Source organism: Pimephales promelas, chromosome 9 (assembly GCF_988280905.1).
Source record: "Pimephales promelas chromosome 9, fPimPro1.hap1.1, whole genome shotgun sequence".
Lineage (NCBI taxonomy): Eukaryota > Metazoa > Chordata > Actinopteri > Cypriniformes > Leuciscidae > Pimephales > Pimephales promelas.
In genome coordinates, this window is record NC_142777.1 from 27,314,886 (window position 1) to 27,459,064 (window position 144,179).

The window sequence follows — 144,179 nt, forward strand, 5'->3', positions numbered from 1 at the left end:
CAAGGTCTGTTCATCTGAATATGAAAACATTGTCAATTTCACTCAAATTTAGAGGACATCAAAGCTACTGTAGGAGTGCTAACATGCTTTTGCCTGTGACCTTCACAGTTTGTGTGTATCATCTCCAAGCCTCCAGCTCATCCAATTTACTCTGACTGTCAAGAACATGATTAAAATGGCTCTTGGAGGACTGCAGACTAGGACGAGTTCAGTCTATATTTCACATTATTTTTCATGCCAAAGATGCGAAACTCAAGAAGAATAAAAAAAAAAATCTATTCGAAATTAATCATAAAAAGATGACTGTGAATGTATATGATTTTGCCTCAGCAGAAATCCTTGAAAATGAATGTCGTCAGGCTAATCCTGCTGAATGAATTACACAGGATCATAATAAGGGTACTAGAATTGAGAATACTGCAAGGCAATTTCCATTTGTCTTTTGTACCGCTCACAGATGGAATATTGTGTGACGTTCACATTCACCCATTCTGGTTTGTGGGGATCCAAATCAATAGGAAGAGCTAGACAGCAGACAGGGACTACAATATTTCCACCGACTTCATTATCATTTCTCTGATTGCTACTTTAGCGGTTGAGCTGAACATTTGCCCAGTGAGCGTATTGATTTATTTTTAATACTAGAGAAGGGCTGTGTGAATGGAGTTGATGAACTTCAGATAATGGTCTTTAGATCCTTGAGTTGAATGAAATAAGTTTACGATGTGATCTCTTTTTTTATTTTCTGGGATTATATGCAATAATATTTAATTTTTAGGCATAACCGATGTACAAGCTCAGTCACAGCAATAGGGGCATTTAAATATTGCCAAGTATAAGTACCTCAGCATATATTTGAAGTAATAATATTTCCGTTTCCTATAATAAAATGCATTTATATCAATATTTAACCTCTGTTTGGAATCATAAGCTTTTTATTAGCCTTTAGTCGTACTGATTTGAAACACGGAAATAGTTATGAGTTGGTGTGTAATGGATGTCCTTCTATACTTTATTACGATTAATGAAGAAAATGTGAAGATGAAAATGAGAGCACAGGATGTGGTATTCAGCCTCGCCCTGAAGTGATTATAATTTGATGAGTCTCAATGAGTAATAGAACTGCCGATCAGCTCTCCAGAATGCTGTAGAAGAGTTTGTGGAGAATTTATTTGATGTCGGTCTACTATTTACCTGAGGTAATGGTAAAATCAGCCAATCTCATGTTTACTTGTATTCAGAAATTGTAAGCATAATGCATATTTTGTACATCATGACTCTCCCAGTTACTATAAAGACATTTTTGTTAACAAAAACAAGATATTCCTTTCTCTGCATTATTTTCAGCCAGAGTCAAAGATGTTATTCTAAAGAGAGGGTGAACAACACAGAAGCAATTTTCACACACCTGCTGGAGAAAGTGATCCGTTTCCAAGAAAAAAAACCCAAAATGATTCTGTGAACAGAGGACGAGCAACCCAGCAGAGTCTTTCAACTCAAAACCTTGCATTATTTGAACTGTTGGTGTTTCTTTCACTTTATAAATCATTTGCCTTGGACAATTGCCTTTGTGAAATTAATCAGTGACAGCAGTCCAAACTAACTCAGGTCATTATGGTTCGGTTGATATAGTACACCTTCAAGTGGTACTTTTACTTATAGTCCACAAATAAAACACTTTTCTGCCAAACTATTTATAGCATTTGTGGCCTAGCAACCATCTCATTATTAACTCTCCTTTGTTGCATGTTGACTCTGTACAATCTCTTAAACTCTAAACTCTAGTTTAGCCATGTAGTGGTGAGAAATACTTTGACAAGAAATTATATAATTCTGTGCTGTTGCAAAACAGAGTTTTACCATGACATTAATTAATCGAGTTTTACATTTAGAACACAGTCACTTTGTTGTATGTAACCCTCCCCAGCCGGGTACACTCGTATAATATTATCAAAGGAGCCCTGATATCCCAGCAGTAGTAAAGTGTAATGTCTGGTCCTTCCCCTGAAGAGTGAATAGATAGCTACAAGAATACTACAAGAATAATTTTGCAAGGCCTCCAATTAATAAACATATTCTGATGTGTTTGAGAATAGAAAAAATAGGTACATTATAATAAACCCTGAAGTTTATGGAATAATCCCCAAACAAACAAAACAAAACAATGTTGTTGTTTTTTTGTTTTTTTTTATGAAACAAATGGTAAGACTATGAAACTACAGAATAATTCACTTACACAGTGATGGAATCTTGAATGATTCAGGGAAACCCACCATGCAATACAAACTTCACATTTTTAAATACTGCCACGGTGCCACCCTTTAAGTAACCCGAAACTCATTCAGTGACTTGAAATTGGCAGAATAGGTTTCCTCAAATACAAGCGAATTACTCTTATAAATATCAATTTATACTTATTTGAACATATATGACTCTTAAATGTACTCTTTCGAAACAAAATAACTAAAATTTCCTTAAATATAATCAAATGACTCAGACAATTAAATGGATTCAGCTGAAATCAAATGACACTTAAATTGACTAATAAGTCATGATCAAATTACTCTTAAATTGACTCAGTTGTGATCAAATGACTCTTAACTTATTTGTTTCCCTAACCCAAGTCTTTGATAATATAATCAGTTCCCTTATTACAAATCTTGTTCACATGCATCAAAAACAGAAATAAAACACTCAATACCTCATTAATAAAAGTGAGAACCCACAAACTTATTCTCAAAACCAGTGCAAATTTGCCATGAACTGTTGGTGCACTTTTTAACAGATCTCAGTCCAACTGTACTCACTCATCTGCAGTAGGGGTAAAATCTGCATGGCATGGGGAGCTGCCACTCGGCCAGTCACCGTTATGTGCGCCTGCCACTCGACCAGTTACATGCCTGCCTCTGGACCAGTCACTGTTATATCCGCCTGCCACTCGACCCGTCACGGATGTGGGCTTGCCTCGCGACCTTACACAATATAAAAGATGTTTTTTTTAAACCAAAATGCAGTTTTAAGACAAATGTCCCATTTAGCCAGCAAGAGACAGATTGGTGCATATACAATAAGTCAATATTCAACATTAACCAAACGCTTTTCACCTGCCTTACAGCTACTAGCTGACCCTCCGGACTCCGGCTGATGCATATGATCAAATAGACAGTTATGCCTATGGGCAAAGGCCTATTTGCCCTCCAATATGGGCAAAAAGAGCGAATAAAATATAAGATAATATGACAAAAAGGTAAATAAGAGATGTATTGCACTATATGTGCTCTCATCAGAGTGTCTGGTTCATGTAAACAGTGACAGATCTTGCAGCAGGCTAGGTTGTGGCTGGCGCGACGCTAATACTATAATACCGCACTCTATTATGAACAAAAAAGCGAATGAAATATAAGTTAAGATGACAAATAGATACATAAGAGCAGGATTGCACTGTCTGTTTGCACATGTGCATCAATCAGAGTGTCTGGTAGATAAAATCAGTGAGATCGAAATTTCCTATCAAGTCCTCCACCGCTCGAAATTTACAGAATGACGTTTGTGATGATACCAGTTACGTTTAACAGTCACATAAGGATAATAAGCTATTCATCGTGGAGTGCGCAGGGTGAAGTGAAAGTTTTATCTTAGAAAAAAAAAAAACTTGCCGATATCTTCGGATCGGAGATGTGTCCATTCTTCAAATTTCCCATGATCAAAGAGGACACTAATATGCACGTGCACAGCTTGATTCACGTGCAAGTTATTTAATATGTCTCAACTGTACTCAGTCTACCCTATATGAGACGGGTTTTTATACTAGATAGTCTTTTATTCATTTGTAATATTCATTTGTATTTGTGTGTATAAAGCAGCAACACATAAGGGTCATTCATGGATTTCAACTAGATGGAGGAATGATAAAACAGTAATGAGTTAATTTGATTAAAGATTACGAGATCAGACAAACTGAAAAAAAAATGCAAATGGATAAATAATTTATAATAAAAATCTGCAATGTTCTATAAAAAGTTTGCAATGTTCTATAAAAAAAGAAGAAGAATACCATATGGATTTCACAGTGACTTTAAAGATTTGCAAGTGTCTGGTGAGCAGTTTAAAGTCAGCCTTATTTATTGGTCTTTATGCAATATAGATTGTTTCAAATGAGCTTCACACTAGGAAAGTAACAGAATCAATGATGCGAACTTTAAAACAACACCAATGAACTTTTTTTCCTCTGCGGGCACCCTCATTAGAACTACAGAAACGCGACCCGGTCTGGCATACATCAGGTAAAGGACCGCAAAGCGATGGCATAAGTGCATTTCACCATGTCACGACTTGATGAACCACTGAAACGATTTTGAAAACATTATTTTAAGGTAAAAATTATTTCTTAGTGTAGCTTTAAATTAGACTAATTCAATTTCTACTGTAAAGCAGCTCTGCTGCTCATGTCAGTTCAATGGTGATTCAATTCAGTTCAATAACAGTGTCGATTGCAAAATTCATCAACCATGAAACAAATTTGATAGCTATAAAGCAGATTATGAAGACAATGTCATCATTCAGCTCAATTGAGTTCAAGTTTTGTTCTCCTCCAATAAACATCCATTGTTTTGTATGCATCAACAATGTTTGTTGTGACTGCTTTTGCGACATCCATCCTGAGTAGGCCAGAACAAATGGCTTTGCATAAGCTTTTCCACTCAAGATGGGTTCAGACAACCCAAGCACCACATGGTGGCACCACAGCAGCCCTCCTTCTCCTCTGCTCTGTCATTCATGCACATAACTATACCATCATCTCAAGGTCCTTTCATCAGGGCAAAGTGTTACATCAGTGTTGAGACACCCAAATCTACAGGATTTAAAAGATAAGTAGGAATGCATCTGCTGACACTAAGTGCAATGATTAAAGATTTACCTCTTGTCATCTGTGAGATGTGGCCTCTAAAAAAGCCTTGCTTAACATTTTAGTCCAAATAAATAGATTTAGTGTGGTGGAGCTTAGAGGTTCAACATATTATTGAAAACCAGTTTTCTGGATCACAGGGTAAATGGGGGAACATACTTCATATCAGAGATTCATGGGTGTCAAATAGGCTATCTATAGGATTAACACTTGCTTGAGCAGATGTTCATTTCCAAAACATATGTCAGTGCTTAAGCCTGATGTAAACAGAAGCTGTGGACTGGCTTTATCAGTTTTGGAACAGACTTCATATTTACAATGCCTTAAGCAGTTCAGTTGCACACACTGGCCACAGCCAGTTGAAACATTGCCATCACCTGGACATAATAGAGAATTCAAACAATCATAAACAAAGCCTAGAACAAAAACGCTGCATAACTTTAGACAAGACAAAATAATGGTGGAAATGGAAACTGGGGGAATGAACTCAAGGAGAAAGTGCTCGAATGAGGCATTTAGCTCAGCGCCACAGGTAGCAAAATAGCATCTGCAGCTTAGAGGTGATTTAATGTGTTCAGTCCGGGGAGAGTCTAGGAGTCTTCCATCTGTTTCTACTCCAGTTTAAGGCCAGAGAGGGTAAATCTTCTTCTCCACAGACTATTATCATCTGCTGCTAAAATTCACTGTTGGATAGGTGTTTATCCTCAAACAGAGCAGTTTCATCTTTTATCTTGTAAATAAATGTACTTATTACTCTATTCATTTATGAACATTGCAGTTGTCCAAAAATCGTAATAATTAAAAAAATATATATAATAATATATCAGTTACATCACATTGCATTTTATGAACCCCTTTGACCTAAAATACTTACTTTAAACACCATTTGAGACTTTAATTTAATATTTGAATAATTTAACAACACAATATCATGTTCACAGTTCTGGTTAATGAAATGAATAAATTAAATATTTTTAATTATTTTATTTTATTATAATATACAATTGATTTTAAATATTTTAAACAAATGTATACATTTTTTTCAATCATTAAATTATTTTTAATGTGTTTTGTTATTGTAAATTTATTTGATTTTGACAATTTATGATTAAATTAATTACAAGCTTTTCATCAATGCACGAACCTCAGGCATGATCATTAACGTTCATTAATATACAGTATGCTATTATATTAATAAGTATTAATCTTTTTTTATTCATAAAACTTTAACTAATATTGAAGAATTGTACCTTATGTTACTGAAATATTTTTGATAATTTCAAAAGGAAAATAATAATATAGGACAAATTTACAGGAGAGAAAAGTGGAAAAATGGCTTATATTTGCCATTTTGTGTATCTTTCTAATTATATTGTAAATATAGAGTACTGTAGTTCCAGTACGCTGAATGAAAAGTGTTTATCAGCATTAAGTGTTCGTAGCAGTCATTTTTCCATACTTTTCAGATATCTTGTTCTCAAATCAAGAGCAACCGCCATGGTGGTCTATTACAGCATGAAAATGTTATGGTTCTCCCTTTGTCATGAAACCTAGAAAATCTTTAATAAAATACTGAGAGTGATTAGCTGAAATGGAACTCAGAATGGACTGATACAAGGCTAATTATGCTCATACTCAGGCTGCCTGTGTCCAAGACTAATGTACTGTATTTGAATTAGGTAAGGAAGTTACATAAGGGCAATCAAATAGCAAAGCCATCAAATAAATGAGTTCTCAAGGACTTGGCAGCACCTTAGCCCAGCATTGTCTACTCTACCTCACTTGATGAATTGGAATAAAATACGATAAATCATAATTTTGAACTGTGTGAAACAGCACAGTCTATCCATTTGCAAGGCTATTTAATGAATTGAGCTGTTTTAGTCCAAATTTTCTGATGAATCTTTATACGTGAATAAAAGCCTAAATTAAATCTGTTCGTCGACTCACACATCAGTTGTGGTAAACAGAACCTCAAGTATGTTCGTTTGATGTGCGAGAACTAATGAGATTCATTCTTGTGTGTTACGCAGCACGTTTGAGCTTCTTTAAGAGGTTTGTTCTTGTGCGTTAAAACATGCATGTTTGAGCTTATGTTAATGTTTGCTGATTAATGTTTATATGTGAATAAAAGCCTACATTCAATCTGTTAAAATCTTATAAAGCAACCGTGTCTCTTCAGAAGATTTGGACTAAACTGCTCAATTCATTTGGTATTCATATTAATTTTATGATTAACTTTTTGAAGCGTAAAAATTGTAGTTGCATAGCAGTCAATGGAGGGAAGGAAAGCTCTCATTGTTACGATCTCAAAGTCATAACATGAAGAGGATAATTCACAAAATGGGTTTTTTAATATATAAAAACATATATTATATTATTTTATTTAAAGTTAAACAAATAATGTCTAGGGTCAAAACATACAGTGATAGTATGTATCAACACAACATAAAACCAATCAAAAGTTGGAAATGAGGTTTGTGGAGTTGTGGAAATCATATGGGAACACAAACTCAAGAACCCACTCTTCAAACAAAGTCACGCCGGTGTATTTAGAGAAATGAATATTTCCCCCTCTCCGTTTTCAATAATAACATCGTGCACACACCCGCATAAATACGCCGTCGAGCACCATCATATCTATGACAAACCTATGGGCGGCAGTGTAGGGAGAAGGATAAAGCCATGCAAGCCAATCTGAATCCTCAGAATTGACAAGAGAGAACCTAAAATGCTGTTTCTCCCAGTTCACATGACAACACATAACCGGCGTTTCAGAAATCTCCACTTTGGCTGGAATTTTTAGAAATAGTTTTCTGTAATAAAGTGGGGTTTTCGTGTAAATGAGAGGCCAAACCGCAGGGAAATATCTGCGTTTTCCCTTCGCGTAAATGGGGCCTTAGTCCTACAGTATTCTCACCCCCCAAAAACTAAGAAAAACAGGGAAGAAATAAGAAAGAAAAAAATAAGAAAAACATCTTCATTTGTGCTCTGAAGATGAACTAAAGCCTTACAGGTTTGGAACGACATGAGGGTGAGTAATTTTCATTTTTTTGGGGGGTAAACTATCCCTTTAACCTGAGTTTCTGTTTTGAAGAGGCACTCACACTGACATGTAGACATGTAGTCATTCATTTTCAATGGAGGTTGACATGAAGAACAGAAATTCATAATATCTTGAATTTTAACTTTATGCAATGCAGTGACTACAAATGAAAGTGATATACAATGGAGCTCACATGACATGATGCATCTTCTGCAAGATGTTGCATTTGAATACAAGACAGAGGAGAAGTTCACGTCACTGTTCTGTATGATCCCTCTCTCTGTCTCTATCTTGTAGAATGTTCATTTTGGCAGTATGGAATTTGATTCCTTTTCTAAATAGAATGGCATTTAATTCCTATCAACAATACATCTGATTTGTGATTTTCAAAAGCTATGGCCAGTGGTGCAGCCTAACGGTACTGCGACCTGGTTTGCATTTCTTTAAGGTAGCCAGTAAGAAACCTTTTTGGTCTAAAATTGCTGCTCCACATAACTGTACACTATACATTGAATATCTTCTGATTGCCTGTGATTGCATCAGTTGCACGTTCAGCTTGGACAGACAAATCGCTTGTGCTGTACCTGGCATCCTATCAAATAAGAAATCATAAGAGAACGTTTTAAATTATAAGCATACACAAACTCTTGATTCACAAAGTCAATGACTGTCATGAGGAATGATCCATACCTCAGTATGTTTTAAATGAGTATACTTTGCCATTTAAACTTCACTATTCTTAAAAAAAAATCTATTTTGTGTCCTTGCAAGCTATTCTGGTGGCATTAATTGATTTTCATTCTGGCAAACTGACATCCACTCTTCACTTACTTCCCTTGGACTGACGTCCACATAGTAAATGTAAATAAGTCAGTTCTATAAACATGACCATCATGTATTATGTAGAATGATGATATAACAATGCACTCAAATCAGGAGCCAAAACTATTAGACTTTTCTGTAATTTCTACAGTTATTTACTTTTAAATCACCCATATTATACTGCAATTCCTCTTGAGCATCAAAGGGACTTCTTTCAAAAACACTAGGACACTTAAATACTTTTTTTGGCCAGCAATGTACATGAATCCAATATTTTTGGAAATAATTATTTTGAAGGTGGGGTTATGTGTAATGTATTGTGAAAATAATTGTGTTTTTTGCCCTGTGTTGGAGCACATTATATGTTAATTTAACATGTTCACACATCTGTGTGCTAACCTTTACACAAAACCCTAAACTCACCCACCCAATTTTTACACATGTGTAAACAATTAACACATTATTTCCAGCATTAGCTGACAGCTTATTTTGTGATGTAAATGAAATGTTTTAAATTAATTAATTAATAAACTAATTGATTTGAATATCATTGGTACTTATGTAGGATAAAAAAAAAATAAAAATAAATAATTCTATATCAAAATTATGAAATCTAATATATATTTCGTACAAATAAAATAATTAGTGTACTGATTAGCTTGATTTTTACAGTAACGCTCTATTACACAGTACCATTTAGTTACTGTAAAACTGAAATAAGTTTTGGTACTGTAAATCTCAATTAAAGTAACTAAATCTTGAAAAGAATAACAATGAAGGCAGAGAAGAATTATTAGGCTTGCTATAATACAAAACAAATACAGATGGGTGGATAGTGCAGGTGAATATATTATATCACTTTTTGAAGAGTATTCACACAGTGCAATGCAAATTATGTTTGTTATACAAGATTGTTTTCAAGTCTATTGCTGTCTTTTCATTTCAACTGTCTGCACAGGTACAAAGTTGATTACTGCATCTTTTCATTGAATGGTAAGGAAATCCATTTTGTTTGTGACAAAAAACATATCAGCATTTGATGTAATTACGAACAGTTTGTGGTTTCTGCATGCACAGAAATCACTGAGAAAAATACGAATATTTCATTTAAGCAATAGTCCTGTCATGAGTGTCTCAAACTTCAAAGTACAGGCCCAATTTGCCTTTGGATAACTCAGTTCAAAAACTCAATTACTAAACCTACTGCAGTCAGCAAAATGAAAATGAAGATCTTAACATTGCAATCTCACCTAAGGCCATTTATAACAAAAGTCTAGGTAAAATTTGCAGAATAGTTTAGACATAACTAAATAATAATAATAATAATGTTTTTTTTTTTTTTAGTTTAGTAGTTCACTAAGTCTACAATGTCTCTTAGAAAGTTTGTGCATTGTGTATTGTGTATTTGATCTGAGTGTAGTTTAATGGCCCAAGTTTGAGTACGTAACACAGGTTTAAAACAATGCATGGACTGTTTGATCTTATTTCATAAAATATGTACTTGATGAATATGGACTTTATACTCAAGTGCTTTCAACGCATCTGTTCAAATATATTTATGTCCAATTTCTCATATACTTAATGGCCTTTAATCTTACCATTCCATCTCACAGCTTCAGATTTCAATAGCTTCATACTGTAAACAGCGGCCTTCATTGATGTTGAGGTCGTGATTGCTTTTGGAATGATGGAGATGATGACTTGAGATCAAGGGCAGGGACTTCAGCTATCTTTTGTGTATAGATGTGATTGAATTATTTCAAGTATTTATTCACTGAAGCACAGGTTAAAATTCAGGGTAATGCATTTTAAAGTGGGTCGCTCTTGGGCAAAGTCAAAAGTAAAAATATTGGAATTTGAAAAATTATTTTTGCAAGTCCTTGTTGCATTTAGAGATGATGATGTGTCCAAGAGTGCATCACAAGTTGTATTTACCAATCATGTTAGTCTGGATAGGCCAGTGACTGCCAGGAACAGGCTGGTTGATGACCACAAACAGAGTGGCCACACCTGGAGAGACAGCGGAGAGCATGGAGAGACGGCAACCAGGGCAGGAAGGGCCACCAAACACAGCTATGAAGAGTCCCAGAGAAAAAATACCCCCATGGGAGCCTGAGAAGGGGGGGAATAAGCACCCCGAATGGACGGTCAACCAGGTGACAAACCACGCAAATGGACAATCGAAGACAAACACCATCCGTGAATGTGGAAAGAGCTGCAAAAACCCACGAGGTCTGTTTGAATGGGATGCTTGGTGAAAGTGCAGCCAGAGCAGTGCTCAAGGAATTACCTTGCTGTGAGGCCGGAGGAACTATGCAGGGAGACATCCCAAAGTGCCCACCCAGAACCTCCACACTCCAAGGGTTCAAAATCCAAAAGGCAATCCGAGACAGAAACAAAACAAAGAGCAGGCAAAGAACCATGCAAAACTCACAAAGTGGTGTGACATAAAACAAGGACTCCATAACAAACCCTAAAGCCGGGTATTTATACACACAGAACTTGACAATTATGATGAGGAACAGCTGAGTGCGATGAACAGTGATGAGCGCACACAAGGATTGTGGGGAATGTAGTTTCAAAGGGGAATAACACAGTGGGGAAATAGGACATCTAGTGGACACCAGGGAACATACACACGACACTGTGACAATATTAGACTTTTGTCTCAAGAAACTCCTAATTACTGCTTATTAATCGTTAGTAAGGTCGTTGTTTAGTTTAGGGATTGGGTAGGATTAAGGGATGCAGAATATGGTCGTGCAGAATAAGGCATTAGTAGGCCCTACGAAGAGCCAAAATCTTGGAATTATGCATGCTAATAAGCAACTCGTTAATAGTGAGGATAGGACCCTAAACTAAAGTGTTTCTTCTGTCCCCTTTAAAATTGAACATTTAAACGATGATCATTTTTGAGAATACATTAGAAGCTGTTTTAAAGAGATGTGCTAATATTTAGAAATTACTGTGAGAAATATTAACAGCTTTTTTTTGCGTCAAAAGTGATGTGGTATTTTAACTGCACATGTATGTTCGTTATAGAGACATTATTAATAACATTTCTCAACAGTTAAGATACATTTGCATGGGAAATTGCCTTTTTATATGAGTCTTTACTAGAGGAGTAATTATGCAAATTACAGTAATTAGGAGGATATTTTATATATTTTAACTTTGTATTAGACATTCATCTATAGAAGCCCAATGGGAATTTCTACCATGTGAAGCAGAATAAAATCTGCATGTATAACTGACATCCACACCACCCAAGGATATGGCAACCTTGGCAAAGAGTCCATTCGCCAGGATGGAGAGAGACTCGTGAAAGTCAAACACCTACTTATGAGACGAAGGTGTGTGCCAGCTGACATGAAAAATCTGGTGCCTGGCCTAAGGGCAGGGTGGGGTGTTGATAGTGAAGGCAGTGAGAGTTTGGATTTCTTCCTGGATCCCGCAGTGCTCGGCATGAGGAGCCATAACTACAAGGGCTTGGACATTTGCTGTGACCTCTGGACACTGGTCATGTAGAAAAGACGTATTTAATATTTAGACTCTCATCAGTGTGGTACAGCATGCGGAATGTGATTGCTAACTTCATAAGTCTTTTTTACTTACTATAAAATTAATGCAATGGCTGGGAGTTATGAAAACAAATCCTTGTTTTATCCCCGGAAAAAAAAAAAAAGTAAAAATATATAACATTTTGAATTTCAACTGAAAACATTTTCCAGAATTTGGGTAAATGGGAAAAATAACTGGACAATTAAAATATATTTAGACTGAAAATATCAAATAAATATGCCATTGCCTATTTTAGCAAATATTTTGAAAAATATTTAAAGCTGCAGTCTGGCATTTTTCCTCTTTCTCGCCATCTCTGTTCGAAATCTACAGTTGCAGTCATTTACAGAATTATCAACTTTACGCAAGTTTACTTCAACACCCTCGACAAGGCACAGCGTGGATGAACACAATGTTTGAGGAGAGTGTGCGGCTGTCAGTCACCGCGCCGATGTGGATAATGGAATTTAGAATCACAGATCATTCTTTTTGTATGACCAACATAATAATTTTTACCAGAAAATGTCATCTGAACTAGTAAGAAACATCCACCTTTGTTCTGGTTCTGACATTGCAGTAAATCCCATTGATTAAATCTAATAATTATCATATCACGCAAAACTGTGCAAATGTAGGGAATCTCGGGATTAGCTCTATTACAAGGAATATAATTTTAATAATTAATCTTGAAACATGATCAGGAATCAACTACAAATTATAAAATTACACGTAAGGGAATAAGATGCCAGTGTTCTTTCTGTACTTTCAATAATCAATGTAACGGCAGAGCCATCGTCGACGACTGATGACGCATCGGGTTCATGAATGGTTGTTCCATTTCGTAGGGGAATATTTCAACCCCTTGGCCCTTGTAACTTTGTTTTAAGGGCCAAGGGGTACAATCGAAAACAAGGGGTAGGGCCAAGGAGTGAATTGGGATTGAGCCTAAGACTAAGAGGAAAAGACAAACTGGAGACGTTCAACACAGGAAGAAGGAGAAGAAGAGAAGTCGAAACTGCACCTTTGGAGGGAGTTTTTACAATTGTCTCTTCGCAGGGCATTTGAATGTATGCATTTCATTGGGTGTTTACAAAAAGAATCAACAAGATTCTTATAGCTAATACTAATGCATCATATAGTTGGCAAAATGTAATGTAAATGAATTAATGGGGGAAAAAGATAGGAGTTTATAGATACTAAACATACTATGCATATGATTTTTGGGTTAACCATAGTATGCAAGTCATGTATCAAACCCAAACTAGTTCAGAGGGGATATTAAGGTTTTTGATGAAAACATACCAGATCGCATTTTTAAACTATTAACTTAACATTATTAACTTAACTAAAAACATTATTACAAGATTACCGTTTTGATAGAAGGCAAGCAGATCGTTTTGAACACTGGCTGGTTATGTATTATTTTCCCAAATATGCATTTTGGCTTATTTTTAACCCAAAAAAAGCTATAAACTGCAGCTTTAAAATATATATTTTTTTTCATATGGGTTTCATATATTCCCACATTTGTCTAATTGTCTTATATTGACTATAGAACGGTTTAAAATAAATCATGTTTAATTCCTTAATGTAATTCAAACCAGTTTATTGATGTTAAAATAAAGATGTACTCTTCTGCGCCGGAGCTGAGAACATGCTGTCCAAACAGTTGAGCAGTGTGAACTTCTCAGGATATAAAATAGTAAGTCTAAAGGCAGGTGAGATAAAACTCATTATTCTATTATGAACTACATAAAACGACCAAATTACCATCCAATCATTTTTAAGTGACATTAAATTATGGGTGTATTGCAGTAAAAGTTAACACTCCTCAAATAAAAAAAATAAAAAAATGTAATGAATAATTCAGTTTCTGGCCTAATCCAGCAATGAGAACACTTTAAAATTAACACATAGCCTCTATACTGTATTTTGTGTTTGTACAAGTACAATTAGAACTCCTATTGATTTGTGATGACATCTTTATTATAAGGCACGTTTGGGAAAAACGTCAATTGGATTTAGGGAAACATTTATAGTAGTTTGTGATTGCACTCTGAGGGTCCTTGAGGATCAAAATGTCAAGGCTATTACTTTCTTTCCATTTTATGTGATATACCACCTTTGCAAACCTACATGATAGACAGACAAAAATTGCTGCTATATCTAGTTTGCTGGAAAGCACTTTCAAATCATAAAGAATACTTGCAAAGACTTGGGAGGAAAAGATTTTGCATTATTGCTGCCTAGATAATTTCTGAGATCTGCTTTTTCTGGTGCTCTGAATGGCATTAATATTTAATCACATTATGAATTGGGAAAAGGAATACAATTACCAAAGTAAATACACCTGTCCCACCATGCAAGAAATTGCAAAAATCCCACAGCGCACAGCTTTCTTCCCTGAAGGTAAGGAGCGGGAGACGATTGCACTAACTTTGAGATTTGCAACACTGTAATCCTTGACTCTATTTATTTGCTTTCCAGCATGTCAGTTCAAAGGGTATCCATTTGTTATCCCTCAAATATGTTTTGACTCACTTTGCTTGCTCTAAGAACTCTAATACAATTAGCAGACCTCGGGGACAGCCTGCACCTGTATTAATCTCTCAGGTCTATGTTTCGTCTTGAGCATTGATAAAGCATACACTCTTAGAAAAAGGATTCATGAACCACAGGGTTCTTTACTCAACTCCAAATAACCTTTTATGCTAAAATAGGTTCTATAATGACAAGAAAGAGCCCTTTTGGCACAACTGTTCTTTATGGGCTATTGTTCATTCATATGTTACATTATTCTGCAACATTTTGAAGTTAGATTATTGTTTATTAAACTGTTGTAGTAACTTAATATCACATTTTAATCATGCTGATTTTTGGAGGAGAATGAGTGAAATGGCACTCTTCGTGTGATATTAATTAACTACATAAAATGATACAAATATATACATTTTCTAACCCCTTTTGGATCGTTCACATGCATTCATAAATACATTTTAGGGTCTTGATGTTTGTCAATAATATGAAATATTTGATCCGGAAAGGACAAAACAAATGATAATGAATGAACCCAAAAGGTTCCATATCAAACTTTTTCCTGGTTACAAAGAACCCTAAAGGGTTGTTATTATTGAACCCTCATAAAGTGTTCTGTATAGAACCTTTTAGGGGTTCCAAATACATACGCACTGATAGAACCTGATAGAGTGTATAATGGAGAAATATAAATTATTGAGCTCCATTAAAATATCAGTGTGCTTTAAAGGCAAATAATTCTATTTAAAATAATTTTTAAAATACTGCCTCAATCTGAATGCCTGTATTGATTGGGTAATGGTTAATCTAGCTTGGTTAATTCTTTCATCTCAAATACAATGATAATATTCAGGCTTGTGTGCTAAAATGGACAAAATAAAACACATTTTATCATTTGCTAACCCTGCTCGTTAGATTCATGGTCACTTAGACGATTTAAATATGTTTCTTTTCCTCTCCTTCATACAGAAGAGAAACACAGCTAAATGTAATCTGTAGTTAATAGGTTCACTTTTGTTGGCCAGGGATGAGCTCTTCATCTTTCTTTCCTTACCCTTCAACTCACGACCAGGTGACAGCAGCCAAGTCCCATCGAAACAGTAGGCTCTCGTAGTCTCTGTTGGCAGTGTGTGTGGGTGTCTTTTGTGAATCTTTGACAGAGGCAGCCTTGGCAATAGAAAAGAGAAGAGGAGGCTTTGTGTTACATGGAGTAGGAGAGCAAAGCTTCATCATAAGCAACTGAAACTCCATTTACAGTACAATCAGACATGGACGTGTTTGTGATTCAAGTTTAAGTAAACAATTATTATTAGTTAGCATAGAAGGATAATAATGTCTGGCATCGACAAGCATATGTTTGCAGATGGCAGTAGCTGATGGATTTCTCCGAAAAAGCATGGATGTGTCTGTGATCCTATTAATCTCAAGATTGCGGTTCAAGAAAGTGCATGAAACAACCGTTTATATAGTGATAACTTGATAATAGCATTAATGTGCATCAAGGTGAAAACCTTGGTGAAAGGAAAGTGTTAGGTTTGCAGTGATGCCTTATTTGTTTGATTGGACATGAGAAATGCAAAGTTAATTACCCTTTTTCTTATTAATCAGTCTGTATATACTGGCTGGTTTCATCTTCTGTACTGGCTGAATTTTTCATTGTTTTCTTTGGCCTTCCAATGTCATTCAGTGCTCTGAAGTGTTGTTTATGTTTTATTTTTATGGCTCAGAAAGCCTCCCTCTGCTGTCCCGAGTGCTGCTGGGTTGGAATGGCTGTCGATGGGAGCTCCACTTTTCTGTTGAAACAGATTTACAGATTAATTATGCAAAATGAAAATGCCAGTGCAATTTTAAAGATTTAGTCAAGCTGGTTGCAGAGAACCTGGATGACAAACTGTACCAATTTGTACAAATATTAACCTAAAACTTTAGTGTTTGCAAGCACCTCAAATCTCTGCTAACATTTTGAGGTCGACTGCGATTTCTGTATGAGAAGGCCTTGCTGTGCAACTTCAAAATGATTTAGGTTGCCTTTGCTGTTGAGAAGCTATAGGTTATAAATATCATCTTTTATCCATTATCCACAGGCCTCAGTGATACAGATCAATAAATGAATCGCTCTCTTACAGGGATATTGCGTAAACTAAGTCTGTTAGTCAACATTCTGATCATGAGAAAAACGTAATGTTTTTGATACTTGTGCTTACATTAAATAAGTATACTGGTTTAGAATTAATTATTAAATATGATTTCATGTGGGCTTGGAAAGTCCGTTAAAATCAAGGAAAGCAGAGTGCAATCTTTTGCTGAGCTTAACTCTGTTTTTCTCCTCTATGTAAACTTGAAACCCTCTTAGACATTTCCAAATTTGATTGTGTTGGCTACTAAATGATGGCCAAGTCCTATAGCTAAATAACAGGAACTATATAGACTGTAAAATGTGTCGCCTTACTAAATGGGACTAAAGAAGAAAAGTTGAAAAATCCTGACGGCTCACGGCAGCTCACAAGATGAATTTAAGGACATCTGCTTTGACTAACCACAGTAGTTAAATTTGTTCCATCCCATCTGAAAGAGGAACCCTCCCTCTTGAACAGGCTCCCAAATTACCAATGGAATGAAAATTTTGGCTCTTTGGATTTCAGTGAGAGGGACTTCTGGGTGAAAAAAAGGTTTACGGAGAAGATAATCTTTACTCCAGCTACAGTTATGGAGAATAACCCTTACTTCAGCAGTCAACAAGTCCTTTGCAAAGATGTGAGTATTTCATGTGCATTTATATGCTATGATTATTATTATTATTATTATTATTATTATTATTAGGAAATCTCAAAGAAAATAAAGTCCCAAAATCAAACATAATGTTCTATAGGAAAACGTTATTCAGACTGAATTGACTCTTTAATGTATACATATGAACTAAACTAAATTATTCATACTATATAATTTTTTTTTAAACACTTAAAAGGTTTAGTAAAGATAATGTGTGAGATCTCAAATTATTTTTTTTATTTGAGTTAAATTGCTCTTTTTAAAGGTTGTGATATGTGAATGTCGAGTTTGGATGAAATGTTAATTTCTGACTGCAAGGCTTTTTGAGTGTTTCATTTTTTTATTTGTTTTCTTCCTTTTCTCCAGCTGAGTAGCACGCTGTATGGCTAGACATATACTACTGTGCAAATTATTCCACATGACTAATAATTAAGCAATCAAGATAATTTTCTCAACATTGTATATGCAATCATATGTCTGCTTTGCTGAAAATCAAGTGGGTGGAAAAAAAATGTAACCACAAAATTATTAATATACCCTTTCGGACTAGCATAGAGTCCGTGATGATAAATATAGATTTGGGCAATAATTGTACAACAGTGTGCAATTTCTTTTAAGAAGAAAGATCTCCATCGCCATCAATGATGTGAAATAACAGGCAGATTAAAGGGTGATTCTGCTCGGTTTATCCTTTCAGATGAAAATTGTTTTAGTGCAACCATGTCTGTTTTCCTTCTCTTGTCCTCTCTCATCTCTCGGCCTCTTTTCTCGATCCCTCCCTCCCGCTCTGCCTCTCTCTTTCTCCTCTTCGCCCTTCCTCACTCTCTCTCTCTCTCATCAGCAGGGGGCCCTCAGCTCCCTTCTTCAATGTAGACTCACACTCAATCCCGCTACTGCAGAATTGCCTCGCTGATTCTTAACCTTAAACCGGTTTAATACTGTTTTGCTGGCAGCCTTCTGTATATTTTCAGAGCCATTTATATTCCAAGCAGATGGAACGTTGTCCTCCAGTCAAGTTTCCACTGCTTATGCAACCTCTGGATTTCAGCACTATCTCTGAAGAAGAATTTTCCCTTGCATGAAGCAAAAATATGAATAGAGGAATTTTAGGCTTCTCTAATTATTTGTCCTCATGTTTCCTGTCCTGTGTAGTGAGATGGCTTAAGCCTTGATTTTTTTAACAGGGTTCTCATGACAAATTCGATGTGAAACTATCTTATTCAGTCAATTTGTGCACACTTTTCAAGAAAATCTGTTTTTGAAAGCCAGTGAAGGTATGTACTGTATGTATATATATATATAATTAGAGTCTTAAAGACATGGTCTGATTCCTATGTCTCAAACTGTGAGATAAAGTACAATCATAGTAGTCACCACCAAAGGCAGGCTTCTGAGACCCGAATGATTTTTATGATCTTGTCACAATTTTTGTCACAAATAAAATTATTCAGAGCTGCAGGCTGCTCTATAAATCAAATGTGGTCTTGCGAGCCACATTTTGACTGTTTTGCATAAAGTCTGCCACATTTTGTTATTTATTCTGTCACAAAGCGAAAGAAATGATGACGCCGCTTTCCATTCTACATACAAGAAGTAATCAGAGAAAACTGCGTTGACTTTGGTCCAGCCAGATAACTTGGCAAAGTAGAGAATATTTTAGAGACATAACTCTGAAAACAAAGCAGAACATACATTGATAATAAAGCAACTATATTTTTATATCACAATTTGTAAACAACATATGCCGACTCAACACAAAAATGCTAATGAAGTGATCGGGTAACACTTTACTTTGATGATCCCTTTTGAAAGTAACTTTGCAACTACATGTCAACTAAATCTCATTATTAGTAGACTGTCTGCTTAATATTTGCTGACTCTTTAATATGATGCTCCGCCAGCATTCTGCCTATAAGTAACTTTGTAACTACGTCAACTTGTTCAAAATAAAGGGAAAAAAGATTGTGAAAACTATTGCATATTAAAGTTATTAATAATAATAAAAGTGCATTATTCAATAAAACATACAAAATTGAAACCATGCACATTGATAGAGGTCTGGCCTAGTCTATGCTCTGAATATCCACTAAACCTAGAACAGCACATGGTCACCACTGCTATTTCTGTTCTTTAAGCTTCTGTTTCGGCTAGAGACATTTGCTAATTGAAGCTTGTTCCTCCATATTTCATAATTCTGATTGGCCATGTCCTGAGAGATAGTGGAGCACACCACTGTGAATAGTAAGCTTTTAGACTCTCCCTCTTGGAACTCAGCCGGAACAAAAGCCTTTCTTTATTAATTTGCGGCCATAAGCTCCGGGAATTTAATCGAACTGACGAACTTTTAATTTGGGACAATTTTAATAAATGTGACCTTTTGAACATCCTGAAAGAATTCAAATTGCCTATGTGATTATTTCTTTCTCAGCTGAGCACTGTGGTGCAATACATCGAACGTGTGCAACCTTTAAATGGAATGAATAACATCATGTAAATATACAAATGTACAATAATGTGAATGTTTTTATAGGTTGAGCTTGGGAAAGAGAAGGAAAGAAAGGCCAGGTATCACGCTTACCAGTGTGTCGCCATCATTCTGAGTGTTGTATTCCTGATACTGGCCCTCTGTATCTTCAGTCTGAGATATATATGGAGCCCAAACCCTGGGAAGGTAAGAAAAATCCAAATCTATTGTGCAGACCAAGTGATATTACTGAGAATGGTGCATGCACTGTGGATTAATTAGGAAATGATTAGAATAACAATCAAGCAATGGAAATGAAAGACACAGAAACATCTGCACAAGCTGTTTAGTATTCTTGGAACTGACTGAATCCAATCTTGATTTCCTTGGCATAAACAATAGCATCACAGAGTTGGAGAAAATGCTAGAATGATTAGATAAATACATATTAAGTTTTACAGAATAAGACTGCGACAATAATCTGAACTGCAAAACATAGATATTAAATAGTATAATTCCCCAATTCTTGTTGATGCTCAGAAACGGTCAGCATGTAAGTAATTGGCAATACCGAGTGTCAACAGACATGCAAACCGTATGCTTCTCCCAGAGGACGTTACTCGTAGAACAGCCAATTCTTTTAGCGCATTTGCTAAAGCTCCAGTCTAATTTCTGCATCAGATATTTCACGCTTCTGCTTGAGGAGTCATCATTTTGAGCAGCAGAACCAGTGAAGATTCTCACAGGGCATGTAATGGGCTTAATGACACTGGAAGTCTGGGCTGTAGAGCTCAAGAGCGAGTGCTCACACTCTCAAACTGCTGCTGTCGGCTAACTAAAGGCCCGTGTAGTCGCTGATATCCAGCAACGAGCAATATAAAGGTGCTTTAAAACACAATGATAGGCCTAACTGTAAGGGAGTCTCCTCTCAACAGCAGTCAGGGTGAAATATTAGGCAAGTGGTGTGTGTGCGTGTGTGTATGCGTGTACACAGTATGCCTCAGGTGCTGACATCAACAATGAAACCTGAATGCGCAACTATTGCAGCTCCGGGCATCACAATTCTGCAGTTTCGATATGAATATTTCAAACCAACACTGCATATTTCATAAGCCACACCTCCCCTTGTTTAGACTTGATGAAATATAATGTCTCTCGCTTCCCTTATTTTGCTACAGTAGGTAAGACATCATCAATTATTCCCATGCTCTTAAAAGGAACAGCTCCTGACAAACTAATTAGAAGTCAATACATCAATAGAGCAGGAGATTGTCTTTGCCAATCCCACCATGTGGCATCAGGGAGAGGCAAAGCAGTCTCCTGTGTCTAGCTCTGCATAAACTGTCGTAGAAAGGTAATTTGCTCTCCTTATTGTATTTCAATATGACATGGTAAGCACTTGGGAACTTCTTTTAATTACTTACAAACATATGTTGTTACAGAAGCCCAGGGAAGATAAAGAGTTAGCCATCATACTATGTGTTTAAGAGGGGCGTGTGCGACTGCGTGTTGTCCAACTGCGCCATTATGTTTTTCATCTCCTAATTATTGTTCGCTTGGTTCCTGTGGGATTAAATGCCTGTCATATCACCTAATAGAACTGAATTTAAAGCAATTGCCTTTTAAATGACACACATAGTAGCAGTGCTGCACTTTTTTAAAAACATCTGCTGCAGTAAACTGATGTCATCAATTTTTCTGACCTTTCTGAATGCCTGTTGTCTCTTAAGGAACCGTAGTTGACAGGTGCAGCAGCCAAGCTGAATACTTGCAGGCTCCCTTATCAGGCCCGAACCACAGGCGTCTGTCATATTGACCACGGTGTCTGAGAACACCTCGTATAGATCACACGAACAGCGGCGGAGAGGGGCTGTGAAATTGCTTTCGCCGCACACGTCTGTCATGTTCACGAGACGCCCCCCATTATTCAAGCTGAAATTACTTTGCTCACCTTGTTGCTATGTTGTGTTTGCAAGCCAGCCTCGCAAAATGTGCCCCCAACCGCCTCTTAAGGACTTCTGTGTCCTGATGTGTATCTTAATGAACACAGTTGCACCTGCTCTCCAGTAATAGTGGCAGGTGCCGGGCAAAGAACGCTCCCCCCTTTGTTTACTAGCCACGTCCAGCAGCTTTTTTTGGACTGTTGTTGGTTGCAGAACCTGATTTCACCAGGTGTGACATTTTCCTGGATGAACTGTTGATCCTGAAACAACAGGGAACATTCCATTAAACCAATCAGATTTGAGAGACAAGTTTAAGTCAAATGTAGCCTTACAACCTGGGTTAGGTGCTTCTATATTACCTAAATCTGTTATTCACCTATCATTTCCCTCTGATTTTAGGGATAACATATGTAAGGTTATGTTTAGGGGTAGGAAAAAGGGTTAGGACAAAATTTTCACCAGTAATGTTGTTCAAGGATCAACAAAATAGGTTGACCCAGGAACACGTCTAATTTGGCAAAATCAGGATGTGCGTGTTGGTCCACTCACAAGAAAAGACGGATAGACTCCAGGAAGGCATGATGGTGGCACTGTCGGCTTTCTCAAAGCGGCCCTAAAATAGCCCAGATCTTTGTGTGCCCCTTCTCTCTCTACGGAAGATCCCCAGGTCTTCGGATCTTGGGGGAGAATAATTTCAGTAATGAAGCTGACTGGCCAATCCGTGCAGCTGCCTTTGGAAGCACCTCCATATGGGTGGTGCTTTCGGGTATGCAATTTACTTTTATTTTACTCATCAGACTCATTTGTTCATTTATGAGCTTGTATTTTTACTGGGCTCACGCAATATTCTCCGACCTCCACCTGGCTGAAGCAAACTGTTCCCTTGTAAAGGAGATGCAGGAGAACATGACACGTCCACTCGACCCAGTCAGGGACTCTCGGGTGGACTGTGAATGCTTGTAGAAGTGTTTTATATGTTTTCAGGTGCTCCCCAGAATTCCTGTTAATTATTATGAACAGAAAAGTGGGAGCCTGCATAATAAGTCTATTGCTATTTTTTGATATTAAGTTTTTTAAGATATTAAGTCAGGAACAATGACCTCATAGACAAAGACAAGCAAGAATAGACAAAATTCTAATTTATAGACAATAGGATGAATTTGAATTTGAATGTTAGTATTGAAATTCAAAGAAACTGCCATATTAACTAAAATAGCAATGTTTGTAAAAACAAACTTTGAATGTTGGCTTGACAACGAGAGAGAGAGAGAGAGAGAGAGAGAGAGAGAGAGAGAGAGAGAGAGAGAGAGAGAGAGAGAGAGAGATTTTATTTCCCAGAATGCATTTCCTTGACTTTCTCTATAATACAATTCAGTAAATTACTCTTCCTGTTATTTAATTCAAATTCAGCTTTAACTTTCAAGTGGACTAACAATTTAAAGTTGCAGTCCGCAGTTTTTTCCTCTTTGTCGACATCTCTGTTCGAAATCTGTAATTGCAGTCATTCACGGAATTATCAACAATCGACACAGCGCGGATAAACACAATGTTTGAGGAGAGTGTGAGTCACCGTGACGGTGTGGACACTGGTATTCAGAATCACAGATTATTCTTTTTGGAAGTATGACCAGCATAAGAAGTTTCACCGGAAAATTTAATTTGAACTAGTAAGAAACATCCACTTTTGTTTTGGTTCTGACATTGCAGTAAATCACGCTGGTTAAATCTAACAATCACAAAAGTTATCATATCACGCAAAATAGTGCAAATTATACTTTGTTCTCAAATTGTTAATGTTAACAAGGTCAGCATTGCGTGACGATATGTCTCATTGTTTTATTACAACAAGCTTACCACTTTGAATCAGGCTAAGGCAAGCCAGGTTTTGAACACTGGCTGGTTATGTATTTTCTCAAATATGTATTTTGGATAATTTTTAACCCAAAAAAAGCTATGGACTGCAGCTTTAAGTAATTCAACGGTTTTATATTAATTTTACGAAATGTTATCACATGCATTATACAGTACATTTTCTTGTTGTTTTTATTTTATTTTATTATGATTCACATACTCCAAACTGAGAATAAGAATAAGAGAGGGGGGCAGCTCCACAGCAAAGTCATATTAACATCACTAAAATTTAAGAAATATCAAATAGTACTTTAGATAGACAAATAGAGATTCTGGATGTACACATTTACAATGATGTTATTGGTCTTTGCAAACAACACATAAAATATTCTCCTCTTCATTATGTACGTGTGCTACCCATTTCCCTTACCCTCCATTGCCTTTTCCTCTTTCCCATCAAGACCCCGTTCCCCTGAAAATCAGAGAACAGAACAGAGATCAGTTCTCTTTCTCTTCCACAATTTAGTTTCTGATTGAGCTTTCACATCCTGTTTCGATTCTACACAGGGTGCCAAGAACTAGTCCTGCCACACAGCTCTCTAACAAGAGAAAGAAATTTCATCAGATTAACTGAAACCACTCTTAACACCACCCAGATCCAGGGAATGTGCCACATTAATTCAAATGGATTAAGGGTTAAATCTGTCCGCCAGATATGGAGTTAAGTATCACAGTCATTGAGATGTGGCCAACAGTTAAAGTGAATTACCCTTTTTGATATTAGATCGGTTTCTGAATGATTTCAATATAACCAGCTTACAATGGAGTCACTAATCAATGTGATGCCATTGTTTTGTTTTGTAGCTGAAACGTGGCAGTTACCAAAGGCAGTTTCCCAGAATACCTCAGCAGATATGGGGGGTGATCCTGCTTGATTCAGTGATAAATATTGAACACAAAGATGATTGACATCTCCTAGTGGGAGCTAAATGATTTCCAATGAGAGGGGCAATGCTTGCAAAGGATTGGCCTTCATACTGGTTGGGGACCAGAGTGCTGTTTGTCATGTCTTTCAAATCGTCAACATCGAAATTATAGTATAAGAAAATTTGTTAACATGAGATTTTTTCATGACCTGTTGAAAGCATGAAGCATTTACATGACACCCAGAAAAACAAAACTCACATTAATCAAAGGGCATCAAATGGACGTGTGTAAATAAAACATCACATTGCAAGCTTTTCATTTGACATAGCAACAATCTCACCAACAGACACCTTGAAATTGATCAGTGCATAATTTATCTCCTCAACATGTTGTACATGAGGCAATCTGCCACAGTTTTTAAATGAAACAGAAAACAATAAGCGACTGTCTATCACATAACAATGAATTACTTTCATTTTAGGTTAATGTTTAAAGAAATGTGAATATGTTCAGCTTATTTCGAAGAAACAACCACACCAGCGATGTTGACCCATCGGCATAATTTGCAGGTGGGACACCACTTTTTGCCAGGGACGATATTGCCCCTACCACTTTTTAAAATATCTCGCTGCACGAGATATACCTACAACATCTCCATTTGACTAGCAGAGCATTCATTTAGTTCATTTGTTTAATAAGAGTCGATCTGGTGCTGAAATGTGTGCAGCTGTTATCAGTGGCGGGAGACAACAGTGTTCTCTTGTCACTCGTACACTTCACACAGACAAGCGCTTCAATCTATCGCTCAACTCCATTGCAAAGCCTCCATTCGTTCAGATGAAATCACAAAACAAAATAAGAACAAATGTGTCCATGCTTTTGACACAATCACTGATGAACATCTTTGGTCTTAATGGGAAAAAAAAAACTGCTGTATAGTTGCCTTATTGTTATATAATTCAGATAGTAATTTGTGACACTGGATTTGTGTGTAAAATTCACAGTAGATTTTTCGATTTTTTTAAAATACAAAACAGAGATAAATCATTCTACAAAACACAAATAATAACTCATACTGTTGCATGCATGCATGTTTCCATCATAAGCTACATCAAGAAATCTAAATGCACAAAAATCTTGATTAGCACATTACTGGTTCAATTAACAAGTCAATATTTTATCTCACTCCTCACCACTGAGCTTCCGGTGAAGGGAAAATTAGATTTACAGAACAGCAAAGATGAGGTGCATTGAATAGCACCAATGACCTTGCAGATATGTTCCACAAGCTTTTGGATTGTGAAATGATTTTCATCAGCAACATCAAGCTCATTCATCTACTAATGACGCAGCCAACGTTTGTAAGAAGAGTAAAGAGTAAACATGGGGTGTTCATAGTGCATTCGCTCATGCACTACCTAGGTCTATAATTTTGCTCTCTTCTTATAGAGGCATTGGTGGTAGACAGCGAAATCAAGTCAATTTAGCTCCTTAAAGAAAGTAATTAAAAACAAAACAAAAAAACAGTGTTGCTATTTGCTGTAAACACAGATGTATTTCGCAAGTCAAGGTTAATTCTGAATACATCTCTCCAGAAAGCCTGGCTGAGAGTATTAGCTTATTTTCAATAAGCTTTGAACTTGCTTCTTCAATTTGAACAAACTCCTCATCATTTCATAACTGGGCTTGTCTTTTACAGATTTAAATGAGGCAAAATAATGAAACATTAAAAGCATCTGATTGCATTGGGAATCTGAAAAATAGCTGCATGCATGTACATTAGCTACATGTGCTATATGTGATAAAGTGAAATTCTGAGAGCTTCCTTATCCACTTGAAATCCTCAGTAATTGGAAGACTTTGTGAGCCTACTTGCTCTGTATTATACCCCAAAAAAAGCTGCTAAACTGAGGTGTGAGCCAATAGCGAGAAAAAAAGGCAAGAAACACTTAATTATCAAGATCGGGGAGATGTGTTCTTAGTACTCATTTGTGATATATATATAGGGGGTATATGGGGGGGGGGGGGTGCATCCAGTCTGCAGTTACCTCCATTCATTTTTAAGACAGCAGTTCGATGAAACCAGTTCAAAGTTAGTGAAAGTGTTAGACCTCTCTATTTACGATGTGTGGGCTCTGAAACATCGACAGAGCTTTTTAAAGCAAAACACACATTGGAATGAAACCCAAGTCTCTGATATAATCAACCTGATTTTCTTTACATTATCGCTGTTTGAATGAATTCGCTTACCCTGTATTCATTGGACTGAACACTTTCCCGGAGTGTAGTAGCTCAAAATGATCTGATCGCAAACAAAGAGGTGAAATTGGGTTAAAGGGTTTAACGTTTTAGAATAGAAATTTTAGCCTACCAGCTACAGGTGATTGTGCCATTGTAGATGCTATCCACTTCTACAATCATTTATTCAAACTTTATTTAAATCAATTGATCACAACCAATATAGTTTCTAAACCACATGTGTTTCACTAATCTTAGTACAAATAGGCTACAGTTAAACTATAGTTACTATGCAAGAAATAAGGAAAACCATTAAAGTTCCAATTGGCTATTTACATTAGGAGCTTAATAACTTTTATCAATAACTTGACATTCTATCGCAAATTTTAGATTTTTATCCTGTCCACTACTGAACTGATCCTTCACATCACTTTTGGTGAATTTACATTTGCAGCTTTAGTGGGAAATCTGGGCAAGCATTCGTTTCCATCCTTTTTATGTATATCTATGTCTTGAGCTAAACTTAAGAGACCAAAATAAACTGCCGCCCCTCCGCTCACCCAAGGCAAAAGCACAGAGACCAGAATGTTGTTACTATGCAAGAGATACATGATGACTCCCTATCACTGGGGCTTTGCAGCAGCAGTAATGCCTAAAAAACACTTTGAGAGCAGAGTGATTCTAAAGCTCTCTGGTCTCAACACTTGCCTCAGGTCTCTCTGCTTGCCGCATTGCAAGATGGAGTATCAGATAAGAAAAATTCTGTCTTAAAAACAGACAAGAGCTCCTATGAGATCTGCTTTGAATTAAGCGTGGCTTACAAAATAAATGCTTTTAGGAAGGAAATGATGTTGTCCAAACACCATTTTCTACCTCTAAAAATTCCAGATTCTTCAGTTAGATTTTCAGTCAAGCTGTTGCAGAGTTATTTTGCTCTCACTATCTACCTATCTACCTATTAGTGAATGAAAATGTTTATACTCTTAAAAACAACAACAACAAAACTCTAGTTTCTGGACCATAGTCAATGGTTTTAAATGAAAACAGCTCCTTTATAGTTATCCTCCAATGAAAGCAAATGGGTAGCAATTTGAAAATTTGATATGCAAAATGGCAAGGCAATATGTAAAATGGCAGTATATTTCTGTGTTTAAGTGTACTTTTTTCATAACAAATGTGCAATGTTTGAAGCAAAATGCTAATTAAAATTCAATAATATAATTTACATTTGCTATTTCCTAAACTTGTTTTAAAATATGCTTTAAACATATTTAACATAGCAAAATTTGTATTAAAATTTATTACAGAAAGGATTAGATATGTTTAAGCAAAAAAATAACAAAATCTTCATTTAAGTTGTATTTTTCTTAATTGCATTTACATTCACATTTTCACATACATTTTCATGTCCCCCAAAATTCATTGTGAAATTGAAAATGCAATCTGAGCCAATCATGTCCCTGCCCCACTCAATCATTACATTAAGGCAGGACCAGGTCTTGGAAACATAAATGGGTTTAAACAGAGTTATATTTTCTATTAATAATAATAGACATTATTATTATTTATTAGGTCTATTATTAGTTTTTGGCAATTAACAACAATATACATTTACAGGCAAATGAAGTGAAGCAAGAACAGTTCCTGAAGATTATTCACGTCCATGATAGAACCATGTATTATTCGAAACTGGTGCTCGTACATCTTATAATTTTTGTTTTTGCTTCAACATGTTAAACATATCCAATCATTTCTGTATATATTTTAATTTTGCAACTTGTAAAACATTCAAATATGTGTTTAAATTTTATGTTAAAGCTTTTGCAGAAAAAAAAAAGAAAATGTAAAATATATTATTGAATTTGAATTAGCATTTTGCTCTTTGCACATCTGGTATGGAAAATGTCAATTTAAATACGGAAATGCATTGCCATTTTGCATATAACATTTTAAATGGTAAATTGCTACTCTTAAGCTTCCATACTCCTCAGCCAAGCTACATTTCTTTTCTCATTAGCGGCTAATGATGTTAATAAAATTATCCCGTGCATCTGAAAGCTTGAAAACACTCTCACTGCTCTCACACGCAGTCTGAATGCCACTTAGCCACAGGAGTATTGAATGTCTTCAGTCAATTTAGTCATTTTTAGTGAGTCTGAGAAACAATCAGGGTCATCATGTCCTCTCCCACTGTAAGAGAGGTTACTTCCTTCGCAGCTACATGGCTCTGGACCCAGTGCTTGTTGAATGGGCATTTAGCTCCATATTTGCCTCGCGAAATCTGATATATATTCACAACGATGTACCAGACTGTGCCAGCATTTTGAGCAGTGTTTGATGAATATTTCATGCGGTACCCTGTACCCTATTATGACGGAAGATTGGCCTGCATTCTAATTCTGCATTCTAACACTGCGAGGCCATTCAGAGGAACAATCAATTACAGGAATCATCCTCAAACCTCGCAAGAAAAGAGAGAAAGAGGAGGAGGGAAAAAAAATTGAGACTTCCCTGTATTCTAGGCATAGGTCTTTTGTAACCTCTTGGAGGTTTTATTTATAAATTCGACATCAGTTGTTTCCACCCTTCAGCACAGAGATATCAATCATGGTTGTGAGCAGAAGCTTGGGAGTGTTGCATCACCCAATGTCCTGACAATGTTCTTTTGTCCTGTTGAAAGGGCTTTAGTTTATTTCCTAGGGGACAAATGTTGGATGCTTCATAGCAACAAATCAAAAATCCAAAGTATAACAATGTACCAAAACACATAAAATATGCCTGTTGATCTTTTTTAGTCTAAATATAACAAAAAAATTAAAGTTCCATGACTCTGACATCACTTTTTAAGTCAGAGTTAACCCAACCAGAAGGGTGTTAAACAGCAATTGCTTAATTTGATTTTTAACGGATCATAAAAGCAAACAATGATTCAAAGTGCAACGTCCCTGCCTTACAATTGTGTGCTGACTAGGGAGAAAACGCAATTGCTCCCAATGCTCCACAGCCTCCCTCCCTCCTGAATATAGCTCTATTACCCGCACAGTAGCTCAGATCAAAGTGATTTATCGCTAGTGAGAGCTCAAGTTGTTTAAAATGGCTAGTGCGATTAGTCATGTATGTGCTGGCTCTGAAGAAAGGGATCGGGGTGCCCCAGCAAATTAAAAGCAGCTGCAGATACGAGTCAACCACGGCAAGGTGGTCATACGTGGCAAACGATAGTGACTCCAAGGGGATCCGAGTGGAGAAAATGGGTCATTGCACTCCCTTCGTGGTGAGGCCCTTGCCTGTGAAGGAATTCTCAGTGAACCTCTGGAGTAAAAGTATAGAGGAATGAGCTTGCAGCTCTCAAACAATTGAGCTGCTGAAATTCCTTCTCTATAATTGCTTGCAATTATGCATTTAAAATTCCACTGAGAGTTCAGTTCTAGCTATAAAGAGGCATTTTAAGTCAATTGAGCAATTTACAGTGTCTAAGATGTGATGTATACCGTGTGAGTTATTACATTTGTATTGTCTGCATCAGAGTGTACACAGCGTTAAGAAATATGTTCTGCATTATTGCATCACTCGCGTCCACTAATGTGATTTGTACTGCGATGAGTGCCAGCCCACTCTCTATTGTTTATTATTTGTGGTGTACAATAAACGTAGCTAGTTATAGACAAGCAGTGATTCATTTCCCTTCTGTTCTGCATCCAAAATGTCCGTAAGGGAGCTCACTTCTATTTTTAATAGTTCGCCGTGGCTTCGGGTGAATCAAAAGTTGATTTTAACTCTACTGTTGACCGAGTTATAATAAGAACTGAACGAGGAACAAAAACAAGATGCTCTTGGCCTCCGTTTCTTATGTAAATGGCTGTAATTAAACATACCATAATAACAACCCTGTGTATTTTTACGGCATGTTTTTTAAAGTCTGAGGTTGCCATTATTTTTAGATGTGCTTTTGATGCTTGGCCTTTCATTTGAACAAACAAGACCTTTGTGGGTTAGCAGTGCTGCTAGGAAACAAAGATATTGAGACCAATTTAGCCAGATGTAGACCGACCTATGGAGGTATTTCTTAAGATGATAAACTATAACCTGACAAAAAAAAAAAAAAAGTGAAAGGTGCTCCTTGAGGAATAAATGTCACCTATTTGCTAGTGACCATCATTTTATTCCATTTTCAAAATAGGCGGCTGTCGAGAAAGCAACTGCTTGTCTTCATCGGACATCTCCAGATGCTATGCTAAATGCATCTGGCAGCCCTGAAAGCATTGCCTTCGCATTTATCTTAACTGTACACTCTAAAAAACGATTCGTTGGCTGAACAACCATTACTTATAAAAGTAATTGGATCAAACATAAAAAATTAAGTATTCATAACTTTTCAACGTTTACTTAAAATATATAGTGTGTGTAACACAAAAATATAAGTTACTAGGTGCACTTAAATGTATGTATAAATAAAATGAAAAATACATAAGGCATGTCAACTTGCGTCAAAATTAAGTAAATCTAGCATATCATTTTAAGTAACTATATTAGCCACGTGATATGCAATTTCCCGTGATGCCTATCCAGACAAAAATTTTAAGCCATTTTATTTCACAGCACATGTGAAGACGTTGAGAAGAGGTAAGCTTATTTTTTGTACTTAGGCCTACACATGATCATTTATTGCATTTTTGGTCAAGAAATTTACTTTTAACTGAATTTCAGAATTGCTACAAATTGTGCATCAACAATTAGAAACGTGTTACTTACGAATGTAAACGTTTGTAGTCTACATGTTAATGGATGAAATAAGTGTTTTGCACGCGAGTATTTGAAGAGTATATTGTGTTTTTTCAAAATATATGACCATGATGTTGGCTTATGCATTAATGGTGTGTTCACACAGAACGTGAATTTAATTACTTGCGATAGCAGATTGCATTCATAGTCAATGCAAAGACGCGAAGACGCATCATTCGCGCCGGGCGTCGCGAATTGGGTGACTCGTTTGCCGCGAAAGTCTCCTCGGTAGAAAAATTTGAACTTGAGCGGGCTGCGGAAGATTCAAGCATCTAACTAGACGCGACGTGTTTGACGCATTCGGTTACCAATTCGGACGGCTCTTTCTCCCCCACGGATAGCCTAGATTATAGGCCTACTTTATTAGCGAGTTGTTTTTGGATAAAACAAATGTACCTTGCATATTTACAAATTCCCATATTCTCTATCTATACATGGATTGTGGGGAAGGGGGCTTTGGGCGCGGGTTAACGTTAACATAAATATTACATTCAAAAACACATTGCCTACAGCTCCGTGTGCACAATTTATCATTAAATAATGGCAATCTTGATTCTAGCACAATATTATTCCTAAATGACAGCACCATTCAGTAAATTAAACCTTCAAAATTATTATCAAAATAAGTAAATACCCTTTAAACAAAAGTTTAGCTTCAAATAAAGATTGTAGAACTTTACTGTTTTGCAGTAGTTACTGAAGAGATTCGTTCAAAACCTCTGGACAAAAGTCATTAATTAACTTCTGTTTTGTTTAAATTAATAGATATTAATAGACAAATTTTTATATTTATAGGCATTTAATAATGGACTAATTTGTTACATTTAATTGTTTTTTATTGATTTTTGAAAAAAATAAATATATAGGCCTATATATCTTCTGCCCACCAAGCCTTCATTTCTTTGATCCAAGAAAAAACTGTAATATTGTGACTATTATTATTATTATTTTAACAACTATTTTCTATTTTAATATATTTTAAGATGCAATTTAAAAGTTTTGGGTAAAAAATAAATAATAAAGTGAAATGCTTTATTGTGTGTGATTTGCATGTTTAATTTATTTTAAGACATGTAAGCTGAAGATCTAAAATAAGTTAAAATGGTTGGTTTAACTGATTAAATTGTCTTATTTTTTATATATAAATGAGCTTAAATGTTAAGTAAACAGAACTAAGATTTGTTTTGATCTCACATGGCCTGCACTGTGTTGGATTTACTTAAAAGATATATGCACCATTTTTGCGTCATACTTTTTAAGTAATCCGTAATCATTTAATTAAGAAAATTTTTAACTTGGTATAATTTTACATAAAATAAACTTAAATATTTGAGTTCACGTGACATTCTTTACTTAAAAATATATGTAACGTGATGCATACATTTTTAAGTAAAGAATGTTGCGTGAACTCAAATAATTAAGTACATATAACAAAGATTTTCTTGTTAATTTTAAGTAAAATTATTCCAAGTTGGGATTACTTAAAAAGTATGATGCAAAAATGGTGCATATATATTTTAAGTAAATCCAACACATCATTTTTTAGAGTGTATTAGTCATACAGCCTGACAAGCCTTGTCATCAGTGTCGGCATTTATAATTCCTTTGTCTCTGAACAGCAAAAAATAAATAAATCGTATTTGCCTTTGTCCCCAAACCGAACACAAACATAGTGAGAGGTCTGCGGCTAATACCTGATCTGAGGCTTTTGATGGGAGAAATAAATGGAACAGGAAAGCCATTTGCATTTCATTGAGATGAACCTGTGATGGAAATGAACCTGCTGTTATCTGCACCATTCAGGGCAGATAAAATGGAGTCAGACCAGATCAGGGCGGTAATGAAGAGCCCATCAATGGACGAATTGTTATCTTTAGCGCACGTTGAAATGAGAATATCATTTAATTCCTAGAATAATAACTGCACAGTAGCTCACACAGTGGCTTTTGACATGCATTGAGCACATGTGAATGCCATCTGCACCGCTGTCTCCAACTGATCTGAAGGATTTATTTCCTGAGGGGATCTTTATTTTACAGCAATATACCCTGGAGTTTCTTTATTCTTTCTTTCTTTCTTTGGGGTGTCTCATTTTTTAGAGAATCAAGCTTTCATTATAGCTCATACACTAGTGTCTCTTCATCTTTTCTATGAGATGAAATCCAAGCTGTCGATCGAATGAAGGGTGTCTTTAATTTTCCTCAAGGCAAAAGAAACCGAAGGAAATAGGGGAAGTTGTAAAAGCGCCAGTGTTGCTGTGGGGGCTGTTGTGACAGTTGCAGCTGTGTTCGTTTTGAATATGTAAGAAAAATGTACTTCTTTTTCTCCCCCCACCGAAAAAAAAAAAGTGAAAAAAGATAGGGGGGGGGGGGGGACTCCTCTTACGGGAGCTCAACCCTATAGGGAGGAATTTGCTCTGCTCATGTGACTACCCATGTGAATAGTAGTTGTTAAATCATCATTTGCGGGAGTGCAGGGAGCACGTGGAGAGCGGGGTTGTTGGAGAGAAGCAGAGGAGAAGAGACGACCGCACACCCTGCAGGCGATTTACGTATTTCAACCAAACCATAACTATCTACAGCTGTACTCAATACTTTCTGCATCAAAGTACTACATTTCAGTGCTGACTAAAAGCCAGTTATTGTTTATTTTGTTGGGTGGCATCTGTCAGCCCTAGAGTCTGATGGATTTTTTTCACTCACTTTGTACATCTAGAACAAAACCAAACCCATAATGCACAGAAATAAAAAAGCAATTCTGAAAGCAATATGGATATTCCTGAGGCACACGTTGAAAAACAACTCAATTACCCAAGTTTATCACACTCCTCCACAGACAGACTGGCAACATGGCAGTGCTACTGACCCTGGTACGTCTCAGCAGGGTAAGGACACAAATTAAGTCATCGTCTCACTTCTGAATGACAGCCATCATGTTGTGCTCTGACGGGCGGCCACATCTCTGGGCCCTTAAGGACAACAAGGGGACACGCTGTCATGAGCATACTAGTCTCTCTCCTCCACTCACCTGTGACAGTGTCTGGACGACCTTTAACGCACGTCCTCAGGGGACCAATAGGGCACGATGATGCAAAACACTCTCAGACTTCATTGGGTTCCTTGTCTGTTATTAATTCTCCTTGGGGTGGGTCTCTCCTGAAAGTCTCTGAATGCTGCATGGCAAGAGCCACCTTAGAGATCAGACATGATGCAGCAGATGAAAATAAGTAAACACGAGAACTCTGAAAACTTCTCCACATGTTATCTATCATGAGTACTCGAAGCATATTGAAGCCAGGTGGCATCACTGGGAAGTAGATTACTTGGTAACCCACGTAAATTCTCAATGCGTAGAGCGTCTTAAGTCTGAAAAGCTCATGTGGTGGACACATGACATACCTGCAAAAATGTAAACAAAAGACTGTGTTTCTCAAATGCCTCTTTTATAAAGTAATTAGTTTAGCAGGAATCGAGAGCTCAAGGCCTAAGCACTAGGGACGATTTTAACAATATATCATGAGCAGACCCTGAACCTGCCAGTAGGCCTACATTCTCATGATCTCCAAGGGATACAATATTACATTTCTCTGTCCTGTAATACACCTTTTTTTTCTGTTTTGAGACCAAATAAGCGAATCAATATTGTGGGCAAAAACATGTCTAGGAAATAGTAGTGACATGAAACAAAAGACAAGTTGAAATTTGTTATTAAACTAGGACTGCCAATCAATTTAAAATAATCATAATTCAATTAATTACATGACATTCCAATTAATGAGACACAAGACTTTGTCATTTTTAAGTCATCACTTAAAATTAATCCAGCATGGAAACACACATCTTAATTTAATTTGTCCCCTCAACAGCTGTTATTTTTAATGAAGAACACTTCTTTAAACTTCTGGAATTAAAATAAATCACAGTTAATCATTGTTTACTACTGATTGTAATAATATCAGTGTATTACTAAATGTGGAGGGCCATAGAAAAACAAGGTTGAGAATCACTGGAAAATATCAATATTTACTGAGAAACCCCTAAAATTTAATCAATTCAAAGACATGAGATGATTGAAGCAAATTAAAGCATTGCATAAACATTACAAAAAATCATTACATTATCTGTTGTATTTTGAGAAGTCTGTATACATGTAAGATCAGGGGGCATGATTAATTGTGTTCATTTAATTGTATTTTTTTTATGTAATTAAATCACACTAATAGAACATCTTACACTGATATGCCTATTTAAAAGTTATTTTATATTTATTAACATTGTAATAATACCACCTCCATTTGCAATATTTTAATTTGTTGTGTGAAAACTATGGTATGACAATGGTTAGATTATGTAATATTTAAACATGTCCGGCATTTGCATGATCACCGTAGGCTTATCGAGTGTTGACATGTGAAAAAGCAAACATTGCATCACTCGAATCAATGCTATACTCAAAGTATTTTCATAATGGAGTGCTTAAATGAAAAAAATTATCCTTGTGTTTCGGCTTGAACCCCGTACTCAAGTGTAGTGCTGAGAACAAATTTACTTTAATTATCATTATTTCTGAACATCTAACATCCTAACATCTATCCCCTTTTGTCATCTAGTTGGTTAACTTGTATTCAACAAAGCACAAAGGCAAAAAATTTGGTTAAAAATGATCAATGGGAGGGTATTGTGAGGTGTGTCATAAAACAGGAGAGCAATAACAACAAAAAAGGGAAGGGGGGGGGGGGGGGTTAAAAATATCTGTGATTTTTAATCAATAAGAATGCCTGCAGAAGCTTCAAGCTGGATTGACATCGACAAGGACCTTCACAGGACAACCAGTTCATTAACTCTTGATCATGTTCTTAAAGGAATAGTTCCCACAAAAATGAAAACTGTCATTATTTACTTACCCTCATGTAATTCCAAACCTAAATTACTTTATTTTTTCTGTGGAACACAAAAGGAGAATTTCTGAAGTATCGACTGCTCATTTCCATATAATGAAAATGAATGGCATCTGGGGTTGTCACTTTTCAAAAAGCAAAATACTATAGTGCACTATATTCCAAATCTTCTAGGGTTATTTAATAACTTTATGAGATAAATAGACAGATTGAAAGTCATTTCAATCAATATATCATCAACAGAACAAATTAGCCCCTCAAACTGCAAGAATAAAGCATCCCCTATCAATATTGGAATATTCTATATTTTGTTGTATTTACAACACACTGTAGTCCAATCAGTGATTATATAACCACACTCATATGCTTATGTCTACATAACTTCCTCTTTGTATATGGATGAATGCAAATTCAGATTTGTGCAGAAGTTACTTTAAAGCTAATTTCAATACACTCTCCACAACAGAGCAAAGTCGATATTAAATGATGTGTTTACTGCTCTATGCTACACTGCATAAAGCACTTTAATAATCAGAAAACACGTTGATTTGTGACATTTATCTTAATGTAGTATTATATTTGTGTGTGTACGTCTTTTGTCTTACGTCTAAGCATAACATATTACTCAGAAATGCTACTGAGACAGATGAGGGTGAGCTCAGCAGTGTAATTTCTCATCATAATACAACACACACATAAATATTAATAGCAGGGTTTTTGGCTGGTGGGCATGAATCATTTTTGTAGACAGAGAGGAGCCACCCATGCATGCCCAAAAACAGCATTTAAGAAAGTGCTGAGATAAACAGCAGCGCTGCAAGGCCCGGCAGCAGGGGAAAACCATCCGAGACCTCCGAAAATTCAGACCTTTGTTGAGTCTACTTGAAGCATACGTATGGCAACTAAGGGCAACTACCAGATCCATTAATAGAGGATGTAGTCATGCTGCCAGTCAAGCCTGAGCAAACGACTGCACTGACTGGCATTGATTCCTGGACAAATTCATATTAAGTGCATTCATATTAAAGAGTTAGTTCAACCAAATGCATCATTCACTCACCCTAATGTCGTTCCAAACTTGTATGACTTACTGTACTTCTTACTGTACATGCAACATAAATGAAGATAAATTGAAAAATATATAAACTGTTTTGTTGTAGTCTAAAACAATCCTGGACCACATGATATTTGTGTTCTTTTTAATGTTACAGTTCATTTTACTATTTCCCCTGCATTACGTTGAGAAAATTGATTATTTGTCAAATTCGAATGACATTTTAATAATTTATGACAGTATGAGTGAGTTTAATTCACTGATTAATCGATCGTTAATCTAGTAAATGATTTAATCCACTGAACACGGCTGTGGTAATATAAAAACACTCTCCCAACAGAATACGGTTTCTTTTTAGCTTTAAAAGTAATTTGTTCCAAGTCAACTTAAGATTATATAGTTGTATTTATCACTTGTGATAGCCAGTAACAGCTACCAATAACATTAGAGTGACAGCACTATGAAGGCCCACAGTACAGTACACTTCACAGTACAGAGAATAGCGACATGCAGTGACAACAAAGTCGTTGGCGGTGTGAACGAGTGAACCGAGACGTCGATTTTCGTGTCAAGAAAAAATGGGCGTCCCAGAAGAAGCATTCAAGGCTTGTGTTGTTAACGTGAAAATCACATGACTAATGACAAATGAGGACTCGGTTTATGTGAAAATAAGGCTGTCTCAAGTGCGCAAGTCACCTCTCGATGTTTCCTCGATGCTTATATGAAAATGAGCAGTCGATATATACTTCAGAAATTCTCCTTTTGTGTTCCACAGAAGAAAGAAAGTAATTTAGGTTTGGAATTGCATGAGGGTGAGTAAATAATGACAGTTTTCATTTTTGTGGGAACTATTTCTTTAAGAACATGATCAAGAGTTAATGAACTGGTTGTCCTGTGAAGGTCCTTGTCGATGTCAATCCAGCTTGAAGCTTCTGCATGCATTCTTATTGATTAAAAAAAAATCACAGAGCTTTTTAACCCCCCTTCCCTTTTTTGTTGTTATTGCTCTCCTGTTTTATGACAAACCTCGCAAGACCTTCCCATTGAGCTGAAAAACATACCTTCCTCCATTGATGGCAATTCAGAAATATCTGGATATTTCAAAAGGATTACAAATACTGTGTTTGACCCTCTTTCACCTTCATAACTGCCTTAATTTTACATGGCATTGATTCAACAAGATAGGTTTAAATGTAGCAAAAGGTATCCGTTTTTAAATGAAAACGCAGTAGTGTGGACGGGGCCTCAGACATTCAGTTTGGAGTTCAGGAGATTGTCTTGAACTTGTTTTAATATTATTTTTGAGTTACAATGAGAATTTTCAATAATATCAATCTGCCTTTGCTTTCCTTAATACTCTTACTACCTTTTTTTTTTTTTAACATTACAAATTTATTTCTATCATGTCACTATTCATGACACTATCACTATTTTTATGAAACACGCCCATTGTTAATTTGATTAACTACACGTGTCTTTCCTGCTTTTTTTTTTTTTTTTTTTTTTAAATAGCTCTGTACATAGCATCTAAAGGGATATGGTGATGGGAAAAAATATACGAGATATGAGAAGTTATGCTATCACCCAATAAAAATTTTACAGGGGCTTTGTAGCTCTGAGAAAATCACTAGCATCATTTGTTTGTACAGTAGATGTCACCTGATATGTTATCTCATGCAATAACAGGACATGGTATTGTTGCAGATTGGGTATTTTAGTGGTACTGTGTTTTTAATTCTGTACGTTGGGTTGTATGTGTCTAAGGTATATGATCATCAGTATAAAGCTGTCCTGGATGGAATGGAGACTGAGAGCATGATGGAAATCCATCCAGCGCAACGCATCGAGATCTTCAGGATGGGAAACGGCACAGACGAGGTCCTGGAGGTGCACGACTTTAAAAATGTAAGCGTTTATGACATACAAGTGAAATATTTTCATTGTGATGTGATAGATTCAGCTCACATTCCTGCAATCTGAGTCTCAGCCTAGGAACTGCTGTCAAAATACAGACAGCGTTTTTCTTTTTCTCTCAGACTGATGATATTGAATCTCTGAAAAGCACTGTGCTAAGCAAAAGCAAACTGGCAGTGATGACATCTTGCATCAGCATTCAGACACACTTGTGGTTGGCCCCATCTTCTTTCTAAATTACAATGGTCAGTGGAGCAAAGCCACAAAACAGATTAGTTTCATTCAAGACATTGCCATGGGAAAGCAGAAAACAAGTGAATAGGTAAAATCATTCAAATCACATGTTGATATAAATGAAAGGGGAGTTTGAGCTCAGAGCCCTCTTCGGCACTTCTTGCAACTTCTGGCTCAGGACAGACTTTTGAATTGATTTTTGTGAAGGAGGGATGTTGCAAGTCATTACACACACTAAAACTACAAGCCATCTCCATAGAGCCTGAAGGCTATAGCACATGAATGGAAATGCAGTGGTGATGCCAACAGAAACACAAGCAAAATCCTTTCTCTATTGTTTTAGTCAAGTTCTCAGAGTGTCCTCCAGAAACTTGCAAGTTATAATGAGAATTCCACAACATCAGCTTATAGGGAAAGCCAAGGAGACACATCACATAGACTGAAAAAAAGTGTCCTTCAGCTTGAAAAAAAAAAAAAGGGAATAATCCAGCAATATATTTTTCGGCAATGCAAGGTAGCAGTGAATTAATTTTTGTTTATTATTGTCCAAGAATCATTTCATGTACACCATTGTTCAAATAATTGGGGTCAGTAAGATTTTTTTTTAAGTATTTAAAGGGACACTTCACCCATTTGCATTAAGCTTTGTATCTTTAGAAACCCAGTCATATTTTTGAATGGTCATGGTTTAGTCCCTTATTTTCCCCTGAGATGGGAGAAATAAGGATTTGAGTGTTCCACTTCCTGCTTTTGATAATTTGCAAATGATAATTTTTACGTCATAAAAAGCAGGAAGTCCCACTTCTTTGTATAAGGGTTGAGACTACAAACACTAGCTCATCATTTATCCAGGACCCCCTCACCCTACAGGCCTATTACAGATCAGTGGGTGGGACTTCACTTGCAGATACTGAATCAACATCATCAATCTTGTTTGGAAGCTAAGCTAACAAGAGCCGCTTTCCGACCGGAGGGACTTTTGCAGTTCCTAGAATCTAACGTTCCTATAACCCTTTTTTTCTTGTGTTCCGACCGGACTAAATTGGGGATTTTTTAGTTCCTCAGACCGTAGTTCATATAACTCTTTCAGTACCTAGTCTAGAGCGAGGACTTTTTTAGTTCCCTTTCCCTAGGTCTACGTTGATTGGTTCAACTTATGTCATGCCCACTGCTGTCAACACGAAACTTGTAGCGCGCTAGCCATGCGCTGTGTGTTTTTGGAAAACATCACAACGAGGATTAAGACAAACATAACGCATTCAACCAGCTAATTGCTAATGCTAGCTAAACTTACCCGTCGTTTTGTTTGACTCCTGCGCTCTGCTCTTTTATCTGCTCTTTGCTCTGTACAGAACTCAAGCATAATCTTTAAACGCCGCAGTTTGTTCTCCGTTATTAAGGTCCCGGCAAGGCAGAACAGGAACATTGCAATAGCCTCCTCCATGCTGGTTTGTTGTTGTTTGTGGCTGCAAGACCGTTGCCGTGCTTGCGTTACCCCTCCGACGTTTGTGTTGTGATGTGAACCACTCTAGTTTCGCACCGCATATGTTCTGACTGAACATCCATGTACCATGCAATGATTCACCATATAGAAAGAAATATAAAAGAGGATTAATTCACTAATGAGTTTGCCAATGTAACAGGGTTCGTTGTTATGGGAAGAAGGAGGCGGGAACCGGCGATTTAAACGTTTTAGTAATATAAACAAATACAACACAACAGTATAAGCCAGCAGCCCCTCATGGATGACTGCTGACCACACACAACAGAAAAACAACATAAAATCAGGCCTGTTCCCCCTCTCGATCTGCACTTTTGTCACTCCTCCTTTTATACTTCCGCTCCTCCATGAGAGATAACTTACGAGACTATGTCATTCATTAGCACTCACGCCACTGGCCTCGCGCCATCCTCTCACGCCCCTTTGGCCTCGTCCTAGTGGCCACAGCCAACTGATTTCTCTGATGTTTGCTAGAGAATGTCTATGTATTTAATATGTCTATGCTTTTGCGCTCTTCACCTTCTTTTTTTCTAGTGGCATCGACAACACAGCTGACACGGGTAAATACATGTGTGAGAGTTCAGTCCGCCTTAACATTGGTCCCGTTTCGGATGCCACGATGCAATCAAGCAGTGACCTCAAGTTATTTTCTGTATTTTCTCATTTAAGAGAGAACCCAATTCAAAATTTCTTTTACATTTTGACTAAATATTATGACCCACTTTTAATAAAGATTAATTTTGAAATGGGTGAAATGCTCCTTTAATATTCTGAACAGATGCAAGTGACACTAAATACTTTTATTTTGTCATAAAACATTTCTATGTCAAATAAATTGCTGTTCTGATATGCTGTTCTTTTAAAGATTATATTTACTAAAGGATATAAGATATCACTGTAATGTTATGTTACACATATGTTTCTTGAGCAACAAATCAGCACATTATAATGATTTCAGAAGGATCATGTGACACTGAAGACTAGAGTGATGTTGCCATGACTGACAGGTATAAAATGCATTTTAAAATGGGCTAAATATAAGTAAACTGTTTTATTGTATTTTGATTTTAAAAAAATGCAGCCTTACTGAACATTTAAAAAAAAAACATTTCTTACAGACAGTTTTGTTTTAACTGTATGCTATACATGGTTCTATATCTCAATAATTGCACATTTTTGTCTCTTGTAACTTTGATAAAGTCAGTGTGACTATTTCAAACTTTAAGTGTTTAAGTGTTAGTGTTAATTTTTGATTCTAAAGGTGGAAATGACCTTCAATTTATACCTAACTGCAAAAGAGCTGGAAAAATAAAGCAATATATGAATGGCACATTGTTCTCCAATCGTTGAAGTCTTGTATACAAGATATAAAATGATACAAGTGGTCAGTGAAGATGCAGGGGGAATTTCTTAACAAAGTCAAAGTCCGTTTATAACATCCTAATACAGAAACAGTATACTGCCAGGGTCGGCTTCCCAGACACAGGTTAAGTCTGATCTTTGCTCTAGTAATGTTGTTAACAGCGATTCTTTGGTGCTAATTCAGTTTAGCACCAGCCCTTGACTTCACCTGCATTCAGGAAGCAGTATTTGTTGTCTCTCAAACCAATAACTGGGCATCTACATACAAGTAATGTGCCAATAATTGGAGCAGCGCTTCTTTGCCCTCTGCCAACAGCATCATTCATTGCTTCCATTCGAATAATTTCTCAGTGCATGCACACATTTAATCTGGCTAATGGCAAAGCTGTACTTCAACACTCTTTCTTAAATGACATAATTTTCCTATATTTTATCCTTGTAATAAAGAGTCTCTCCATTTTCCTGTTGACCAGGCTCAGCAATAAACGCATTTCATCAAGAGATGGGTCCTTCTTGCATGCAAAAGCAGGCCATTAACAGGAACTGAAGAGCAATTTGTCAATGATTTTTCGACACCAATAATGCACTGATAACCGTTTTTTTTTTTTTTTTTTTTTCTAATAACCGGTGAGCTTAGGTGAAAATGACAATTATTAGCATGCAGTCTAACATTACTTATGAAAGTACAAACACAAAAGATGCTTTCGTTAATACTGCAGAAATAATTCAGCATCATCACTCTCCCTTTTCGTATGCTACAACAGCAAAACGAGAGCAACTGTGGATTACCTAATGTATTTCCGAATGCAGCGAGATATTGTTTTTGTCCTTCTGAGTGAAGAGTCTGTAAGACGATAGCCTTTATTTCCCATCGAAGACTACTTTCAGACAGTAAAGCACTGAGCACAGAAAATTCTTCAGATTCTCCTGCTAAAATGGGTTTTTCTCTTTTCAAGTGTAAAAGCAACAAATTCTGTATGGCAGACCATCAGCTTTGGCTTTTAGTAAAATAGCTCCTCAGTTCACCAAACAGATTCACAACGCAGACCATAAGTACAGCAAATCGGAGGGTTTTGCCAACATATAATCATGGCTTCAGCGGTATACCTCTATATTGCCTGGGGTTGTAGACCCATAATCTTGAATTGGCTAGGAAATGATTCCTGTTGCATTAGTTACTGTATAGCATTCACTATATCTGTGCTTCGGGTGTCAAAGAGTATTTGAAGTGAACAACTGATTTTTTTTTTATTTTATTATTATTATTTTTTTTATTGTGGAATAAACATTCATTAATATCTGTGACATTCAAGGGCATCATGGGCATCCGTTTTTCCAAGCACCAGAGATGTTACATCAGGGCTCAAACCAAGGAGCTGCCGAAGCTGGACTCAAAGACCATCGACATAGAGGTATTTTTAATCTCACTAAACATATCTTTACGCAATTTGCTTCCTTAAAAAAAAACACAATGAATTTTGCAGCACATCAGACAAAATGTGAAAATGGAAACTTACTCCAAACATCACCATCCACAATCCAACTAACCAGCAACCCCAACCCACCCCCCACCATCATTCCCTTCAGCATCTCCCACAAAAGTATAAAATTGGGTCTCCTGTGGCCATGAATCCATCCGAAAGTCCACAATCCTATAACCCCTTTGTGGCACACATCAAATGGTGTTTGCTGTCAATCCTGAACTAATATTAATTTTTAATCATCTCCTCTGAAGCCTCAGCCCAAATAGCCTTAAGGAGTGAGAGAGAGGGGTCCTTGTGAAAGGTAAGCCATTAAAATGGTATTTGAAGATGTTTGCTCCGTAAATTTCACTTGACTCAGGGCTGAAGTGATTCATCTCTGTTCTCCTGCTCTAATGGCTGTCTGTGATGCTCTGCAAGAGTGATGGGTGAAATTCTATCAATCAAACATCCAATTTATCTGTCATGGCAAATGGCAAGCGGTTTCACGTGCGCCAAACTCTTTCCTTCACAGCTCATATTGAAAAGGGGGTGTGCAGAAAAGAGGCACGCCTCTCTGATTTGTATTTAAAACACACTGATGTATTGTTGTCGCAAGTTCCCAGACATCATCTTTGACTTTTGGAACAGAAGGTATTATAGGAAGAAACAGCCTGCATGTTCTCTCCCTCATCGTTTTAATGTCTAATCCATGTTTACAGATACTAATTGCGAAGCAAACGCCATATGTCGCTGCCATTTCTCCCTTTTTTTTTTACTCATTGTGAAACCTAATTAGATTTTTCGGCAAAGCTTTATTTCACAGATGTGAAATCAATCAGAGTTGGCCAGGGCTAAAGCACTGGGGCTGGAAAGAGAGGTAGAAGGAAAGAGAGCGAGAGATGCGCCCGGTTCTCGAGGGGGGACGGGGACACATGGTGCAAGATGGAGCAAGCTGTTCATACTATAAAGACGCAGCTAACCAGGAGAACATTTACACAAATGATCACTCATTTATTGGATAAACAGACTAAGAAGTGTAAAATGTTAAAAATGCGAGCTGTGGGCTTTACATGAATGTGGCTGAATGATTCAGGCTTGCTAACTGTCTATTTACATTCCTACTTTCACTAAATCTTTGATTTAATGATATACATAGGCCTGAGATAAATCAGGATGATATTGAAACCAAAGACCACTTGTGCATGGACGAGAGAGAGAGAGAGAGAGAGAGAGAGAGAGAGAGAGAGAGAGAGAGAGAGAGAGAGAGGAAAACATGGCATTCTTTCCAGGTTGTGAACATGTTAAGGAAGTAGAGGTTGAAATCCATATTATTAGCTCCAAGTGCAGCTGAGCTGCAGGGCATTCGACTGTGGTCCCAGAGCAAGCTGCCTTAACACGCTTCACCACAAAACAATGCTGGCTGAGGAGAAACTGCATGCCACTGATAAGGAAATAAAGCAGCCTGCGAGCACGACCAGGTGACAAGCATAAATTGTATTCTGCCAGTTTGTTTACCATTTTCAATTTATTCAGTCTGGGAAATGATGAAAGCGGTAATCCATGAACTTCCCACTGGTCACCACCAACTGCCCAAATGTCTCCGATGAAATCACACCCTGTCTTCCCGCACACAGCACTTGAGTCTCAGGATTAATTTGGTAACTGTGCAAATCATCGTGTTCTCCATTTCTATTTATACTCTCTTCCCTTAAAAAAGTTTTCATTAATTAATTGCATTACTGTAAAATGTATTTATTTCTTTTATTATTATTTTGCCTATAGACCCAGGGTTTTCAAACTGGAATGTGCAAGGTGAGAAAGAAAAATGTTGGCAGTATCTTTCTGCTTTTCTAAATCATACAGTAAGACTGATTTGTGGCTATTTTATTCAATTCACAGTCCTAGTTTTTAACATTAAGGGGAAAAAAAGTTTTAGTCTCGCCTTACAATGTAAAAACTTTCAAGATAAGACAACACAGCTGTCGTTGTGTTTTGGAAAGAGGAACCATCGCAAGTGAATCAACATATTTGCCATTAAAATCAGAACCATTAAAGATCCTTGGCATTAAACATCTGAAAACTCCTGGTATACCACAAAGAAAGTTATTCAAGGCCCTTGTCTGCTGCAGGACCTGTTTGAAAGAACGTGATATGAATTTTGCCTTTTGTTCATGGGCACTCAGTTCTAAACACAACAGTTTTGAGCCAATTACCTGAGGCATATAGTCCTGTTCAGAAGTTTGAGGTCAGCAAGCCTTCTTTTTTTCCCAAAGTTACATTAAATCAATCAAAAGAGAAAGACATTTTAATGCTGATGAACAAAAGTGTATTGCAGTTTCCACAAAAAGCAGCACAACTGTTTTCAACATTGATAATAAATGTTTCTTTATGATCAAATCAGTAACGACTGCTGACATTTTAGTTTTGAATCACAGAAATAAATTCCAAATTCAAAATATATTAAAACACTTATTTTAAATTATAATTATATTTCACTATAATACTTTTTTACATGCATTTTGATTGAATGCATAAGAGACATTTTAATATTTTAAAATCTCACCGACCCTAAACTTTTGAATGAAAGAAGATGCAAAGAGTGAAGTTTTTAATCAGGTGTACATATCATGTGACGTTAGATTTGGATCCACAGAAAAATGATGTCCTCACAATGCTGATTGGCTGATGGCAGCCTTCACTATCATCTATAATATAATTAAATATTTTTTCAATGGAGAAAGATACATTTCTATGGTGCAATTTCAGCATCAACCAGCTGGGGTCATACTAACCGGGCCATGCTATCCAGCCAAACCTTGACCCCTTGGTCAAGACATAATTCAGCTTCGTTCTTTTCTTTTCAAAGCCTCCTTCACAACCTTTAGATGTCTCAAGAGAACCTACCCTTAAACAACTTATACAGCTAATTTCTCACAAAAAAATGTGATCAAATATTGCAGGATCAGTGCCCTAACCTTTGTTTACTCATATGAAAGGCACGCTTTGCTTGAGAAGCTGAGATGGCCAATTAAAGCATTCTGCTTGCACCGCTGGCCCTAGTTTTAATTTTAAGGCTAAACCAGCATCCTTCACTGCTTGAGTCATGCAGGCTGTCCTCCTAGTCATCATTAGTTTAGTGTGATTTGAGAGGGGGGGAGGGAGGAGTAGGGCAGAGCAAAGAAACGGTCTCAAAGGCGCAGAGAGTGAAGCTTTTAATCAGGCAGAACTGGAACCGCTACAGGTCAGTGCAGTGTCGCTCCCCAACAAACAAGAAACGGCACCGAAAATGACTTCTAATAAAACAAGGGTTTAGGGGGAGAGCAAATGAAAGAGAAAGAGGGGAACCTAATATAAATGATAGTAGCTCAGACAATAGCCTCAGGATTCTACATCAAGCTTAACTAATGTGCAATTAAGCTTTAGACTGGGAGAAAATCACCTTGTAAAAATATTTGTCATGCGAGCCGTTTCTCTGGTCTCTGCACTAATTAACAAGGGAACGTAGTAGAGTTTGTTTGTACTTCTATTTACACATAACTACAGGAAAAAACAAACATATACCTCATGTGATTATATTATCCAAAGACACTTTAGATCTCAATTAAGTCACTGACATTTAATCGCTATCATTAAGCAATAATAATTTACGTAACAGCTTATGAACTGTAGAACTAACAAATTAAGTACATTATTATCAGTGGTATAATTAGTTGCATAATTGTGACGGAGTGGATGCACCACAGTGAACTTTATAGTCCCAACAGGACTGAATAACTTTCTAGACCAACACAGAAGACATATTTGAGCCATCTTAAATTCAGATAAATTTCTGTATTTCTAAGTATTGATGCAAGAAAAGGGCACTTATGAACAGCTAGGGAAGAAAAAAAGTCTGCTTCATAAGACGGTAAAGCTATGGTCTTTAAGAGAGGTCAAATTAAACATTTTAACCATGGTCAGCAGTTCTCCATTCCCTGGCTGTGAAGAGAGAGAGAGAGAGAGTGAAATGATCCAAGGCAATAGCATAAAGCAGATACTCCAGCTTTATCTTGCTTGGGCTGTGCAAAGGATGCACAGTAAACAAAGCACTGACGAACAGAAATGAGTTTAGAGAGTAAGGAAGGAATTGGGTCCGTTTCAATCAAGCCAATTGGGCTTCTGAAAGTACAACCTAAGTATCAGTACTTTACTCTCGATATTCAAACATTTACCCTGTTTAAAACGAAAAGTGTTAGCAGGGTAAGATAGGAACTATTTCTTACGCAGAACTGCTGAAAGACACAAACTGCTCACGCCGCTGACACTTCACTCACAGCCTTCAATCAAACGCAGACTGGGCTCTGACAAAGAAATATCATTCACATTAAAGTCAAGCGTAGATGTGACATTTATTATAATGGGTTTGTGTGATGATTGTTTAATGATTCAAATGATTTTATAATTGTTAATAAATGATGAAAAAAACAAAACAAAAGTTGAGTGCTATAATTACTTATCATAAAAAAACAATGTTTAATAAAGATATCAGCATGGAGTCTATATGAAAAATCACTTCTGTATTTATCATTAACTAAATGAAATCTTGAGGAAATGTTCCACAACAGAATAAAGCAGTACTCTGGAAAAGTAAATACTATACCGAAACGTAGCACTAACATTGTAGTGGAAATACATAAACAGATGGTGTGCAAGTCCATGGTCTCAATATTGGCAAGTTAAGTATCTGTCAGATCATCTATCCCTATGATAAAGCATTTTGTGCAGGCACAATATGGCATTAAAACATATTTTCTTTTCACAGGTAAGTGAGACGGGTGAAGTGGATATGCAGATGGTGGACTCTCAGATATGGATCCCTGCTGAGGAGCCCATATCCAACAAAACATTCCTGTTGAATTCCAAGATCTGGGAGATTTGCCAAGATCTACCCATCCACTGGATCCACCCATCTCCTCTCAGAGGTTAAAAAACAGGGCTTCACCAACTTGAAATCCAATTCAACCCTAGTAATAAGGTTTCAGAATAGCCAAGTCAAGGCCGTACTGTAATTTCTTTTGCTCTCCATGCACTGTTTATTTGTACTGTCCCTTCAAACACAGAACTGAGTGGCTAATGCTCTAGAAATGTCCAAAGCAATCCTTTATTAACTAATCAAGCACATGATACACCGTGTTTGAAGAAGTATTTTGCCAACTTGTTACATTTTTCTAAATGAGGGCTTTATAGCATGTTCTTAAAGCTATGGTATACGATGTTAAAAATCGGTCGAGACGGTAGGGAAGTTTTAAAAAACTCATCCCGCCCCTCCACACCCCCCCCCCCCCCTCTGCGCTACTTGATCCCTGACCTATGTCACGTTTGAGTTCACGTCAACGCAAGATTAGCAACACATGAAATCCCCACCACCATTATAATACTACTAGTATTGCTAAGGTTTTCAGTAATTGTTATTGCAGCACGCAGCGCATCTTGTTCAAATTCCGATCGGCTCGAACAGAAACCTCGAACAAGAAATATAAACTTTGAACCGCGATCGGCGATGCTAAACAGCTAACATTCCAATGCCGACCGGCAGCATGAGCAAGTTGTCAAACTGATAAAAAGCCACGTAACACGTCACACCATAAAAGAATAAATAAATGTTTACCTGCTCAACAAAAAGTCATCCGTGTCAGCGTCGTTTTCAGCCCCAGATCTCCCTGAAGCTTTCTCCAATGGTCAATGAAGGACGCTATATTTATCCTACTTAGAGTCCAGCGTTCTTCACATTTCTTTTTAATCTCTGATCTTTCCTCCACAGACTTTCTCTTGCGTCCTAACTTTACAGTAGAGGCAAGCAGGGGCCGCTTGCTGTTGTAGTTTATATTTTTATCCATTGCTGATCTGACGCTACTAGCTAGCTACCATAGACAGTCTGTCAGCTGTTTGCTTGCGCACGGAGGGGGGCAGGGGCGGGGCGGGTGCGGTTGGGTTGGAGACGCGAGCGCCAGGCGGAGTTTCAAGTGGAGCTGGTGATTGGATGAGAGCAGTTGACCAATATAAGCTGTTCGGCCGCACAGCTTACATTGGTCAACTTTTCTGCGGCTGTACAGCCAATAGAGTGAATGGATTCTTTTCGTTCTTTTTTCTATTCATATTGTTAGGATTGTACTATATAACCATAACCAGCATCTAAACGAGGATATTAATAATGAACAATCTTTGAAATCGTATACCCTAGCTTTAAGGAAGATCAAAGGGGCAAGGGTTAAATAGCATAACTGCGCCATCGTCTTTCCTTCTGTGATGCAGAAGCTGAGTTCCATGATGTAGAGGATGTGGAGGAGACCCCAGAGCTGGAGGCAAGAGGGCCACGTCAGGCCCGGGACATCATGGACCAGTTACCAGTAAACGACTATGTAAGTATGAGCCTGAGGTTCATTACAAAAAGGCGTGTTTGACTGCGGTTGAGCTGGATAGTCATGCTCTCTTTTTTAGTATAAATCGTTCATTAATCGAAGTTCCCTTTCCGAACTTAAAACAGACCATGCGGACCACAGGGCATTGAAATTGCTCTATATATCTGCTTAAATCAGGCCAGCTCACTTAAGACTCCCTTAATGTCTTACTGCTAATGGAGAGGGATATTTAGCCTTCAAAGGAAGCAAGTTTGCTTTGCAGTTTCTTCATGCCTCTCTTATGCAGTAACTGATGTACAAAGACAGCCTCCCAAGGTCACTCATTAATGAATAGATAAATGTATTAATCATGCTTTAATTATCAAGGCATAAAGAATCAAGCGGCCAAAGAGAGTCCTTTATTGCGTTCATGAAGTGAAGCATATGTTCAATGATTAATCATTCTAAAGTTGTATGCACTAATGCTTCGCACACCTACGATTTAAACCTCCCCCATCTAGTATGCGACTTTTAGCCTCTGAGCCCAAGGATGAGAAGACGGCGAAAAGAAAGAGCTTTAGGTGGGGGGAAAAAAGCCATATTTATCTGCAGAGGTCCAGGAACGACTTGCTTTCCCACCTCATCCAGCAACACGGACTGCAAAGTTACATATAATTAAAGCAAACCCAGATGAAACCACCTTTCGCTTTTGAAATCCGCTCCTTCTATCAGCTGGTTAATACATACCAATCCAGCCAATTCCAAGGCTTAGCACAGGCGGGCTGTGTTTGTGGGCAGAGCGATAACAAAGGCTTTTGTGAACGTCAGAGGGGATGTGGCTTCCAGTAATTGGAGTCTGGAGTCATGTAGATGCTGCTGGGAAGCCAGATATCTCAGACCTTTCAGAGGATCCTAGACGCAAGCCCTTCTTTTTGCTCTCCCACCGGCAGACGTCTGCAGCTCGAGGAGGGAATTCATATTTTGCTACCCTGTTGTGTGCTTTTTATAAATAATCATCAAAGTTCCAGTGACAGAAGGCCTGAGATATACGAGGCTGACCTTTCCCCAGTACTGCCATGCTGATGGGTTGTGTGCCAGCACAGCTCTGGATATCTTTCAAACTGAATAACTATCATCTGGCTGCACTGAGAAATTGCATCATGGTCCTTGACCTACATTGGGAGGATAAGCCTCTGATGATTGGGTCCGGTTGAATCTCAGTCTTGTACGCCCGCCGCAGTTGTTGATGGTAGGCATTGTGACCCCGCGTTCTAGCTGAAAGCATTCTGGCTTGCAGATCGCTGATTGAACCTCCCTCCTCGAGTCTGAACTTAAGACGCACTTTCCAGTCAAGGACCCGAAGATGACAAACTCACTTTAAACTTAGGACACTAAAATAAGGCAACAAAAAAAAAAAGACTATACATCTGTGATTGGAAAACAGGAGGAACGTCAATCAAGCTGTGTAAAAATAACGTGTTAGCACATGCAGTTCCCTTTTAAGGGAAGCAAATTATAACATCTACATTTCTCTATAACGACACCATCAGTCAGATAAGATTTCTTTTTTAAATAAGTCTCTTATGCTCACCAAAGCTGCATTTATTTGATCAAAAATGCAGTAGTAATATTCTGAAATACTGATATAACTGCTTTCTATTTAAATACATTTCAAAAATGTAATTGATTCCTGATCTGATCAGGTGTTCAAAAGAACAACATTTATTCGAAATTATTTGTGACAATAAAGACCTTTATAATGTTACTCTTGATCAAATGAATACATCCTATGCTAAATGAAGTATTGTCGTCTTTAGAAAGAAAAAAAAACACTTGACGCTTGGCAGTGACTATCAAAACACACAGGAAATGCAAATCTGCAATAATTTAATAAAAACAATTTCTTCACACTTAATCGCACAAGCATAAAAATGTGTTCCTCCGCAGGTGTTCGTATTAAAATGAATGATGGTTCAGCTTCAACGATAATTAAATTCTACCATACAATGAATGCAAATGTTTACTTTTGTTCTAAACAGTGCATGGGTTTGATTTATAAATAAATAACCTGTAAAAGGAGTCTTTCCACCATCATGTACTGATAAACGGGTTCTCCCCATAAGACTTTTGCGGACACTCTGATCAGTTCCAATTGGCTATGGATGTTCCGATTGGTTTTTGGAACAGAACAAAGCATGTATAATGCCAAATTGAATACAATGCATTCAAAGTGTTTAAATAAATATATAAACACGCATATTTAATTACGTTTAATGAGTTAATTTTAACCATCCAACAAATAATAATCATTCGATGTAAAATAATGTAGAGTAAAATCATTTTAAAAAACGGATTTCTAATAAATAAATAAAAATAGGGGGAAAAGTGTCTCTCTCATGTCTTGGTTAGCATCAAGATAGTGGAAGTTTAAGACAATTTATCCCTCCAGTAATCACAGTCTATGAAATAACTCCTCAGTTGATAATCAACTGTATGATGTGCCATCCCATAATAAATGAGGAGTTTTCATACTTTCTCACATTAAATGCTAGCATCACGCTTTAACAGGCTGTAACACTAAACACAGCAGAGGACGTTGACAAGCTTCATGAAGCTTATACAAAACGCTAAAGTCAGCTCCTGGCACCTGTTCTTAATTGCTCTTACTATTTTATTCATGACTGACATCATGTCCCAGAGTACTTTATTTATTGTCATCTACACATGCAACAGACAGGCACATAAAGTCCCAAATATGAAGTTATTAACAATCACTTTCTCATTGCAGCAGGATAATCAGTTTGATTAATATGCCTCTGTGGAACAATACCATAGTCTGTTTGTTTTATACTAATCACGCATCATTTCACTCGAAAACACTTATTTTCCCAAATAACATCCACCTTTCAAGCAAGCAGGGTTTCTCTCTCTGTGAAAGTATGATAAATCAAACAGTTCTACACAGACAGGCTTTGTGCTGTTAGCAAAATGAATTGTTGTCTCAACAATCTTGACCCTAAACCCAACAAACATTTTCAATCAGTAATTGTGCATTTGTGAGTAATAAATCAAACTGTACAGACATCACACTTCTTTCTCTTGCACTAGTACAGTATAATCATTAGGAGAATGCAATTTCCACTCCATTCATCATTGCATAGTGAGCTCATGAAAACTCAAACATGCTTTGTTTATGGAGAACATGATGAGAGATGGGACTCCAGAGGAGAAATGCATGCCATTTTGCATCTTCACACACACATGCACATTATAATTCACTGCGCTTCATCTCAAACCCAAGAAAATCGATAATGATAATAATATACCTGTTTATGCTACATCAGACTGATCTCATGAAATTTACATTTCTGGCATGCTATCAAGACGCATAAATGCTGTTGACTTAACGTTACAAATATATGACCTACCCCAACCCCGTCCCTAAACCTACCTGTCACTGGGGTTAATACCATTTATGAGTCTTCCCCTACCATCCTAGAAAAAAAAAATCTTGCTCCCCAGATGTAGATCTACATTTTGCTTCGTTTCGCTCAGACATTTAACGGCGCGTACATACACGCGGAATCACTTGGACATTTAACAGCGTAGACATGCATGCATATACACGGATAGCTGAAAAAGTGTATAAATAACACGCCACTTGACTTGAAAGTGGCGCGTATGTTTACGCAAAAGTCATGATGTCATGTTGGCTACACAAACACCACGCATGACCATGGATAGATGTCATTTTCTTTAGCACAACACATTTCAAAGCAATTTCTGCCGTCAAGTTTATTTGCGTCATTCCCAACAGGAACTCTGAAGAGTTGCCAGACAACCGAAAGAGATCCGGCTCCATCTGCCAATCTAATGCAGATCAGAGGAGGTGACTGGGTCACCGACGGTGTTTTTAATCAGCCGGATAACATCATATTGTCTGCGTCGTAAGCTAGGGGAGATCGAAACGCAGTCAAATGAAAAAGGGAGTTGAGGGTGCTATCTGCTCCAACAGTTACGGCAGATAGAAAGTTAAGTGGCACTTCTCAGAACCCATCTCGCCGTAGCGCCTGATCAAAGGCATGGCACTCAGCCCTGGGTAATCTGAAGAGGGCATGCGTACACGATCACAATGGAGAGGGCCAAGGGCCATTAATTCTACCCAATTTACCTTTCACTCCACTTTCATTTAGCCCTTACAATTCACACCCTGCCTGCGAGAGCAAATAAACCGATCCTTGTTGGGCGATCATTACCCCACTAATTGCTGTAGGAACGTGCCATTCGCTTTATGCCAAAGTCAAAGGAGGGCATGAGAGTGCATGGGGGAGGGTTCTCATTTCTGAGCTCAAATGAGGCCAGGGTCGCTGCTCGGACTGAGGCACCGAAGCCACGCGTTTATGGGGGTGGGAGGGCTGGGATGAAAGAAATAGTGTAATTATCTCAGCGTCTGCCAGTGTCAAACTCGCTCTGACTGAGAACAGACAGGCAGTGGGGTTAAGGGACTTGAATCTGAGATGCCAAAGCCATGCGATGTCACCGGCGGCGTAATGGAAAGGTCAAGGGCATTATATCATATCAGATGCCCTGGCTTGGCATATCAAAACCATCTACTTTAAATGCCACTCTGATCCTTGTGACACATCCGAACATGACAGGGTTTTTTGTCATTGCATGTCTACACCCCATAATCACTCTTCATTCCCCTTCAGAAGCACTGCACCTTTTTATTGCTAAAATCAAGCTATAAGTCATGCGCCCTGTGGTGAGATTGCAGGTATTGTTTGGCAGCGGTTCTAACCCTGTTGACTCACTCTCTTTGCAGAGAGAATTGGGGCTGGAGCTGGACAACAGCCTAGATGAGCAGGGCTACTGCTGCCAGTACTGTCGTCGTGGGTACCGTTATTGTCGGCGATACTACGAGCCCCTGGGCGGCTTTTCGCCATATCCTTACTATTACCAGGGAGGACGAGTCATCTGTCAGATTGTCATGCCTTGCAACTGGTGGATAGCACGAATGCTGGGACGAATTTGAGGATCCTGGGGGGAACCAGTGGTGCTATGCTGTTCAGGGGTACACGTAGACCAGCTTCATTCTCAAAACTTTTTCCATACTTTGAATAAAAAATCTGCCGATGTGAGGCAAAACATTAACTCAAAACTTCCTCAGTGACCTGTGATAACTATTCTTCATATTATGTATGGGTAGCTGATGCATAACAATCAAGTTCAAGATTTTAGGCTAATTACATATGGGAAATTACATATTTTAGGCCCTGTTTTTCACAATTTCACATTTTTTGCCTTCATTTGTTCAATTTGTGGAAAAACAAATTCATTTTTAATAGTATGCTACAAATATGCTCCATCTCAGACTATTCTTAACAGCATTCTGCTATTAATAATTATGAATGCAGTTTTTGTAAAGATGGGGTAAAGATCATGTCAAAATGCATAAAGTATTTAAAGTCAACTATCACTATATATATATACACACACACATATACACACACACACACACACACACACACACACTTTTATACATGATGCTTTCTGTAAAACTTATTTTCAATGAACTGTGTTTTGATCTGTCCTTTATCTATATGGTAATACTAAAAGTACCACAGAAACAGTTGCATGGAAATGGTCAGTTTCTTTAGTCTACATATTCCATGTGGACTTTTCAAATCAATGAAGAATGTGTAGGTAGAGGAAATTTGCATGTGAAGTTCTACACAACAAAAAAAAAGTTATCCTTTATTTGTCTTGTTTTGTTTTTTAAGTGGATGAGAGGCATTATAAGGAACCAGGTTAACATAAGTACATTTACACTAATGTGCATGTTTATATTATAAATGTATTTACTGTATGCTTAAGTAAGTCCCCGAAGAGCTTTGAAAATGTACCTTTTTAAAAGCTGTTATGTGAATTTAATGTGGCGTAGAACTATACTGTACACATATCACACGGCTGTATTTAAATAGTGACATTGCTAGCACCATAATTGCAGGTCTGGGACTGTTTCAATCAATTCTTTCATCCAAGCAAATGGGTGCTCTATAAATTGCATTTATGTAATCTAATGCTCCTTTGTGTTTTTCCAACAACTTCCATCTGAATAAAACTTTCAGTGTCCGCTACCAATTTACTGCAGCAAATAAACGTGCTAAGAGATGTAAAAAGACTGTGAAATACGCAAATACAACATGCTGATAATTATAGTGAGCTACACTGACACTGACTTTTATTCCAATTTTTTTTTCACATTTCTTTGTTTGTGTTCTTTGAGAATCAAACCCAATGACCTTGACATTGTTAGCATCATGCTCTACCAGTTGAGCTCCAATAAGTCTAAATACATGACTGAGCTATACAAGACCTAATAACAGACACAGTATACATTTTTAAATCATCATAAAAAAGCTGGTACACTGAAAGCATTCAAAATGCATCTGCTTTTCTAAGAAAACAACAAAAGAGCAAATCACAGGGCTTTCATCTTGAAACAAAAGATGCCACATCTGTGACAAACAACCACGCAAAGCCACAAATCAAAGATGGAGGAAGTTAAAACTCACCTCGATGTTTATCTCGTTCGCTTTCATGGTCAGTTGTCTAAATGTGATCTTCATCAGCCATATCTTTCCTCAAAACACTTTTTCCGTCTACAGATGGAATCTAATTCACTAGAAGCCTGAGGTAAATGATCAAAGCACAAACTCAAAATACCCCATAGAAAGCTTATTATATTGGATCCTGTTTCTTTTATCACAATACCTGAATTCATATGAGACACCAGCACTTATCTTGATGCAATTCAAAAGGAAGTGACCTTGAAAGAGTGTCTGTATAATAAAATGGCAGTAATTAATTCAAAGTAATTTAGTGTGTAGTTTTAGACCATGATTCAACATCTATTTGCACACGCACACCATCAAGTCGTTCAATACATGTATGACTTACTTCTAATGCTGCTTTTGTCTTTACCTTAATGGTGGATGAGGACCAGCGCTGTCAATCTCCAAAACAGACCAAAAGCACCACGAAACCATGAAAAGTGATCCATGTGACCGTATGCCAAGGCTTGTGAAGTCAATAGCTCTGTGTGAGGAAGAAAAAGACATGTTAGTTTTAAAAATCTTAATTTGTCTTGAGACATTTTTTTCCTCTTCTTCACATATGAATGTTCTAAGCAACATTATAATTTCCTCTTTAGAACAATACTAGTCAAAGAGTAAAGGTGAAGATACACTAGGCAACTTTTTGAGCAATGTTGATAGGAAATGTCAACGGGCAACCAGATGAGACACAGAGCCCAGGTCCGATCTAAATTATCCAGATAGAAATGTATTGCCCATTTTCAATGGGAAAGTCTCCAAGCAACAATCGCTCGGCAAGATTGCCCTGCAATATTGCTCAAAAAGTTGCCCTGTATCATCACATACTCTTTTACTAATATTACTCAAAAAAAGAATTTGTAAATGTTCCTTAGAGTAAAAATAAAGTAAATAGATGTACAGATAAACTAACTAATTTGAGAATTCAACCAAGTTGTCATGATGTCACGGCTGTCATAATGTGTGATTTGCCATATCCACCTTCATTGCTATTTCCAGACATACCTGAGCTGGTTTGTTTATTTTCGTCATGACAACACATGTCGGATGTATATTTATGTAAAAATTACCTATAGGAAGGATTCATGACTTGAAATTTAATTATCTAAAGATTAGGCTATGCATACCGAGATCCATACTGAGTCTTGTATAACGATTTCAGATTTAAAACAACCTAACAGTGCCAATTTCCATTTGTGAAAGCTCAGAGCTGCTTGTATTTCATTGCCGAGAGACGCAGAAAGTGAGCCTGCAGCAAAAGTGACTGTATAAGACTTAAGGAGGCAGGATAACTGCAGATTGCACAGGTAGGCATGTGAATTAATTCCTTTTGTTAGCACATCAAAAGTGCATTGTTATTTACCTCCAAGCTGTTTGTTTTAGTTCTCAGGATTTACCTCGCCGATTTGTGTACGTGGAGCAGGTAGTGTGTGTTTTACATGCAGACTTTCTGCTTTAGAGGAGTACACGATGTACAAGAAAAGAGAGCAAATTGCTTGTTAAATGTATTTTACTGTGGCGTGACACTACTGCCCTCCAGTGGTGCCATATGGATACGACTATATTATCGAGCCTTGGGGCAAAGGGGTTTTCAAAATGGGGTCCATAAGTAAATGCTATAGAGGAACTATGGAAATGTTTAGAAAAAAAAGAAAAAGAAAAATATTAATTAAAATGAATGACATAAATAAATTAATACAATAATAAATATTATATGTTTAATTGGTATTAATGGATAAATTGTAACATTTAAATAAAAAATAAATAATTAAATTAAACTATTTAAATTTGATTAAAATAAACAAATAGATAATACAGTGTTGGGTCAGTTACTCTAAGAAAGTAATTAATTAGTTACCTCTTGAACAGTGTAATTAGATTACTGTAGCTAATTACTCTCTCTAAATTGCACGAATTATCTTTAAACTGACCAAGGTGGATAAGGTTACATTATAAAAACATACTTTTTAACATCAGACAATACATTTTGATGTTAAACCCACTATTGTTTTATGTCTGATCTCATGACATTTCACACTTTCCCATACATATTTTACAATAATTCATACGAATTTGTACGAGTGCCGTCGTACGATTTAGACACCTCATAAAATGCATTTAACGCTGTGAGATCGGATAGGCCTACACAGTATTTACCTCAAGAATTACATCAGAAGTAACTGTAATTAAATTACAGATAAATGAAGAGTAGGGCAGTAGGCTAATCCATTACTTTACATGTTCAAGAGAAAGTAATTAAATTACAGTTAATTACTTAGTTAGTTAAACCCAACACTGTTGATGCTATAGTAGCCTATAGTGAGCAAGAAAAATACAATCAACTAAAATATGTTCCAAATAATATTTTACACAAATCTACTGCGGTCTGCCATTGAACTGGATGGCGTACTTCGCATGAGAATTACAATTTCTGTTACATCTATGTAGGCAGGGTGATAGCCTTAACAGAATGTCTAGCAAACAAGAGATTCTTCATCTTACTGGAAGTTTTCCGGCTGGTGTAGCCTAAGATCCGAACCATACGTTTTAAATTATTTGCTCGAGTTGGCTCAAAGCATAGCCTATACATTAAGGTAAATCTTTGGGAGGGGACAAACAAGATTGCGTGATTTACTGACAACGTAACAATGTCAAAACCAGATTTATTGTTTCAATTTAAAAAAAAAAATTGACAAATGTTACACATCAGCCTTATAGTTTCTCTTTTTGTATTAGTTAAAAAATAATAACCTGCTTTAATTGTCTTATCTCCAGGCGCGTTGTCAGTGTCCTCTTTGCTCCGTGTTTTCACTGTGTGATGAGAAAATCGGACGTGTGGCGTGAAAACAGTGTCGCACTGGCCCCGTTCACACTATTGCATAAATGGCGTTTTAATTCAAAATGAAAACGATCCTCATCTACACTGGTACTATTTCAAAAGCAATATCCATATACACATACCGAATACATAGACAGTAAAAGCCGAATTCGCATGTCACGCGTGCACAATTGTAAAAAGTTGCTTCTTGTGCATGTCAGCAGCCGCTGCATAAAAGGTGTTCTAAACGATGTCACACGTCTTTTAGGCCCAAACATTTTTATTTATTTTTTTGTCACATACGGCAAAGTTGGCAAACACAACTATCCGCTTCCTACTACCTGTCTCGACTATTTATAGACTCGGGCCACGCCGTTTTGGCAAGCTTTGGCACAATGAGAGCGTGTCAGCTTCTCATTGGCTGCGAGTTCAACCGAGTTCCCTCATAGGCTAGCAATTCTCCCTGAGCGAACCAATGAGCTGCTAGCTAGCCCGACATGGTCTGCTGCAGTTGAACCAGAGAAATTAAAGGATAATTTTTTGGATTCATCTTCTCAGAAAAGATTAATCTTTCCCGTAGCGTAAGCTGGCTAACATAATACGAGAGAACCTCTTTTTTTAAATGCAAAAACAGAATACAAATCACATCACAAAAAACTTAACAAAATATACATTACAATACAGAAATATAACATTACAACAAATACAAAACAGTTTCGCCAGGGGAAGCATAAGGGCCATTACAAAGAAAAAAAAGGACCATATGTTGACAGTTTTAACTGCTTTTTTTGTTGTTGGAGCCAGAAATCAGCTTAATATAATGTACAACTAAGAGAACAAACTCTTCCAGTCGTGTCATCAATCCGGAAGCCGGGCATTTGGAGGCACAGAACATAAACAATGTCATTGAACTGAACAGACTCGCAAATTTGATTATTTCTGCTGAAAAATGGTCAAGTTTTGGTCCGTGCTAATCAGTCGCATCTGGAAAATATCTTTCAAATTCTATAGACTGCCAAAAGTTAAAGAGAAGAGTACAAAAAACGGATGAAAGAAGGTGTTTTTGGTTGAGAGAGGCACAGCATCAGCTCATCAGCCACATGTGTAAATGAAGCTTTGACTATGGCTAAAATGTTAATGTAATGGCTACATTCACACTGTCAGTCCAAATCCGATTATCTTTGTATCCGATTGGAATCTGATCTAAAATGATGTCCACACTGTTTATAGCAACTGTTCAGATCTGATTTGTGAGTCCATGCAGCTCTCGGGCAATAAGGCACTGACATTGACACTGATGGAGGGGTTTGCATTTGTAATAGATATGTTTTCTTATTTAATTTTTACAACGCCACTGCCATGCTGGACTATATTGCATATTGAGCTGCAGAACTGTAGAGGGGCTGTTATAAAACGTTACAGCTTTTTTTCCGCGTTCTTGTCTGTTTCAGTTTCAATATATGTTTCAGAAATAATATTTTTCTGCTCGTCCAGCACTTTGCAATAACACAGCATTGTATCGGCAGCTACTTGCAGCATGTCTCCTTTAACAACCACTGACGTTTACATTTTATGTGGCGTGAGAGTCGCCCCCCGAAATCCGATCGTTCAAACTAAAGCACATGTCCAGGTATTTGAATAGGATTTCAAACCACATATGGATGTAAGTTAGCTTAATGTGCTTTTCTGGAATGACAATCTGAACATAGCCTATTTCAGGATAAGAAATAGAAGGAATAATTGCAGTACGGGCTAGAGAAGTTAGCTCATTTGGACCTTTACCACATATTAAATTTAGCTTGTCAAAATATTGCGCTCTCCTGCTTGAAGTTCTTCTCTATAAGATTTCGTACCTACTATGGGTTTTACTGTGTTTTTTTTTTTTAGTGTAACAATGTGTTCAGTAATACATAAATAATGCAATCCATGTTGTTGTTTACATCCGAGTGCCTCCATAATAGCCGCTCATCCGGGTTACCGCCCAGAATGTGATGTCGGTGAAAATCCTCTATAACTGACAAGAATGCCCTGGGGGTGGGGTTTGGGGGGGTCAGTGTAGATGAGGAGGAGGGAGGGTCTATCTAGCCTCAGTTTTGTTTGAAAATACTCTAAACGTTAACAAGAAGTCACGTCACCCGACATCACACACATTTAAAATGCAAAGTTTAAAGGGTTAGTTCACCCTAAAGTGAAAATTCTGTCAGTATAATTACTCACCCATGTCATTCTGTAAGACTTTCGTTCATCTTTGGAACAGAAATGAAGATATGTTTGATTAAATCTGAGAGCTGGCTCACTTGATAGACTGCTAGATAATTGCATCTGCCGGCCCAGAAAAGTTAGTAAAGACATCGTTAAAATAGTCCTAGTGTCTACAGTGGCTCAACCATATGTTTATCAAGTGACGAGAATACTTTTAACCCAAATCCCCAAAAATAACAACTTTATTCAACTATTCATTCTGTGTGGGCCTAGCTCTGATGTGAGTTCACCAGAGTGCCACAACGCATGTGCGAGATCTGAGAAGATGACGCTCACAATCAATTGGCTTTATGCCTAGCTGCACTACTTCCTGAACTTCAGCCAGCTCCTTGTTTCCTGTCTGCTATTATTGGCCAAATTGATTAATTCAGGTGTGTCTGATTATTGTTGCCATGACTACTGAGGTCAAGCACACCTGAATTAATCAATTTGACCAATAATGGCAGACAGGAAACAAGGAGCTGGCTGAAGTTCAGGAAGTAGTGCAGCTGGGCATAAAGGCACTTTCACGTTTTCTCGTTGGTTTCTCACGATTCGGACACATTTTATTCTACGGCATAAAATACATCAGTATTACCCCACTCGTGATTTTTTAAGCTGTTGTGTGTCTTGAAAAAGGTGGTTTATAACTAGTGGCTAAATGCGAGGCTGTTTAGTCATTAAACGTCATCAGGCCGAAAAGGTAAACTCAGTCCACTTTTAAAGCCTTGTTATGCAAATTGTGCTTTTACAAACTTTTCTAACTTTTTAGATAAAAATGTAAAGAGTTGTCTGATTAGCTTAGTAATGGCAACGTGGGACAGTGGTGTAGTTCATTTATAACCTACCTTTAGCCTAACTTGAGCTTTTCCACTCCATTTGAATAGCCTAATCACCAACAGTTTGATTGTGGTAAAACCCAGTAAAACTCAACATTTCATGTCTGTGGTGTCATTATCTGAGTGGCAAAAACATAAAAAATAAAATAATCAGACTGTCTATCCTATAGAAAATTATGAATACTGCATTGTAATTATTTAATCATGTGTTTTGGTTTAGTACGTTTTAGTAACGAATAAGATTTTAGATTTAGTAACGAAGATTTAGTGACGAATGTTTAATAGAAAACAGTAATTATATTAAATAGGATTACTAAATTTATAATTATATTAAAATATTCAGTCATTTAGGCTGTGCTTGTTTGTATGGATGAATGTATAGGCCTATAGCACCTAAAGGATTATTAGGAACACCTGTTCAATTATCTTATCAACCAATCACATGGCAGTTGCTTCAATGCATTTAGGGGTGTGGTCCTGGTCAAGACAATCTTCTGAACTCCAAACTGAATGTCAGAATGGGAAAGAAAGGTGATTTAAGCAATTTTGAGCATGGCATGGTTGTTGGTGCCAGACGGGCTGGTCTGAGTATTTCACAATCTGCTCAGTTACTCGGATTTTCACGCACAACCATTTCTAGGGTTTACAAAGAATGGTGTGAAAAGGGAACAAACATCCAGTCCTGCAGGTGAAAATGCCTTGCTGTTGCTAGAGGTCAAAGGAGAATGTGCCGACTGATTCAAGCTGATAGAAGTGCAACATTGACTATAATAATCACTTATGCAGCAAAGCATTTGTAAAGCCACAACATGCACAAACTTGAGGCGGATGGGCTACAACAGCAGAAGACCCCACCGGGTACCACTCATCTCCACTACAAAAGGAAAACGAGTCTATAATTTCAAAGAGCTCACCAAAATTGGACAGTTGAAGACTGGAAAAATGTTGCCTGGTCTGATGAGTCGCAATTTCTGTTGAGACATTCAGATGCTAGAGTCAAAATTTGGCGTAAACAGAATGAGAACATGGATCCATCCTTGTTACCACTGTGCAGGCTGGTGGTGGTGGTGTAATGGTGTCAGGGATGTTTTCTTGGCACACTAGGCCCCTCAGTGCCAATTGGGCATCATTTAAATGCCAGGGCCTACCCAAGCATTGTTCCTGACCATGTCCATCCCTTTATGGCCACCATGTACTCATCCTCTGATGGCTTCCTTTCAGCAGGATAAGGCACCATGTCACAAAGCTCGAATCATTTCAAATTGGTTTCTCATAACAATGAGATCACTGCACTAAAATGGTCTACACAGTCACCAGATCTCAATCCAAAAGCTTTGTGCCTTAGATGTGCATCTGTCACCGGGGTGACAAAAAAAAAAAAAAAAAGGCAGGCGGAACCTTTTATCATGGCCGAGTTTCTGAGGGGAGGGATTTCCGGTGTGGGACCCGGAAGACTCTAGTTCCGGAAAACTCAGAGCGGAGACGGAGAATTATTAGTTAATTCAAAACAGGTGCGGGACAAGACTATCGCGATCGCGATTGGGACACGTTGTCAGTTGGGAAGGATAAAAGGATATCTCATCTTCAACACAGCAGAGGGGAGAGCAGAGGAGGACTGACAGCAGGAAGAGGAAGAGGAGGAAAGGATGGACAACACAGGATGAAAGGATGAACAACACAGGATGAAAGGATGAAAGGATGGACAACACAGGATGAAAGGATGAAAGGAGGAGGGAGAGGAAGGAGAAGGAGAAGAGAAGAACCGTGGTGGATAAGAGATAAGTGCTGTTGATGTTTGGACTGTGATACGAGAAATCTGTTTGGAGGATGTGATGAGACTTCACGAGGTGTAAATCTGTCTTTTTGGAGGAAGTTTGAATGTCCCACGCTTTATTGGAAGAAGTCCAAGAGATTGTAGTGCTGTGCAGTGGACCAGATCCCCTGTCTACGCCCTAGTTTGTGAGTGACAAGACTTTGCAGTGTTGTTCATTAAATCACGTGTGCCGATTTGTGTGAATTACAGTTAAACACGAGTGGAAGTGTAATGCAGTGACATCGGGGAAACGGTTCTGGCTGTGGATATATCGCCCGCATCTCATTGGATGGAGGAAGTCATCTAGTGGTGAAATTCTTCTTTTCTCCTCTTTAATCTCTACGTAGGATTGTGAAGTCCAGTCTGCTGTTGAATTGCCACTCTCTGCCTGCATGAGTCAGCTTCGTTGTCGAATCCTCACTCCTCCCCGTCCATCTGGACTCTGTGAGTAGCGCCAGTTATGCTGTTGAACCCTCATCTTTATCTCTCTGTCTGCCTGAGCCTTGTGAAGAGAACCAGTTATGCTGTTGAATCCTTACTCCTCCATGTTCATCTGGACTCTGTGAGTAGCACCAGTTATGCTGTTGAACCCTCATCTTTATCTCTCTGTCTGCCTGAGCCCTGTGAAGAGAGCCAGCTTCGCTGTTGAATCCTTACTCCTCCATGTTCATCTGGACTCTGTGAGTAGCACCAGTTATGCTGTTGAACCCTCATCTTTATCTCTCTGTCTGCCTGAACCCTGTGAAGAGAGCCAGCTTTGCTGTTGAATCCTTACTCCTCCATGTTCTGCTGGATCCTGTGAGTAGAACCAGTTACACTGTTAAATTCTCATCTGTACTCTCTGTCTGCCTGAGCCCTGTGAAGACGGCCAGCTTTGCTGTTGAATCCTCACCTGTCTTCTGTCGGCCTGGGTCCTGAGAAGAGGGCCAGCTTTGCTGTGAATCTGAGAGAACCAGTTATGCTGTTGAATCCTCACCTGTCTTCTGTCGGCCTGAGTCCTGAGAAGAGGGCCAGCTTTGCTGTGAATCTGAGAGAACCAGTTATGCTGTTGAATCCTCACCTGTCTTCTGTCGGCCTGAGTCCTGAGAAGAGGGCCAGCTTTGCTGTGAATCTGAGAGAACCAGTTATGCTGTTGAATCCTCACCTGTCTTCTGTCGGCCTGGGTCCTGAGAAGAGGGCCAGCTTTGCCGTAAATCTGAGAGAACCAGTTATGCTGTTGAATCCTCACCTGTCTTCTGTTGGCCTGGGTCCTGAGAAGAGGGCCAGCTTTGCTGTGAATCTGAGAGAACCAGTTATGCTGTGGAATCCTCACCTGTCTTCTGTTGGCCTGGGTCCTGAGAAGAGGGCCAGCTTTGCTGTGGATTCCGTACTCTTCTCCGTCCATTGGAATCCTGTGAAAAGAGAAACTGTTCTGCTGTGAATTCGAGAGAACCAGTCCAGCTGTGAACCCTCACCTGCTCTGCCTACCTGAGTTTTGAGAGAGCCAGCTATACGGCTGAAACTTCACCTTCCTTCAGCTGGCTGGAGGCCGTTTTAACTTAATTTATTCAATAAAGACTCTGTGATTTTCTCTAACTGATTTGGCCTCCGTGTCCTCTGTGGTGTTGGCTCCTCGCGGTGGTACGTGTGTCGGGGGGGGGTGGGGACGGCCGGTCATCCGGCGTCCGGCCTCCCCCGTGACAATAGTGGCGTAGTCGGCAGGGTTTGCCACCGCGAGTTGAAGCAGCCACAGGTTCACGGGGGCCGATGAAGAGGAGAGACCACCCCAGCGATACGGGGGCCGATGAAGAGGAGAGACCACCCCAGCGATACGGGGGCCGATGAAGAGGAGAGACCACCCCAGCGATACGGCGAGTGGGCTGAAGTTCCCGGTCCTAGGGACTAGTCCCGAATGGCAGGGGGGGATGTCACCGGGGTGACAAAAAAAAAAAAAAAAAGGCAGGCGGAACCTTTTATCATGGCCGAGTTTCTGAGGGGAGGGATTTCCGGTGTGGGACCCGGAAGACTCTAGTTCCGGAAAACTCAGAGCGGAGACGGAGAATTATTAGTTAATTCAAAACAGGTGCGGGACAAGACTATCGCGATCGCGATTGGGACACGTTGTCAGTTGGGAAGGATAAAAGGATATCTCATCTTCAACACAGCAGAGGGGAGAGCAGAGGAGGACTGACAGCAGGAAGAGGAAGAGGAGGAAAGGATGGACAACACAGGATGAAAGGATGAACAACACAGGATGAAAGGATGAAAGGATGGACAACACAGGATGAAAGGATGAAAGGAGGAGGGAGAGGAAGGAGAAGGAGAAGAGAAGAACCGTGGTGGATAAGAGATAAGTGCTGTTGATGTTTGGACTGTGATACGAGAAATCTGTTTGGAGGATGTGATGAGACTTCACGAGGTGTAAATCTGTCTTTTTGGAGGAAGTTTGAATGTCCCACGCTTTATTGGAAGAAGTCCAAGAGATTGTAGTGCTGTGCAGTGGACCAGATCCCCTGTCTACGCCCTAGTTTGTGAGTGACAAGACTTTGCAGTGTTGTTCATTAAATCACGTGTGCCGATTTGTGTGAATTACAGTTAAACACGAGTGGAAGTGTAATGCAGTGACATCGGGGAAACGGTTCTGGCTGTGGATATATCGCCCGCATCTCATTGGATGGAGGAAGTCATCTAGTGGTGAAATTCTTCTTTTCTCCTCTTTAATCTCTACGTAGGATTGTGAAGTCCAGTCTGCTGTTGAATTGCCACTCTCTGCCTGCATGAGTCAGCTTCGTTGTCGAATCCTCACTCCTCCCCGTCCATCTGGACTCTGTGAGTAGCGCCAGTTATGCTGTTGAACCCTCATCTTTATCTCTCTGTCTGCCTGAGCCTTGTGAAGAGAACCAGTTATGCTGTTGAATCCTTACTCCTCCATGTTCATCTGGACTCTGTGAGTAGCACCAGTTATGCTGTTGAACCCTCATCTTTATCTCTCTGTCTGCCTGAGCCCTGTGAAGAGAGCCAGCTTCGCTGTTGAATCCTTACTCCTCCATGTTCATCTGGACTCTGTGAGTAGCACCAGTTATGCTGTTGAACCCTCATCTTTATCTCTCTGTCTGCCTGAACCCTGTGAAGAGAGCCAGCTTTGCTGTTGAATCCTTACTCCTCCATGTTCTGCTGGATCCTGTGAGTAGAACCAGTTACACTGTTAAATTCTCATCTGTACTCTCTGTCTGCCTGAGCCCTGTGAAGACGGCCAGCTTTGCTGTTGAATCCTCACCTGTCTTCTGTCGGCCTGGGTCCTGAGAAGAGGGCCAGCTTTGCTGTGAATCTGAGAGAACCAGTTATGCTGTTGAATCCTCACCTGTCTTCTGTCGGCCTGAGTCCTGAGAAGAGGGCCAGCTTTGCTGTGAATCTGAGAGAACCAGTTATGCTGTTGAATCCTCACCTGTCTTCTGTCGGCCTGAGTCCTGAGAAGAGGGCCAGCTTTGCTGTGAATCTGAGAGAACCAGTTATGCTGTTGAATCCTCACCTGTCTTCTGTCGGCCTGGGTCCTGAGAAGAGGGCCAGCTTTGCCGTAAATCTGAGAGAACCAGTTATGCTGTTGAATCCTCACCTGTCTTCTGTTGGCCTGGGTCCTGAGAAGAGGGCCAGCTTTGCTGTGAATCTGAGAGAACCAGTTATGCTGTGGAATCCTCACCTGTCTTCTGTTGGCCTGGGTCCTGAGAAGAGGGCCAGCTTTGCTGTGGATTCCGTACTCTTCTCCGTCCATTGGAATCCTGTGAAAAGAGAAACTGTTCTGCTGTGAATTCGAGAGAACCAGTCCAGCTGTGAACCCTCACCTGCTCTGCCTACCTGAGTTTTGAGAGAGCCAGCTATACGGCTGAAACTTCACCTTCCTTCAGCTGGCTGGAGGCCGTTTTAACTTAATTTATTCAATAAAGACTCTGTGATTTTCTCTAACTGATTTGGCCTCCGTGTCCTCTGTGGTGTTGGCTCCTCGCGGTGGTACGTGTGTCGGGGGGGGGTGGGGACGGCCGGTCATCCGGCGTCCGGCCTCCCCCGTGACACATCCCACAAATCTCCATCAACTGCAAGATGCTATCCTATCCATACGGGCCAATTTCTAAAGAATGTTTTCAGCATCTTGTTGAATAAATGCCACGTAAAATTAAGGCAGTTCTGAGGCAAAAGGGGGTCAAACACTTTAGTATGGTGTCCCTAATAATCCTTTAGGTGTTTGTATGTCACATCAATAGTAGACTGCAAAAGAGTTAGGCTACTATCTTTACATACATTTAATTAAAAAAGAATATCCAGATATTTCTGAATTGCCATCAATGGAGGAAGGTCTGTTTTTCAGTCACATAAGATAGCTACAACCATGCTAATGGGGCCATACTAATCAGCCAAACCATATGGTTATGACCTGGGAAATATAAAATCAATGGTTAATGTTTCAGTTGCCAATGGAAGAATTGAAGAGTTCAGATGCAAAAGCCTCTAAGTGCCATTTGAAATTTTCTTCTAAAATGATCATTTTTATCAAGCTTGTATATTTAAGTTCAGTAATTTCGCTTAAATGGCAATGAAGATTACCTATTAATTGTCATTTAAGTGAAATTACTGAACTTAAATATACAAGCTTGATAAAAATGGTCATTAAAGAAGGAAATTTCAAATGGCATTTAAAGGCTTTTGCATCTGAACTCTTCAATTGTATAAATTCAGGCAGTTGAGGGATGTAGGTTGAGAAGTTTAATAGCTGTATTACTTTTAGCTTCTATAAATTCCAGCTGAGAGACTGCTGCTTAAAAAAAAAAAACTGATGTAGGCTAAATATAAAGTGATGAACAATGGACGCAAATTGGAGTGGATGTCATTAGTTTTAGTTCAGCAACAGAACGAAAGCATTGTTTAGTTTGTGTGTGTGTGTGTGGCATTATCCTGGTGTGTGAGTAATCTTAGCGCAGCCCCTGACTGGAGGCACATTTCTAATGACCGCCATCCCTCAGCCGTCCCACCACTCCTCACTAGAGACACTGTGATGCAATAAACACTCGCTCTCTTCAAGCATGTCATTGGCCCCCAGCTACTTGTCGTCTTGATTTAAAAATAGATTGTTCCTTGAGCTGATTTTGTGCAGCTGTGTTGATGTAAAGACGTGGTTTGACACTGGTGAACCACAGCTGTCTAGAAATTCAGCTTTAATTTCAATCTTCTTTTTTTTTTTGTTATACAAGGATATTTTGGTTGAGAAGCTTATGATTAGTCATAGATCATGTAGGCTATGGTATTCAGAAGTGAAATACCGATCACTGCAAGCTATCCTGTTTAGTCTTTTTTTAATGCTGCATGACTACCAAGGGGAGTCGACATGACATGTCAAACAGCTACATGTGTTTCCTGTATAGCATAACATGCAGTACTTCATCTTTATGTTAAACAACATTTTTTTATTCTTGGATAATTATTATTATACATCCAGTTATTACGTTATGAACTGAGGGAATAAAAAAAGCATTATTTTACTTTAAAATGTATTTGTCGCACTAATGTGATCTGCAAAAAGGGGAATGAAACGGTGAAAAACCTGAAATGATGACCAGTTACAGCACCTAAAAGGCTAAAAAGAGGGGGTTAACCAAAACAATGGTTTGATAATTAACACTTAAAATGCTATAGATATAATATAGGTTATAGACACGGCCCCATTATGAAAACCTCCTATATATAAATTGCCTTTAAAAATACCCAACCTTAGACAATTTCGCTGTACTAAATAATTTGGTCACCCCTCCCTCTTTATTTGAATTGAAACCTAAAGACTTTACATTGGAAATGGAAAAGTTCATAGCTCTAAGCATATTATCTCCAATTCAAGTAACATTTGTAGTGGTGTGATAAAATATCTTCCCATTTTCACAGGACACGTTAACGCTCTGCAAATGCTTTTAACAACCACTTTCGGTTGCCATTTTGCTCCGTCCATACTACAGTTACATTTAACAGCTTTGATATTGTGTTTTTCTGTATGTTATTGTTTTATGGTTCAGTGTTGCCTGTAGGGTTCAGAGTGCTGGGTAATCTGGAGCAGACTTGGGGGTAAGAGCTTCAGCATGTACCACCTGCCAGATGGCTCCATCAGCAGACACACATTGCCGTGTGCGCACACACACACACACACACACCTCACAGAATAAGATCACAGAAAGCCTCCCCAAACCCATGCCACCAAGTAATCAAACTAACAACCATTTCTTTCCTCACAGAAAGTCCGGCACACAAAGAGCTGAGGGAGTGAAACCGTTTTGTGTTCTCTTGCAGCCAGTGTTAGTTGTTCCAAAATATTTGTCCACAAGACAGCAGAAAAAAAAAATGTTAATTGTGGTGGATAGTGTGGATATGTTAAACAAATTCCATAATTTAAATAACTTGACAATTTTGTTCAAACTTCTCCAAGCAGCTCTTTTCTACATGATAGTTCATAATGACCACTGGCTGTCAAGCTCTAAAAAGGGCAAGGCACCATAAAAGCAATGGAGTCTAATATGCAATCCATGCCATAGACCTGTAGAGAATTTTTAGAGTTTGAAATGGAATCAGGAACAGAAATTTTTTATGACAATTTTTTTTTTCATGTAAAACACTAATTCTTTTCACCCACTCAAACAAAGGCATCGTTTAGCTTCACATGCCAATAATTCGTAGGCGCTTTGCTTCCTGTACTGTAGTTAACAGATTGCATTCACACCGTCCTTGCCGAAGTAGCCGCGTCGCTCTGTAATCTCCAGAAGGAGCAGACAAGCTGAATAAGAGCACATATGGCTGGAAACAGAGCTCCCCATAGCAGCCTCGTTTCATAGCAAAATGTGCGAGATACCTGGGAGTGTATCTGACCTCTGTTAATTCACGTTAACAGAAGTAACGCTTGAGGAGATGCGCCGGGAGGTATACTTGTTTTATTATGTTGGAACAATGAGAGTATCTGCCTTATGGGCTTTGTGTTGCTTAACCAGTACCCGAGTCAATCTGTGATCTTGAGATTAAATTTCCACAGCAAAAAGGTAACAGATCACACGTTTATATTAAGGCAAAATTGGTTTTTATTATATTTATTCTCTTTTGGTTCTCTTTTTTTTTTTTTTTAGAAAAACAAAATCTAGTATACTAAAAGACAATTGGAAAAATAGGAAAGCCCCAAGAAAAGGCAAGCTGAAATTACAGGGAGAGCACTGGCTGGCATACCTTTACCCCAAAACTACAAAGCGTAAAGCCTATGGTAAACAAGACCAAATCTGAAGACCGATTGTCTTATTGACGTAATCTTGCATAATACAAGCTGTAGCCACGATTGTCAGAGCAGCACCAGAACTCTGGTGTTAGTCAAACAGAATTAGAGGCACAGGCCTGATTCCTAAGATCAGCGTCTTGCCTTCAGGGAGCCCGGTCCTCAACAACTTCAGTCACTTCTTCCAATTTAGCACAAATTTATTGGAGATTTACTTGTGGAGCAGCTGCTATTAAGAGACTCTGCTCTGGATTCATTGGATATAAATGAGGTGAAGAAAGAATGGAGGCCACGGACTACACCTGCTACAAATAAATACATTTTAAAAATCGACCTAAAATGTCACAGACCACACCAGCTTTGTCTGAGACAATCTGTGATCTGAAAAACAGACATTTAAGGCATCAGTCGAACGATATGTGGTTCATACAGGGTAAAAGTATGACAGCGTAAAGGCAGAAAACCAAAGGACATCGCATTTATAGCACGTATGCTCTGTAAAAATGGCTTTAAACACATCACAGTGAATAAGAACAGCATGATAGCTCAATCTCATAAAGCTACGTTCGGATACCCTTATATTGAAAAATAGATAAAATATGAAAGGTTTGCAAGATTACATGGAATGCTTTAAATTGGAAAAATACAGCTCGCAATAAGCACACATACTGGATTCTTATGGGTTAGCCCTACATACTGCATATTTTCCCTCATATTTGCATTTGTTTAAAAAAGACTTTTTACACAGAATTTAGAAATTTAGAAAATAAATAAATTTGTGGCCATAAATTGAATCTCAGTTGTATTTTTATATATATGTGTGTGTGTATATATATATATATATATATATATGTATATTTATATATACTGTGTGCCATTTCATATGAACAAGATTATAATGGGGAAATACTTAAGCAGATGATTTTGGAATTCGGCCCTATATTCTTTAGTCTGATACTATATACAAACAAGGTCTACTAGATCCGTCTCCTTGGACAGACAATGCCCATTTCCATTAAATTTTTGTGAAAAAAATAACCTCGTCTGTTCTGCCGGTATGAAGGGGGTGAGATAATGTCATAATTCTGTATTAAAAACAGAGCGAATCATACAATCTTCCCCTTCAAAACATCACATCCACAACAAAGCATTAACCACCTAGGCACTCTTTCAGTCTTATTCCAATAGGCATCCTTTTGAAGTCCACTGAGATGGCTACATACGAAAAAAACAAAAAAATAGTCTCCATCTTGTATGTCCCAAGCAACTGCGAGTGTGCATTTTAATCCTAAAGTCAATGGTGTGTTGTTGGTTTCATTTTGGCTTCCCACCAACTCTTCCTTTGGTCCCTCTGTTGGATCAAGTATTTGGATTTGTCTGTGGAGACGAGAAGAGACAGAAACATCTCGACTGGCACATACGGTGGGAATATCCCTGGTTGGAGAATGGCTTCTCTCCTGTTGGGAGTTTGGAGGTGACGGAGAGTAAACCAAAGAGCTTTCATCATGACATCATGATCGGTATCCCTTAAGGTTCAAATTTAGGCACAATATCACAATAACTGAGTAAACAAGTCCTCGGGGTGAACGCCCATTCTAAACAATCAAGAGCAATAAATTACAAATCATCTGCTCCACTGAAAAAAATCCTGTATTGTTTTTTTTCTTCTCATTTGTTGGTTGATTGTGTCCACATTCCGCTCCTTCCCCTGGCCGATAATTTAGGTCTCAGCCGGTTCCGCTTTTACCTGGATGAAGTGGGAGGAGGCTATCTGCATGGTGACGGGCAGTTCCTGCAGACCTTGAGAGACCTCCGACAGCTCTTTGTCCTCAGGTTCTGGATGCAGGGCCACTTGTCCCCTCACTTCCAGCTCCTCCACAGGGGTGAGGCCTTCACTGGGGCTGCTGGCCAGCTGCGAGCTCATGTCTGAGTGTCCGTTGAGGGTCTGGCCCAGTTCCTGTCCTGCACTGTTGATGATCACAGTTCTGTAGCTCAGCTCCGGCACTCCATCCTCGAACTCCTCTTTGCAGAATGAGGCCAGGCTAGGGTTGCTGTTGACCAGAGATTGGAGGTAATGTGGGTCTAGGATCTCCTCCTTCACCTGCAGGTTTTGAAGTTCACTGGGCTTCAAGACAGTGGCGATGACTGTTCCGGGCTGCTGGGCCACTACGGGCTGCCCGTTGGCATTGAGGGTGACCAAGCGGGTGATGCCGTTAAGAGACCCGGCTTGCTGTGATGTGGTGACCCCTCCACCGGATGAGCTCAGAGTGGACATGAGGAGCTGCTGGTGCTGAATGCTGTCTGTCGTCAGAGAGGCGGTCTGGATGGTGAGCACATCTTTACCCCCGGGGCTGGAAGAAGGCACAGTGTGGAGAATGACCCGAGGCGGTGAGGTATGAGTGGAGGAATCCCCATTGGCCAGAACAGAGGACAGCGGAAGGGTCTGCAGGGTGACTGAACCTTCTCCGTGAGCTCCTGATGTGAGGACCATGGGAACTGACCCTGGCATATTTATAGTCCTGAGAGAGAGAGGGGGGGCATGGGGTTGCAAAGAAAGAACACTTTATTATTATAGATTACTAAATTGAGAAAGTGTAATGCTCAATATAGCAGCTATAAATGAAACTTAATTAACATGACATGAAATTAACATGAAATATGAAAAAAAAAAGAACTATATTTTGAGGCCACACATCTTTAGTTTGTCATTTTAGATAAATTCTGGCTTTGCTTTACTAATTCATTCTCTCGTTTTAATTTAGGAAAACCACGATAACCACGTAGGCTACTAATACTTCATTTTAGTTAAAACGTGGTCACAATATACAGTACTAATTAGTTAAATGGCAACATGATTTAACTAAAATGAGAGAACAAATTCTTAACTTGTTTTCAATATATCTTGTTTTTTCCCCCCTGCATGTCATGTACAAGGCTCTGTAATTCATGTTGCCATCTAGGAAAAGTGTTACAAATGATCACTTATGTACATTTTGGTTTAGATGCTGTTTCCTAAGAAGGTAGGAACCTATGTAGGCAGCAAAAATAACAAGGCAACGTTTTAGATTTAGGAAAATACTGTGCATAATAGTTGTTGTTTTTTAACTTTCACTTGTGTGAGGTTGTCTGTTCATGAATTTGTACACACACACAAACTCACCTTAAGGAGTGTGTAGGTGCTGGGACAGCAGCCCCTTGATTTGGCTGCAGAACATGGACCGTCTGCAGCATCTGTTCTGCTTGTTTTCCATTGCTGTTCAGACCGGGACTCATCTCTCGTTTCAAGGACTTCAACTGCGCACTCTTCCCCTGCGCACGCGAAGAACCGCGGCCTACTGCCCGTCCGTGAGAAGCAGACCTGTGCCCTCCATAGCCAGAGCTGCCGTCGTCCCCTTGGCTATCATCCTCATCAATAATAACCAGATCTGAGGGCATCTCCTTAAACTGGTAAACAAGCCTCTGTCCTTCAACCTTGGCCAGAATACCCCTCTGGTAATAGTACCTGAAAAAGAGCAAGAGGAAGCAGGAGGTCAGGAAAAGCAATTCCTCTGGCATGATTGGTCTCTTTGGGTGAAGTGTTTGTAACCATTGGCTCACCTGAGCGCTCTGCCCATGGTTTCGTAGTTCATATCAGGCTTGTTTTTGTGCTTGCCCCACAACTTGGAGACGGCCTTGGAGTCCACCAGCTTAAAAATGCCTTTCTCCCTCTGCGTCCATTTGATGTATTTGGGACAGGTGTTTTTGTCTTGCAGCAAGGCCAGGAGGAACTCCCACAGGTAGATAGTGTTACCTACAAGAATAAGGGTCTTCTATATTTCTCTGATGACTCATTAAAAGTTTACACTTATAAAAAAAGCTTTAACAACTTTCATATTTCACATGTGAATCCACAGGTCTTATTTAACCAGCAGAACTGGCAGAGGTGCAATTATTGTATTCTTTCTCACAACCTTAATAAATCAATTCTCCCTTCATGGTAGCCTTACGCTGGGCTGGAAATTAATTAGAGGGGCCTGGCACTAGATTATTCTTGTTTGTCATGTGCTTTGGCCAGAAGTGGTTAAAAACAGTGCGAGAGCCATAGAGAGAACAGGCCGGCGTGTCAAGGTGATGTATATGTATGCGGCCAGCCTCCTCTCTGAGCTGGGAATGGGGCGCATGCATAAGTGGCCTCTATCAGGACAGCATCGATGTGCCCTCCAGCTTGCTATCACTTTTAGTTCCCTCACAAACGAAGCACTTTGAGAGCACCTCATCAATTAAGCAGCCGCAACACTGCCTCTCTCTGGCAGTAAGAGCGACTCGTGATGCATTCAGGAGAGAGAAAAGCGATGGCCTCGACCTTTTCTCTTTTACTACCAAGCGGTGATCAGAGATCATGCCTACCTTTGCCCTCTTTGCTCTTCTTCTTAAGCGGGAGAGTTGGATTGGTGATGGGAGAACAGGGCCGCACTGGTCTTGGTTTGCGCACTGCAGGATGATTGCAAGAAAATAATTACCTCCCAGACCATCAGATCAACTAAATATAAGTCAACCATTTAAAAATAATGAGAAAAAAAGAATCAGATGTATTTGGTTGTTTTTTGAACTATCTTTCATTCTTTGGTCCCATCTTCAGTTTTTAATATAAGGCCGCAAAAAAGGGTGTACACTGCCTTCTACTGGAGGATTGTGGTACCTTTGGTTTTCCTGACAGGCTTGGAAAGGTTCTTTTGAGGGATCTCGTCCATAGAGGACGTCTCCTCATCCAGGGGACAATCCATGCAGCCGTTTGAGAGCTGCTCTGGACGCAGGGAAATGTAGGTCAGGTCTGATTCCAGCATAGTCCCATATGTGTGAACTACAGAAGGGCAGAGGTCAAGTATTAGAATGCTTGTTTGCTTAAACATTCAAAGACAGAACTGAAATGAGAAACAGTATCAGTGTGTGTACCAAGTGACCTTAAGAGGTCTTCCCATACTCATTTATAAAAAAATAAAAAAGGACCATGTAAACTGACAGTGAGTCATCATCACATACTCATGCGTTTCTCGTCCAGGATGTTATTTGGAGATTCCATGTTCAGCAGGGCCTCAGCCGCCTCGATGGTCTCCATGTTGTCCTCTCCGCCTGAGACGGAGGTCTCTACTGTGGATAAAACATTTACATCACTTGACAAACATTAACTTTGGCTTTCGCTATTTCACTTAAAAGTGTTTCAGAGTAGTTTTCCTGGATATTTAAAGAACAAACAGATAAAGGTGATTTGTCACGCTGTCCATTATGGTTTTGATGTTTTTCTATATAGTCACAAAGGAAGGTGTAATAAGTTTTTGTTTATTTATTGCGAGTTAAGTGACAATATATATATTACATAAGAACACACTACATAGTTCAAAAGTCTGTTGACAGAAAGATTTGTAAAATAAATGAATGCTATGAATACTTTCAGCAAGGATGCATAAAACGTATCAAAAGGGACATAAATGCTTCGAAAGATTTTTATTTCAAAAACATACTGTTCTTTTTAACTTTCATCAAAGAATTCTGACAAAATTGTATCATGGTTTCCACAACAATACCTGTATTAAAGGGTTAGTTCACCCAAAAATGAAAATTAAGTCATTAATTACTCACCCCCATGCTGTACCAACCCCATAAGACATTCATTCATCTTCGGAACAAAAATGAAGATATTTTTGATTAAATTTGAGAGTTGTATCACTACCACATAGGCACCCTAGGCCTAAGGGATTGAAACTTGACAGCCCAGAAAGTCAATGAAGAAAATGTTTAAATATTTCATGTGACTACACTAAGTTTATCAAGAGACACGAATACTTTTTGTGCGAAAAACAAACAAAAATAACGACTCTATTCGACTACTGCTTTTCTTCCTTGTAGGCCTGAGACGAGAGTTCAAGAGATTTCCACGACGCATGCGTGAGAATTGCGATCTGTCTTCAACTACTTCAGTTCAATTTTCGCACATGTGTCATGGAAATCTCTTGAACTGGAATATTTAAACATTTTCTTCAATGACTTTCTGGGCCGTCAAGTTTCGATCCCTTAGGCAGCCTATGTAGCAGTGATCCACCTCTCAAATTTAATCAAAAATATCTTCATTTGTGTTCCGAAGACGAACAAAGGTATTACGGGGTTGGTACAGCATGGGGGTGAGTAATTAATGACTTAATTTTCATTTTTGGGAGAACTATCCCTTAAGCAGCACAAATGTTTTCGACATTGATAATATATATATATATATATATATATATATATATATATATATATATATATATATTGTTCCAGTCTTTATATATATATATATATATATATATATATATAAAGAAACAATGACCACTGAAAATTCAGCTTTGCCATCTCAGGGAAACAATACATTTTAAAATATATTCAAATAGAAAACAGTTATCTTATATTGTAATAATATTTTACAATGTAACTGTTTTTACTGCATTTTATTTAAATAAATGCAGCCCTGGTGAGTAAAAGAGATTTCAAAGACTTTCAAAAACATAAAAAAAATCGTGTTGTGGACTGCTTCGGGTGTGAGGAATACTGGGATTTTTTTTACTGGGATCTATAATTGTGATTACTTATTGGACTCACCAGACAGCCCTACATCTCCCATGATGTTCTCTTCCACCACATCCTGAATGGCATCCACCATAATGCCATTAGTCACCTCATCTGCCTCGAGTCCAGAGTACACCTGCATGAGGTCGGCAGCAGGCACCTGTTCCACGATCACCGCCGGGAACACCGAAGGGTCGTCCAGCTGTGGGAGAACAAACAGAGATAAATGCACCATTGATCTAAAATCAACCACCATGCAGTGCTTTCAGCAGAAAGGCAGTAAAGTGAACCACAACTGCTTTAAAACACATAAATTTGCCCCTTCCCTGCAGATGAAAGCTTCCACAAGCGTCCAGGTTACTCATACTCACAGAGGCAGAAGTTAATGGCCCATTCATAATGGCTTAAACCTGGGCTGGGTCAGTCACTTGGTTGGACTCTATACTGTTGTCAGTATAACAATAAGGCTAGAGACAACCATGTGAAATCATATGATTAAGTGATGTAAGCACAAACCTATCATGGTTCCAGTAAAGTTCTTTAGGCATTTGCTCCAAAAGTAATGAGCTTCATGCCAAAAAAACAAAAACAAAAACATTTCAGGGTTCCTCATTTCCACCAGCATTCCTGAGTGAGGGTGGAGATAAGATTAAAGGAAAAGAGGAAATGGTTGGTACTGGACTCAAGCCACAAGAGACCATTACTCACCCCCACTGCTAAAATACCAACATACTTAATAAAAGATGTCTTTATTCTGCCAGTTTTGCTTATTCTTTTAGGTAGTCTAGACGAGTCAGGCTTGTTATAGTAAAATCAATGTGAAGGAGAAAAAAAAAAACACAATCCATTTCCAGGGAAACCTGGAGCTGAAGATAGCATCGCTGCGTGAGTGACGTGTGTGCGTGAGTGTGCATGTGTGTACATGTTTTTCTATCCCGGTGGAGACTTAAACCTGAATGCACACAAACTTAGGGGGACTCTGTGACTGGGTAAACACACTTATAAATCATACAGATTTTATTTATTTATTTATTTTAAATGTAAAAATGCAGAATGCTTCCTGTGATGGATAAAATGTACAGTGTGTACAGTATAAAAACCATTACATCTATGGAGAGTCCTCACAAAGATAGAAAACCAGACGTGTGTGTGTGTGTGTGCGTGTGGTGTGTGTCCAACCGAATCTCATTAGCCGGCTAGCAGCTCTCATTAGGCCTTCGGCAGGGGATGCAAACTATGCCAAACATGTCAGAATAATAAGTGAACATTGACATTGAACGGGAATAATTCAAGAGAAACTACAGTCTGATCGAAGTCTGGAGACCTTTATTTTGACACTTGTAAGAGGTGCCGCTTAAATTATGCAAATGCTCATTGTGGTTGCAAACACCAGGATCCCGTTGCTTTCAAAGATGATTTAAATTGCGTTTCACTTTATAATGTAAACATGACAGTCATATTGCGGATTCAACTCATGTGGAATTATTATTATTATTTTTTTATAGTTAATGATTTAATATATTTTAATATATTTTTAAATATATATATATATTAATTACTGTTTTGGACACATGCAGTGTGGCAGATAATGACTTGATAATGATATATGTCTTGACATATGCCTGAAATATGTAAAAAATATATTTTTGTAATATTTTAATCTATTAGTATTATTTAGTCTTGACAAACCATGCAATTAATTTATTAAGTCCACTGATTCGTTAGAAATGCAATTTTCAGTTTGTGTCAGTTAGCCTACACAACAATAATCATCGTATTAACGTATTTTAAGAAATAAACACATTTCTATTCAGTCATGCAAGCTGTCGTGCGACTGTCTGCATTAGTTTAAAGTTGGCCTATTTAAAGAATTATTGAAGCTAAGCTTTGGGGGTTTTTTTGTTGTGTTTTATGAGTAAACTATATTTATCTTGCTTTAGTTTATTTATTAAATCACAAATTCATAAAATCATGTCCAGCTGTGCGTTATAGCCTATAGTAGACGGTAGACAGCTAGATGGCGCGACAGCATTTATTTAGCGGTCAAGCAAAATTTGGATATAATTTATCTTTATTCTTTATCTTCAGTCTTTATTTTTTAGTTTGTATTTTTGAGTTTAATTTTATCTTTCACGCTAATATGAATGTGATATATAAATAAAAACAAGAAAAAAAGATTAATTAACTGAAACATTACTGATATCAGCCCCAGAGGTTTAGGAACAAAATTAATGACAAGTGATTGCTTTTCCACAGGGACTACATTTCAGGATTTATTCTGTTCTTTCTTTTTTATTATTCACTAGGAATGCATGAATGTATAACTGTTGTGTCATGTGACCACTAGGTGGCAGTAGAACGCAAATTTTAACCTTTCCAGTTGTGCAATTGTATGAAGATGATCAAAACAGGAACAACATACAAAGACATAAATGTTTTTGCTTGTTCCTGGCCAAAGAAATTAATCACATACACGCATGCACAAACAAACACATTTAACAATAACTGACTAATGTAATACAGTACTGCAGGAATGCTTGAAAAAAATCGTCTCTTTGGAAACAATATTGTGAAACACATAAGCCATCTTACATCTTCCTTTGGCAGGATTTTCTGTTATTGTTCCATCATGCTTGGACTATTTGCTGTTGTTATGGCATTTCCCTCAGAGACTCAATGGGTTTGGCTTTCCAAATCTCAATTCAAGGCCAAAATAATTAATTCAGTAGTGTAACACAAACTCCAAACTACTATAAACAGATTCAATGGCGAAATCATTTTGAGGGTGCATAATAGAATTTAGCAATTGCTAAATTGAACACTTGAATTGAGCTACTGTTTAATCTGGATATACACTATACTGTCCAAAAGTTTGGGGTCTGTAAAAGGCTACATTAAAACTGATGAAAAATTCAATAAAACACAAATATTGCGAAATTTTAGAATTGTTTAATATTTACAAGCCATCTGTGCAGATGCCTGGATGGATGGACAGGCTAATGGGTGGATGTTTTCTATTTTAATACATATTCCTGTGATGTCACAGCTGAATTTTCAGCAACATAACTACACCAGTTTTCAGTGTCACATGATCCATAGAAATCATTCGAATATGCTAATTTGGTGCTCAAGAAATATTTCTTATTACCATCAATGTTGAAAACAGTTGTGCTGCTCAACATTTTTGTGGAAACTGATAAAAAAAGAAAATTCAGGATTCTTCGGTGAATCGAAAGTTTAAAAGAAGAGCGTCTATGTAAAATAGAAATATTTTGCAAGATTTTAATTGTCTTTACTACAACTTTTGATCAATTTAAAGAGTCCTTACTGAACTAAAGTATTTATTTCTTTAAAAAAAATCTTACTGACCCCAGTAAGTATGTTTTAATGTTAGAGTACACCAGCTAAATTATAGATTTCTGTATGCGCTGGCCATCAGTAGAGAAGAATTTTAACAAGACTTCGTTCAGTCGCTGCCTTGTGTCCTACCATACCTTGGAACTACAGACATCAGATATCAGGATTATGCAAAAGATGTTGGTGATCGGTTTACATAGCCTCTCTCATTCTGCTAAACAGGTAAATGCAAAAAAGCAGAGCATGTCTGTTAAAATGAAAAAATGTCTTGCATTAAGTGCTTTTGTCATTAGACCAGGTTATGATTTAAATTGAACCGGTCTGCGTGGATAAATATAAGATTTAAATGTTAATTCAGCCTTTTTTAAGTAAATGTCTTAATATTGCACATTGCTACAAAAAAAAAAAAAAGTAAAGCTTCTCTACTTTTTTTTTTTGTTGAAAACGGACTACCATAAACCTCTAACATCCTCTTTTTTTTTTTAATTATCAACCACATTTCTAAAAGGGAAACATCAGATAAAGATCAGTCATTTGAATAGTTGAGTTCTGTGTTCCTACTGCGTGCATAAACCTGATAACATGCGCCTTGTTTTGCAGTTCCACTCTCTTCTGCTTTACCTGATGTCGGTGGTGATGCTGCTAACCCACTGATAGAATACAGAATAAGACCCTCACTTGCAATGTTGCAGACAGGTTAGGTTCTTTGATGATTAACCTCCACTAACCAGGTTTTCAGTACTAAGCAATTGTCCACTGACCTCTAAATCGGTGTAACGTCACGTCATCACAGCAATAGGACATGTATGATGTGGCTAAGAGAAGTAATGTAAGCCTGGCTCTGTCATAGAGCAGGTGATTTTATAGACTGTTGATGCAAAACAGCTAGTGTGTGTACTTGTTAAAAATGTTCTTTGCAGCACAAGAACCACTGGCAGCCAAACTACAGTTTATTGAAGAAATTCCACTATTAATAATGTGTCTATGACATGCACTACCATTCAAAAACATTTTATGCTCACCATGATCCTATAGAAATCCTTCTAATATGATGATATGGTGTTCAAGCAATTTGTTGTGGAAAATAGTTCTGCTGCTAATTTTGTGGAAACCATGACTCATTTCTTTTAAGCATCCATTGACGAACATAAAGGTCAAAAGAATAGCACTTATTTGATATATACACTGCAAAAAAATTATATGACCAATTAGTAATGACAACAATTGCAATTACATTGGGCAAGTGATATGCCCAATATGCCCCTTTTTATAAATGATAAAAGATTCAGCTATTTTTTAGCAATTTCATGCAGAGTCAGCTAATTTTTAGCAGTTTCAAAGTAAGTTTCATGTAATTGAAGTTGAAATGACTTAAACATCGAAGTTGATTGTACTTAATTTAAGGCAGCAGCTCTTTTCTTCAGTGTAGAAATTCTGTAACATTCTAAATGTCTCTAATATCACATTTTATAAATGTAATATGTCATTGCTGAATAATTTACATATAATATTAATGATGCCAAAATTTGAACAGCAGTCTAAACTCATTGACAATATTGTAGGAATAGGTGTACAGTGCATTGAGGCCAGAGTCACAGACAAGTGACTTCATTGAGGGCTCGTTTATATAATGTCAAGTAGTAATTAGATGTTTGATTAATTATAGTTTACTTTGTTATACACAAAATGTTGTCTTTGTTTACTAAACTAATTAAGATAACTGATATGATTCCTATATTTGCTATCTCTCACTCAATACATTATGGTTTTAAAATAATTTAAGAGGTAATGTATTTTACTTAAAAATACCTTAATGTAAAATTAACATTTTATAAATATCTTTAATATTAAAATAACTTTAAAATGTCATTTACACAAACTCTAACCTCAATTTATTATCCCATTGTGGATACTTGACCAAAACTTGCTCTCGACCCCTAAAATGTATAAGAAATAAGTAAACTTGCATGCAAAAAGCTTAATTTGAAAGCCTGACGATGCAAGAAAACACTGTTTATACGAGAAATTCTTTTGTTTTGACATCAACAGACATGCACATGAGACATACGCATACTAAATAAGTCAACAGAATGTTGGTGAAGGTGTTTACATGCAGAGTGAAAATGAGGTCATGGGTAAAAATCCCAGTTCGTGCCAGTTGTTTTCTGCTTAAAACACTTTACAGCACTTAAGAGGTTGTAACATTATGTTGTCGGGCTAATCTGTGATTATCAGTGTAAGATTGTGCATGTAAATGCATTAGGTGACTTTGGAGATCTGAATCTTTTACAGAACTGCTGCTGCGTCTGACAAGGTGCCTTAATATCATTTCCCATTACACGACAACTTGACTTATGGGGGTAATTTTTGGCTCTGCAAAGTCCACCACGGCTAATCATTATGTTCCAGGACATATTTCACAGCACCCATGTGTGGAAAACCCAGTATACACAGTGAGAAGAGTCTTGGGTTATCTTGTGCAGTCCCCCAAAAAGCCCCTCTATTGTTAGCAGTGGGAGTCAAAAGATATCTGAGACTCTAGGGCGACTGGTAGAGCATATTTATGAGGGTGTTGTAATAGAGTGAGGGGACTTAGGGAGTGACCAAAAAGCCAACGTCATTTAAAAACAATCGTAGATTTCTAGGTGGAACGGGACTCTACTCCCACGCTGCAACAAGTTAGGCAGGTTAGGCCTGATTCTAGATTTCAGTTCTCTTTCAGTCATTTAGGGAAGAGGCCTGTCACACCTGATCCATTCACATGACTGCACAAACACACGCTTAAGATTAAGATCATGACTCTGGAGTCATCTCAACTCAGAGAGAGTAGACAAACCAAAACACAACAGTATAAAAGCACGCAGCCATCCACACATACAGTGGCCCAAAAAGGATTTGAACACTTAAGCGACACTTAAAAGTGTAACAAAAAATCCAAGTGGCACTTACATGGCTTGGCTGAGTTGGCTCCACATTATATTTATCCGCATTGTTAACTCCTTATACCGTAAACCGCAGATTGAGATCCTCATAATAATCTAATTTGCTGGCTGTTACTAAAACCTGTTTCAGACCAATAGGTGACAGGGCTTTTACTGTCTATGCATAAATCAAACTTTTTTAATATATTTAACATATAAAACAGTTATTTTTAATTGTAATTACATTTTATAAATGTACAGTTTTTACTGTATTTTGATCAAATAAGTGCAGCCTCTGTGAGCATAAGAGAATCAAAGATAAGACTAAAAAAATCTTACAGACCCCAAACTAGTGGTGAAAATGGATGAAAACGAAGACAATATTTCTTGGACATTGTCAAACTTTGTGGAACATGTTTATCCCAGGACACCTGTGTAAACTTGAAATAACAAAGAGTTGCTCAGAAAGGTTAGTCCTGAAAAAAGCTATAGCAGCATATCTTTGCTGAAGCCACTTGATTTGATATATCGTATCAAATGCAATGAAATTCAAATATTCGTAAAAGTGTGACTTAAGTGTCCAAATATTTTTTTGGGGCCACTCTATGCAACATAATTAAGTGTCCTGAAGCTGAAATGCAAATTTCATTCTGAACTAGGTTTTCATACAAGAATATACGAAACACACTGAGTTCAGACTGACTGGCGATTCGTACATCTCAATCTTTCCATCTGAACCCTGCCAGCAACCCACAGAGTGATCTCCCAACTCTCTCCTTGCACTCTTAAAGTTCCACCTTCCTCCCTCCCTTCCCTTCATGCCCAGCATCAAAGAAACAGACCTTTGAACAACCTTGTCCCCATTTTAAAACCCAGTCTGTGCAGCTGGATAGACGAATAGAGTACCTAAACAGAGAAACCAAGTTTACGTCCCTAATAACAAAGATAATGCTAATGCCAAAATATTTCAGTGCTTTCAGGTCAACGATGAAGGGCCGATCAGAATATTCTCACACAGAAAACAGCAAATGTGGTAGTGATGTACCTGATTGATTTCATCCATCCCATTGCTGGCGAACTCAAAGACAAGCTCGCTTGACTGGACCGCAGTGGTCATGGTGTTGTAGGGAGAGAGAGAGGGTAGGACACAGGATGACAGGTAGAGGGTTCCTACCCCTCCACGCACTCCCCGAAAGCTTTGCTCCACACCACACCCCTCGGCACAGGAAGCACTCTGAAGCAGGAACACTGCTGAGGTAATCTGCTGCTTTCACAAAATGAGAGGCACTGTTAGGTAAAAACAGAGTTCCCTTTTTTGGTCCTGCACGCTGCTGACTCCAGATTTCCCCTCCAGATGACGGACAGGGTGGCGGAGGACTCAGGGCAACGATACTGCGTGATGGAGGAGGTTTCTCGCTCCAGCTGTGTCTGGGGCATCTAAACCTTCAAGAGAGAAACAGAGAGGAAAAAGAACATTAGGAAACTGGGACTGAGCAAAATGGGCTGTGTCACATTATCAGAGAGAGAGAGAAAGCTGGGATGGCCGGACGAGCCTGAGACAGCACCGCTGGGACTGAGGCTAATTTTCGGACTCTATGAAGCGTTCGCTCACTGCTGGGGTGACTTTCGGCTCACCAGTCCCATTCTTGGCTCCGAACACCCAAAGCTGCCTCAAAGACAGACTCTGTGGAAGTCTGTCCGGGCAGAGTGAAAAAGGACGAGTGGAAAACGTACTTTGCTTTCCAGCAACACATTCATTACTGGCACGCTTCATTTTCTTTGGCTCAGACTCTTTGGTTTACCCTCTGAGATCATAACAATACAACTGTCGCATCACTGTGTCACCCTGTATTCACTTGGAATCAGCCAATTGTTTAAAATAATACTTTAAATGTCTTTTTTAAATATTCAAAGTACTATTTTCATTACTTTAAATACTATTTTGAATTATTTGCCAAAAACCAACATGGCACAGATAATTCAAATATATTTACAATATTTGAATTATTTAAGATTATTTATAATATTTTAAATATTTACTTCATTATTTAAAATTATGTTTTATTTAGACAAAATAATACAGAATTTTAAATCCATGAGTTATCGACCATAACATGAAAATGTAAATAATAAGTTAATAGGCATCAGGTAGAATTTTAATATGGGTATAGCACTAATATCATTCACACTATTCTGATTGAATAATGTTTCAAACTGAGGATAAAATTCATTAAAAGCAGCAAGAAAGGTTCAGATGTAATAAGTGAACCTCTTCAGTGGCAGTGTGGAGGAAGGGGTGAGGGGCATGGATCACCACAGGATATGAGATCACCCAGCCTGATCAAAGGGGTACTGTAAACATTGTTGGGTTATCAGAGTAGAAGGGCCCAAACACACCCTCATCCAAAGTCCACATTCACTCCTCACACACTGAAGCCGGCTGAACTACGGAAACCCAAAAACACAAGAATCACGGGCCTGTGAGAGAAAGAGTACCCTCTTCCCAGCCCTGAGGCGGTGAGAAGGAACAGAAGGGTCTGCAGTCTGGTTAAAGATTAAACGAGTGCAGTGGAGAGAGGAGGGAAGGTTTGGACGAACCACTGAAGGGGGGGGGGGGGGGGTGGAAAATGGCAGGCAGCGGAGTGGCCCACATCTCCTCTGTGGCAGGGTGGGGCTTGTTTGCTTTGAAAGGACAGTGCGTCAACAAGTGCATACCACGTTGAATGGTGTCAGGGGGTTGGGGTAGGTGGGATGGGTGGGTACAAGTGTTTAATGGGGGCAGTTAAAGAGAATAGGAAAGATAGGTCAGTGTGGGTGTGGGTGGCAGGGAGCTCAAACAAATGTTCAGTTTAGCTCCGTCTCTGCTCAAGACCCCTGAAGCAGCTGGAGTCTCGTCTTCAACATGTGGCCTTGTCTCTTCATGAGAGGGACACGATGGTGTATCCCATGACAGAGAGGCCCAACCTATTATTAGCACTAACCAAACTAGGTGGTTGCTATGGTGTTCTGGTAGTTTTCTAGGGGCTTACGTCAAATAAAAACAGGTCAAGCCTCTTTGATGATCTGGTATGAGTATATTAAGAGATATTAAAATTCTGTACATTACTGATACTAAATTAATAATTATAGTTTTCATGTAATGGTCAATAACCAACAAACGGATCATATTATACTTTTAAACTATTATGTCTAAATAAATAAAACAAATGCTACATTATAATGTACAGTATATAAAAGAAATATTGATATTCTCGATCAGCCCATATATATCTAAAATAGACTGCCATTTAAAAGGTTGGGGTAGGTACTATTTTGTAATATTTTTGTCTCTTAAACTCACCAAAGCTACATCAAATCCTCCAGAAATCCTTCCAATATGCCACTTTGGGTCCTCAAGAAACATATCTTATAATTACCAATACTGCAAAGTTTTGCGAAAACCTTGACGCATTTTTTTCTAGGATTCATTCAAAAGTATTTATTTGAAACAGAAATATTTTGTAACATTATAAATGTCTTTACTGTAACCTTTAATCCATTAAATATTTCCTTGCTGAATAAAAATACTCCTTTCTTTTTAAAAAATATCAAACTTAAAGAAAAAATATCTGATGCATCATGCATCCCTATGTATTGGTTTTCTAAATATGGCAAGGTTTCCTACTTCACTTTCTAAGGTAAATCTATGGGGTATTTTAGAGCACTTTGTATCAAGTAAAAAATAACATTTCTTCTCAACAAACTGGACAATTTAAAAGTATCATCCATAACCGTAGTATAAACAGTGCTAAAAAAAATGATAATCACAACTATACTGATACCAGGCACATCAAGACCACACAGACTGGGTCATGCCTACCTCCGCAGTCTGGGAAAGCACTCGCCCATGAAGTCTCCGTAGTGCGAGCCAAGGGTCAAAAGTCGCCAAACAAGAGCATGACTGAGTTCTGCCTCCTCCTTTACAGACTAGCTCAAAATGGCCTCATATCATTTTCGGTTCTTCTTTCCAGTTCAAAAAGCTCTCCGCACCTCAAACTGCAGCTGCGTATGCCACAGCCAAAGCTCGCAGCTTGAAATTCTATTAGAGTCTACAACCCTGCTTTGGAGTAATGAAGTAATTCACACCACTTGACGGTGATATGCTGGATCACGCAAATTAAAGCGTGATATGGGATTGATGAGAACGTTTCACACTGAGAGATGAGCCTGGTGGGGAGCAAAATCGTGCAAATCTGTGATTGCATGCACCATGCTGCTCTCCGCACTGATTCCCAGTTGTATATAACAAGACCTCGTGCCAGGCACACGGTGAGTGATCTGCGCCACCGTGACAGCAGCCTGTAAACGATACAAGGGGATGCGACAAGTTGCCTATAGTCCCAACATGCGCACACAAACAAAGGCCTGCTGCACGTCATCCAGAGGCGCCGAGAGGGAGGTAGAGTTACTCAGTCCTCAAGACTTCAGTAAGCAAACACTCTCCAGGGTGGGGCTTGCATGGAATCACTCCATGGCTGAGGTCTGCCAAGGATACACATTCAGCAAACAAGGTAAAATTATGAGGTGTACATGAAAAACGTCTATCCGAGTCCTAATGCAGCAGCTGGAACCAGTCTGGCAAAGTGCCTAATCTGTGTTGTCAAACCAAGTAAATATGAAGCAAGACACTGACTAAAATGTTGGACAAAATAACCAGTTTTGAAGGGAGAATGATTACGAATAAATACATCTTACCCTATTGACCCTGTTGACCCACCCGCCCCTGTAGTGTCCTCAGCTGAGTTCAGTGTTGACCATGAAAGGATGTAACTTAAGCCAACCGAATGACTAAGCCATGAGTCACCCTGACAATGGAATTCAATCAAGGAGCAAGCAAATTCAAACACGAATGATCATCTAAAATAGGTGAGCGATTTGATGGGAAAGCTTATGGATTCAAGATGTGGTGTGATCGTGAGCTGCCTTATTCTGATGACATCACTAGGATGGATGGAAATGGTTTTGGAGAGGGCGAAGCAATCTCTAGTTACTCTGTGGGGAGTGACGTCATGGCAATGGTGATGTCAACAAATTTGAGAAAAACTAGTCTCAAAATAGCTTGGTATACTATAGGCTTTTGGAGAGACACTGACTAAGAGAAAGCGAGAGGAAAGTTAAGCTCTTTTCTTGCTAGGTCAGGAAGGCGGACTGGCATTCCTGGCATTCCTTGAATTTCAGAACATGCCAGTCTTGAGAGTTTTAGCAAAAATAGACTCCACATTACTCGCTCCACCAGCAAAATGTGACATTAAAACATGGCAGTGAACATATATGTGTCGTGTGAGACATCTGAAGGCTTGTTCTCACTTACTGAAGGGAAGAAAAACTGTGAGGGTGGAATTATGCCAAAAGCAGCCTTTCAATCAATATGGAGGACAAAGCCTCTTTCAACAAGGTCATCTGCTTGACTCAGCAGAACATGGATGTTTTTAGCGCAGTTCCTGTGAGGATGTGATGGTTCAACTCAAGTGAAGTCATGTAATGCTGTGATAATGAACTTAGGGACTTTACTCATCTATATGGTCACATATCATTTAAACAGTCCCGGCAAAAGTTGCTGGCCTGCTGCTGCTTTATGTCCAAGTAATACCAATATGTTAAACTCCACACAACACAGCACCGATTTTTAATAATATACAACTGAACAAAATATTAAATGTTCAAATATTTAATATTAATACTGTTCAAAGGTTTGGGGGCAGTAAGACTGTTTTATTGTTTTTAAATAAGTATTTTGTGCTCACCAAGGCTACATTTGTAATACTGCAAAATGAATTTTTAGAATCATCGTAATTTGCGAAATTAGGTGCTCAAGAAACATTTCTTATTATTATTCATGTTGAAAACAGTTGTGCCTTCTAAAAGAACAGCAATTTATTTGAAATTTAAATATATTTTAGGTTACACTTTATTTCGATAGTCCACTTTAGACATTCAACTAACTATAAGTAACTTTTCAACTAAATGTCAATTAACACATTAGAGTATTAGTAGACTGTAGTAACCTTTCAGTAGACTGTTAGGTTATGGTAGAGCTGTTAGGGTTCTGGTTAGGAAAACAAGTTGACTTATAGTCAGTAGAATGTCTGTTGGGGTTATCAGATATTAAGCAGACAGTTTACTAATACTCTAATGAGAGTTGGTTGACATGTAGCTGCAAACTTATAGTTGGTAGAATGTATAAAGTGACAAAGTGTTAGTGTTACCATATTTTGTAACATTATGAATGTAATTTGAGTAAAAATACAATTTAAAAAAAAAAACACATTTGAATAGTAGTTTAAATATAACAATTAGGATAAAATATGTAATGAAATGATTTATAGTAAAGAAATTATTTTGAACCAGTGATTTGTCTTCTTTTTATCAATATTACTGTTTGATTTAAATCAACAATATATGTTAAATAATGACATATTGTTGACATAATTTCTAATGTATTGTCCCACTTGTTGACAGTAAGATAAGACGAAACTGACTATGTATACATATATAGCTATCTTAGATGAGCATTATGATCAAACAGCCCATGTACCAGTTCATGCACTCAGCCGCATTAGCGTTACTTTTGCATGCAATTATGGATGAGATCCGAATATGCACATCTGAAAGCAGCCACATGTCAGTAAAAATAGCGAATATACTATACCGAGTACTGCTATATGTACATTTATTTTTTAGTCTTAGTACTGGTATTTGAGATCCCTACATTGATGAGAAAGGCTGTCTTTCTCTTCTTCTAAAAGTGATGTGAAAGTTTCAGCCTTTTGTTGGTCACAGAACTGAAGAAGAGTGTATTATACATGAGGGAGAAAGGTCAAGGGCCTGTGAGGCGTATGTTTGCTAATTCAACAGAACAAGAGAGACGGCAATTAATGAGACGAGCATGCAAGCAACTCCCATGGCCACATCAGCCTACAACAACACGGCACAGAAGTCGACAATTCACAGCGTGTTTCCAACACAGACCAAAAACGTGTTTTGAGGATAAAAGCATAAAACCAGCTAAGATTTCAGAAAAGTACATTATTAAACCTTGAGCAATCTTAGTGAGGAAAAGGGAATGACAAAAAAAAAAAAAAAAAGCGCAGAGAAAGACAAACACGTTGCTTCGAGAACCGCCACTTCTGCCATGCTAAAACCGAAAGAGAGAAGAAAGGCTTTACCTTCTGCTAGCTTTGCAGGGGATGGAGCAAATTTAATCTGATCTCTCAAGTCTTGTACTTTTCCACTCCCCCTGAAGGTGCTAGAAGTCAAGGGGCCCACACCCACCTCAGACAGGAGCTGTTATCTTTGAGCCTGGAGCTCAGCTCAGCAAACATTAAAGGCTGGGGAGGACAGACTGAGGCCAGGTGAAGGCAGAATCCCTGCCACTAAACTCAGTAGGGTCTAAAGACACTTAGTTAACATCAGTTGTTTTGATCTCTCCCAGAAGATGAAAGAGAGCATCCCCCCCATTCATGATTTTCCAAACAATTTTAAGATGATTCAAATTGCATTTTGTTCAGTTTACCTGGTACTGGAAGTAAAAAAATGGATGTTTTCCTACCTAAAATTATACAACCTACACTATGAAATGAGTTTCCAGTCGGTCAAACTTTAAGCCACGGTAAAGGAACCCTATAGCCTAAACGCATTTAAATGCAAAAGGAAAAAGAACAGCCACAACTGACCTGTGAATCGTGCAGTGACAGGAAATGCATCACTGAGCAGTCGGTTTCTGCTACTTCCTGACTGTTAGACCACAAACAAGCGAACACTTCTCTCTCATTTTGAGAGTGGAAACTTCTTCCCCTTCCTCTTAGATTCCGTATTTCTCACTTTTTTGTTTTTGACATGTTTGACTGCCATATATTTATATTTAGTTGGTAACCACTATTTGAATAAAACATTATGCTTTAACAATAACAGCATGGCACACAGTCTACTCATCAAATCACATGTATAGATTTTTTTTTTTTTTATGTTTAAAAGGGTCCCTCCTTTTACACTGAACCTCTGTCTTTGTCTCCATCAGATCTTGCCACCCTTCAGCGGTTTGTTTCTGAGAAAAAAAACAAGTCTGGTTCTCCGAATTCTAAAAAAAACATCTTCAGACACCCTCAAAAAGCATCACTTATCTCAGTTATCATCCCAATGAGCTGATACCACCACACGCACAATCAACAAATGTATTATGGACTAAAACCATCAAGATCGAGCTCACAAACACAAATCTGATGATTTAAAAATACATATATCCTCAATTAGAAACAAACGGCTTTATAGACTCAATTCCATGTAGCATGGGTGTCACAGACTGAGGTTAACTACTGAGAAAACAACATGAGGAACAGCACTTGGTGCACCCTTACTCACTTCCTCTCTCACATCTTTTACTCTCAGTCTCAGGGTTCATCTGCGACTATTCGCTTAGCCATTTCCTCTACGGGGATGTAGTGTCGTCAGGCATTGGTACAAATGCTGATGGGCAAGAGAAGCGCTGATGTTTAAAAATGTAAGCAGATTATTTCTTACCAGCAGCGAGCTGAACCCAACTGATGGACTTCTTAAAAAGGCACATGGTGTGTGCTACATAATGTTAAAAATGTTCTTCCCCGTGATCTGTTTCTACTATGTGGCAAGAGGCCGCACACCACAGATAGGAAGACACGTCAGACTTGTGAAAACAGGACAGGAAATTGCCACAGGGCCTAAAAAGACTAAAGCTATTGTTGTACTTCAAACTTTGAGCCCCAAAAGGTAAAAGTTATCCTACAACTGCCAGTATTTACAAAATGGCATATTGGCATTGGAATGATAATAGGGAGGGATTAGTAAAATTCTAAATGTAACATTTCCTACATTAATACAAATAAATAAAAATACAAAAATTTTCCAATATCAGCTGTACAAACATATGCTAAGGATTTTTTTTTTTTTTTTTTTTGCCAAAAGCAATAATTTTCCAAATGAATTGATTGTGTGTATTGCTATACAACTGTTTCATTTTGACGTGCTGCTTGAAGAACCTTCCAGCATCTAATTGTTAGAATCTTTTGAACTTTATTCAGCGCTGTTTCCAGCAGCATAAGACATTTAAAAAAACATTTCAGATATTTGAGTACAAAGAAATGTTTTGGCTTCTATGCAGGAACAATTCCGAGCATGACAAGAGAAACTCAGGGCTTTCAGTCTGATACTGACTTCAAACTCTTAAGCCAAGAGTTTGCACCTCCCTCTCACTCACAATCATCTGACCATGTTTAGAATCTGTTATCTATGACGCACTGTGTGACACTTCTATTGTTTTATTCTGCTTATGATTTAGTTTCTGCAAAAATATCTAGAACATCCATCTCACACTTGAGTAAATAAAATTCAACTAACTTAAAATGCATTGAATTCAACGCCTATTTGGTTCAACCATGGAACCTGGTAGAAATCAAGGCTTTCGGGGACGTTCTAGCAGTCCTCGGGCAGTATTTAACATGCTTACGTCTATGGCGAATGTACTGTTGTGAAATAGCGCCACCCCCGCCATCTTGACTCACCCATCCCCGATGTGTTTACACTCATACCAATACCAACATGTCACAGCATATGTCTGCACAAGGAGGGAAAAATGCACCCTGAATACAGCAGAAAAAACATGTCTTGCGCTTGCATACTACAAAATTAAATTCTAGGAACCCTAAAGAGTCAGCGATGACACGGCTCGGATTCTACAGTTGATAAGACCATCGACATCACAGGGTTTTCGCTAGCCGTAAAGCAATAAAATTCAAAGTTCACATTTTAGCTCACTGTCACTGAAAGAGAAACCAACTGTTTGAAGTTCCTCTCTATGCTTGAGGCCTTGTGAAAAAAAGCATGCATGAGAAACACAACTCTTGCCTGAAATCAGCTAAACATCTGTAAGCTGAGGGTACAACGAAACTGAAGCTGGCTGCTAAATGCAAAGAGCATTCCAAACAGGTCTGGACATAAAATTCATGAGATGTCCACAAATGAAAAGCTGCATTTGTATGCACAGTCTACTAAGTGAATCATTGTTGTCATTGCCATTGTTCTAGACCCTTCAAAATATTTTGAAATGTAAAACGTGCATTTATACCTTCATCCAAATCTATCTAAACTGAACCTGGGTATTGCATTTGCAATGTGGATATTCAATTTGTTTGTTTTTTTGACAGACAGACAGGTAGACATCTAGGCCGATAGCTGGCTAATAGCTGTTGTCATTTTCCAGACTATACCTAAATTACAAAGTAATTGGAGCAACCCATATCTGTCTTTGTATTTATCTAGTCCAGAAGCCATTGATAAAACCATCATGCTCTAAAACTAAATCATACACTCCTTGCTGCGAGGCTGGCACTCCTCGATTATCATGGATCATAAAATACATTATAGCTGACACAATTGGCCCAAAATAACTGACATTCATGTCATTTATCATAAGTTATGTAAGGTTTGCCTTTAGCCCAGTAGAGCTGCAGGGGCCATGTGCAATATGTGATGTAGTTCTCTTCTAGTCACGTCATGCGGTCCTGACTATGGCAAAATGGAAGAGGAGGTGCAGCATGAAAGGAGGTCACTTACATTTCCATAAAGTGATTACATATCAGTTAAATGGTATAAATCTGCATACTAAGTAAAAAAAAAAAAAAAAAGCCCATCTTATATTCAGTAATAAGTAAGTACGCTAAGATGGTACTGTGACCGACTCTTCATTATGAGACCCGGAATATATACCCAGGGATGAAATTAAACGCATAAGCCAACCAGCCGCTTCATGTTTTATCTCTAAAACAGCACAGGTTTATTAAACTACAAAACATACTATAAGCTCTACTACTCTGAATGCGGTGATATTTTTCTGTGAAAGGCTGATGATGAGTCCACAGTACTGTAAGTGATATGTTTAGATAGCTTTCAGATCCATCCTGGTTAATAAAACCCCATGGGAAGAGTGTACAGGAAGACCTTTCTTTTTACCAATGACTAACTGCAGGCTAATTGCGTAATTATTCATTATTCCCCATGAACCAACTCTGTAGCTACTGTTGCAAAGACTTTTTCAGGTGCTGAACCAGAATAACATTATGAAATCTAGTAAGTGTACCATTAATTTTCTTAATTTCACAGAAGGCATATACTCTTGATATCAAAGTCATTTACTGCTGGAAAGGTTTGAATGAGCTGATGTGACTGTTGGCCCGGGCATCACCTGTGTCCAGCGGAGAAAAACAACGCAAAGCAAACACCACCGCAATAAAACACACCACTATAAAATAATAACGCTCCACTTCCCCCATTCATCCATTTAAATCTCTCAATACAAGAGAAAAGAGAGGACTGGAGTAAAGAAGAATAGCTCTAATGACTTTCAGAGATCAGTGATGGGAGAGAGATTACACGTTAACATTTTGTTGTCGTTGTTTGTCGGTTCATGAGAAGGCGGTATGCAGATGCTCGTGGTACTGTAGGTTTTTATTCGGGTCAATATTTGAGAAGGATCGCTGGCCTTTGTAGTGCCATCGTTTGCACATGATAGCAACGAGATGAGAAAAGCCAACAGTAATATGCGATGCCATAAAAGAGGGAGCTTAAAAAAAAGTAGTTATCATCTCAAATCTACATATACAGATAGTTACAATATCCTGAAGTGAGACGAGAAATACAAAACACAGTTATCCATCAAATCAGCAGAACCTGATAGTAAAGCATTTGGGCTCACTGCAAGGTACATGGCACTAATTTGTGCGTATGCAATAGACAGAATATCTCATGAGAATTGTTAACACTAAATGAGACTCACAATGAAAATGTAAACAAGGAGTGGCTGTTGCCAAGAAACCGACTGTAAAGTGACCTATAGCATGTGGAGGGACATGACACAGATACAATGGGGTAAAAATGAACCAACCAAGATATGATGATAAATAATATAGCCATTTAACATGTTTTTGCATGCATATATATATATATATATATATAAATATATATATATATATATATATATATATAGTCTGCAGAAGAAAATTATCTAATTTAAGGTTATTGATTAGCGTTGTTGATAGCACATCAAATAAACTCTCTTGTAATGTCTTACAAAAAAAAAAAATAATTTTCAGTTATTTTACCACATTATAACTATAATTTAAAAGATTCCTGCCAGAGGCTGAAATCTCATCCTTTTTTTGACTATCACTCCAAATATGTTTGCAACACAAGTGACAGTAACCAATGAACTAATAGAGATGTTTTTTTAAGCAATAAGGGTTGACATGTGGCCTGAACTGAAACCAACTGGTATCCTCATTTAATAACTAGGCCTACTGTGAAATGGCAAAGATTCTCTCAGTTTAACTAATAAATATATAGAGCTTTTCTGACCATACAGAACTTAATTTGTTTTATAGTTTTAAGTTTGAACTGTTTGAACACTGAAAATGTACTTTTTTTTAAAAAAAGGCACTACTTGATGAATATACAAAAACTTTAAAGTAGATCTGCACAATTCTGCATAATTCAATGGACAATTCTGGATTTTTTTTTTTCAAATAGAGATCACGATTCTCCCGCAATTCTGAACAGTCAACTAAATAAAATAACATTATTAGAGGTTCTGACAAAATATAAACTTCTGTCTATTTAAATAAGTTTCATTAACTAGAATGAATATATATTTTTAATTGTTTTGAATGAATGATTCAATGACTCAATCATAAAGACTTCACTTGTTTCATTACTGGATGAATCAGCATTTTTGAATGAATCTCGTCATCACCTGGTGGCATAACACAATCGGTATTTTAAGCGCCATGTTACTTGTAAGGGGATTTGGTCTATTTTAATCACTACCTTAGACATCAGTGTTTATATCTGTACTTCTGTCTGTGATCATTATAATTTTTGATATAAATAAAGATACTGTGTGGTTGAAATTATTTGTGAAGCTGTTTAATTCTATACAGGACAACTGCTCTCTCTAGATCAGCGTCAGCGAGAACACAGCTTTAATCAAAGGTTTAATAGACACAGCCGAATCATTGTAATTTAGGAATATAATCGAATGGGTGTTTGAATTGAGATTGCGATATTTTAACAATTAATCATGCAGGTTTACTTTAAAGTAATGCTGAAAACACACTTTTTGGAGATGGGGGCAGTAAATGACAACTGCCTCCAGTCTGTAGAGTTTTCAAGGGTCTCCAGTGTTCTAGGATTTCAATTTTCATACACCGTCAAACCACACTCAGCATTATTATCATCACATATGCATTATTTTAAAGGATTATTTTGGTTAGCTTACAAAGAATATTCAATCACCCCCATAGGTTGTGATGTAACTAAATAATTAGTGAGTACATCTTCCTCTGGGTGACGTAATATATTTCTTGGCAACCAGGCTGCCAACCTTTGGATAGTTCACCCAAAAATGAAAATGTTGTCATCATTTACTCAACATCAAGTTTTTCCAAACCTGCATTAGTTTCTTTCTTCTGTTGAACACAACAAAAAGGATATTTTAGAGAATGTTGGCAATCAAACAACTTGAAACTCAATGGCTATACTGTCAACTGTTTGGTTAGCAACATTCTTTAAAATTATTTTTGTGTTCAACAGAAGAAAGAAACTCATGCAGGTTTGGAGCAACATAGGTGGGTGAGCAAATGATGACATCATTTTCATTTTTGGGTGAACTATCCAAAGGTTGTCTCTATACAGGCTTAAAAGAACATCAAAATAGGCCAAAGGAAAATAAATGAACACTAATATAATCCTTCCTTTTCTACTACAAACAGATTTAGTTAGAACCTTCTAATATTATCATTCAAATAAATAAATAAATAAATAATATCACTCTAAATTGTAAGCTAAAATGCACAGCATAAGCACCTAAAATGAAAAGAAGGTTCACTTGGACATTTCCAACAGCCTATATCTTTATTTAGCATCATGATGATATAATGCTGCACATCAAAACCATACATCCTAATTTTAAAACTGAGTAAAAAACTCCCATTAAACCATCAGAAACTAACACATTTTCATTAGCATGTCTTTTTAGAGCTGTGACTTGTGGTTTAATGTTCTGTTAAACACAACCACCCACAACTTGAAAGCCTGCTAGAGTATAACGTCAAAGCCTGCGTTTCTCTAAAACGCTAAATACTTGCTTAGCTGCTCACCACACGTGTTGCTTTAGAGCTTGCAAAATGGTTGCTTCTATTCACAGCGTTCAAACTGTGAAGCTTTTTGTTTTCAGAGTCTTTGTGAGCCTCCATTGCATGTAATTGCATTTCAAGGCTGGTATCTGCCAGGAGCTGTTCCTCTGAAAAGCAATGCATTGTAATGGTGATAACATGTCACATGTCTGTGTATTCGATGTTTACCAGATAGACTACATTAGACACAGGGGCTGGCACTTTACTGTAGTTATGGAAGGTAACCACTAGTCCTCATCTGGTTCATCTCAACACACATTCATCTGTGTGCATCTAAAGCACTAGATGAAAACAGATATTCAAACTCCGAAGCATCCAAGACACTGGTACAAAACACTAAGCTGGTGTCAGCACAGTAAACCTTTTTATTGCACGGTGCAAATGGGAATATGTCATCCATGATGCTTTAAGTCTGGAATGGCACAATGCTGACAGCATTCCTCCTAAATGAGAATGCCAGGCGGCTGACTGGACTCAAGAATGGCAGTAGACCAGGTTACAAACAGACAGAGGCCTTTCTATCAAAAGAGGAACTTGCAGCTGTTTTGAAAATGTGTTTGCAATGCACTGTTTCATAAGACTAATGTCAATACAGCCTTTGATTGCGAGTTTTTTGGTGTGTGTATGATTGTTTGGTTATTTTTTAGCACTTTGGCAATGTGATGTTTTTTTTAGACTTATTTATTGAATAGTACACTCTAAGCAAAAAAGACTAGTAGATTGGTTTACATGGGAAGTGGTCTGACATCAAACATGTGATATCTAGCTCATCTCTGGTGAGATACAACAGTGTTAACGTGGAAAGTGATATTCAATTTCTGACGCACAATGACATAAACGCATAAAAAGACACGTTCGATTTTCAAAAAGCACATTTAGTCTTTCTAAAGTTGTGGTCACATTTACAAAATTTCACAGGCAAAAAAGATCCATTGTCTATTTAGTGGAGAGATGAATGAAGCACAGCTCATACTGAAATCACTGAAATCAAGCCAAGCAGTTTTCTGATGTTAAACAATATGAATGCATGCGGGTAAAACTTTTAACCTCACACAAACTTCCCGATAGCTTGGATTCCTGTTGAAATAACTGAAAAATTGCAGATCAATAGAAAATGTAATCACAAAATGTGACCAAAACTGCAACATAGTTGATTCTCTCATCTGCTACGTAGATCTGAAAGTTGAATTACAGAAGTTTCTGTAGAAATGCCTTCTTAACCAATTAATGTTCTTGTTCTTACTATAGAGGCATACTATTTGGTAGGATTTTTTGACCATAATTACTCAAAAGCAAATTAAAACCTGGTATACCACATGATAACCTATATGTCCAGGGGAACAGGATGTAAATTGACGTTCTCAACTCCAGAACAACATAAAGAGCCATTCAGTGGGCACAGTTTCAGTGGAACATCAGCCACCAAAGCATGAGATAAAACCCAAAACTGGTGTAGCAGGTGGGTGGGAGTCGTTGACTTCTTCAACAAAAGGGCATTTCCCAAAAGAAATAGTGGGCCACTCTTCCTTATAATGCAGAGGACATAATGTTTATCTTGGTTAAACTGACTGACCATTTGTTCCACTTTCTTTGATGTAATGTATGTTTTGGACAAAATCCCATTATCTCTATTTGTTTGTATGGATTAAATATAAAATAATTGATATGGTCTACAAATTCAAAGTTGACACTGGATAAGTTACTATGTACTAGTTTGTGATAGTGCATCTTCTACCAGTATATCAGGTACCTGAGAACTTAGGCATGCCAGTCTGAGCTTGTTTTAGGAATCAGAAGGTTTCGACACTGAGCATGTGTGTTGCTCAATGGAAATGGGGAGAGCAGTATGAAAATGTGATGCAAATCTCCACAAGCAGTCAACAACAGATCAACAAAGGAATGATTGCCTGGACTTTTTCAGCAGAACACTACTGCTTTCAGTAAAAATTCAAAGATACCCAACGTTGACACAATTGTCATCTCATATGGTGATCTCATTTAACTTTTCACTTATAAATAGTTTGGGTTTTTTTGCATACTGTTGTCATGGTCACATTAGATATATTTAAATTGTAGTCAGTTTCAAATTTCCTAAACATTTCTTAGAGTATAACGTCAATTAGCTCAATGACAACGACACTAACTTCAAAAGCTAAGATAAAGAACTTTCTAAAGGCTTTATGCTATATGACAGGAACTTTTTAAACATTGAAAAAAGATACCCTCAAAGCCTCTAATTAGCTACCAAACTGGTTCCTCAATCTACAATTCCAAAAATTTAATTAAAGCTGGAGGGATGCCAAAGCATAATTTCAAAAAACTGAACAAACCGTAGTCTCCAATATAAGCCTCAACAACAGCTCTCATAACCATCCACACATAGGGCTGCACGATATTTTGGAATATCGCAAGCGTATATACATACCGCGATATCCATGATTTTTAATACTCCAAAAGATTTCAAAAAGTCCACATTGTAGTTTGACGCAGACAGTAGACTAGACACATGACTTTACATACTTTTGAGATGCTTAATGTTATTAGGCGCAATAAGCAAAGTATTCATACGCATAGAAAGCAGCCTTTCAACAGTCAGGCTAAAAAACAAGCCATGGCATTGGCAACATTGTAAAAGTAGCCAAATTCCACGGGAAAACCGTGACCTTAGCAACACTGCTGCTTCCATCTGTGTGCTTAATGTTCATCAAACAAAAAAAAAAAAACAGAAAAATCACACACTGCTCTTGGCTGAATAACTTTTGCAACTTTAATAAGAATCAGAAGACTAAGATGTATTTTATTTTCTGTAAATCTACCTTAACCCCCCTGGTTTACTTCTAAAAGTGATGTGAACAGCAGTGTTTAACTGTAGCATTACATACAAAGCAAGTGTTATTTTCTCACAAAAAAAAAAAGAATGTGAAACATAATGTTCAACTTTTAAATAAATTAAACAAATGAAATGCATTTTACGCACTTTTTCATTTTACACAAAGAATTATCACATCACATATTGAATATTGCATTATTCAACGAGTAATGGCATATTGCATTTTTCTTCAATAACTTCAATATCAACAACTAATCCATGCCACACAATCCTGTGACAGGAAGAGGACAAATATTCTTTGTCAAGCCCAACCCTCTTGTGTTCTCCATGCTAGACCAGCTAGAGCAGTTTGGTCCACCCCTCCTGCTCAGCAGGACCTAATGATCCAATTACAGGCAGGGACTTGTTGACGCTGTTTTATGTGAAGAGCCAATCTGACACTACCAGCTTCCCTGCCAACTGTGACAGAAACTCAGACCTGAAGAGAAGCCCCACACAAAGCAATTCACAGCAAAGGGGCCTGTGTTTTACTACTGGCCAACTCCAGGTGCCTTGGCTCATTTACAATACAAATCAGGGACAGCCGGGTATAATGGTTTCAGTGGTGTTGGTATCTCCCACCTAACAGGGGGCCTGACAAGATAACAGAGCCATTAAAGTAAAATCTGATATTGCCCTGAACACCTGAGGTCATATGACATAGGGTGTGTTGGATGGGGGAAAATTCCCTAGAAGTCCACAATTTCTGACCTCCACCAAACTGCTCTCATATGTGATTCTGACAAGTGAATCAAACGTAATCGTATCGTAATATTTGACATTACAAATTGCAAATAAGAAGCTCAATATGATGTTAGTTGAATATCTATAAAAGACCTTAAAATGTAATTAGGAATATTACCAAAATATGAATTAAAAGTGCAAGCAATGACCTTAGCTTAAAGCTGCTGCCCGTGTGACTGTCTGAGCTAAAAACTCTTTCAACATCCCTCTTGGCCATGGCCACATGCTTGAATATAATCGTGTCAAAAAAAATTACTGTTTTCGCTAGCAGACTGATTACCCTGCTACTTACAGCTAGTCTCAGCACATACCATGGAGATGATGACACAAGTTACTATAGTAAGTATGGTGTCAGGCATAATTACACGTGGTGAACTCAGGCAAAATGACGTTCTACGAGCGTTATATCTCATAAAGAGAGAAAGAGCAAAAAAAGAGGTGCTCGGGTGCAATGAGTAGATTTGTTTGTCACTCTCCTCTCTCCAGAGTTACTGTGGTTTCTTAGCACAACAGGATGAGCAACATTCAGACAAGGTTTCACGGTAATGATGAGGCCTGATAAGCCAGTCTAAAAATCAAACTGAAATCTAAAAGCCCACGTAATGGAATCAATGACACACTACGCAAAAGCAAATTCATCAGTTACGTGAACAAAAGGTACATTGGCGCACTGTGAAAACTTGGCAAAATTGTAAGCATATAGCTAAAACAGAGAAAGATGTAATTGAAAAGTTTATTTTGACACTGCAACCCACTCCAACCGTCGTATGGGCTTGGTCAACAGGCTTACAAAACACGATTGCCTACCTCACTCTCGGTTCCCATATAAGGCAATGATACTTTGCAAAACATGTGACTATAAACTTGTAAATACCGCACACTATATCATAAATACATTTCGTTCGATTTGTACAACTGCAGTTTTTACACACGTCTGCAGCAATTTGTAATAAAATTGTCAATCATTTGACCAATAGTAGACTAAAAGCACATATTATTGATTTGCTTAGCTGCATCGTAATATATATACAGTATACATATATATATATATATATATATATATATATATAAACTTGACCTAAAATCAGAAAATATATTGAATATACAGGTATATATATATATATATATATGTATATGTAAGAATATATTGCATATACAGGTACATGGAAAAAAGATGAATAATGCTTACAAAGTGAAGACAACAGATACTTGGCGCTAACAGATATACAACAGCATAATATTACGTCATAAAGATATAAAATGGACACTAACCTTATACGTTCAGTGGTTTCATGTCAAACTCCATGGTTATGGAGTTAAACATACATGAAAAAAACTCAGATAAAAAATGTATTATTTTAAAAAAGAGAGATTACGTTGACAGAAGTAAAAAAAAAAATAATAATAATCCAAGGGTGTGTCTAAAGCGAATCAAATGGCATGTTCAAGGTGTTGAACACTGACCTGCCCTCTGCCTCTCCCACTCGCTTCAGTGGTAGAGCGAACGAAAATGAGAACATTGTAGGGGAGGGCAATGGTTGCGCGTTGAAATCTTTAAAAAAGAGAAGTACTGCAAAGCAAAGCTCTCTCTCACTGTGACTCATCCCCCTGAGTAACCACTGACAGACAGGCTGTAAAAAACAGAACTTCGCCTTGGAACCAATCAGATGCAAGGGCAGACCTAATATGCAAATTACTTCAGGTGAGCTCAGGCTGTGGTTTGGATTGGATGGTGAGGGCAGTGGGGGAGGGGGAACCTGGACAAAGTAACAAGCAGACTACACCTTTAGCTATGCGAGACGGGTAACACAAGACTGGGTAAGAGTGTAAAGGTTTTCATCAACTTGACGTAGACGTGGCAGGAGTAAACCAGGCACGAAGGTTTCTTACCAGATGAAATGAGAATTAAAATGAGATGTTTCAAGGAGAGCGAAAACCAAAATGTATATAAACTGACTAGATATCCATGTAGTTCTTGTTTTGAGTGCTGCCAGAGCTTTTATTTGAGAAGGTGAAATGGGAGTGGCCCTGCAGGTCATATGACACCTCATAAAGCAGGCTTTATGTTTGATATGAGGCATGAAAAAAGCCATCCATTATAAAACTGGTAGAGCTGCCCCACCGGGTTTCACCGTTGAAAAGAACAGATTAAAGAAACACTTTTAATTCATCAGAGGCCCTACCACTGGTTTCTACGTCACTACGTTATTCCAACCAATGAGAAAGTACAGTATTGTGACTCTGCTGCTTGCTTCGGCTATATTCCAATGTTTCAACATTAAAGGGATATAGTTCACCCCAAAATGCAAATTCTGTCATCATTTAGGCTACTACTCACCCTCAATGTTGTTGTTTGCCCACATTAAAACTCAACGGGGTACAAAACATCATTGGAATGACGTAAATAACAGTGACTGAGGCATTTTTCAAAATATGTCATAAGTCTTTCCGTTTTGGGAGGACATTCTCTGTGACAAACACTCTATAGAATGGACAAATATATCAAATTCATGTCAATATGCCCATTCTGCCTTTAGGTTTCTTCACTCTATCTTTGTGCATATGCAGCCATAGCCTTTGTGGGGCATTTTTATCTGAGACAAGCCAGCTGACAAACAGGAAGCCAGGGTCTGTGGCATGGCATGGCTCGGTGAAAAGCGCTGAAACGCAGTGGGGTTTTGTCAATGCACCATTTAGAATAGTTGGTAAATGAGACATTGAATGCAAAGAGACAAATAGTAACCTAATTGACACTTTGCTAACTACAGCAGCAGTTAAGTTAGGGCTTACCGGCAACTACTTGTCTCTTTCTGAGATAAAAAAAAAAAACTGTACCAATGAACTAACTGTTGAGGAGTAAAAAAAGAAAGAAAAAAAAAAACCAGTCAGGCCTCTTGGGTAACCTTCAGTCTCATGGGTGTGTTAATAACTTGCTTAAGAAATTAAGCAAGTACATTATATACTGCATACATGCATTATAAGAAAAGTAAAATAGATTGGGTGGCCTATTATGTTCAATTCAGCATCAAGCATGTGATGGAAAATGTGTAAACACGTGGCGAGCACCTGTCCCTCTGTGCCAACAATGATATATAAACCGTCTGTGACATCAGGCGGGACACTTCAAACAAGTCCAACAGGCTACACATGCAATAAACGCACAAAGAGATGACACGTGCATATGATATTAGTGTTTTGCTAAAAATGGCAGTGGCACCAACAAAAATATAAAAGAGTAAAATTGTCAATTAAAATATTTCTTGTACCAGCAATTATCTCATCGCAGTCATTATCTACAAATTAAATGTATATGTTCAAGCCATAGATGGATAATATAATAATATTTAGCGCTGTCAAATCAATTAATCAAGTCTAACATAAAAATATAATATTATATAATATAATGTAGTGTATTTACATTTACATTACATTTATGCATTTGGCAGACGCTTTAATCCAAAGAGACTTACATTGCATTTCAAAGTAAACATTAACATTCTTATCAGTTCTTGCTTTCCCTGGAAATCGAACCCATGACCATGGCGTTGCAAGCGCAAGCGTTCTACAGTTTGGGATACAGGAAAGCTTTACAAATAAGACCTTGGATTGATTACACAGTGCGTGTAATAGACTTTACAAGTATATAGCAAAAGAAATGAATTAACCTTGTCTGTATATGCTCTACAGAAAGTGTTGCAATAATTCAATTGCCCTCACAGCAACCAGACCATGATCACATGCCTCTGCTGACAAAGTTCAAAGACACACCTTTCCTATTCAGCCTAAAAATAAAAACCAGCCCACTCGCCTTTACTAGCACTGCATGACTGAATCCAAGCTAAACACAGCCAAACCACAAGAAGGCCTCATGTTCTGCTGTGTGCCTGTTTTAAAACGTAGATGACACACTTTGGTTTTGTCCATATCCGGAGTGGATCTTTTTTTTTTCTGTTACCTCCTATGAATTTACTTCAAATGAATTGCTGACATAAAATGTAACTGTGGCTTGAGTACTCTCAGGAATGCTAATACACTCATTAAGTTAAAGTTAATTTACTCTAACCAACTGACATGTTTTGTCTTGATATAAAACCATTGTCGTTTGTAAGGAGAGCATCGAGTTAATTGTAAATGTCTCATTTACAGTGATACCAAAGAACTCCATTGTGCAATATTGTCCAATATTACTTCTATCATTGTAAGATGTAAAACAGTGGCATTAGAGGACAGGTCCAAAAATAGGCATAGCCCTGAGATAATCGACAAAGACAAAGCACTTCTCGGGGCTGGTCGTGTTGTTTGTGAGAAACTGAGGTCGGGTGGCGACTGCTTCAAAAGGCTTTGTGCACAAAGAAAAGCCCTCCCTCCGTACCATCATGGGGCAGTCCTCAAAGGACCAAGGGGCAAGAGAAAAGGGCAGTGGAGTATTCTAATTCAATCCAGACAGAAGGAACATTAAGTCATTCCATTCCATTAAAACAGCTAATGGAGATAACCATGTACTATGTGCATGAAAAACAAGGTTTTGCTGGGAAATGAGCCTTACCTACAATTTTCACTACAAACATGCCCTTCTATAGTCCTTGATGACCAGAATTCAGTTTATTGCGTGCTTCAATACACTGACAGGATAAAGGTTAATTGAATGCCACACCACAGTCCACAGGATTCCAAGGTAGAAGCCTTTGTAAATATGATTGTGGACCAAAAGATTACATCTGATCAACGTTGAGAAATCCTGTCTGCTAAAAATGACAAGACATGTGGAATTATGAATAGACACAACATTCCACGACTTCAGAAAGAAATGAGTGGATGTGAAGTGGGATGGAGGGAGTTTCAGAGGAAATTCCGTTACAGCGCTAAGATGCTGAGTCATTCCCTCCATGATATGCGATGAAGTGTCCACGACTCTAACAGCCAGGTAAATAAAGATACTCCCAGTGAAGAAAAAAGAACCCTCCAGCAATTTAGACTTCCATTACAAGTTTTATAACCTTCAGCTCCACAGACTCACTCAAGCTTTGTTATCAATGTAATTTAGCAAATTTATAACTACTGGTTAGGTAATACGGGAAACATAATAGGCACCGGAAAGCAATATCATTGCCGTTTAAACAACAACAAATGTTTTTAGAATGTTTCGTTTTAGAACAATTTATAATTCTGAACAGTAAGAAAAAAATGTAGTCATTATTTACTTTCTTTGACTTTCTTTCATCAGTGGAATTAACATTTTTAGAATGTCAGAAGAGCTATTTTTAAATGTGCACACATGCAAACAACATTTGAAAGCAATGGCTGAGGGCAAGACAATTTAAAATATTTCTTTTTGTGTACAACTGGGGTGAAAAAAAGTATTTTGATCCCTTTAAATTTTATTTTGAAATCTGGATAGGTTGTTTGTGCTGGATACAGTTAACAAGAGGACTACAATGAGGTATGTGAAAGCAAAATGAATGGTGTAACAAAGCCATCTTCCGCATTATCTCTTAATGATATGAGAGAAATATTATTTGGTCTGCAGAAGAAAGTTTCTACCGCTTGCCAGATAGTATACGATCCTCACAAAACCTCGACCAATTAAACATTACACAAAGAGCAAGGCCAACATTCCACACAGTTCAAATCACACATCTGTGGATGGAAAGTATTGACCAGAGCAAAGAGGGGTGAAAAAAAAAAAACAATCTAACAACACAGAGACACTTGACACTCTTTAAAATAAGCTAATTCTTTATCAGTCTAACTCGTCATTTATCTCAGACCGTGAAAGTGCCTGTGCCTTTTACTCACATTGTAGTGAAATACAACACAAGCTGAGTCGCTAATGATGGTTGTGGGCTCTGTTTTACAGCTTAAATGGTCAAATGGTATGTTTTCTCTCTGAGGGCCAGACACTGGAAAGCATTATGCTAGAAGAATACCTAATGTCTCAATCTATTTAAATTATTTAAATCTAAGCCTGAGGGATGGAAGAGAAACCAGTTGTTCTGAAATTGGCTTTTGGAATATAATCAAAATAAATAATTAAATAGGTACAGTATTTTAAAAAAAATGTTTTTACTTTGATTGCTTTATTCTTTTCCTGTCTAGCGAGACAGTCACTGAAAGGAGCTTTTACTGGACGGAGTGGTGCTGCCAATGATGAGCAATACTAACAGACTCCCATTTAACGTGCCATGATCCTTCACACATTAGACAGTTTTTACTCTCAATTGTAAATCAGCTGGAAGAATTAGTCACATCTGCCACTTTAAAGGACCATCTGAATCTCAACATTTACACAACATCTGACCTACGTCACTTCTTTCACACACTGACTTTTAATGAAAAACAAATGTTATAATGTAATTTGAGGTCAACTAAAGTAAGTACATTTTATGACCTGAAAACAACTGAATGTAACTTCATTGGTATATAATAGGTAACTTTTTAAAGATAATTGCCATTTTACAAAACTATATTAACAATTCAGTCAATGTAATAAACTGTCACTGGAGAGCAAATCCAGCTCTTACCGACATCAGCAATAAGATGTGCCTGGCTAAAATATACCCAAGCTTTCCATATTTGTCTTTCCTTAGTCAAAACTAAGGCAGTCGTCCTTGTATCTCTATGCTTAATGAGACTCCCACGTATTTGGCTACTGCCATCTGTACAGCAAGGTTACGGCAGCATGACTTTAAAGGGATAGTTCACCCAAAAATGAAAATTCTGTCAGTTTTTACTCACCCTCATGTTGTTCCAACCCCGTAAGACCTTCATTCATCTTCGGAACACGAATTAAGATATTGTTGATGAAATCTGAGAGCTGGATCACTCCCCCATACTAGTCCATGCCTCTTCAGGGATTGAAACTTGCCGGCCTCAAAAAGTTATTAAAGACATCGTTAAAATAGTCCAAGTGACTACAGTGGCTCAATCTTAAGTTTATCAAACAACAAGAATACTTTTTGTGTGCAAAAACATACATAAATAATGACTTTATTTCAACTATTCATTTCCTTCTCTTTGCGCCTATAGTCAGTTAAAGCTACGTCACACGTAGGCTCAATATTAGCCGACGCTGGTCATGTGTGTGATGCGTGTGACGTACAACAACAGATCATATGCTGACTCCAGGCCCAGAGAGAGAAGGAAATTAATAGTTGAAATAAAGTCGTTATTTTGGGGGGGCTTTTGCGCACAAAAAGTATTCTCGTCGTTTGATAAACTTAGGATTGAGCCACTGTAGTCACTTGGACTGTTTTAACAATGTCTTTAATAATTTTTCGAGGCCAGCAAGTTTCAATCCCTCAAGAAGCCTATAGACTGGTATGGATGAGTGATCCAGCTCTCAGATTTCATCAAACATATCTTAATTCGCGTTCCGAAGATGAATGGGGATGGGGAACAACATGAGGGTGAGTAAATACTGACAGAATTTTCATTTTTGGGTGAACTATCCTTTTAACCTATATATCATTCTATAAATATAATGTAAAAGAAAACAGAGGAAAAGTTTTATTTCTAAATTACAGTTATGCTAATTTGGTAGGAGATGTATCAGGTGTCAAACCAAGATGACTTGATGTCATCCTCTTGAGTTACTAAGAACTACTTCTCGACATTAATTTATATAAGAAACAATACAAAAAGACCCTAACTTCTCTATTCCATATTTATTTTCTGATAAAAAATGCTAAGACATGAATAATTAACAGAGTGAAGGAAAGCAACAACTTGGGGTATTCATTGAACTGTCTTAGTTTACAAACAGGAAAACTAATGACTAAGAAAATCATGATTTGTGAGTCTATTTATTTCCTATAATGTGTCATCAGGGCAATGATTTTGTGTTCAGTGCAATTGATTTTTTTTTTAGCAATCAAGCAATGCATTTTTATACTTGCTATGAATATTTATATTTTTAAACAAATGGGTTTATGGGGTAAATATACTTTTTAAAATGTTTAAAAACTTTTTGCATCAATATTTATTTTCTTGACAGTAGGAAATTTGCACGGATATATAATGTAACACCACAATTTCATCGACTCACTATAGTTTTCAACACATTTTCACTAACTATTTTGATGTCAAAAATCCTTTTTGCATTTTCAAAAAAAAAAAAAAAGTGTGGCTTGCCAACTATAACAAGCTCGATAACAGTATCTTTGGAGGAATCAATGGTGAATGCATCACAGAAAACCAAAACTTTGCAAGAAATAAAAACTGATGTCCAGAATCAATCAATCTGTTTCGGTCCCAGGCTGCCAGCTCTCAGGCCCAAAAAGCCAAGTGACAGTTCTATCAATTGATCTTGGGTTACCCTTAGATTCTGGACATCTGTTTTTATTTCTTGCAAAGGTTTGGATAGTGTTGTTGAGCTCAATATATGAACACCACCACCTTGTGGAAGCCTATGGACTTTACATTTCCCCACCCACTATACAGAGACATAACATTTGTTTTGTTCTTGTCATTGACCTAGACCTAATGTCAATACATTTTTGCACATGCTGTGTGTTTGAAGTTTTTCCCACAGAAAAATGACATGTCATATTATGCATTGTCCTAGCACACTCCAGATATGTTTGCTGATGCGTGTAGTCTGTCAGTCTGCGAAGAGGCGGCTCATGTTGCAGCAAGCTCTCAGCTGATGATGCCCTGGTGATGCAGTTCCTGGATGCCGAGTTTATAAAGACTGATGTCTTCAAATGTGGAGACAAATCAATAGCCAGCCCATTAAGTCATTTCTCATGAGATGTTCTTTCTATATACCATCAGACGCAAGAGCAGAGTGGAACGAGTTAGACCAAGTCCGTCTTTTTTAACTTTCCTTGACTTGGCTGCATATTCCAAGAAGGCCAGATGGGAGTCGCCGTCACGGCCACATATTCCAGCGCTCGGATGTTCCCTACATAGAGATTTCCCACATACCTAACCTCTCATTGTCATTTTGGGTTATCTCAGCCACGTGCCTCACCTGCTAAAAGAAGCAGTAAGAGCATCTAAAAGCCCCTTTGTGCCTTCTGGCTCTCCAGTTCAAAGGCACAATAGTGTCATTGGGCATGAGTTCTGAGACATAAAGTCATAAGGATAAAAGGGGACTGTATTTCTAAAAGGAAAGAGTCAAGACAGCACCAACTTGGGTATATTTAGAGCCTCTCATTGAGGATAATTAGTTTCAGAGGACTGGAATTTCCAGCTATCTAAAGGCCTCTAGGGTGTGTGAGGGCTGGGGAGGGGGGATGTTTTAATGGGAGGGGGTATCAGAACCAGCTGATAGCATTTCTGGATCAACCGAGCTGACTAATATCACACACTCCCAAAGCAGGAGAAAACAAGCACTCCCTGACCTCAGCACCACCCAATGGCCAGAATCCTGAGAACACTACAGTCAAAGAGACTCTTCAAAATGCATGTCTCACAGGGGCGCTTTGTATAGCCCCCACCCCAAAATGTAAACATCTGGCAAACATTTAGACAATGGGTGAGACATCAAGCCAGAAATAAAGAAAAACAAATGAAGGGAAAGAGTACTTTGTGGCAAATGAGTATGGAGTCTCCTCTGCACTATCTGATGGATTTCTTACTCTTGTTACAATATGAAATTACAGTACACGTGAATTGCTACATATTGTAAGAAGCCAAGTTGGAAAAAGCACAAGGATTTGAGGTTTTTAAATACATACATTAACCTAACATCAAATACATATGTAAATGGTTCACTATGTGACAAGACAATAGGTCGTCTTCTGGAATATGTGGAATATGCTCATCACTGGGTTATATCGAATAAACAACACTTTTGCCCACACATCAAGGGCATTTTATTCACTTGGTGGCATTTTTGCCCTAAGCCTTGGCTAATTTCTGATCCTCGTCACAACAAGTAGTGATAATGACACAAAGACAAACCAGTTTTAAATATAAGCATCCACAAATAAGTGATGGTCTGGATGAAAACAGGGATGCACCAAGCACCGAGGACTGGAAATCTGATTGTTCACACTTATGTGAAGCCCTCACTGTGTCTTGACCAGCAATGTCAGCCTGAGGCAAGATATACTCACACTGAACCAGTCACGATGGTCACATGTCTGTAATCATGCTGGAACAACTCAGTGCACAGTTATGAGAGAGGGGTACAACAGAGCAGTATGTCAAGCTATCCTACGAGCTATTCAGATCAGAACGGTCATAAGATCAGAATGATGACATGTTGGTTTAGTAGAATGTCAGCAAATCCAAGTGGCTTCCCCTAAACCTGAATGAAATAAACAATGCTTGTACATTCAAATACATTGCGCAGTCACTGTTACAATAAGAAGAACGTATAAAAGACATCCTACATCTGAAATGCGTTGATAAATAACTTTAAAAAGTTCATAGCAACTATAATATCTTAAATAAAAGCTTTTGCAATTGCATAGAGAGATGGTACACACTTAACAAACACTTACCTTCATCTTAATGTGCCATAATTTACATGTTTCAAGGTTGAGTAAGTGATAGAAACACTTCGATCATTTCAGTGAAACAATCCCTGAGCAATCTGTCATCATCCGAATCCTTCTCCCAGATGCAGTCCTGTTAAATAGAAGTGGCTTTATCCTCTTTGGCAAAGACAGAATCTTCTAAAAGCGCATTCTTTTTAAAGCTCTGAGCGAGTTTCGTCGCTTTCTTTTTCCCTAACATAAGGTTACACTGTTTTCAATGCGTGGGGAATTCCTTGCGCTCACATTTTCCCTCGAAAGCAATTGGTCCAGCGTTCCGCAACTACAGTGCAAGCGAGCGACGCGCGCCGTCAAGCGAAAACGCTCCCATGTAATCAGTGAAGTGGCGCGTCTTTCAGGGTTGCAGATAGGATGGGTGACGTCGGCACCTTGTAGACCAATCAAAAATTTGTTTGTGTGAGCAGTGTTTACAGTTTTGCTCATTTTCATTGGGCCATGGGATGACATAGACAAAAAATGAGAGACATCTCCAGTTGTTCCTTCAGTTAGCATAACAGCATCTTGCATTTAAACAATTTAATCCACAGTAACATTGCACCTATCATATAAGCTAAACAATTATTTGGGTTACAGTGATAATGATGGTAAAAAAAAAAATATACATATATATATATATTGTCTTTGTTGTGAGGCGAACTTGGCTGAATAGTGTCCTTGTCCCGCAGGTGATTGAGCGTTAATTTGTTATGTAGAAGAAATTGAGATAGTCCCTTAAAAACACTGCGCGTTAATTTGTGATGTCAACAATTGCAGATGACCCCTAAAGGACACAGCCTACCCCGCCCATTATCGGAATAGCCTGTTTGGGGAATTCAAGGGTAATGGTGTTGTTTGTGGTCAGGGCAGGGGATTTACTTATTTACTCTTAATTTGATATATTGTGCTCAGACAGACTTCCAAAAAAAAAAAAACCTCTGGTTACACTTCCCTGGAATCGGTAGTATTCGCCCATTTCATTTTCAACATTTTCAAAGATACAAACAACACTTTTCCCATTTACTAGCACTGACTTAATATGTTTTAACCACAATAAATTAACCTACATTATCTCTGCCTTTTAAATATTCTCTTCATGGGTATCTTTGGGATTTTACAGAATGAGTCAGAATAATTCCACATGTTTTATTAGATAATGTTTAGCGAATTTCCTTTAAATTTTAGTAAAAAAAAAAAGGGGTTACACTTTATTTGAAGGTGTCATTGTCATAATGTAATTATATGAGGCCTACTCAGGCCTACTGAGTAACATTAAAGGAGTAGCCTAGTTCACTTAAAAAAAATAAAAATAAAAAAATAAAAAAAAACTTTTGCTGATAATTTACTTACCCCTATGTCATCCAAGATGTGATGTCCACGTCTTTCTTTCTTCAGTTGGAAAGAAATTAAGGTTTTTGATGAAAGGATTTTCTCCATAATGGACTTCATTGGGAACCAAACGGTTCAAGGTCTAAAAGAGTTTCAGTGTAGCTTCAAAGGGCTTTAAACGACAACAGATGATACATGCACAGGTACCCTATCTGCACAGAATACACTTTGTAGATAGTAAGGTTTACCTTGTTATTGTTAATAAACAATAAAATTAAAACCAAACAAATGTTTCAGCGCAGTAAAAAATATTGTGGTAGTAACCCACTTTTAAAAAGTGACAGAAGCTACGTGTAAATGTAATTAAATAATGTAACAGCATTTTTAAAAAATAAATAATTAGTTTATAATGCATTTAACATTATTTTACTTGAACGCTTCCAAGTTATTCTCGTAATTTACACGAAATCTAAAATAGTTCTTCCCATACCGGGAGTCGAACCCGGGCCGCCTGGGTGAAAACCAGGAATCCTAACCGCTAGACCATATGGGACGGTAATCGTTAAGAGGATTTTTTGTGTATTCATTCATATACCTACCTGAGTATTTCTATTAGTTTTAAAATATACGAACTTTTATTACAAAAGTTCACAGAAAAAATACCCGGTCACCAAATTTTCTAGAAATTGTGTAAATAGACTCAAGCGGCCATGTTCTAGTATAATCCGGGTTTTCAATGTGTAATGTTAGCTGTTTCTACACAACGGACAGCAGGTGACGCTGTAGCGCAAACATACTGCTTCCGCAAACACAGGTCACCGAGGCACAGTCATATCCATTAGTACCATTTTTGCTTCTCTCTCACAAAATCCGTGTTATTATAATTCATGATAACTTTACTATTGCAGTCATTTTAAGCTCTGGGTTTTTTTAACGAAACGAATTTTATTTACCATTTGTCCTATCTTATGCTATTATATATGATATAGCCGGTATATGTAGCGTTAGCCTGTTAGCTTCTCGGTGGTCTAGGTGAGTATTTTTTTATGAACACCCTCTTATTTTATGCTATACTTTTACCATTTGTCACGCTTGGATAATGTTGTTATTCATTAAAAGGCTTTACCTTCTTTTCTAAATCTTGTATTCTGCACACGTTTTATTAATTTACACACCGCCTTGCCATTTTAAAAACATTGTCTTGTTTTCCTTTTATGTAGCTACAGAATTAGGAGGCAAAGATGACTTCAAAAACTAAAGGTATCATGCATACATTCGTGAATTCACTCTATTTATCTCTTCTACAAACACAGAAGTATCATGATATTACTATGTTTTGATCAAGTAAAACTGTGCTGTCATGATAAGTAGCGTAGAACAGAGGTTGTCAATCTTTTAGGTGCTACGGACCCCCACATATATGATCACTCCCACGCAGGGGACCCTTATCCTAAAATGTAAAAGTTATATATCATGTATATAACTTATCAAAAAAAATATATTATAAATGTGTCTATTATGTTGCATTGTGTTTTTCTGTTCTCTGTAGTACTTTACTTTTATATGTATTTTTTTATTTAATTTAAATAAAAATGTATATATTATTCATTTATTATCATTTAGAATGATCACATATGTTTATTTAGTTAAGAAAATGTACACTGCTTTTCTCTAAACTTTTCCACGGACCCACTAGCACTCTCTTGTGGCCCCCTGCCGATCCGCAGAAACCAGTTTGAAAAATGATCCTCTTATATTAATGAAAGTGTGCCAGTAAGTATTATGTCCTGACCATTCTCTGTTTCAGTGGGAAAGGTAGGCTCCAAAAGCAAAGAAGATGCTCCTCATGAGCTGGAGAGTCAGTTTGTTCTGCGGCTTCCTCAGGTCAGCTTGTTTCTTCATTTACCTCACCTATATTAGAGAAAGGCAGTATTTAAAATTAATGAGTAATGTACACACTCCCAGAACAATTCCATTTAAAAAATACATTTGAATAATTGTTTGATATGAGTCGTAATTATGCATTTATAATAACTCAAGTAACTCAAGAACTATAAGTTCAGTAACATCATGTTATTAATATACAAGTAGCAAACAATTGGTAACACCTTACAATAAAGTTCCATTTAGTTAAAGGAGTGGTTGAGTATGAATTCATTCTAAGTTTAGTTAGTGTGTAATGTTGCTGTTTGAGCATAAACAACATCTGCAAAGTTACAACACTCAAAGTTCATAGCAAATGAATATATATGCTTTTAAAGAATACCCCTGGAATACCTCTCAGTACTGTCAATCTAACAAAATAATGCCAGTCTGTATAGTAAAAAATAAATGTTTTACTATTGTTTGATTCAATGACACAATGCTTTGTTTTTTAGGAGTATGCCTCTACAGTCAGACGGATCGCCCAGTCTAGCAGCATGAACATAAAAGACAGACTTTCTATAGAGTTGCATGGTGAGCACTATTGACGAAATTTAACAAAGAAACACTTTATTTACTTCCTCCTTTTTTTAAACTGATATTACAGTCTCTCATCAATTCATTTTGCAAAAATATTGCTCATGGAATTTGTTATATATAAATATATTCCTAGCTGATGGTCGCCATGGGATTGTACGTGTGGATCGTGTCCCTTTAGCATGTAAACTAGTGGATTTACCCTGCATTCTCGAGTCATTAAAAACGGTTGACAAAAAGACCCTGTATAAGACTGCTGATATCTGTCAGGTAAGATCTCTGTTTATAACTTTCGTAGGGTGTCTTGCATTACATTTCCCCTTTGCAGTCCCCTAATGAGAATTAGCACATCTGCAAGGCCACATCTCAATTAATTCCTCTGACTTTCTGTTTAAGATGCTGGTGTGCACGCTGGATGGAGACCTCTACCCTCCTCTAGAGGAGCCCACGGGTACTACAGACTCCAAAACTAAAAAGAAAGACAAGGACAAAGACAAGAAATTTGTTTGGAACCATGGCAGTAAGTACCGCCCACTCTTGGTTTGGAGTGAATGTGGAGAAGACAGCCTATCAGTACTAGAATGTTTCAAACTATTTAATGTCCAATTACATCTGTCTCATTCCAGTTACCCTTCCTCTGAAGAACACAAGGAAGAGGCGGTTTAGGAAGACGGCGAAAAAGAAGGTAACCTCATTTGGTTTTCCTCTCGCATTTCCACATTCTGCTGTGTTGTTGTTGGTTTGTTGTTGATGATGATGATTCTGCAATCCTTTACCAGTTCTAGTTAAGAAAAAATGCAGGAAAAATAAATGAATTAATGGTAAAAGCTAAGATTTACATATAAATAAAGCATTCCATTTACATTTGCCACCAAGGTTTGCAGGAAAGCAATCTGGCTGTTCATTTGATTGAAGTGACAGCAGGGGAGTTAGTGGCAGGTTCTACCATCTGACTCTTAAATAAATCTCCACTACGTTGCAGCTAGCTATTGACTTGGGTTCCTTTTTTAATCGCTAATGTGTTCTCTGGCATGCAGCCAGCCTCTACCGTTAGTACTATGTGTGCATCTGAATGCTTGCATGCAGTTTTTGAGATCGTGTTCCTTAGGGCTGAATTCTAATCTGATTTATCCTGCAGTACATCGAGTCTCCTGATGTGGAAAAGGAGGTGAAGAGGCTCTTGAGCACAGACGCCGAAGCCGTCGGTGTTCGTATCCTTTGTTTTTTGCTTTTGTTTACCTGTCATGTTTTGTTGCCGCAAACCCAGTGTCACAACAAATCTAGATGCTAATGTCATTATTACTAATGTTGGGTCGAGCATTGTGACTCATGGTTACTGTCATACTAAGCTTTACCACCAGGTGGCAGACTTGCTCACAAATTAAATGGAGGTAGCGTGCAAGACAATAATGCTAAGCCTAAACACTTTCAGTTGTTTAAGCTTAGCATTACAGGAAAAATGTGGCATGAGTCACGTATAAATTTTGCGGAGCTCAGCAGCACCAGTGGTACAACAAACCGCAAAATAGTCCTCTGCCAAAACTAAGAGGATGAAAAGATAAAGGGATTATTGATAAATGAACCTTGACCCTGTGGTCAGGATGGGAGGTGATTGCTGAGGATGAGACCAAAGAACCTGACAACAGCTTATCACTTTCCAACCTGGAGTCGTCACCTGGAACCTCAGGACACAAGGGTCACGGCTCCTCAGGTGAATGTTCTGAACACGAGTCTGTCTGCCTTATAGCTGTATCTTTCTCTGTCTAACATGGTTTTATCCTAATATAGTTCAACATGACGAGCTACGCGAGATCTTCAACGACATCAGCAGCAGCAGCGAGGATGAGGACGAGGAGGGCGAACGGCACGAGGACGAAGACCTTAACATAATGGACACTGAAGATGACATGGTCAGGCAGCTCCACGAGAAACTGAACGAGACCGAGGGAGACAGAGACGAGAATGACCGGAACAGTCAAATCGGTAGGATGGCGGTACACAAGTTGTCTGATCAATTACAGTGCTTTGTCAGGACAGCAGCTCAAGCTCAATTTAAAACAATTCAGTATCACAGGCAGGCAGACCGGCAGACAAACAAAAGCCGACCTAGATTAACATTTGAATGATGAGCCTGCTGCGGTATTTAGGTCAGATGAGTGTACCGGTTGTCTGGTGGTGTTTTTACCCATGACAGTAAGTCACAGACATGCCTGACCTTGACATCATCCCACACACATTGGCACTTAACCGGCAAAAATGAGCCATGCTGCTCAGAGCTCTGCCATTGTGTGTTTTGTTCCCATATTCTGCAAAGGAAAGGGTTTAGCTGTAGAGTTACCATATTTAGCTACATATCTTGTTTGAGTATAGCACGATACACTTTTCATGATAAATAACAGACATCCCAAGTCTCTCGGAAGTTCTGGGACTTTCCTTCATATTGATAGCGTCTCCCTGACCTAGCGAGTGTGCCTCGCGAACACGAAAGCTAGTAAAGTGTTATCATAAAATCATTACACAAAGGTGTTACACAAATGTAGTGTTGTAAGCTTTTTTGAATTCTCAGTCTCTGAGAGTGCGTAAGAGGTGCCGTTTAGTACCGGTATTTATGCAGGGTTGCACGGTTAGAGTGTGAAGGATTCACAGATAATTGGGACCTTAGATTACATGAGAATTTGCAGATTAACTAGCTCTCAAAGGTAAAAGAGAGCTCAATATGACATCAGGGCCTGTGACTACACTGATTGCATGTTAAATAGGGCTCATAATCTCTATTTGATCTACAGTAATGGAGTACCAGGTGCAGATCAACAGTTTGAAGGCCAGGCTCCAGGAAACCCGTGCCCGCAAGAAACAACAGGAGAAATTGATCATGGAGGTGGAAAATCAAGCTCTGAGGGTGAGTTTTTGCTTACCTCCACTAAAGCACTTTCTCTGGCATGCTACATTGTGTAAAAGCTTAGCCTTGGTGACACTGTTTTTGTGCAGTACAGGCTTGAATAAATCCAGAGAAAGCCATATTTTTAAGGCATAAATATTACATGTCTGTCTTCTCACCAGAAAAGCATAGAATTCATTGCTCTGGCAACTGCTCCATTTGGAGGATTTAGACTCTGCAAAACAGGGTCAAATGTGTGGTTTAACAGTGTCACTTCGGTTAATCTGTGTGCACTACGCTGGCTACATTTGTCTGCGGTCATTACAGTCACAGCAAACAGGGGAAAGGTCATGCATGTCTCAGCTCTATTCACAGGGTCATAATTCAAATATATCTTTGTCCAAGCAGTTAAGACATTTATAAACGGCTTGCATCAAAACAGTGTACTGTCAGCTAAGTAAAGTCTCTTTTTGCTTCTCCCCTACAGGATCGCTTCCAGGGTGCTTTGAATGGTATGATTCATCAAGAGGAACAAGAGATGGAACAGGTGAGCTTGCGTACAAACCCAAAAACCTGCATGCATTTGAAACGGGTTATAAATATTTGTTAGATTAATCGCGATTTGAATGCTCTCAATATGGATTATTTACCATTGACCATGACCAGTGCATTGTGATTCACTAATGAACCAGTTCTCTTAGTGAATTGAAAACATACAGTGCAAATAGTGTTGTACAATTCAGAAATCAACTGGTGTTATCAACTTTTTAATGAATTGGTAACATGCAGTGCAACTAGTGTAGTCATATTCATGAACACATTACTCTTTGAGTCTGTCCTTTTAATTAATCATTTTAAAAAGATTTGCGAATCACAGATACCCTGCTTATAAATAAATAGAACGGAACTGCATAGTTTGGGCCCGGCTTTTAATTTTTATTTATTTTTTTTAAATTTTTAAAATATGAATGTTTTCAGAATATACCAAAGTATTCTGTCATTTTGAGCAATAGCTGAGAGAGAATTGCTTTCCTATGTATGCAAAATGAACATTATAAATTGAACTATTTTCAAATTAATTAACTAATCAAATAGAATCTAAAGCTTTTGTTCTGAAACCTAATTTGTGTCGATACCCATAATGCATGCAGCATGTACAATCAGTGACTTATCCCCATTGAGCTTAGTGAGTTAATTTTCCATATCTAATATTGGCGAGTAAAAGAACTTCATACATTATACATGCTTTACTTTTTTGTTTGTTTATTTATATTTTTATTATTATACATTTAAATTTTTATTAACACTTGGCCAATATCAGTTTCTTCTGTCACTGTTTCGCCCAAACTGACAAATGGCCTTCAGGAAAAAGTAACAATGTTGGAGGTGTTGTTGAACATATTGCACTTAGCCTTCAATTATACACCCTACCGCTAGCCATCCATCACTGCTATTTTGTTCCAACAGCTGGCCTCCCTTCAAGAACAGCTGGACTCACTGATCGAGAAGTGATGCCCACGATTGCCAAGATACTGCAATACAATGACTCTGACCAGAGGCGACTGCTGAACACATGACAGATTTGGCTCTACTGCTTGTATTAGCTGAATTTAAACGTTCCTTTTTTTGTGTTGTAAGACTCTAAAATGGCTCTCAATATGTTCGACTGATGCCTCATCACAAAAGTTTCTTTGATTTCTCAAATAACATTGTGTATTTATCGTTTTTCATGTTGGTTTAGTTAACTGCAGTATTTCAAATAAATTCATATTTTTAAAAAAAAGTTTTGTTGGCAAGTTTCTTCTGCTGAAATTTGGAAGATGCTCCCATTGCAGAGGTCAATAAACTGGAAAATCGTACTAGAGACTTCCAGATCGTTCTGTCTGCAGTTAGTTCCCACTGAATTATACTAGCAAACTCCTGGGATTACTGAACTCTATTGCCTTCTAGAATGATCTCGACTGTCTCCATACTCTGAGTTCCGCTCTCTGGTCACCCATCCCTTCACTTCTTACAGGGGATTATACTGAAGATTCAGTGGGGTTGAAGGATTAGCCAAGGCAGATTAAAGTGGCTATCCTCAACCTGGTAATCCAGCCATCTGTCAGAAAGCAGCCAGGCAGCATTGGGCTGCAGGGTGTGATTTGTCTCCCTTTCTCAGCTTGCTAATTAACACTGCCAAGGACCATCTCTCACAGGCTACAGGACATAAAGTCTGATTCAATAAAGAAACACTTTTCGAAAGAGTTTAAAATGGAAGAGACGTATCTGCTTGACCATCCTGGAGTAAAAAAGAAGATTCTGCATGGAGGTCGAGGACCGTTGCCACATTTTCCGAAGGGAACTAAGGTATGGTGACGCATATGTGGTCCTGGATATGCTTTTGATTGGTTATTAACCACTTTTTTGATTAGAAATGGTTCTGTTGGTGCTAAAATGGTTTTATAATGACAAAACATTTGGTCCATGTAATTGCACAGAAGTTTGGCAACCTGTCACTTTGGACAGCGGCTGAGGAACACAGTATCTGTGCCAGGTGACATTTCTCCCCCCTACTTGTCCAGCCATATGCTCCTCAGCCTGGAGAGGATGACAAACATTTTCCACGATAATGCCAACATTAATCTCTCTCTTACCAGCTGCGCTATGAATTCGCTCAGTGTGCTTTCGTTCCATCAAGGTGTCTCCATCAGTACACTTAAAAAAAAAAGCTCTACATTTAAATGTCTTGTAATGAAGACAAAGATGGAGTAGGAATGAAGCCATTAAGATGGCATCAGGAAAAAGACTTCCTGTCCTGCTTGATAACCCTGAATTTCTCACTCCAACATATATGAACATTTCATCCACCAAGTTGCAAGTTAGAAGATGTGCATGGTGTGCTAAGCTGTAAAAATATCTCTGCTTTCGCTTAATCCTGTTTTTGTTCTCTCTTTTTTCCCCTCTCTGCCTTCCTACCCACAAAGCTGGTGTTTCACTTCCAGACTCTGTTGGACAACTTTGAGAGAACTGTAATTGACGACAGTCGCAAAAATAAGCATCCCACCGAGATTTTCGTGGGGAGAATGTTCAAGATGGAGGTGTGGGAGGTGCTTTTAACCTCCATGAGGATTGGAGAGGTGGCAGAGTTTTGGTGTGATGCCACTGTAAGTGTTTGAAATCAAACTAAACCTCGTGTTGTGGCTCCCTAAAACGCAGGCAAAAGGGAGCAGATAAAATCTGCTTGGGGGGGGGGATGGGGGGGCTTTTTGATTAATATAGCTTCGTTTAATGAAACTTTCAACCACATTCAATCAAGTGTTGATATAAAATAACACTTTAAGCTAGAATAAAACAGTTTTTGTTTGTTTGTTTAAAACGAGATGTTCTGTTCTTGCTTTTGATATTTTGCATGTTCATATAAGAAAATAATAAGGGGGCCATGACAATTTTGTGAGGATTATCAAAAACGCTGGCGGGGAAAGAGCTAATTAATTTTCACATAAGGATGGAGAACATATATCTGATATATTTTGCGGTCTATTCTATTTTCCATTAACATTCTCATTTGCTGTTTTATTCAACTGAAAGCAAATAAATAATCTATTCTGCAAGTCAACTGAGACTAAAGATTCCAGTTAGATGGTTGGTGTAGAAAAGAGTTGATGAAAAGGTCATGGCGTGTTTGCTGTAATGCTCCCCCTATGATGAATCTTTCAGCGCCTTGGCAAAAAAGAAGCTGTGAATGTGAGTTTGTGGCGTGTATTGAAAGTGGTGCAATTAAAACACAATGTGCTACAAAATAATAGCAAGAAACATTTTTCGGCAAAACAATTTGAGCAAAAACATAGTTCAATTCACAAACAAAATTATTATTCATGCATTCAGCATGATCAGGCCAGGGTTGTCTGATTCCTGAACAAATGACTCTTTTGAGTGAGTCAAAAATATATATTTTTTTTAAAAAAATGTAAAGTTTAAAAAGAATGGTTACATATTTAAATCAGTCTGAACTGAATGGATCAGAGAGGTTACTGACGTGTGTCAATCAATATAATGACCAAACTCAAGTTTTCATTGGCATTATTTTCAGTGATGTCCATATCACAGTTACTAACTGAACTAGCATTTGCCTACTATTTTTGCAGCAATACAGTACTATCAGTGCAAAACACTAACTGTCAGTAGGCAAAAATAGTAGAAAAACTATTGTGATAGTACACTGTGATAATATTTTTCTTTTTTAATGCTTAGCACACAGGGCTTTATCCCATGGTGTCAAAGGGAATACGACTGGCTGCTCAGGGAAAGGACCCTCTGGATGGCCAAAGACACATGTGTGGCATGGGAAACGTGTTTCACTACCACTCGACAGGTTTTCCGGAGCTCGATGAGATAATGAGGACACCTCAGCCTCTAATCTTCATCATGGAGTTAATCTCGGTGGGTCACACAGAGCAAAGAAAACAAGCAAATACATACACGCACCATCGCACAACAACACACTCATTCTTATTCCACTCCTCCACCATCAAGAGATTTCTCACTGCAACCCAAACAGCGTAACAGAATGTTACACAATCAAGTGCTACACGCCAGGAAAGAAATGCTGCTCCCAATTCTCAGACCGTGTTTTCAGTCCTCAACCAAGCGAGACAAGCACGCTCCAATTCTCTATCTTTCTCAGGTGGGCGACCCGTTCTCTTACCAGCGTGAGTCTTGGATGATGGAGAAGGATGAGAAGCTGAAGGTTGTGCCCTCGCTGCATCTCTTGGGCAACGCTCTGGTCAAGCAGGGTCGGTTCCGTGAAGCTGCCGTGAAGTATCAGGAGGCTGTGGTTCTGCTGCGTACAGTCCAATCCAGGGTAAAAGAAAATCTAAACGACATGGGGGTTATGTTGAGAAACCTTTAAGATACAACATTCGGTAAAGCATCCGATGAGTGCAGCTGAGTTTGTTTTCCTTCCGGTTTAGGAGATGCCAGGAGATGAGGACTACATTAATCTGGGCAGGCTTATCATTCCTCTGGTACTGAACTACTGCCAGTGCATGTTAGAGCTGGAGGAATATTACGAGGTCATAGATCATACAACAGAGCTCCTGGATAAACACAAAGGTAGGCCAGCTTGTTAGTATAAACCAAATGTTCAAGGATTGGCTGGTAAGCATGCCCCAATTTTTCCCTGATTGTAGATGCTGTAACTCCACCATCTTTTCCTATTGACAGACATTCAGAAGTAGCCATGCCTGCAGTGCTACAGGGATTATGGTTGCATTGGAAATCGCATACTACCCTACTATATAGCATGTGAAAAACAGAAAAAATAAGTATGTCTGAATTCACAATACTCATAAAAGTGTAGGCAACTTCTTTTGCAATTCTGAAGTGTGCATACGATGAACACTTTAGTATCCCATGAGGCCTTGTGAATGGCAGTGAAGCAACATAATTAACCGTCCGGATTAAATTCATGCTACACACATTCATATTATGTAGGACATACTGTTTTTAGCAGCCGTGTAATTACTTATTCAAAATAAGTACCAACTCAGTGTGATTTCAATTACGGCCTATATATTTTTGTTGGACAACCAAGAAGTTAGCTTTACCCACGTTCCCTCGACAAAAAAAAAAAAATTGGATTATTGGATAAAATAAGCTCTATGACCAAGAAAAGTTTTATGATTCTTTTGTAATACTTCGTTTATTGAGATACAACAGCTTATGCCAGTATAATACAACAATAACGTACATTAAAAGGTTGGATCTCATTTACATAATAATAATAATAATGAAAATAAATAAATAATGATAATAAACATGATAGCTGAAAGTAATCAAGCATACAAGAGAAGCAAGTCGTGATATGAGAGGGACGATTTCATGAAAAATAGTAAATGATTATATGACTAATGATTTACTAGTAATAACATGAGGTGAGACAACGCATTCTCACCCCAAGGCGTCACCTTTGACCATGCTTCAATATTTGACGTTTTAGGCGCACTTTAGCGTCACTTACATGACGCGATCCTACGGCGTCATCTAACTGACGCTAAAGGAAAGCGTCAGTTAGAGGACGCGGTTAGGTTTAGGTGTGGGGTGGGGGTAGGGTACACGCGATCCTAGGGCGTCATCTTACTGACGCTAAAGGGCGCCTAAAGCGTCAGATATTGAAGCATGTCCAAATGCTTCCCAAGGCGTCAGTTAGGTGACGCCTTGGGAGTGAGAATGGGCTGGGTGAGAATAGGTTGAGAATCAAGTTATTTTATCTCTTTCTACCTCATTTATTATATTATTGAAATCAGAATTTGATATAAAGGATATAAAGGGTTTCCAAATACTCTTAAAAAAAAGATAATTTACCTTTCAATATGTATGTAATCTTTTTCATCGACAAACAAAAGGATATATTATTGATCCACTGTACAATAGGTGGCTTTTACATTTTCTTCCAACAGAAAGCTATTGAACGCTTTGCTTGAAGTATACAGATGTCAATGAATCTGCACAGTCTTACAATTTTTGTTGCCAAATGAACCCGACTTAATACAATCAACAGAAGTAAAAAGCTAAAATTATCATCGCATGACTTCAAAGTCACCACCACTAAGCTACCGAGTATAAACATGATGAGGCTGTGAAAGTGGACTAGTGAGTAGATGAGTTTATCTGTTCGCCATGATGACGTTTAATCTCCCAGTCAACCTCAGCAGTCTCATTTATCCTCTTATCAGCAACCGCCTAATTAAGAGTATTGCAGCACTCGTTTCATTAAATGAAATTCTTTACAAGCTACATTTAATGCTGTAATATTTCTTCATATTAGAATAGATGTTTCACCAGTGCCCAAAGAAGGAACCATGGCAACAGTTCACTGCTCAAGCATTTTTCAATCATTATCATAGTCCTCCCATTATGTAATAGATTATTATTAATACACACATCACAAATGTATCACAAACATTTTAAAATTCAACATGAGTTATATAATGATGCTAGCGACCCACCCAAAAAGAAGTTGCAAGATAAACTCAACCAATGTTGACTTTCCAACATCAAGTCATTGGATTCTCAGGAAAATGACAACCAACACAAATTAAGTTGAGGTGATGTAGACCAGCTTAGTATCAGGCCATCTTTAGAATTAGCCTTTGCGTTTTTGGTTATCATAAATAATCCAATTGCGTTCACTTTCATAATTTCACTCGGCAGCATGCATAGTAATCCTTGTCCTCTGTGGCTTGGGTTTGTTTAAGCTCGGCTGGCTGCGTGAGCAGTAGGGACAGGAGTTGGTCTGTGTGAGCCCTCTTAAAGCATGTGAAGTGACAGATGTATGGTCTCTCGCGGTGGCTCCAGAGGCAGTGTGGGTAGCTCTCCTAATGAGCCTTATGCATATGCAGCCGGCACAGTTCCCCTTATCGAGGACGCTCTTCTGTTTCCCAGTCCCCTCTAATTCCCAGAATTCATTTCATTCTGCCGCGCCCCATGTGTCACCCACACCTTGTTGTCTGTTTCGGTTCAAATCATCCATCTTGCTCACAGAATCGGCTATGTTTTTGCCAGAGGCTGATGTTGGCTTTGGGAAGTCTGAAGTTAAATGTCGGCAGGGTTTAAGATTCAGAGAAGAGCATGATCAAATGAAAGATGTTGAGAGCCATCAATAGGAAATCCAGGCTCTCGAGCACACTCAAGTGTACACTTTGTGTCCAACTTGGGTTAAAATGGTGTATGTGTAGCATGGCTCCGTTTACTAGTGATATGAAAACAAATAAAACTACTTCATATAAACATACACCAGCTTCAGAAAGACTATAGCCTTAGTAGGTAAGTAACTTCACAAATTAAAGTCCCATTAATGATCTTTTCCAGACTGTGTCAAGGCCTACTACAAGCGAGCGAAGGCCTATGCAGCTGTGTGGAGTGAGAGGGAGGCCAGGAAAGACTTCCAGATGGTCGCCAACCTAGACATCACATTATCTAGGTTGGTGCACAGAGAACTAGATCTTCTCTCTGAGAGAATGAAGGAAAAATACTGGGAGGATAAAGAAAGGTACTGGAACATCTTTGAAGAGAAGAAAGAGAGAGAAAGGGAATCAGAGGAGGAGGAAAACTCTGCGATGCCAACAAAAGAGGAAAGCAAGTTAGGACATTCTCAGTCCCCAGAAGAGGTCAAATGTGCTGAGGATGGAATAAATCCATCTGTAGCAGAGCAAAATAAGCATGACACCAAAAGTGAAGATTCAGCAGGAGAGGCCAATCGCAGGATAACAGCTCTGGTCGAGGGCAAGGACTGGCAGCAGATGCTACGGCTAATTTTGCTGCTCCAAGATGAAGGCAATTTCGATGTGAAAGAGCATAAATACACTGAGGCGACTGTCAAGTTCAAGGAGGCTCTGGAATATGTAGACCATCTCCAAACTAAGGTGAGCCTGTTGACTGAAAATAACGATAAATGATGACCAGGGCTGCATTTCACAAAAGCACTGTTGATCGTAGAGACCATTGGCTATATTGGTTGCCATTGGCTCATGATGCTTTTGGGAAATGTAGCACGGGTTTGTCATACACTTGATGTAGTTGTAGAAGGCACTGAGGAAAAGTCCCACCATTTAAAAAAAAATCTAAATCATCATAAGCCTCATAAAATGTGGAATTTAAAACCATGCAGAAGCATCTCTTACTTCATTAATGGACTGAAAGCTCGTAGCTGTAATCTGAAAAACGTCCTGTCCATTTATCTAAAAACTACTGGGGGAATGTAACATCGCTTAATTAATATTCATGAGCCAAGAAAATGACATTTATAATATGTCTGAATATTTTACTGTATTTTATTTTTATTTGTTTATTTTTACTTTTAATTGTTCATTTTTTATCTCTTTTATGTAAAGCACTTTGAAATAACATTGTGTATGATATGTGCTATATAAATAAATGTGCCTTGCCTTGCCAATATGTCCTCACAAGATTTTAGATACCCAAGTGGTGCTTTTAATTCAAGCAGGACTATAACTAATGTGCAGTTGGAAAATTTAACAAAACCTAACCATACGTATATGGTCATGAATGAATCTCAAATTCGGCTTGTTCAGGATAAGTATGCTGAGTGCTGACACTTTTCATTAGAATTTCGGATTTGATGGAGTGATCTGAACACTATGAAAGACAATATCATACAGACATGGGCTAAACACCTACAGAAAACGCTGTCGAAAATGATTCAGAACATATTTGTAGCTGCACAGTTCCATGGCAACACTCACATATTCCTCAGAACTTATAGTAAAATATACCTTCTCTTATCCCAGGGGAGATGTACATTGGGGATCCAAAAATTACTTGGCAGGAACGACAGGGAAGCTAAAAAAAATGCCCATGGGGAATCAGCAACTCAGTGCTCACTAAGCCATATCTATCTCTCTGTGTTTTTGAGGTGGAACATAAAGGAGAAGACTGGGAATCTCTGGAGAAAGTCCGTCTGCCACTCTGTCTAAACCTCAGTCAGTGTAAGCTGGAGCTTGGGGAATACCAAGAAGTGGTGGATCTCAACTCTAAACTGCTGAAGAAACATAAAGGTGAGTTTATATACTCATTCACTGCAAAAAAATAATATAGGGTGGTTGGATAAACCAGTTAGTTATCATTTTTTTCTTTAAGGCTGGTCATAAATTTTTATATGTCAGTTACGCGTCAAGTTACGCATAAATCATATATGACACACCATACACCACGTGTCAAACTCCACTCCTGCAGAGAGTTCAAACCACTTCCAAAACACCTCACTGGAAGTTTCTAGTCATCCTGGAGACCTTGATTAGCTGGTTCAGGTGTTTAATTAAGCAGGGTCCCACTTTATATTAAGTGGCTTTTAGTACTATGTACTTACATTTAAATTAATAGTTTGTTACAATGGACTTATTGTGTACTTACATGTTTTTACATTGTACTTATATTTTAAAATTCCAGCATGTAATTACAGCCATAATTACTTTATGTAATTACATCTGTAATTACACAGTTGACCCTCCCCTCACACCTTAACCTACCCTTAAACCGACCCATACCACCACACCTGTCCCTAACCTTACCCGTATCACATCTCAATAGCAGCAAAAGTGTTTTACAATACAACAGGAACACAATAATACATTGTACTTATTGTTCAATGTAAGTACATAGTACTTAAAGCCACTTAATATAAAGTGGGACCTTAAGCAGTAAAACAGTATGTGACGAAAGTAGTATATTTAAATCAACGCATTCTCACCCCAAGGCGTCACCTTTGACCATGCTTCAATATTTGACGTTTTAGGCGCCCTTTAGCGTCACTTACATGACGCGATCCTACGGCGTCATCTAACTGACTCTAAAGGAAAGCGTCTGTTAGAGGATGCGGTTAGGTTTAGGTGTTGGGTGGGGGTAGGGTACACGCGATCCTAGGGCGTCATCTTACTGACGCTAAAGGGCGCCTAAAGCGTCAGATATTGAAGCATGTCCAAATGCTTCCCAAGGCGTCAGTTAAGTGACGCCTTGGGGGTGAGAATGGGCTGTTTAAATTCACAGTACTCATAAATGAGTAGGCAAAACGTACCTGGATGACCTACTTCTTCCGGCGAGATACTGACGTTTGCATACGATGGACACTTTACTATCCCATGAGGCCATGGGAGAGGATTTGTGAATGGGTGCTCCTCACACGGAACGCTTCAGTCCAGTTCTTCTGAGGCTTGTAGACTAGTGTCCTCCTTTGGCATTAAGCGCTAGAATGAGAGAGTCAAGTAAGTGCGTGTGGCTACATCACCCCTCTACTACTACAACTAAATTTTGAAAAAAAATACTTTGTTTTACAAATCTTTAGATTAACTGGCTTTCTTTTAATGCAATACAGTGAATGGCAGGCTTCTCCCAGGCTTACATTATTGGCAGTAGTGTTAGTGATTAATGTACAGCAAAACAAAAAGATAACGTCTATGCCATCATGTCAAAAAACATTATTTTTGTCTTACATTTCATAATAAACTCAGGCAAGCTCAAACAGACTTGTTTTCCATCAGTTTATTTTCGTGAATTGGAATGTCTGCAAAAGATTGTGGGTGATTTTAAGGATGCAAAGGATCCACTTGATGCATCCTTCAAAATGAGCTGAATGAAGGACTCGAAACAAAGGGTATATTCCAAGGATCGTTCAAATTGAGACGGTCTTTAGTGGCACTTGATGAGAGAATGCACACGTTTTAATAGGACGCAGCCTTTGGTTTGCGAAGCACTCTTCGACGTAGACACTCATTTGGTTGTGTTTAAGCATTAGCAGCAGATATAGATTTCTCCTTCAGCACCCAGTGCAAGTCAGCCAATCACTCTTTTATTGTCTGTAGCAAAAACAGAGCCTTGAACAATACACCACTTCTCCCTATAACCAACCACATCTCAATGCTTCACTTTGTTAGTGAATCTAGAAAGTTGAGCCAATTGCATCATTCACCATATCAAGATATCCCTTGGTGTCTCCACACAAAGAGCATACACTGTTGTTTATTTTAGTAGGAATTATTTATTATGAAACCAATGTGATGTGGCAGGGCTGGTCTTCACTCTCTTGCTTTCATCTCCGCCGCAGACAATCTGAAGGCCATGTACCAGCGGGCCCGTGCTCACTCGGCATTATACAATGAAGATGAAGCCCGCAGGGATTTCAATAGGGTCCTGCAAATCGATCCCACATTCAAACCAATCGTCAAGCAGGAGATTAAGAAGATGGGGGAGAACATCAGACAGAAGTGTGTCAGCGAAAACAAAAACTACTGGACGAGCACTCAGGAGAAGTTGGAAAAGAAAGCACAGGTCAGGAAGGGAAAGAAGACAAAGAAAGGAGTGACATGGGCAGATGAGAGTAAGATGCCGGCAAGTAATGAAGAAGGACATTCCGGCTGCAGTTGCAAAACGAAGGAGAGCTGCAATGTCAAAGTAGGTGATAATGATGAAGGACAGGATGAAAAGCAAAAAAGTGAGAACCAAAGGGATGAGAGCTCTCTGACCTTGAAAGAATCAAAGGCAAAAAACGATAATACGGCTGCAGATAGAGACAGGGATTCAGCCCAAATCAGTGTGCTGGAAGATGGTACACAGAGACCAGAGACCGATAATGACTCGAAAACTCTACTGACCAATGACATTACAAAGAAAAAGGATGGCCAAGATGAGATCACAGAAGAAAAACTGCAGTCTCCTGAAAAGTCAGACAAAGATGCAAGCAGTGGAGCATCAAGGGAAGAAACACTGACGGACATGACTGGAGATGATGAAACAGCGGAGAGCAATACAGCAGCTGAATTTAAGATGGAGAAGACTAGTGTCAAGGAACCAACAGGAGCATCATCTGTGAAACCTGAAAAACACAGCAAAAAAGTTAAATGCAAAAAGAAAAAGAAATAGACACCAATAACATATCCCGTTATCTGAAGGAAGACAAACCAGACCAGGTGTATACAACAAATAAAAATTTATTTCTTTGTACACAATGAGTAGAAAGCAGCCAGTAACTCATTCATTTTTAAAACGCATTCTTTTTTACATTTTGTACAGATTAAAAACACAAAATGAAGTGTTAATTAAACAAGTGACTGCATTGCACATGAAAATAACATATTTTGTAGAGAAACACAAAATGAATTAAGGTCATTTGAGCTGAAAACATCATGACATGGGGTGTAATGAGGATGCCACGGGTTCAGAGGTTAAATCAGTAAATGCCCTGTTGCTTAGTTCAACATTACAAACAAGCCTGTGACACAAAGGTCTGCTACATACAAACAAAAATAATGAGTGCATTTGTTAATGAGGCAGATGGTTAAATTTAGCTAAGGGAGCCCTTAGCAAAGCTGTAATTTCACACAACCCACAAACTCAGCACATCTCATCTCATCTCAAGACAAGGGAACTATTATGGAACGAGTTAAAAAGATCATAAGGAATCCTGATTTTACATAATGGAGAATTACTATATTTTGCAAATGGTATGCATATAGGATCATTTCTATTAAATGTATTACATAATGCTACATGATTTGCTACCATGTTGAAGCTCATACTTTGTAAATAATAATAATAATAATAATAATAATAATAATAATAATAATAATAATAAATCATCTCCCTTTAAATTTTTTTTTTTAAAACAAGTCTTTTTTTCTTGTAAAATTATCCAAATACCCTTTAAAAACATTTTGTAAGATTTCATTACTGGTTTATATAGAATATATTGAATCAAAGTCCCTTTCAAGGGAAGTCTGTCACTCTGTGGTCATATTTGCAACATCTCTGTGCAGCTATTTCAGGCATCCAAGACCAAGTCCTATCTACTTGAATGGGGAAATCCTGCTCGACAAACTCGCAATTAAATAACATATGTTGACAATATGTTGACACTAAATGTTGCACTAAATGTTAACACTAAATGTTGTTTCTTATGCTCAAATAGGGTTAAAAATAACAACCGGAGCCACTGCAGTGACCCAATAAATTTACCAATGGATGGTTAGCTTTTTTTATTTAGGAGGCGGGACTTATTCCACCATATTACTGTACGTGTTGCGCTTCCCCCATTCATAATAACTAGTATGAGTACATCTAAAGTCTTTGTTTGAATCTTTATTTTTCTTAGCCGATTGCATATATATATATATATATATATATATAGCCTATATATATATATATATATATATATATGTGTGTGTGTGTAGTTCACTTTAAAAAAAAAAAAAAACTTTGATAATTTACTGACCCCCATGTCATCCAAGATGTCCATGTCTTTCTTTCTTCAGTCGAATAGAAATTAAGGTTTTTGATGAAAACATTCCAGGATTTTTCCCCATATAATGCACTTTACTGGTAACCAAACGGTTCAAGGTCCAAAAGACAGTTTCAGTGCAAACTACAAACTGTTCAAAGGGCTTTAAACGATTCCAGACGATGAATAGGGGTCTTATCAAGCGAAATGATCGCTCATTTAAAACAATAAATAAATAAAGTTTAAGTTTTATAAGCTCAAATGCTCGCCTTGCTCTGTTCTGTGTGAGACTCCTGTTTGAACTCGTTTATCAAAATGAACAAATCTTTCTCGGAGTCAATTCGTTCATATCATTCGTTGAATGAACCAAATGACTTGAAAAAAGATTTGTTCATTTTGATAAACGAGTTCGAATAGGAGAGTCACAAATGCGCATCACAGAACAGAACAAAATTGAATTTAAATTATAATAAAATTTTAAATGACCGATCGTTTCGCTTGATAAGACCCTTATTCATCGTCTGGAATCGTTAAAAAACAGTTTGCACTGAAACTGTCTTTTAGACCTTGAACTGTTTGGTTACCAGTAAAGTGCATTATATGGAGAAAAATGCTGGAATGTTTTCATCAAAAACCTTAATTTCTTTTTGACTGAAGAAAGAATGACATGGACATCTTGGATGACATGGGGGTGAATAAATTATCAGCAAAAGTTTTTTTTTTTTTTTTTAAGTGAACTACTTTAAGAAAAAGAAAAATTCTAAAATGTTGCTAATTAAAGTTAGCTGAAGATGTAATGTGTTCAGATAAGATATGATATTAAAATAAATAACTGCCAATTGGGAAAGAAAAAAAATATAAATTAAAAAAAACTCTGAAAACTAGTCTAAATATGAAATTTAGTAAATGTATCTAGTATCTAAATTTAGTTTTAAGGATGTTTAGATATTGTACTGGGAAAAAAAAAAAAGAATTTACATAATTTAAAGGATTTCATAAATTCCATATTCAGAGCTCTGGATCAGTTCTAAAGCAAACAAAATGCAGTGTGCATATTTCAATGTGAGCGTTTGTATATGCGAGTCCCAAATAAGCATTGGAATGATAAATGGGTGTCGCTGTGGATAGAACGCCAGATGTTGATCTTAATGAGGAGCCATGCAAGTTAAACAGAGGCAGGCATATGGGGCGGAGGGGAGTCGAGTCCCCCTCTCTTTCTCCATGTGCTTATTTGTATCTCCTCCATTATGATGCCACATCACCTTTCCAAAGATCAACCTTCAGCACTGTGTCCTAGGGGACAGTTTCTTAGCAACCGCATCAAAACAAACAGACAGCTCGCTACTGTGATGTAAAATGAGATCGCAGTACATGCGAAAGGAAGTCGGCGATGGCACCGTGGGATTCACAGAAAAACCTACAGTGCAACTAGGGTCACTTCGTTTTTTGATTGAGAATGGGAAAACAAGGAACCGTCGTACTTCTTACGTGTTAGCCAAAACAAATGGAGAAAATCTCTTGTTCTCTCAGCTCCAATAGTCTCAATCCTGTTTGCAGGGGCTGCGGTGTCAGAACTCATCACAGTGAATATTTACACACATTTCTCATTCCCATTTGCAGTCTTTCTTTCACAACGTAACGCTATCTGTTCCAGCTCTCTCCCTCACTATCTTTTTCTCTTTTCTACTCACTACACCCCCAGCATCTTCTCAGCTCATATAAATCTGACACCCCACGGTAAATCACTCGACAAAAAAAAAAAATAGAAGCAGCCTTTTTTCTCTGTTTACAAAGAGCATGATCCATTTGCCATCCTCCTCCCTCGGCAAAATATAAAATAATCCTTCCACACACTTTCATTTCCCTCCTCAGATTGTGGAAATGCTGAGATCAGGAGAACAGTGTTTGGTAAACAAAATACTTACATCAGGAGGACAACAATAAGAAAGAGAAATGTACGGCTGGTATTCTTTAATGAAAAAAAAAATTCTTTGAAGACTTAAGGCATAATAATAAGATCTGTGCTCGTTTTAAAATAAATCGGCTGTGACTTGGGTGTAAAAGACAAGCCGAAGAGAAAAGGTCAGGGCGAACATACGTCGAATCGTTTCCTCGGGTCTCTACTTTGTTCATGCCATGCTAAACAGCTGTAATTTAAAGGGATAGTTCACTTTGAAATTAATTTTTGATATGTTTTAGCTTACCTCAAGGACATCCAAGATGTAGGTGTCTTTGTTTCCACAGTATTTCCAATTGTGACATTTTTCGGTCAAACCGGTGTTGTCTGTCAGTCATATAATGCAGTTTTAGGGGGTCCACTTCAAAGAGCATGCACAGAGAAGTCAAAATTAAACATGATTTAATGACTCGTAAATGTAAGTACACACTGATGGCCTAAGACACGAAACGAGCGGTTTGTGTGAGAAAACGAACAGTATTTATATCGTGTTTACCTCTTGTTAACAGCCGTCGAACTGAATCAGATGTCCAACTGAACCGAACTGAACCGTGTCCAACGTTACGCCGGAAGTGATCTCTCGCGCGTCTACGTCACGCATTGTTTACATGGAGATTTCGGAAGTTTTACCTTTCACTAAACATATTTAGATATAAGGGAAATCGCAATGGAAGACAATTTCGATATACTGTATCTAAATATGTTTATGACCCCCTAAAACTGTGACTGACAGACAAGAACGGTTTGACCAAAAAATGTCAAAATTGAAAATGCAGTGGAAACAAAGAAACCTACATCTTGTATGCCCTTGAGGTAAGCTGAAACATATATCCCTTTAACGGCAAGATCTCTGACAACAAAACAACAGTACAAATCTCCTGAGAGACATTTCCCTTCTGACCGGAAAACCAACAGCTAAGAAATCCGCTCATCTGTGCAATAGATCTGTACGAGTGGCTGCACTGCAAAAAAATCAATTTCTTAATCAGGATTTTGTCTTGTTTTCTAGCAGAAATACTTAAACAAAATTAAAAACCAAGTAGCATTTACCTGAGAAGCTATTTTATGATAAGACGAATAAATCTTGAATTAAATGAAGAGTTCAGATGCAAAAGCCTCTAAATGCCATTTGAAATTTTCTTCTTTAATGATGATTTTTATCAAACTTGTATATTTAAGTTCAGTAATTTCACTTAAATAACAATTAATAGGTAATTATCATCGCCATTTAAGTGAAATCACTGAACTTAAATATACAAGCTTGATAAAAATGATCATTCTAGAAGAAAATTTCAAATGGCACTTAGAGGCTTTTGCATCTGAACTCTTCAAATATTTTCCTGATTGAAAGCACAAAACTCGAACGGAAAACGAAATACAGTTGGATTTATATGAAGGAAAACAAACAAAATAGGCATTGCCTTTTAAATAACAGATCAATTTAAATGTTTTCACAATCAAATTTGAATAATAGAAGTATATTCTCTTTTTCAGAATATTTGAAGGAAATTGGTACAATTTTTAAAATCTGTTTGAAAGGAATATTTTCATTTATATATTTAAAAACAGTAATTTTGTGAAATATTATTGCAATCAAGAGTAACTGTTTTCTATTTTAATATATTAAACAAATAGTATTTATTACTGTGTTGGTAAAGCTGAGTTTTCAACATTACTCCAGTCTTCAGTGTCACATGATCCTTCAGAAATTATTCAAATATGCTGATTTGGTGCTCAAGAAGAACCATTTCGTATTATTAATGTTGTAGTTGTGCTGCTTTTTTGTGGAAGCTGTGATGCATTTTTCAGGATTAGACATAGAAAGTTCAAAAGAAAAGCATTTACTTGAAAGTGTTTTTGCTGTTACTTTTGATAAATTTTAATGCATCCTTGTAGCCTGAGTAAACCCAGACAACTTCCGGCAAATTTAGATTTGCTCTAAATTTAGTTAGTCTGGCAAAGAGCTCATTCAAGCCCATTTCCAATCCGTCGAAATAAAGGCACCAATCAGAAACGTTGGGGCGGGCTTTACACGATGAAGACAGCACTGGGATTTTGAAGCAGATTTTGTAGCCTACTTTACAATGGATGTCGCGGTCGAACATCAGTTCGAATCAGGTATCGCGTCTGTTTTAAGCGATTTGAACGTTTCCTTTTTGTTAAAAACCGAGCTAAGAACAACACTCGGAGATGTTTCTATCCACAACGTCCGTTGGCGACGGCCCTTTGGAAATGATTTGTCTATGACACTTTGCCAGACCATAACTCAGTTATATTTGAGAATAGTCTGGTTTTAACCAGGCTAGCATCCCTGGTGAATAAAAAAAAAAAAAAAAAAAAAAAAAAAAAAGCTCACCTCAAACTTTCGAACAGTAGTGTGTGTGTGTATATGTATATATATATATATATATATATATATATATATATATATATATATATGAAGAGTTCAGATGCAAAAGCCTCTAAGTGCCATTTAAAATTTTCTTCTAAAATGATCATTTTTTACAAGCTTATATATTTAAGTTCAGTGATTTCACTTAAATGGCAATGAAGATTGCCTATTAATTGTCATTTAAGTGAAATTACTGAACTTAAATATACAAGCTTGATAAAAATGATCATTTTAGAAGAAAATTTCAAATGGCATTTAGAGGCTTTTGCATCTGAACTCTTCATATATATATTAAGGTGTTTATATATTCGTAATGAAAACAAGGCAAACATACTAATCAAGATAGAAAATGATTGTTGCAGTTCATGTCTCTGTTTACCATGTATGCATTTAAGAGTGATTTGCACTTGGAAAAGAAATGGAAATGGAAAAGTATGTCAGGGCAGGAGCGCAATGCTCATTGGGCACTTTGGCATCTTAAATAAATGATGGCCTCAACCGAAGACGTGTCATCCTTACAGTGTAAATAAGCTAGCAGTGTGTCCCGACAGTTCAGGAGAAGTTGTTCTTTTCTGCTTCACAGAACAAATTTCCAGGCATGATTTAATGGTATGTGTTTATGTGCACGAGTGAGTCCGAAAACCATTTTAAAATGAGAAGGGATACCTAAGGAGAGACACTTTCTGCATGGTGCAAGTCTTGTTTGTGGTTCTTGTGCTGTAGTGAAGCCACACGAGTTGCATTACTACACGGGTTAGCACAGTGTCCGGATCAGTGCAGGCCTTTGGCACATGTAAACATTAGTTTGTTTAGTTAGCACTCAGATAATCCCATGGCTCTTTGGGATTGGCAAATGGTTGCATGCTGAGAAGGTTGTCCTGAAACTCTTCTGGTCCCTTCTCACAGTCCCCTCATTTGTCCTTGGATTCGCCAGCCCCGCATTCCCAAAACCCTGCCCACTAAAAGATGAGCAAAACGGCACCTGAAAAATTTAAGGAGCGTGATCTGTAGAATGCAAAAATATCAAATGTATTTCTCTTTAACACACTGGGTAGAAGGTAGTCGTAGGAACTGCATCTGCATTGTATACTAAAATAACACCATTTTTAAAGAATAGCTGAGCCAAAAATAAACCTGTATGACTTTTTCCTTTTCATGGAGCACAGATGTCTTCTGAAGACTCTCAAAAACAAACTGGAAGTTGTTCTGCTGAATATCTTCCTGCTTTAGCGCTCAAATTTGTTTTGAATGCATTGGGTGCATTTAAACGCACAAGATCAGAAATAAATGAGGTCCAACATCATTAATTCTCATGCGTATTGAAAGAGAACACGGTCTAGCTTTTTTCGGTCTAGCTTCCGCACAAATCATGTCGTATTGAGGTTCAGAAGATTCGGAATACAGTGCAGGAATCATACAGCCCACATTATAAATCACCATACACTTAAAGATTCTGATAAACTTCTTTTGTGTTTCATGGAAAAAAGAAAACCACACAGGTTTGAAATGACAACTGATTTAAAGCTCATTTAATTCAGAAATAAGCAAACCTGCACAATGTTAGGCCTCTGAGTTTTGCTTCAGGTTCTTCAGGGACCAGGCTCGGATGGGAAGACGTTCCTCAGCTGTTCGATAACCTGTTGCAGCTGCAATACGGTGTCTTGCTCATGATCAAACTCCTCACCTACACAACATTAAATGCTACAATTAAAATGAACTCAACCAAAGCATAAAATAATCAGCCTTATCCAATACAAATAAGTTGGATGATGGCACTGATATGCGAGGTTGTTCTAGGTCTCACCTGCAGCTTCTGTGTCTGTGGTCTCTCTGCTGGGAGGCTCCCCCTGGTGGCCTCTTCCAGACACAGGGGAGGAGAGAGAGGAAGGAGCCGAACCATTGGCCTCAGAGTCGTCTTTGGGCTGGGAGACATGAAAAAATTGATAAGAAAACAAGAAAACAATTAAAAATTACTATTACTATTTCAGCAGTATAAACAATACCGTTCAAATGTTTGGGATCAGTACAATTTCGTTTTTATTCAGCAATGATGCACCGAATTGAAATTGCCGTAAAGACATTTACAAAATTATTTCCAAAAAAATCTGTTCTTTTGAGTATTATATTCCTAATCCTATAAAGAATCCTGAAAAAAATGGTAAACTAAAATAATAAATGTTTTTGAGCACAGAATATTCAAAATGAAATGAAAATGAAATTTAATAAATAATTTAATTTAATAAATGAATTTAATAAATGCCATCACAGTAATAAATTCTGTTTTATTTTAAATGCATTTATTTTAGGTTGTAATAGTATTTTATAATGTTACTTTTTTTTTTTTACTATTTCTGATCAAATAAATGCAGCCTTGGTGAGCAAAACAATTCCAAACCTGCACATAGCATGCACATTTTCTGTACACATACTGTATAATGCATGGAATTAAACATGTCGCATTAACATCAAAAACATTTGTCATTGCTTATTATGTAGTAGTATATGTAATGTGTATATATGTAGTGTATACTACGCAGTATGCAAGCCTAGTCATGCTCTAGACAGAAGACAGTGTTGTTGGGTTATTTGATGAGAAAAATGCTGCCAAAACTCCAAACTTTGGTGGTTATCGACCAGGGGGCTCATTTTCCATATGTTACAAAGACTGTGTATTTTCTTGAGGGATGAAAACAAACTGATAAGCAACTCAGGGATGGCTCACCTCCAATCATTTCTCTACAGCACTACCTCTCTTTTTTACCACCTCTTATTCTATTCTCTCAGCCTTGCCTGAGCTTTTCTTTTCCTCCTCGGCCTGCTTTCTGTCTTTCTTTCACTAAAGAAAAGGATCCTCTTTCTGCCCACTCAATTCTGTCCATCTCGTTTCTTGAGCTCAATGTTCGTCAGCTCGAGAAATGACTTGCCTCCACCCACTCAATCCCTATGATTCCATCTCCATCAATAGTGTTCTCCCCCTATATAATCTCTCTCTACCTCTTCCTTCCCATCTTTGCAATTTACCAGAAGCAATTTACCAGAAGTGAGTGAATCTTCCCTGCACTCGCTCATCCTCCACCTCTTTTCAGACCTTAGTAATGGGTATGTTTCTTATATGTCTCCCCAACTCTTTTTCTTTCACTTCAGAAAGAAAAGTTTCTCATCAGTTCCCTGTCTCCTTGTCCTTACCAACCTGCATCAGTAAGCACATCTTTACCTATTTACATGTGGTACATCAAGGCAGCCTATAATATAGTCTTTCCTCTCAATTGTATCCCTTTTTGCCGAAAGCTTTAAATACATCATCTCCCCCCTGTCCCCCTTTATCAGTATATTTTGTCAGCCAGCCCAACTTTATTTCTCTCATGGTGACTGTTTTTCAAGCTCAAAATATTCCTTCAAACACGTTAACATTTAACATTAAAGTCTTCAGCTCAGAAGGCCCCGACTTACCCGTTCCTGTTCCTCCCTGTGCAGCGGTAACATATCCATACAACTCCCTACACACCATTCTTTCATTGCTTCTATCACAATATTCTGGCTCACATGTTGACTCGCTGTGGGCATACTCCTCATTTTCAAGGTATATCAGCATCTGTTAACTGACCTGCAGCAGTAGTTCTCTGAGTCTGTGCAGCTGGGACTCCAGTTGCTTGTTGTGGTCCTCCAGAATCTGCATGCGCGTCTCCAGGCGGGTCTTGTGCTGTCGGAGGACTCGAGCCTCAGCTAGGAGCTCTTCGTCTGGCTGATCAGCCGGTGAACCAGGACCCGACTCCAGCAGTTGAGGTGATGCTGCAGCCTCTTCATGCTTCCACTTCAGCCGCCGATATTCACCCTGCAGCATCCTGTGGGACAGACAACAGCATCATCATCATCACTATTGCCATCTTGATCATTTAGATTATCACACTCGCTACGTCGAGACAAAAGCTGATATTTTAAACTAATGTAATCTTGCATTCAATTAGAAAAACTGTAAACTGTAATGTTTCACAATGTTACTGTTTGTAGTGAGTTTTTCATCAAATAATTGCAGCCTTGGTGAGCATAAAAAATCTTAAACCAACCCTAAACTTTTGAATGATAGTGTAGTATGTATACAGTACATAGCATGCATAACATTTGTTTTATTATATTACATTGTCTCTATTGGGTTTTGGGTCTGTATATGTTATTATTATTATTATTAACTCCCTTAAATGAAATTGATCTGAACGACATTATATATATATATATATATATATATATATCACTCAGCTCTTTCTGTCCTGATAATGACAGCGGTAAGCCCTGATTTATCCAGGAGTTTAAGGTTGCAGATCCCCTGCAGACACTAACAATTAATCTTGTTTTATTGACCTATTACTCACATATAACAAAGCAAGACCACATGAGAGCATGACTTAAAGGTCAGGATTTACGCAGAAGAAAAACTAATAAATGAATCACAGCTGTAACAGTAGCCTCTGGGTAGTAGTCCTTATAGACATTTAGTGTTTCTGTAGATGTTTGAACCTTTGTTTTAAGGTCTAAAAATAAAAATAAAAAAACAAAATCACACCTCTTTCAATGTGGGTCAAAAGATGTTTGACCTAGTGTAGCCATCATAATAGTGATAATGTCCCCATTTTTCCAGCAACACATTTTATCTAAACCAATATAAAGATTATTAGCTCTATCTTAATCCTCTAAAGAGATTTAATGGGCCAATTAGGAAGTGCGGTCAATTACAGACAGAAACCAAGAGTCACAAATAGAAAGAGAAATCATTTTACCCCTCATTATTTATTACTATAAAGGTCAGGAGGATAACCCCCAGTTAAAACATCATCGATATGAATAAATGGACCATCATAGTTTTCACTTCTAAACAAAGTAACACTGTTACATTTATACTCCATTACAAAAAGTCCCTTTACAGATATAGTTTCTAAATGTGATATAGGTTTGTTGTTTGGTGGCTCATAATCAAGCAAAAACAGAACACACTTACATTGAACTAACAAACACAAAAAATAATCTAGCATGATTTCTTCCATGTTTTGCATGGTTAAATGCCATTTAAATTTTCTTCAAAAAAAAAACAACAACATTTTTGTTATTTTTGGAATTCCACTTAGTGCTGCATAATCAGCCCATTTCAGTAACAAGTGTGAAAATATGAATGTGCTCCTGGCTGAGCCCTCACCTGTTCTCGTTCTCCAGGCGGTGGAGGGTGCACTGCAGCTCTTCTCTGTCCTGGCAGTCCAGGTGGGCCAGCAGGTGGCTGTGGGGGGAGTCCTCCTCGAGGGCAGGGCTGGAGTGACGTAGGAGGTACTGATCTTCATCCCTGAGTCCCCCCACATAGGAGACAGCGCACACTGAACACATTAGCGGTGCCACGCAGCAGCAGACACACAAACACACAAACACAAACGCAGCGCCAAGAGAGCACACAAAGCAGCAGGTACATAAGCCAAATGCACACAATGAAGCAGAGGCATATCAATACAGCACACATGTAGTAGGCATATTCTACATAAACTACGGATGGCGTATTTAGAGTGTAGAAGAACAGAACAATGCACATTGCACACCATCATCCAAAGAACAAATAGCGGCGTAGTTGCTGAACAATCGTAATCACACAAGCACACACACTCTTGGTAATCCAAGCACTATCCATGGCATCACATACAAAACACCAAAGAGGCACAGCCAATATACAGACACACAGGATGAGTGAAAAAGAATTATCACTGCACACAGGAAGCAGGAAAATAATCATGGCTCTCATATTTGGCACATCAATAATACAAAAAATAAACCTGTTTTCATGCAGTCTGCTATAATTATATAGCAATAGCTAATTATCTTGGCTCTAGAGTTTGACTGTGAATTGTTCTTCATAGTTGGTCTCTTCACTGAATAAGTTAATCCAGTTCACGGAATGGACAAAATCAGGGGTCAGGAACTTT

At 38.0% G+C, this 144,179-nt stretch overlaps 5 protein-coding genes across 15 annotated transcripts in view; 3 read left to right on the forward strand and 2 right to left on the reverse strand.

Moving 5' to 3' along the window:
* The first annotated feature begins 17,504 nt into the window (after nt 1–17,504).
* Nucleotides 17,505–55,772, forward strand: tnmd (tenomodulin). Its single transcript, XM_039655191.2, has 7 exons — nt 17,505–17,624; nt 20,170–20,310; nt 39,557–39,697; nt 44,117–44,215; nt 49,068–49,227; nt 50,558–50,664; nt 55,469–55,772. Exons 1-7 carry the CDS (start codon nt 17,577–17,579, stop codon nt 55,676–55,678), a joined length of 906 nt encoding a protein of 301 aa, XP_039511125.1. The 5' UTR covers nt 17,505–17,576; the 3' UTR covers nt 55,679–55,772.
* A 16,263-nt stretch (nt 55,773–72,035) lies between these two features.
* On the reverse strand, nt 72,036–113,779 carry elf1 (E74 like ETS transcription factor 1). 4 transcript variants are annotated; one of them, XM_089134937.1, is made up of 10 exons: nt 113,691–113,709; nt 113,412–113,538; nt 86,138–86,535; nt 78,848–79,016; nt 77,258–77,365; nt 76,917–77,078; nt 76,625–76,708; nt 75,836–76,028; nt 75,399–75,740; nt 72,036–74,757 (listed from the first exon to the last, which is right to left on the reverse strand). In XM_089134937.1, the coding sequence occupies exons 3-10, from the start codon at nt 86,207–86,209 to the stop codon at nt 73,959–73,961; spliced, it is 1,929 nt and encodes a 642-aa protein (XP_088991063.1). In that variant the 5' UTR covers nt 86,210–86,535; nt 113,412–113,538; nt 113,691–113,709; the 3' UTR covers nt 72,036–73,958. The 4 variants fall into 4 exon arrangements, with proteins under 4 accessions (XP_088991063.1, XP_039511123.2, XP_039511122.2 ...); XM_039655189.2 differs by having other exon boundaries at nt 113,412–113,779; XM_039655188.2 differs by lacking the exons at nt 113,412–113,538; nt 113,691–113,709 and adding an exon at nt 104,233–104,544.
* A 1,767-nt stretch (nt 113,780–115,546) lies between these two features.
* Nucleotides 115,547–121,828, forward strand: taf7 (TAF7 RNA polymerase II, TATA box binding protein (TBP)-associated factor). 2 transcript variants are annotated; one of them, XM_089134938.1, is made up of 13 exons: nt 115,547–115,802; nt 115,991–116,030; nt 116,578–116,654; nt 117,149–117,227; nt 117,367–117,500; nt 117,627–117,750; nt 117,857–117,915; nt 118,369–118,441; nt 118,831–118,941; nt 119,019–119,213; nt 120,017–120,129; nt 120,596–120,655; nt 121,576–121,828. In XM_089134938.1, exons 2-13 carry the CDS (start codon nt 116,012–116,014, stop codon nt 121,618–121,620), a joined length of 1,089 nt encoding a protein of 362 aa, XP_088991064.1. In that variant the 5' UTR covers nt 115,547–115,802; nt 115,991–116,011; the 3' UTR covers nt 121,621–121,828. The 2 variants fall into 2 exon arrangements, with proteins under 2 accessions (XP_088991064.1, XP_039511121.1); XM_039655187.2 differs by having other exon boundaries at nt 115,548–115,802; nt 115,997–116,030.
* Nucleotides 121,829–122,259: 431 nt separating this feature from the next.
* Nucleotides 122,260–132,687, forward strand: LOC120465897 (uncharacterized). Its single transcript, XM_039655186.2, has 8 exons — nt 122,260–122,457; nt 123,075–123,254; nt 124,342–124,530; nt 124,775–124,951; nt 125,061–125,202; nt 127,960–128,513; nt 129,524–129,665; nt 131,708–132,687. Exons 1-8 carry the CDS (start codon nt 122,362–122,364, stop codon nt 132,520–132,522), a joined length of 2,295 nt encoding a protein of 764 aa, XP_039511120.2. The 5' UTR covers nt 122,260–122,361; the 3' UTR covers nt 132,523–132,687.
* Nucleotides 132,688–138,827: 6,140 nt separating this feature from the next.
* drp2 (dystrophin related protein 2) overlaps nt 138,828–144,179 on the reverse strand; it is a 148,015-nt gene continuing 142,663 nt past the window's right edge. For 5 of the 7 annotated variants that reach the window (XM_089134942.1, XM_039655185.2, XM_089134940.1 and 2 more), the window contains 5 exons: nt 143,411–143,551; nt 141,830–142,067; nt 140,030–140,147; nt 139,776–139,909; nt 138,828–139,207 (listed from right to left, as the gene is read on the reverse strand). In XM_089134942.1, coding sequence (XP_088991068.1) covers nt 139,815–139,909; nt 140,030–140,147; nt 141,830–142,067; nt 143,411–143,551 — 592 coding nt within the window. In that variant the 3' untranslated portion in view covers nt 138,828–139,207; nt 139,776–139,814. Of the gene's footprint in view, nt 139,231–139,775; nt 139,910–140,029; nt 140,148–141,829; nt 142,068–143,410; nt 143,552–144,179 lie in introns of all 7 variants that reach the window. The other 2 variants (XM_089134943.1, XM_089134939.1) reach the window with 2 other exon arrangements.

What these genes read in the sequence shown, in the direction of transcription:
- tnmd (XM_039655191.2), top strand. Translation starts at nt 17,577, where the DNA reads ATGGAGAATAACCCTTACTTCAGCAGTCAACAAGTCCTTTGCAAAGAT. An exon ending in AGGTGCACGACTTTAAAAAT is followed by an intron (nt 39,698 to 44,116) that starts GTAAGCGTTTAT and finishes GTGACATTCAAG; the next exon opens with GGCATCATGGGCATCCGTTT. An exon ending in CAAAGACCATCGACATAGAG is followed by an intron (nt 44,216 to 49,067) that starts GTATTTTTAATC and finishes TTCTTTTCACAG; the next exon opens with GTAAGTGAGACGGGTGAAGT.
- elf1 (XM_039655189.2), bottom strand. Translation starts at nt 86,209, where the DNA reads ATGACCACTGCGGTCCAGTCAAGCGAGCTTGTCTTTGAGTTCGCCAGC. An exon ending in GGGAGATGTAGGGCTGTCTG is followed by an intron (nt 77,366 to 78,847) that starts GTGAGTCCAATA and finishes TTTTATCCACAG; the next exon opens with TAGAGACCTCCGTCTCAGGC. An exon ending in ACCATGGGCAGAGCGCTCAG is followed by an intron (nt 75,741 to 75,835) that starts GTGAGCCAATGG and finishes GCTCTTTTTCAG; the next exon opens with GTACTATTACCAGAGGGGTA.
- taf7 (XM_089134938.1), top strand. An exon ending in GGAAGACGGCGAAAAAGAAG is followed by an intron (nt 117,916 to 118,368) that starts GTAACCTCATTT and finishes TTTATCCTGCAG; the next exon opens with TACATCGAGTCTCCTGATGT. An exon ending in AGGAACAAGAGATGGAACAG is followed by an intron (nt 120,656 to 121,575) that starts GTGAGCTTGCGT and finishes TTGTTCCAACAG; the next exon opens with CTGGCCTCCCTTCAAGAACA.
- LOC120465897 (XM_039655186.2), top strand. Translation starts at nt 122,362, where the DNA reads ATGGAAGAGACGTATCTGCTTGACCATCCTGGAGTAAAAAAGAAGATT. An exon ending in TCATCATGGAGTTAATCTCG is followed by an intron (nt 124,531 to 124,774) that starts GTGGGTCACACA and finishes TATCTTTCTCAG; the next exon opens with GTGGGCGACCCGTTCTCTTA. An exon ending in ACTGCTGAAGAAACATAAAG is followed by an intron (nt 129,666 to 131,707) that starts GTGAGTTTATAT and finishes TCTCCGCCGCAG; the next exon opens with ACAATCTGAAGGCCATGTAC.